Source organism: Spermophilus citellus (assembly GCF_964194105.1).
Source record: "Spermophilus citellus genome assembly, contig: SCAFFOLD_338, whole genome shotgun sequence".
In the NCBI taxonomy this organism is placed as follows: Eukaryota; Metazoa; Chordata; class Mammalia; order Rodentia; family Sciuridae; genus Spermophilus; species Spermophilus citellus.
In genome coordinates, this window is record NW_027673082.1 from 6,534 (window position 1) to 137,233 (window position 130,700).

The 130,700-nt window shown below is 36.6% G+C and overlaps 1 protein-coding gene across 1 annotated transcript; it reads left to right on the top strand.

The window, feature by feature from the left end:
- Positions 1-10,171: 10,171 nt before the first annotated feature.
- LOC308640134 (zinc finger protein 253-like) lies at positions 10,172-91,628 on the top strand (the record flags this gene model as incomplete). Its single annotated transcript, XM_081312153.1, has 6 exons — positions 10,172-10,262; positions 11,761-12,047; positions 51,720-51,846; positions 80,750-80,869; positions 81,868-81,948; positions 91,573-91,628. The coding sequence occupies 6 exons, from the start codon at positions 10,172-10,174 to the stop codon at positions 91,626-91,628; spliced, it is 762 nt and encodes a 253-aa protein (XP_081168279.1).
- Positions 91,629-130,700: the final 39,072 nt, after the last annotated feature.

A 130,700-nucleotide genomic window follows, 5' to 3' on the forward strand; every position in this document is an offset into this window, starting at 1 on the left:
AAGCAAATCATTGGCCTCAGCCCACAGGTGAAGGGAGACTGTCCCAAGTCTCCACGGAGTTTCCTACAATGTGAGGATGAAGAGGAGCAAGGAAGAGGTACATGTGCTTGAAAAAGAGTCAAGAAATTTAAAAAAACCCAGAAAGTGACTTGTTCATTGGACACGGGTTAGCAAGGCAGTGAGATTTGAGGGTGGGGGTAATTAAACATATTTAAGCCATTGAAATGTTTATATCATTCTTCATGTGGGAGGAGAAACGTTTTCTTCAGAAGTAGATCTGAAGTGGAATTTGAGGACAAGTGGTCAAATGTTTAGTCACAGCATTCAGCAGAAATCCTGGGGCAGGAAACACAGAAAATAGGAAGAGTTTGCAGCCCATTCACAAATGCACCCTGTGCCTGGGTGGAGAGACCAGTGCTTTGATGGACAGCTGAACTCCCAGGCTCCAAGTTCACATTCAGGATGTGACTCCTATTTCCTACTTGGATTCTGAATTCTTTTCTTTCTGTTATTATGGTTTTCTACATTTAATTTGCTAGGAGTGATGATTGATTCAAGACTCACATTCTAATCTTAACTGCTTTCTGCATGCTAAACTACCGTCTATACATCTTCATGATTTCATTTAAATACTTGGGAATTATTTCCCAAGTACTTGATACTGTTTTTATAAAAAAATGTACGATGAACTTTTGAAAATATTTTTTTATTGATTCTAATTAGTTACACAGGACAGCAGAATCATTTGGTCATCACATTCTACATAGGTGGATTATACTTACTCATTTTTCTGGTTGCACAGGATATAGAGTTACCCTGGTCATGACGTCATATATGTACAGAGAGTAATGACATCTGATTTATTTTACTTTCAATCTACCTCCATAGCCCCTCCCCCTTTTTCACTTCCCTCTGTCAAATCCAAATTTCCTCTATTCTTCCCAAGAACCTCACCCTTATTGTGAATTAGATCTTCATATCTGAGAAGACATTTGGCCTCTGATTTCTTGGGACTGGCTTATTTCGCTTAGCATGATATTCTCCATTTCCATCTATTTGCTGGTAAATGTCATCATTTTGTTCTTCTTTTAGGCTGCATAGTATTCCATTCTGTATATATACCAAAATTTCTTTATCCATTCATCTGTTGAAGGGCACAGAGATCAGAGATCCCCCAACCTTTGTTACAAAAATGCCATTGAGTCTGAAAAACCAGCCTGTACCTCAGAGCAAAGCCTGTTCAAGGAAGGGGCATGACCCTTGTCCTTTAAAAGACCCACAGAGCACTCCTAGGCATAAATGCACCCTGCTGAGTTGTTTTTCTGCAAATAACAGGAGATATCTGCTGTGCCAGGTGTCCCTGACTCAGTTTAGGTGGGGACCCATAGCAACCCCCTAGCAGCCACCAATCAGCATGAGATAGGGAAATACCTGGGATGCCAGATGACCCTCCCAGTAGTTTATGGTGGTTGATAACATGTTGGGAAACCATGTAGTTCAGCACATACAATCCTCGTGGCCTAAACCAACCAGTTCAAATGAATCCCCCTCTGTACTAACCAATCACCCCTACCCAACTTGTTCCCACCAGTGAATGTGCTAATCATGTTTTAGAGTTGTTTTATGATTTTCCCGCAGTGCATGATGATTTGCCAAGAGATGCTATGATGTATGTGAAGTCCCTGCCTTCCCCAGAGAGTGTATAAAACTGCTGCAAACCCTGGGCTAGGGGCCTCTCAGCATCACAAGTTGCTGGATGCACATGGAGGACCAAGCTAGCTCCCAATAAAGAATTCTTTGCTGCTTACAAGGATCTTGGTCTCTGGTGGTCTTTGGGGGGTCCTGGATTTGAGCCTAACAAGTCTAGGAAAGATTATTGTAATAAACTTCAATTGGGCTTGAATTTTGTTAAATCTTTGTGAATCCTATAATTGTTTTGTAAAAGTCACATAAGTTTATATAAATATATTTTTTAAATTTCCAAAAAAGTAAAAGAAAACAGTGCACCACAAATTGACATAAGGATTCAGTGTATTCTCCAAACTTGGAGAGAAATTGACAAGTTCCCTAAAACCCACATCAATTTGTGAAGAAAACCAAAACTATGACCCACTCTTTCAAATACATGACAAAACTCTGTGGTTCAGCACAGTGACATCAATTCTTACTGAAAAACTACAGTGAACAAACCACAAAGTTCTAGCCTGAGATTGGATTCTTATAAACCACTGGGAGTATTTGAAGATGGAATGATGCACACAACTGTGAACAATTCATTATAGTAAATGGACCAAGAATTTCAATGAGGACAGAAGTGTTTCTAAAATAATTCTAGAAAATTCAAAAGTTGTCCTGCAGAATGATGAAGCTGCAGCCCCAGCTCCAGTCACACACTAAACATACAGTCATCCATGGTTAACAAATATATGAAAAAAAAGTTCAATATCTCTAGTAATTAGAGAAATGCAAGTTAAAACTATTTCCTCTCACTCCAGTCAGGAGGGCCATTCTCAGGAATACAAGTATTATTAAATATTGGCAAGTAGGTGGGGAAAAGGTCCACTCACCCATTGTGGGTGGGACTGCAGATTGGTGCAACCACTCTGGAAAGCAGTATGGAGATTCCTTGGAAAACTTGAAATGGAACCTCCATTTGACCCAGCTATGCCACTTCTCGATTTATATCCAAAGGACTTAAAAATCAGCGCACTACACTGACTCAGCCACAAAAATGTTTACAGCAACTCAATTCACAATAGCTCAACTATGCAATAAGCCTAGTTGCCCTTCAACAGATGAATGCATAAAGAAAATGTGATACACACACACACACACACAGGGAGGTTGAGGAGGGAAAAAATAAAAGTGTATTGGATTAGATAAAGGGAACTTATGGAAAGGGAGGGGAATGGTATTGGAAAGAGAGTAAACTGAACGGGATACATTTTTTATGTTCATATATAACTACAGACCAGGGTAACTCCACATCATGTACAACTAAAAGACTGGGATCCTAAGCAGAATAAGTTACACTGTATGTATGTATAATGTGTCAAAATATACTCTAGTGTCATGGAACACACAGAAATGCAAATACTGAAATTACTCAAATTATCAAGGAAAAAAACAAGAGGGGATTTTGGGGATCTTGAGAGAGGATAGATGTCTTAGAATCATAGTGAAGGTACAATCAGAAACCACTTTTAAAAAATTTTTATTTTTTATTTGATTTTCTTGGTATGGAGGATTGAACCTATGGGCACTTAACCACTGATCCACATGCCCAGCTCTTCTTTATATTTTATTTAGAGAGAAGATCTCACTGAGTTGCTTCAGGCCTCACTAAGTTGCCAAGGCTGGTTGGAAACTCGGAGTCCTCCTGCGCCAGCCTCCTGAGCTGCTGGGATGACAGGCATGAACCACTACACCAGCAAGAACAGAAAATTTGATAAAGAGTACCTCATCAAATTGATAAGAATTTTCTCTTCAAACACCATAAAGAATGTGAAAACAGTCTCTAGACTGAAGCATTCCAAAATCTATGCATACTTCAGTATAACATTATTTTACTAATGAATGTTTTCCAAAGGTTATTGATATGCTCTGTGCAAATACCCCCATCTCTGAAATCTGGGGGATCTTAGAGAAGGTCTCCACTTGCTGCTCAGGTGACACAATCTGAGGCTAACAGGGACCCTAAAAACTCTGCAGCCGCGTGTCCCTGCAAGAGCCCGGCAGGGGGCGCCCTTCCCACAACTCCACCCTTCTCCTGCAGGATTTTTTTAATTGGAGGAGGAATGATGGGGTCTGACTCTCATTCATGCTTTCCCTGCAAGTGAGGATACAGAACAACTCCAAAGCTGAAACCAAGCCTCTTGTGGACAAGACATCAGGAAGCTAGACTCAGCCCCCTGAAACCTGACCCCTGGCCTCATTTGAATGGCTTCTCCTCAATAAAAGGGTTCAGCCTGTGTGTGTGTGTGTGTGTGTGTGTGTGTGTGTGTGTGTGTATTTTCTGAATCTCCTACTAGATCAGATGGCTGTAACTCGGGAATGCATTTGCTTATCGCAGAAACAAAGCCATCTATGTTCCTGGGATGGCCCCCTAATCCCTCTTCTTGTTCCTGACTATATAATTACAAGAAATAAATAGATGTATACACAAGGATCATCAGCTACATCACGTGACGTCACATGAAAGCGTTCACTCCTAGTTAAAACAAATTGAAATGGATCCAAAATATCTTAAGAACCACGTGGTTACATAAAGTTAATCAATTCTACTGTATTAATTATAGGTTTTGCCTTAACTACAGAAATATCCAAGGACTTTAACTATATTTACATTGATATTTCTTTTCTTTTTAAAAAAAAAATATATTTTTTTAAGTTGTTGATGGGCCTTTTCCTTTTTTATTTATTTGTATGCATTGCCAAGAATCGAACCCAGTGCCTCATGCATGCCAGGCAAGTGTGCTACCACTGAACCCCAACCCCAGCCCTCATTGATATTTCTTTTTTATCAAGGTACAAAGATAATTATTTTTCAGAAATTATTTTCAGAAATCATTTCAAAGTGTAACCAGGAAAAATTCTAAAAGGAATTTCAACAGAGGAGAAGCACACACTGGAGGACCTAAGTAGAAAGAAATCATCTTTGGGTAAACCAAGATCTTTATATTCTAGGTTTTTATGATAAAAATATTTTCCTAAATAGAAATATATTTATATTATTAATTAGATAGATAATATAGAAATGTAAAAAAAAAAGATTTGTATGTACTGGACTTACTAAAAGTTTTAACTGATTAATTCAAGGATATTTCAGGCTATTTCCCTGATTTTACTCGCTATGCTGATACTGAGCTAATATTTTTTGTTCATATTTTGACATGATAAAGACGTATTAAAATACTAAGTTTAATTCTGTTAATCAAAGTCTTTATTGCCTAATGATTCTTATTGTTTAAGGCAAGGATTAATTTTGGTGAATAAATTCACATCTTTGATTAAACACTAAATACATTAAACTGCTGACTTAGATTCTAATTTTTACAATTCTCCTTGGAGACTAAATTTGATTGATTCAAAGACTGTCTATTCTTGCATATTTTGTTTGTTGAATCATTTTGAGATCTGGGAATTTTATTAGGACTGAGGTTCTCCAAATTAAAGTTGTACGTTAGTTTTGAGCAATAAAAGTTGCAAACCTTGTTGAAAATTCATGGACATGATAGAAGTTCTCTGACTGGACCTATTATCCATAAAAATATGGTAGGATTTATATAATGCTTAATGACTTTTTAAAAAGACAATCAAGAGACACCTATTTAAAGGATAATATTCTGAGACATGAAGATATTTTGAGACCTTCTCTCAGAAAGAGATTGAGGATTCCTTGTAAATTGTTAGAATGGATCAACTAGTATATATATATTGGGAAATTACAATAATCAATACAAGTTAAATCTGATCATTTAAATACTTGTACTACTATCCATAACTTAAACTGATGATACTATGGCTTTTGAAGTCTTTACTCAATTATATTAAATAAAGAAAAGGGGGAACACAGGACCCCAGAGGCACACACTAGATCTTACAAAATATTTAATTTTTTTCTTAATTGTAACATTGAGAATCTCAGGTCATATAGCTCAGTTGTTAGGGTGCTTTCCTCACATGCACAAGGCCCTGGGTTCAATCCCCAGCACCATCCCCCCCCAAAAAAATTGAGACTGCTGCTGAATTTACTGAATCATGTTGACTGCTGCTGAATATGATTCAGTAAATTAAATCAGATTTGAAAAGATAGAATTTAAACCTGTCATCATGAAAATGACTGAAAAACCTGACACAGGAAGGTAAATCTTCCAACTGCAGATTTTCCAACCATGCAGCATCATGAGCTTGTCAGGTAAGCAAAAATTATGAAGAGACTTCTATGGACCCATTTCTCAGATCTATTTTTTTAAATTAATTTGTTTAGTTGTAGATGGAAACAATACCTTTATTTTGTTTATTTTCTCATGTGGTGCTGAGGATCAAACCCAGGGCCTCGCAAGTGCTAGGCAAGCGCTCCACCACCGAGCCACCACCCCAGCACTCAGATCCATTTTTAATGTACATTGTAGTGTGGACTGGAAATCCCACCCATGAAACTAGATTAATCCTACTGACTGTAGTGCCCAGTTATATGTTGATCCTATGGCAAACAAGTTGTCTGGGATTATATTTGAGGAAAAGAAACCATACGAGAAACCTAAACCAGACAATCATGGTGGCCCTTGGAAATTAAGACTCCTTATCTGGACCATTGTCCAAAGAGAAGGATTGTTGAAATAGAATTTTTCTCTACAGGCCAGTTATTTACATAAGGTATCCACCAACCTAGGGTTGCCCTGATAATTCTACAATGGAAATTGGCATGTTTCCTAATTATTATTCCTGAGTATTCCTGAGTATTATGCAAATATCTAGTCAGGACCACACAAGAGGACTAGAAATAGTGGATGCATTTAGGCTGGTCTCCTAGAATGGACAAGAACAATTACAGGAGGATGCCTGTCACCTGGAGGTTTTACTGGTAATACCCTAACTCTCATGACATGGCACCCAAAAGGATGTTAGGATGTTTGTCTTCTGCCGTCAGAATATCTACATCACTGACAGACCTAACAGATTCCTTAAATGTGAGAATTAAGAGAAAGGATGATGACTATCCTGTAGCCTGTATGAATACAACTCATCTTAGTTATTCCCAGATGATATTTCAGAGTTACACTCTGCTGAAGTTAAGATTCAGGTCTGAAACAGGTGCATGCCAGTTATCCAGACCTAGGCCATCTCCTGGTCTCATGAAGTGACCACTTTAAATATTATCCCTTGCTTCCATGATACAGTCTTTATGGCTCTGTTTCAAACTTACAACATAGGGATTCTCTTCACATTGGGCTTAAATTCCTTCCAAGAGCTTTCATAGTCAGGTAAATGTTGTTGGTAAAACTAGAGCTGAGTTAAAATGCTCTAAAAGGCCACTGTGATAAATATTGTGACTGAGCCCTCTGCTCCGTGGTTTGTGGAGAGGCTGAAGCGCCATGCCAAATGAAAATGTCAATGTTACCATTGCAAAGTCCAAGGCTTCCCAATAAAATCAAGAAAAGATGAAGAATCTTCTGATGAGTGTTTGGCAGAATACTACTACTGCTACTACTAACCTGGATCTTCCAAGTTGCCTATGTCCCAGAGATAGTATGTTTCCTACTAATGCCTTTTGTGTTTCAATAGTAGATCATGATGACCTCAGACCAAGAATCCAGTGACTGAAAGATACAATTTCCCAATCGCCTTCAAATATTAAGGAAGAGGAGATATGTGGGGAGCCACTCTGAATGACTCCTCGCCTTCCAGTCCTGAAGCAAGAGGCTCTGACAGATCACTACATCAACCCCTGAAACTCTCTCTCTCTCTCTCTCTCTCTCTCTATCTCTCTTTCTCTCTCTCTCTCTTTCTCGTTCTCTCTTTCTGTGAACCCTTAAGGTCAGAGGAGACATCATAGAACCCAAAGAAAAAGGAATCAGGCAGCCAGGAGGGAGATCTGGGGCAAAGATTGGACTAGTTTGCTCATTACATTTCCTGATCTGGGTCTCAGGTGCGTAGAATTGGACATTGTTTTTATTTTTATTTTTCTAATGACCTCTACCTTTGGATAGGATCGCTCAGTCAATTCCCATATAATGTCACTGTTGATGTCGTTAGTTTTATATCTGCCCTTTTACATTCTATTTTCTTATGTCTTTTTGGAGGGAGGGTGGGGACTGGGGATTGAATGCAGGGGCACTCAACCACTGAGCCCCATCCCCAGCCCTATTTTGTATTTTATTTAGAGAAAGGGTCTCACCAAATTGCTTAGGACCTCACCATGGCTGACTCTGGCTTTGAACTCATGGTCCTCCTGCCTCAGCCTCACAAGCTCCTGTGATTTGAAGTGTGCACCACCAAGCCTGGCCCTCTCAACTACATGCCCTGAACTACATCTCTATTGCAAGTTTTATTCTGAGACAGAGTGAAGCTAAATTTTGGAGGCTGCTCTAGCAGGTTACTGATCTATTTTTGTTTGTTTTGTTTTGCTGTTTTTTAATGAAGGTTTCTGATTTTATTTTTAGAGAGAATGAACTCATTATAGAGCTGGGACCTCCTGAGAAACTGAGGCAGTGAAAAGACCCCCTTGAACCCTTGATTTTGCAATCACATCAGAAAGTTTTCAGACATGTCACCCTGTAACAGGCATGAACTTCTTGAAGGGGAAGGGGACATTCTCAAGGGCGAGAGTGGGTCCTCTCAGAAAGCAGACGGACCCTGTGCCTCTTCTGCACTCTAGTTTTATTGGAGTCCCTGGGAAATTTCCAGAGACTCCTGCCCAGGTGCACTTTTTGACTTTTGAAAGCAGGGTGACATCATACTTTCAAGACTCTATGGTCATGGCAACTCTATGTCACCTTGGCCCACGCTGAGACATTCTAATTGGATTCTTATCCAAAGAATTATCCTTTCCTCCAAAATCTGGTCTGTGGAAAGAGTCACAAAGTCTGTCCCTGCATAGCCACTTGGGTTCCTCTTAGGGGGTTTCCTGCCTGCATTTCTCATGCAGATCACAGGTAGTTGGCTGAGGAATGTGACATCTCCTGTCCACTTGGGCCAGGCAGAGTTGCAAGTAAATTGCTTTTTGGAAAAGAATGCACGTGCAGGTCAGCACGGTGGGCCCATTTTCCAGGATTATTCTCTTAACTGTCTGTTCCCACCATTCTTGTGTGTGTCCCCTAAAAGACTAAGAGACACAGGTACAGAAAAAGCACAGCTTTCGCTGACAGTGTTTCAGGATGGAACATGTGGGCGAGCAGGCAAGTTGCAGTCAGCATTCTATCCTCTGGTTCACAAGGGTCCTCGCTTCCCACCCCAGTTCCTCTTTGGCAAAGTACTCTGGGGTGCACCAACTTCCAGATCTTCACCTGGGTTTCACTGTGTCCCACTGGGCTGTTTAAAGAAGCATGCTGCAGGGCAGAGTGACACATGCCTGAAATCCCACTGGTTTGGGAGGTTAATGCAGGAAAGTTGCAAGTTTGAAGCAGCCTCTGCAGCTTAGGGAGGCCCTAAGCCACTTAGCCAGACCCTGTGTAAAAGTAAAAAAGAGCTGGAACTTTGGCTCAGTGGCTAGGCAGCGCTCAGTTAAATCCCTGGTATCAAAAACCCCACATATTTGTATATAAAGCAATACACCCTTAGTTGTCCCCAACTCCCTTTGTCCTTTTGTGCCGGGAAAGTCTTCTTGGATTGAGTGCATCTTGGAGGTAGACACTTTTGACTTTACCTAAATCAACACAGTTTCCTTCTCTCTTGGTCAGGGTGACCCCTCCCCTACCTCCTGTGGGTCAGGTGCATGGACTCGGGATCTGCCACATCCACAGTCTGAGGATGTACACTTGACTCTCCATTTTGCTCTCCTTGCCCTCAGGCTGCCTTTCTTATGTCTCAATTCTACATTTAAAGCAAAATACTATATTCTCATACCCATCCATGTTTGGTATTTTATTTAGAGTCAGGCTCTCATTGAGTTGCTTAGCACCTCATTTTTGCTGATGGCTAGATTGGAACAGGCAATCCTCCTGTCTCGGCCTCCTGAGCCTCTGGGATTACAGGCATGATCAATTATGCTTGGTCTCACCCTCTGATTTGTCAACTTCTTCATTGGATTGATTGTAGCTTGGAGTCACCAGCTGGAGTTATTCTCTCAGGCCCATTACAGTTATGCTCACACCCACCTTCTTTGAACCACAATAAAAGCAATGCTCAGTGGCAAAGTGCCCTGCCCTCCATTCAGTCTCTACCATGGGGGACAATAAAGGCACCTGGAATTCAATTCTCAGCCCTGAGCAACAATGTGTCCATTTTTCCACACCTGTGGAAATATAACTTTTTACCCAATAGCCCCCTAGTCCATGGGCAATATTGACAGGTAGAATGAACTTGGGCCAGTGAGCAGGATGTGAAACACTTCACAAAGCCCAACTTAAGAGTAGAGAAAAAAATTGTATTTAATTTCCAAGAGGGGGATAGACATGACAGGCAGTATTGGCCCCAAGTGGCAATTTTTTATGGTTTATATGCAGGGTTAATGGGCCCAGCTGAGCAGGGTTTTGGTTTCTTTCTGGTTAAAGTATCAGTTGAAACCCAGGATGCTGAGAGTGCTGGGTCAGCGCCTGGGGGTATGTTGCTTCCTAGGGCTTGTGGCTTTTCTTGAAAACCTTGACATGGAAAGAATACACTGGAGGGGGACTTCCTCCTGACAAAGTGAGGTCAGTCTTTGCAATAGAGTGACATGCATCCAGGGGGCAAGTGAGTGTGAGCTCACAGACAAGTTATAAGACCACAGATGCCTGAAGCTTAAATCCTACAGATAATACTAAATCCTAGAATCAATTTTCCCTATCCATACATGCCTATGATTACCCATTCTACAAAACCTCAAAGTCCTTGTCAGCATCTGAAGACAGGGTAAGGACAGGGTTTCTTTGTCTTCCTGGTGTAGCTGCACTGGTCAAAGTTTCTTTCCTGCTTTGCATCATAACCTTTTCTGTTTGGTTTTGGGTGAACACCTGACCAGACCTGTGGGGTCACCAGAGTCACATCTCTGCATAAGGCTTCCTAACAGTCGAAGTAGAACATTGACACTAAGCCCAAAGCACCCATTTTATTTCCACAGCACATTGCTGCCCTAGAGGATTGCCTTCCTTCCTCCCCCACCCTTTCTGCTGGGGACAGAACTTTGGGCATCAGAGCCAACCCCAGTTGCTTCCTTTCATAGATCAGGAGCCTCCTGAAAACAAAAGAGGCCAGGAGGTGAGAAGAATTACTAAATAGTTTTCAAATTGTTTTCATTTTTAGATATTATATATGGGTCATATATATGATATCTTTAAAAAGTGTTTCAAAAATTTGGAGACCGTGTCTTTCTAAGTCACCTGAGGTCGCATCAGCTGGGGGGGAAAAAAAAAAAAAAAATATATATATATATATATATATATATATATATATATATATATATATATATAAAATATATTATAGATAATATTCTAATTAGATGTACTTGGTGTGAGAAATATATATATATATTATATATATATAAATATATATTTTACATATAAAAATATATTTTTTATATAAAATATATTATATAAAATATCCATTTTATATATAGAATATATTATATAAAATACATATTTTATATATAAATATATAATATATTATATATATTTTATAAAAATATGATATATATTTTATAAATACAAAAATATATAAAATATAGATTATATATATAATATATAATAAAATATCCTTCTTTCTTTTTTAAGGTACTGGGGAATAAACCCAATGGGGCTTGACCCCGTCCTCTGAGCTCCATCCCCACCTTTTCATTTTATTTGAAGACAGGGTCTCACTGTTTGCAGGTGCTGACCTGACGTTGGGCTTCTCCAGCTTCAGTCTCCTGGAGAAGCTGTGCTTTGTTTTTGTGTTGAGGTTAAACCCAGGGCCCCCGCCATGCTCGGAAAGCACTCTATGGCTGAAGCCTTCCTCAGCAGCAAGTGTCACCTCTGTCCCAGAGGCTAAGCCAAGGCTTCCCACCTGGATTAGTTCCCAGCACAGCCGGGAAGCTCCTCCTGAAAAGGGCTGGAGCCAAGAATCTCTTACTCTACCCAATTTCAGCCAGTGATTGGAAGACGATAGCTGTCAGTCATGATCCAGAGGCGGGCCTGGAGGCCATCCATCCGGATCGCTGGGGGGAACTGTCCAATCAGTGCGCAGAGGGAGGGGAAGGGCGGGCTTCCGCACTCTGGCGGGCTTTTCTGCCTCACCGACTGGGCTACTCCTGCTCCAGGCCCCGTGTTCTCTGCTCCAGGGACCCGGGTGACTGCGCTGCCCGTGTTCCCGGGGATCTCGGGTGCCCGGAGGTTCCTCCAGAGGACGCCAGGTCACCAGAGAAGCCAAAAATGGTGAGTTCGCTGAAGGTACATGGTCAGCACCTGCCTTGGGGCCCGGCGGGCGGGTGAGCTGCTGAGTGGCGCGTGGAGTCGCCGCTGTCGGGTGGCCCTGGGCCCTGTCCCCTGGTTCCCTGGGTTTGGAAGGGAGGCTCAGGTCCCAGGTGTCCCCTTTGCTTCCTACCTGTGGCCCGCACTCACTTTTCCCAACGTGTAGGAAGCAGGGCCACAAATGCACCTTCCTTCTCCCAGTGGAGCTCCACCCAGTGGAGGTCCTCCAAATTGCAGGCGCCTCCTGCCTTCTAAAAGGCCACCTTCCCTCCACCTCGCAGCTCAGCCAGACATTCCTTCTTCCCACTCGTTTCAAAAAGACACTGTCTGCTAATTGTCATTATCGCTTAGTGAAATATTGGAAAGAATCAATCAATCTTCCTTCCCCCCTCCCTCCCCCCTCCCTTCCTCCCTTCCCCTTGTGTTGGAGTCTGGGCTGGCCTCCAATTTGAGATCCTCCTGCTTCAGCCTCCCCTGTATCTGGGATTACAGGCTTGTGCCAATGTCCCTGGCAAGAACAACACTTTTGAAAGCACTTGTTTTCTATTTGTGAATATTATCCTGAGGGGAAAGAATGATCACTTAACACTTCCTTGTGTTTGGTCAGAATAACTGCTTTAAAGGGAATAAGGGGGTTGTTTATAGATCCCAGGGATATGGAATTCTGGGCTACATTAATAGAGTATAAGTGCTCCTTTTTCTGATTTTCCATGATGTAGAGTCACACCAGTCCTGTAGTTAGGTAAGCACACTGGGTAATAATAATGTAGGGACAAAGGAGGCATGGCACTGAAGATAGCTGGAAACAGTTTTATCTGGCTGCAGCCAGACTCAGAGGGCAATGCTTTTGCTGGAATCAATCCATTCATCCCCTGAACCCTGAGTTCAGGTGGTTTCAGAATTTTATACTCAGCATGTAAGGGGAGGGGTTCAGAAGTTCACATTGTAATACCAGGATACCCAAATAACTCTCAGACCACACAGTCTCATTCCAGTTAAGCCTTTATTGCTGGCCAGTGGCAGACACTCTGCTCTCGAAAGAATGAGATGGTCAGAGTGGTGCCCCTGCCTTCAGTTGGCTCCATATTTAAGCACAAAAGCCACAAAAGGGAAGTTTGGGGGTCCAGGCAATGTAAGCAAGCCTGAATGTTGTGGTCAGTTAGTCTCCAGTTGGCCCCATAGATCACTCTGTGTTCTTGGGGAATTTTCATGAACAAAAGAATCCAAACGGCCCCAGTCATGAGCTTTTTGAGTGTCATGGCTGAGTTCACAAAGTGGAGTCACCATAGTCAAGTTGTCGCATCACACACATAAAAGCAGGTTTTTCTTTCTCTGTTCTGGCCAAGTTAACCCTTCAAGGACAGCACCTGAGGAGGGGAGAGCTTCTTCTCCCCTTTCTTTCCTCCCCCACCAGCTGTTCCCATGGAGCCCAGTTGGTGACTTCTCTGTGAAACCCTGCTCAAGGCCGGAGGCCTTTTTTGCACATTTCTACAAACTACTATACTGGATACAAGTGTGTAGAAAACTAGTAAGGGGGAGTCCAGCACCTGGAGTGCTGATTTCTTCCAGACTAGCAGCCCAGTAAAAAAGGGCAACACAAAAATAGGAAGTTTATCTACACTGAACTTTTTTGTGGACACTCTTTTGTTGACAGTCCTAAAATTAGCCATGGTGAAGATTTCTGGAGAATCCTAGTTAATTTTTTTTTTTGTGAAAAGAGGGGATGCCACCACAATAATGTCTGATTCCTTGACTGTCCTTCATCCCCAGCTCTTTTCAGTATGATTTTCAGAAAGGATCTGGTTATGGTGCCCAGCCTGGCCTGAAAGTTGTGATCCTCCTGCCTCAGTTTCCCAATCTGTTGGGATTAAAGGCATCGACAACCCCAGCTACAGAACATAGTTCATTTTAACCCAAATATTAATTATTATACTAAGGAACATGGATTCAAGTTACCCTGAATGATGTGTGTGTCCCTTTCTGGAAGATATTACATCACTTCCCTCTCTCTTTCTTTCTTTCTAATTTTCTTTCTTTTTTTAAATTTTTTTTTAATATACCAGGGATTAAACCCAGGAGCACTTAAACACTGAGCCACATTCCCAGCCCTTTTATATTGTATTTTCAGACATGATGTCACTAAGTTCCTGATGGTCTCACTAAATTGCTGAGTCTGGCTTTAAATTTAGCAATCCTCTTATCTTTGCCTCTCAAGCTGCTGGGATTACAGTTGTGTGCCACTGTGCCTGGCCTCCATGAACTTTTATAAAAGAAACTGTGTATCACTGCATTAACCAATTGCATTGGTAGGAACATCACATTGGTGGGGTACAGAAAAAAAATAAAGAAAATTTCTTCTGTATGTCTGTTATTGCATTGTGAGCGTTGGTAGATTTTGGAGACGTCTGGTAAGGCTAGTGATATATTCTGAGAAGTTTTGAGATTGTGGTCTGATACAGAAATTAAGATGATTGGCTATTCAAGGGCTTAAGATAGCCCAAGATAATGTTTGCTCTCCATACAGAACCCTGCCTTTCCACCCTCATGGTGGTCTAGTTAGCCAAAGTCAAGTACTCTGAAGGTTCTTTGTAGATGCAACTGTATAGAGAACTTGAGTTCACAGCTGTAAAAATCTTGTGCTTTTTCTTTGATCTTCCTTAGGTGTAGATACCATGTCAGATTTCTTGGGCAGAGGTTCCCTTTGGACACCTCCCAAAGTCCCATGTCCTCAGCCACTGTCCTCTCCTGGAGCTGCCACAGAGTGCCCACAACTGCCCTGTGCCTTGCAGGGTGAACAGAATTTCAGGCCCTGGGTCAGGTCCCCCTAGAGGGCAGCCTGATGTGTGGGGGCCAGGCTCTCAGGGAAGCTGCTGGGGGCCCTGGGCTAAGGAATATCCTGGAAAAGGCCTCATCTAAACAGCTACTTCCTTGGGACCTTGTTTTCCCCAAGCTCTGTTCCCATTATTTGGAGACAGGTGGACAGTCGGCCTCTGGATGCTGGTGCTGAGGGGCAAGGTGAGCAGTGACTCCTGCCCTTTTAGTCTCTCATGGTGTGAAGGAGCAAAACCTCTCCCGGAGCATAAGGACCACCCACCCCAGTACAGAGCTGTGCAAACCTGAAAAGCCTCATAGACTGGAGTCATGGTCCAGGTGCCTGGGAGGGTGATCCTGGATGCTTTCCATGAGCAAGACCAGGAGGAAGCATGTCCCAGCTGTCAGGGACCTTCCCTGCCCCATTAGCCTGACACATCTGTGCTCCCTCAGCACCAAAGCTTTCTGTGTATCACTTTGAAATGATATGCTCCCTTATCTGAGGCCCTGGTTTATTTATTCAGAGCCAAATGGGATGGACTATTATTAAAGAAGTAAGAGAGAGTTGGGTTAAAATCCACCTTTTTTTTTTTGTTAAAAATCCCAGCTTACAGTCAGATACAGTGGTGCACACCTGTGATCCTTCCTGCTCCAGAGGCTGAGACAGGAGTGTTGCAAATTTGAGGACAACCTTAGCAACTTAGCGAGGCCTTATGCAACCTGGTGAGTCTGCATCTCAAAATAAAATATAAAAATGACTGGGGATGTGGCTCAGTAGTAATATCTCTGGGTTTAATCTCGAGGGCATCAAACAAAAAAGAAAAATAGAAAAAGAAAACATCTAATTGCCTAATTTACCACTTGACATATGGTTTCCTTAGAGGAATGCAGTGATGTCAAATCCTGTGGCCCACATATATTAGGGGACATAATTGAGGTAGAGGAGGAAGCCTAAATTCATTAAGGTTGATTGAGAAGTTACCCAACAGAAAAGATTTTTAGAAGCCTTGATTTCTTTCTCTTGTTATCATAGAAAAACCTGTCCTGTGTTTTATGCTTTAAAATTACCTAGTCTCCTGCTTTTCCTCCAGTAATGTATCGGAACATTCAAATTAACAACAAAACACTCCCCTTGCCTTGTGAGTGTCAATATTATCTGACAGCACTTCCATAACTTTTTAAAATATTTTTAGTTGTTAATGAATTTCCCATTTATTCATATATGGTGCTGAGTATCAAACCCAGGGCTTCATATATGCTAGGCAAGCACTCTACCACTAGTCTACAACTCCAACCCTTCTTGCATTATTTGCAGGAAATTTTTGCACATTTCTCATAACCTCTAGGTCAACCCATTGTAATACATTACTATCATAAGTCAGTTTCTCTAATCTTATTTGTACATTTTTTTTTCACTAAAATTTCCTTATTAGAGTTCTTTCTGAATATGTGTAATGGATTTTCTGTGAAATTATCTGCCATGGAATGAATGTCAAGATGGACAAAGATTGCTCTTCTGAGAGATGGTGTAAGTTGTAGTTGAATAAGAGGATTCGTAAAATAATACATCTGTGGATATTTACAATTTGGTTGGTTAATTTTTTCAGTATGTTTTTATTGTGTACAGAGGGTTCCATGTTATAGATGTGGTTTCCTCATATCAGTGAATTGCTTTACAAATTAAGATATGCATGACTCTAGTTTGTATTGCCAATCATATTATATATGCTTTTGCTTGTATAAATATTAAGCCTCTTTTGTCTATGACTTTTGTATTTTATCTTGGTTGGCTTTTCATTCTGCCCATGTACTTAGAAATTGAAGTTTTCTATATGTAAATGTAATGGGATTGATGGCAGTGATACTCGAATGCTGAACTACACCCCAAGCTCCTTTTAATTCATATTTTGGAGAGAGGTTCTCACTAAGTTATTGAGGATGTCTTGAATTTGCAATTCTTCTGCCTCGGACTTCCTAATAGCTGAGATTACATGCATTGCCATCATTTGTATATTGATTAGTTTGTTCTTTTTTATAGGATAAAGACATTAATAAATAATAAAGACATTATTTTAAATGTAGCTTTTTTAGAAATATTGCAATTCTCTTTTATGAAATTTTGTAATTATTATTATAATAAAAACTACAAAATAAATCTTACTGCCTCCAAAATTTTAAATATACAGTTCAGTAACATTAATTCAAATTGTTATGCAATATATCTTTAAAAAGTTTGCATCTCAAAAACAACAACAACAACAACAAAAACAACAATGCCTAGGAAGCAAGGGCTGATTTCTGTCTCCCCATCACAAAACCATTCTCTTTTGTTCAGAAAACTGCTTGTTTAGTTTAGAGATGTCATGTTTTAGAACTCTGCAGTATTCTTTCTGTGACATTTCAGTTAACCTAGTGTACATACATTTTGTAATATATATAATTAGAATAAATTCCTTGACTTCAAAATTTTATTGTTTCTATATTTCAAATTGGCTCATCCATTCTTTTCAAGGGACATTTGGTTTGCATCCCCCATGATGGCTCTGTTGAATAACATTGTAACAACACTGATTTTAATGTTTTAAATTTGCTATAGATGTGAGGGCTTATTGCCACACTCACTAAGAACTCCGTTTACCTAACTCCATGTCTGCATTTACAATTGAATGCTGTAACTTTTAGTATATTTTTTAGCAGGGAAAAGTCTTATTTGTATTTGGGGGGATATTCATATAATTTAACAGATTTCTCTGCAAAAAAATAAAAACTTTTTAACAATGCGAGTTTAATGAATATTACCTGGAGCCTCTAGTTAACTTCAAGTATTATAAACATCTTTTAATTTTTATCTTTCAATTCTTGAACAACAGCATGCCCAAGAGTGTTCAATCAACTGACACATATTGAGTGATTTTTGAAAATCCCTACCACTTTTGACTTCAAATATTTATTCCATGTTGGTTAAAAAATAGCTATCACTTAAATATTTATTAACCCTTTTTAATATATAAAATTGGTCTATCCAGCATAATATCCCATTTGTGATTAAGAACAGGGATTATATAAGTCTGAAAATATTTTGAAACTATAGTAAAGTCTTATGCTTTGCAATTACCATTTTGCTTCACTGTATTTCCCTTTTCAGTAAGTGGGGATTGATGTCTTTTAGTATGACAGTGATTCTTGGTTTACATTCAACTCTCTCAATGTTTTCTTTGTGTCTTTGGAAAGTAGGATGTTTGTTGTGAATGTATTTACTCTTAATTCAGAACCTAGGGATAGGTTCCTTTTCTCTAATTTTGCCTCTTTCAAAGGTTATTTTTAAATTTAAAACGTCTTCTGTGTCCTATTACTGTCTTAAACTATGTTTTGTGTACAATAATTTAGACAGCTCAGATTGTGTTCGGTCACCTTTGTATGTGTCCTTCTTATATCCTCTTGCTTTCCGTGTATGTGTGTGTTTTTAGATTTAGAGTATCCTGCGGACTACCAACAGTTGTAATTTTTAGAGTTAATTCAGATAGCCAAGGTTTGTTTTGATCAGAATTTTGTAATCTTGCATTTGGCAACAAAAAAATCTAAAAACTGAATTATATCCTTCACATACTTTGTATGAGTTTCAACTTGACTTCACTTTATTAAAAAAACGAATATATTTATCTGTCCTTTCAAAATTATATTATTGTTACAGATATATATGCCTATTTACAGTTTTGTTTTTATGCTTTTGTCTTTCAAATTCTATTGCAAAATTACATATTTTGCGACCCATCATTACAATACAATAGAATTGTTTGTGCCAAGACATGTTTAAAATTTCATATGACTTGTGTTGCTGGGCACACTTACATTTTAGTATGAAGGATTAACTTCCATACTTGTAGAGAACAGCTAGTGTTGATGAGTAGTGTGTGCATTTTTATATCTTTAAAGACATCATTTTCCTTCTCTTTTGAAATATATTAGCTGTGAATATAATGTCTTGGTTGATAATTTTATTCTTTCATTTTTTGAAAATAGCCCTGAATTCCTTTCTGTGTTGTGAAGTTTCAACTAAGGATTTCACAATTATATAGTTACACATTTCTAGGTGATCCATCTTTTTCTCTTGGATGCTCTCAATATTCTGAGTTTAAAAACTTAGTTTAATACCTGCTTTGAGTCTTTACAACTTGGTGAAAATTGAGTTGCTTGGATGTTTTATTTTTCCTATTTTCTGGGATGTGTTTATTACTACTAGAAAGAAAACTTAAGGATTATTTCCCACTTTTCATTTTTTTTTCATTTTACTTTGGCTGGCCTTGAAATTTTGATCCTTCTGGCTCAACCTCCTATGTTGCTGTGTCCTCCTTGACACTTTCAGACATTTTCTAAAGAAATACTTTCAACACACATTTTCTGCTTATTACTATTAACAATTCTTGACTAATTTTTATTCTGTTTTTGTGTGTTGGTTTAGTTCAGTAAACTTCATTTAAATGATAATTTACTATTCCTTTGGATTAATTCATAACTTTTCTTACAGTTGACTTAGCTGTGTTTTTTTTTTTTTCTGGTGGTAATCAGGAACCCCTTTTTTGAACAGTCCCCAAATATTTGCATGTTTCATATTTTTTAATGAAGCAGAAGAAAGTTGGTAAATTTTTAAAATATATTGTGAAGGAGGAAAGGCTATGTGTAACACAATGTATTTTCCTCTACTGTATTATTCTTCACAGTAATGTACACATCTTGGATACTGTGAACAGTAAGATGATTTGAAAATTTCTCAATGTATTTTTCTGTGTAGATTTTTCTTTGATTCATATATATTTCTGCCATATCAATGGACTTGGATTTAATAATCCACTCCCCTGCTGATGTTCCTTAATTGCTGTAGTTTCCTATGTTTGCAAAATACAGTAAGTAAACATGATTGTTTTTTATTTAATTTTTATTTATTTCAGCCATGACTTCTCATCATCCTCGAGAAATTTTACCAGAGCAAGGAATAAAAGAGAGGGAGAGAAGATGTGGAAAGTATGACCTTGACTATTTACAACTAAGAAAACAATGGGAAAATATAGGTGAGAGTAAAGTTCAAAAATCGTATTATAATGGACAAAACCAATTAGTCGTCTGTATTTGCAATAAAAATTTTATAGCCAAAATATACCATAAACAATTAATATCTGAAAAATTATATAATGTATTTCTATTAGTATTAAGGATATATATATATATATATATATATATATATATATATATATATATATGTTTAAGAAAATATATATGTATGTTTAAAATATATATGTATGTTTAAGAAAATATTCACAGCCAATTTTGATGACTATATTTCCTCTGAAAGGAAATGTGGAAAATTTGAGAAGATATCTGGTCCATGCATAAGTTTTTAACTTAGCCAATTATAAATGTAGCACTGAGTTAAACTTCCCATCGAACATTTGCACAGAGACAATATTTAAGACAAATTTCTAAAAGTGATTCTTTTGAGAGTTTCCTTACAAAATGTCCATTTTTTTCTGTAACAAAACAAATGGATGATATTAAGAATTGTAGACAGGTTTCTACTTTCCCACTATTGCTCAATGACAATTCTGATACAGATTTCTGGAAAGTGCACTATATAGATAATGCTATAAGTAACACCATTAGCCATGTCTCTACCCTGAGTAATTATCAGGATATTTACATTGATTATAAAAATTATGAATATAGAGAAACTCCTAGTAATTTTGTAAAAACAATTTAAAGATGAAAAATGTGGAAAAGTCTTGATTCAGTGCTCCAAAACCAATATTCATCCAAATATTTCTAGTCAAGACAAAACTTGCAAGTGTAAGGTATGTGAAAGGGCTCTTAACCACAGTGCAGAGCTTGCTCAATACAAGAGAATTTATAGAGAATGAGAGCCCTATACTTTTAAATAAAATATCAAAGCATCGGCTTGCTCAACATCTTCTAAACACAGTAGATACTATGACAGTGATAAACCCTATAAATTTAAAGAATGTAGAAAAACTTTTAGTGAAATGTTACAACTTGTTAAGCATCAGAGGATGTATACTGAATAAAAGATCTGTAAATGTAAAATGTGTGGCAAAGCTTTAAAAATTTTTCAACTCTTACTCAACACCAAAAATTTATTCTGCAGAGAAGACCTACAAAAGTGAAGAATGCAACACACTGAGAAACATTACTCAACATCACAGTGTTCATACAGGAGATATGTCATGCAAATGCAAAGAATGTGACAAAACTTCTAATAAAAGCTCCAATCTTATTTGTCACCAGTGGACACACACTGAAGAGATGCCCCACATATGTAAACAACTTTGCAAAACTTTTAGTCAAAAACCAAGCCTTAAAAATCACCAGAGAAATAATACTGGAGAGAAGCCCTACAAATGTAAAGTGTGTGGCAAAAGTTTTAATACAAAGTCGAAATTTGATCGCCACAACAGAATTCATACTGGAGAGAAGCCCTACAAATGTAACGTGTGTGGCAAGAGTTTTAATCAAAAATCAACACTTACTCAGCACCAGCGAATCCACACTGGAGAGAAGCCCTACAAATGTAAAGTGTGTGGCAAGAGTTTTAATAAAAAAATCATCACTTACTCAGCACCAGCGAATTCACACTGGAGAGAAGCCCTACAGCTGTAAAGAATGTGGCAAAGCTTTTAATAGAATCTCACAGCATAATTGGCACAAAAGTATTCATACTGGAGAGAAGCCCTACAAATGTAAAGTGTGTGGCAAAAGTTTTAATACAAACTCACATCTCTATTGCCACAACAGGATTCATACTGGAGAGAAGCCTTACAAATGTAAATTGTGTGGCAAGAGTTTTAATCACATATCATCACTTACTCATCACCAGCGAATCCACACTGGAGAGAAGCCCTACAAGTGTAAAGAGTGTGGCAAGAGTTTCAGTCAAAAATCATCACTTACTCAGCACCAGAGAATCCACACTGGAGAGAAGCCCTACAACTGTAAAGAATGTGGCAAAAGTTTTCATCACAAAACATCACTTACTCAGCACCAGAGAATCCACACTGGAGAGAAGCCCTACAAATGTAAAGAATGTGGAAAAAGTTTTAATCAAAAAATTGTACTTACTCGGCACCTGAGAATCCACACTGGAGAGAAGCCCTACAACTGTAAAGAATGTGGCAAAAGTTTTCATCACAAAACATCACTTACTCAGCACCAGAGAATCCACACTGGAGAGAAGCCCTACAAATGTAGAGAATGTGGCAAAGCTTTTAATCAAAAATCAATACTTACTCGACACCAGAGAACCCATACTAGAGAGAAGTCCTATAAATGTGAAGAATGGCCAACCTTTTCAAATTGAAGATCTTATCTTACAAAGCATTATAGATTTTAAAATGAAGAGAAGTTTTACAATGAAAACATTGCATCAGGGTCTTTAAGGATGAATCAACCCTTATTTCACAGTAGTTCAACACTATTTCACACCAGAGATATGATAGCACAGAAAACATACAAGTGTAAAATAGGTGTCAGAGTCTCCAACAGTTGTTCACACCCTACTCAGCACCTCAGAATTCATACAAGGGAGAAGACGTGTGGGCCAATAAACTTTGCTCTACTTTGATTACATTTTATGTATTATCTAAAATTCACTCTTGCAAGAACAAAAGATCCAAGAAACACAACATAACCTTTGTATCTCTGGCATCACAACCAGCAACAATGTCAGATTTTTTTATTGCTTTACTTATTTACTCACTTCATTTAGTCTATTTATTAATATAGGTGGACACAGCAACAGCTCTAGCTCCTGTTGGAAGGTAACCGTCACATACCTACACACAGCATCCTAAGGGGAGACTGTTGAAATAGGAATTCTGACCCTTCATTTCTCATGAAGACTCACCCAGTGTCAGAACTTTGAATATTTTATTTTGAGGCAGGGTCTTGCTAAGAGGCCAACTGTGGCCTCTGACTTGAGATCCTCCTGAAGCAGCCTCCCAAATTCCTGGCCTTACAGACATGTGCTACCAAACCTTGTCCTTTGCTTATTAAAAAAAGTGCATAGCTGCTGGTTAGCATCCTCCATTGGTATATGTGATATCACACCCCAAACAATAAAAGACCCACACAATTCCAAAACTCAAGTCTGACTCTGGCTGTGTGAGGTTGTGTAATGGGAAGGGACTCCAGGTAGAGACAGGGACAGCAGCTCAGAAAAAGTAGGTTCCTTGGTTTTCATGGCAGAAAAGAAATTCATTTGTCAGGTGCATGGATACACCTATTTAGAAAAGCAGATGCACATTCAGGAAAAAAAGTGAGGAGCCGGGAATTCAGTGAAGTTGGTAGCATGCTTGCCCTGCATGCACAAGGTCCCAGGTTCAATCCCCAGCACCACAAGAAGAAAGAAAGGAAAAAAAAAATGTGAGAAAGCCCTAAAGAGAGAGAGAGCAAATACGTCGTCTGAGGTGTTGCTATTTGGAGAGGGACATTTAAGTTGGGCTGGACTAGAGGTGGGGCCAGATCAGACTTCTGTACATTCTCACCCATTTTTCTAAGCTTGCTCACATCATGCTCGTATTTGGGGGTACAGGAAGCTTGTCTAGGAGAAATGCTGCATTGCAGGGAGTTGCTTTTTTAAATATAAATCTGATCTTTATTTTTAAAAATAGTTTTTTAGTTGGACAGTATACCTTTATTTTATATATTTCTGTTTAATGTGGAGCTGAGGATTGAACCCAGTGCCTCACAGGTGCTATGCAGATGCTCTGTCACTGAGCCACAACCCCAGTCCCTTGTGTTTAATTTCAAATATTTTGTGGGCATTCCTGCATTCTGGTGATTTATGAACCTTCTCCTTTGAGGTTCAGAGTAACTTTCTTCTTGGTATCCCAGCTTTGCTGTCCCAACCAGACGTGTTCCACAGTTTTTTATGGACCTCAAGTGTTGCTAGAGGAATGATTAAATGATCATTTAGTTATCAAAGCAGATAGGGCAGGGTTTTCAGGACAGAAGTCTTAAGAAAATGCTCATTATTAGATTTCTATTTTTACTTATGTATTTAGCCATGGACTCATATGGATTTGCAGTGATCCACAAACCAGCAGATTTCAGAAACTTTTCATGTTGACAACTCTTTTCAAATGGTTTCATTCGGATTGAGGCACATTTGACCCAGGGTAAACATTAAGATGCTTTTAAAGTGCTTATGAATTTTCCTGGCTAGAATATTGCAGAGGGTTTTGTCAGTGTTCTCACCACTTTGTTTATCTCATTGGTGTTGAAAACCATCCCAGATGCAAGGAATGCACCCCAGAGGCAAGCTCCTGCAGCTGGCCACCCACAGACCCCCACACCCACTGATCCAATTCTCCGTCCCCTGTTAATTAGGTGTCAGGTGCTGTTGAATTGTTAATTATTGGGTAAACCCCAGTATTTTGCCCCCAAGGAGCCCAAGGTCTAGCTTGTTGGTTACTGGAACCACTGGGTTGGTTATTCATTTTTCCTTGCCTCTCAAGACAAATCTGAGCTCCATCCAGGGACCTATATCTAGTGGCACTGGTAGCTTAGGAAAATTTTTAATTTTGTTTAAGAAAACTAACAGCAAGAATAATATCCCTCATGGGGGAAGGAGGGGTTCTGGTCCCAAGGTGTCCCCAGCTCTTTCCTTCTTCTCACCCACATAATCTTCTCATCACGGGCCAGACAACTGGATACTGCTCATCTCTGGAATCCTGGGCATGTGCCAGTCTTACTTCAAGAGAAATGTTCCCATTTCACAAATGCAGCAAAACTGGTCCCCCAAATACCTGGGCTGCTGTTACTGTGAAGCAAAAGTAAAAAATACTGAAGATGGGGACTGGGGCTGGGGGTCAGTCGTAGAGCGCTTGCCTACCACGTGTGAGGCCCTGGGTTCCATCTTCAACACCACAGAAAAATAAATAGATAGAATAGAGGTGTTGGGTCCGACTCCAACTAGAAAAAATATTTTTAAAAATAAATACTTAAAAGGCAATGTATCTAGCAATTAGGGAAATGCAAATTAAAACTGCACTGAGCTTCTCTTTCACTCCAGTCAGAATGGCAATTATCAAGAATACAGTAACAATAAATTGGTGAGGATGTGGGGGACAGGAAATGTTCACACATTGTTACAGAAACTACACGTTGGTGCAACCCCTCTGGAAAGCAGGTTGGAGATTCCTTAAGAAACTCGGACTGGAACCACCATCTGACTCAGTCATCCCACTCCTCAGCATAAAATCACCATACTACAGGGACACAGCCACATCAATGTTTATGATAGCACAACTCACAATAGCTAAGCTATGGAGCCAGCATAAATGCCCATCAACAGATGAGTAGATAAAGGAATTGTGGTATATATACATGGTGGAATATTACTCAGCTTTAAAAAAGAATGACTTCATAACATTGGCCAGTAAATGAATGGATGTGGGCATTATCATTCTAAAGTAAAATAAGGCAATCCCCCCAATCTAAAAGTCACATGTTTTCCCTGATATGTGATATCTACATCACAAGGAACGGGGGGGGGGGGCACAAAGAGAAGTTCAGTAGATTAGACAAAGGAGAACAACAGGAAGGGAGGGGAGATAAGAACAGGAAAGACATTAGCATGAATCAACCATAATGTTCCTATTTAAATATATGAAAATACCTAAGTGAACCAGTCCATCATGCACACACACACAAATGGGGTACTAAGGAGAATAAGGTATATAGGTATATTTTTTGTTTGGATAATTTTATCAAATTGACTCTATGGTCATGTATAACTAAAAAGGATGAATAAAATAGAAAAAGATAAAAAGTACTTAAAAGGACCATGGATCCAACTTGATAGCATCTTAGCCAGATAAGGAAATGTCTTTAGGTACATTCCAGAATTTACTAAACCACTCCCCTATTGGATGCTGCCAAAGGTGTTGGAGTCTGTGAGAAGGTGGAGGTTCAGGGCGCTGCATGGAGAAGATAGAACCCCCCATTCATCTGCAGGTGCAGGGATCCAAGGCGGCCGGTAATCTTGAGGCCTCTATGGTTAACAAAGGCAGAGAGGAGCCGGGTGCATTGAAGTCTATGGAGTTACTTACCAAATTAGGAAAACCTGGAGTTGTCTTTCCTGGACTCCCAGTCAAACGCAAATTGTTTTTCCTTAAAGAGAGAGACCCTTGAGCCCCTCTTAAGGAGAAGTCTTCTCTGTATTATGTGACTTTTTGCACCACTGAATTTGGGGGACAAGACCAGAGCTGTCTTTGGAAACACATTGACTTTGTTTGCATCAAGACAAGCAGGTAGGGTCTTTTTGTTGTTTCTTCTTTCTTGTCAAGTGCAGAGTATTCAGCTGATACTAAGGATGCACACCTGGGCAGGGTATCTCTGGTTTTAGGAGGAGGCAGGATCCCATTGCCTGGAATCCAGGGGACTGTCAGGAACCAGGGTGGCCTTGATGTGTGCAAGGCTGTTATCCTGTGGCCACGGCAGGTAAAAAAAAAATGTGGCACACTCAGGTCATTCCAGAGGCTAGGGAGGCTGAGGCAGAGGGATGGCAAATTCAAAGCCAGCCTCAGCCAAAGCAAGGTGGTAAACAACTCAGTGAGACCCTGTCTCTAAATAAACTTCAAGCTAGGTCTGGGGAAGGGGCTCAGAGGTCGAGGCCTCTGAATTCAACCCCCAGTTCGCCAGAGAGTGCAGGAGCTCAGGTGCAGCTGGGGTTTACCCAGGTCTGCTCTCTGGGGGTTTCTTCTGTGCTGATCGCCTTACTCATTCTCCAGCCTCAAAATGGGCTCCAGATAGATTCAACTCAGCTGGAGGAACATGACCTCTCACTCTGCCAATTGGGTGGTAAACTCCTGCAGGGCGCCTGCCAGGCCCCCAGTGAGCCTCCACCAGCGCTGGCCATGACGCACTGGGCAGTTCCTACTGAGCGAAAGGCCAGTTCTACTTGAAGAATTTTGCACATATAAACAGTGGACAAGTCAGCCTCCCGAAGATGCTTTGGGTGGTCTTATTATAGGAGGAGGTCCAGGTGATGAAACTTTCAAGAAATGACTTCAACTTCCTAACATCAAAACCCAACAGAACTTCCCTGACCCTAACCCAATGCCCAGACCTCAAAAGGAAAAGAAAAAAAGAAAAAAGCTGCACCCAAACCCTGCCATTCTGGCCTCCTCCTTGCCTGGAACAGATATCAGCCCGCTGTCACTCAAAAAGAAGGCTCCCTGGGTTGGACTGGGGGGGGCGGGGAAGAGCGGAGACTGACTGACGCCCTGTCCAATCAGAAGCCAGGTGCTGAGAACTGTCCAATCATGAGCGCAGCCAGCGAGCAGGGGGCGGGCCTCCGCGCGAGGTTTGGGATTTATTTCTTCGAGGTCCGCGGTTCCAGGACTTCTGCAGTTGGACTCCAGGCTTTGCTTCGTGCCCGGGATCCCGGGTGGCCTTGCCATGCAGAGGCTGAAGCTCTCCAGGGCAGGCTTGGCTGCTGGGCACCAGGAGATGGTGAGTGTGCAGTGGCACTTGTGCCTGGACAGGAAGGCTCAGGAGGGAGGAGAGGCAAGGAGGCTGTCTGGCAGGACAGGCTGTGGTGGGAACCTGAGCTGGCTGACCCTGACTCAGGGCACTCTCTGCGTACACAGGCCTGAGCCCATTGGGGACAGCGCCCCTCAGTCCCCCTGGCCAGCCGAATGGGGAGTGTGACAGTGGCGGAGACCCCTCGCGGCCTCCCCATCCCTTGGGGGCAACCTCAGCCCCTGGTGAGGTCCTATGTGGCAGGTGAGCGCTGCTGCCTGGCGTCTTCCTGGGCTGTGGTGATTGACAGGTGGGACCACTGGCAGAATCCAATTTCCAAGCCGCAAGATGGCGCACACCTGTCATCCCAGAGGCTGGGGGAGGGCGGGTTATGCTGGAGGATTGGGAGGTCAAGGCCAACCTCTCCAAGTTGTGGAGGCACTTAGAGACTCAGTGTGTCCCTGCCTCTAAATAAAATGCAAAATATGGAGCTCAGCGGTCGAGGGCCAATGAGTTCAATGCCTGGTACCGAAAAATAAAAATAAAAAAATAATAATAATAAATCAAATCCCCAAACACCATTTTCCTGCAGGAGAGGAGATGCAGTGTACACGGACCTGGCTTATTCCTGAGCTAGTTTTGTGGAGTTTGTTTTATTGTTTCTGTTTGTTTGTTTTGTAGGTAACAGAAGGGTGCTTTACCACTCAGCCATGTCCCTGGTCGTTTTTAGTTTTTATTCTGCCCGCTGGTCTAGCTAAGTTGCTGAGATTGGCCTTGTTATGGTTTAATTGATAATGACTTTTCCGTTGCAATTAAGTGCATGATTTTCACTTCCACATGGGTTCATGGGTGGACACTGTTGACATCGTGATTCCTCAATGACAATTGTATCAGTACAGCTTCCCAATGCACATGCTGGGTAATAACTTTTTTTTTGCTCTTATAAGTTTTTGTTCTTATAATTCAAAAGTTTCTTGGCTAAGTTTACATGTATTTAGCTTTGTAGATGAATTTTAGGACTGAATGCTTCCATTAAGAGTAAAGCATGCTGGATTGTTTATTAGTGCATCAGAGTTATACATAATACCACATGCATATGGCGCCTGTAAAACTTACCCATGGCATTTTATACCATTTTTTAATCTGAATATCCCATTTTTATTAATGTATTATCCTGTGAACTGATTTGAGTAAGTGCACTCCGGTTGGGGATTATCAAGTGTCTTTAATGGCAAAACAGTTTCCACAAATAGTTAAGAAGCACTTAAACTCCTTAAGTTTATTAGAATTCTATGGTTTCCTATCTTCATTGATACTATTTCATTTTCTCTTTAGTTTACATTTCTAAAGATGTTGGATTCTTTTATTCTCAACATTGAACACATGGGTATCTCCTGTACAAATTGGCAGCTCAAGTCTCCTCCCTGAATTTCTTCTGTGCTGGATTTCAGAGTGTTGGGACCATGATAATCACCACACTGTGGGCCCTTTTGCTACTCAAGTGGGCTGGGATCTGCAGGGGTCTCAGGGTTTTCTCCTTCCTGAGGTTTTCTTTCTTTTGGGGGGGGCATGGGGAGCATAGTGGGTTGAACACAGAGGTCCTTTCCCACAGAGCTACATCCCTCGTGCTTTTTATCATTTATCTTGAGACAGACACTGAGTCTGGCCTTGAACTTGGGCCTCAGCCTCCGGAGTGGCTGGGATTACAGGTGTGGCCCTCCTTCCTGGGTCCCCCTGAATTTTCTAAATGTAAGGGAAGCAAAGTGTCAGATCCACAACCCCGTCTCCCAGACGAAAGCTATAAACATGTATCCATGAATTCCTCAAATTCCAGTCCCCTGTTCCCATTTCCAGTGACAGTTTTTCCTCCCCACTGTAATAAAATAAGAAGCAAAGGTTTTGTTTTCTGTTTATGAGCATTTCACATGAGAGAAAAGTACACCAAAAACCACTTGACATTTGAAAAAGTGTGTGTGTGTGTGTGTGTGTGTGTGTGTTTGTGTGTGTGTGTATTTGTGCATGTGTATTCTACCTTCCTCTGCCAGGCCAGACACCTTGTCAGAATGTCTTTGGGCTGAGTGTCCCCCCCTGTGTCCTAGGGCTCTCATGCCCTCTGTGATATTTTCCTGGTCCTGTTTTGGCTCTGCCTGACATGAGGATCCCACACCTGGCTCATCTGAGGTCTCCTGAGCCTCTGGTGCATATCAGCCACCTGTTGACCTATGAGCAGGTGCATTTAGGGGAAGTAGTTTCTCAGGGGTGTAGGTGATGGCCCTGCAGCTGGGAGGAGTCTCCTTAGCCAGAGCCACTTCAGAAGTTCCCTCATCCTGGGTCCTGTGGATCCTGGAACAGTGATGGACATGCAGCCATTTATTAACACACTGGTTCAAGTTCCTCTGGGAATGCATCCAGAGTTGTTGTTGTTGTTCTGTTAGCTTTTAAAAAACTCCATGCTGTTTTCAAAAATGGCTGCACTGAGCTTATATTCTAGCCCTGTGTGAGCGGGTCTTTCTCCATATCCATGTCATTGGAGGACTGGTTCCTTTGACTGTTTGATAGGAGCCTTTCCCACAGCTGCACTCAGACTGAGAAGCTGTCCTACTTGGCTGGAGGCTGAATTCCTGATGCAATTGGTTAGAACCCAGGCTGCCTGTGCTCACTGTAAGAAGGTGGTGTGAGCCTATTCTAGAAAGAAACAGGGAGCTGTGCTTTTGACAGCTTTTGCTTTCCTCCTGGGAGGGGCGATCATAGTCCAGGTAAGTGCTTGTGCACTAATGTGAAGCCCCTCCTTTCTGAGATATGCACATGCACAGTTGCCACTGCTCCCAAAGATTGGTGGGTTAGGATGGAGTCCATGGAAAGGGAAAAATCTTGGGACCCTAAGTACTTAGAGATCCTTCTTCCAGAAAGAACTGGTTAGACCTGGAATTATTACTGAGGTAGTGGGGAGAGGGCTCAGGCAGGGCTGCTGGGTGGACTGCATTTGTCCTGTCTACCCTTAGGGACTGAGCTCAACTGTTAGCAACCACAGTTTGGAGGAGCTCAACTGTTAGCAACCACAGTTTGCAGATCATGTTGCAAATCCCTTCTAGGGATAAACTGGGACCCTTGAGCTCACTCCTGTTCTATCATTGTCCCATGGATAAAGCTCATGTACCTCCACAGCCATCGAAAATCACCCCCTTTCTCTCATCCTGATACTTGTGTATATCCAGCTCTTTCTTCTATGAGCACCAGAAAAATTCTGTTTCCAGCTACAAGTCATTTAGTGTCCCATGTGCTCCATTTGTGATGCCAATCAGTTTTCCTCTACTCTGGGTGACACTGGATTTTGGTATTTTGTCCCAATTATGTGGCACATTGCTCAAGGCAGGACTAATGCCCACGTGTCCCCCAACTTTGCCTGCCCTTTGGATAGTAGTGATTTTCTGAGTGGTCCAATGCATAGGTCTCTCAGTCCATTATAACTTTATTTAAAAGGGACTCAAAACAGAAGTAGGCGTTTATTTGGTGTATCCATGTGTGAAGAGAATCCAGGATCCTCCTATTCTGGTATAATTTTGAAATATAATCCTACTCAATATGTGCTTCTTTGGGATGCTGGAGTGTAATCCAGTACCACGCAAGTCCTGCACCCAAGCCCTACTAGTGTCCTGCGCCTCCAGTTCCCACACCACCCTTCAAGTTGGGGTGCCTTGTTCATTCACATCAAATCCTCTGCTGGAGATGGTTGCATTTATCTAGGCCTTTTCATTGCACTTCATAATAAAATTGACATTTACATACATATGGAGTCATCTATGAAATTTCTGCATTGTGATTTTTTTTGGTCCTCAAATTACTGCAATATGACAATTTTATAACATGCATTAGTGCCTGGTAATGATAGCTCCTGCTTTTGCTATTATAGTTCAGAATTCGTGGCTAATTTCTTATCGATTTAACCTTCCAGGAGAATTTTCAAACTGTTTGCTTTGGTCCCTTCTTCAATGAAAATGAAACCACGGTGAAATATTGATGGGGTGTTATCATAGATGAACCTGAGGGAAGCTGTCCTCTTTATAATGAGGAGTCCTATCATCTATACCCAGGATGTGTAATTCAGTCTTTTATGTGCTTATCTGAATTTGTATTTTTTTTCAAATTCTGCAGATGTACTATTTACGTACGCTTATATGTGAAATGTGACATTTATGTGACAACTATGTAAAACTGACACAGTGTTTCATAGTATTTGTCAAACTGTATGCAATATGGCAAACAAAATGTGGCTGATTGCCACAAATGGTTATTTTCCATAGTTTATTATTTATCTATTACCAAATGGACATTCTCTGTCACCAGGCCCTGGGTCTCGACTCTGAAGGAGTGTGCTGTGTCCCCATATGAACAAGTGCTGTAGGGTCCACATCTGTTTCTGTGGACCTTCATGATAACCCCACATGTTCTTCAACACTGTCTCAATTTGTGTTCATTTTGACCTTATGGTATAGTCCCTCCTTTATAAAGACGTTGATTGCTTTGTGATGAAGGGGCATTTAGATACCTGCTATTTGAAGGGGCTGTTCACGGCTCTTGCCTGCTTTTCTCTTGTAGTCTCTGTTCTCCTTTCTTAGAAGAGTTTGGTTAAAGGTGAGGCAATTTTTTTCTTTCATCTGTCACTTCTCCTTATTCTCTTTAATGGAGTCACTTGAGAAATAGTATTTTTGTTTTCATATATACAATTTATAAATTTAAAAATATTTTTTCTGTAACTTTGAAAAGGTCTTTTTTTCGTTCTTTTTTTTCCTTTTGTGAAATTGGGGATTGGAAACAGGGTGTCTTATTACTGAAAACTATCCTCAGTCCTTATAAAATTTTTATTTAAAACATTTAATTTTTTCTTATTTTTTTAAAATTACTACTGCCTATTTATTTTTAAATTTAGGCAGGGTTTCACTCAGTTGCTAGAGTAAGCTTCACAATAGTGATCCCCCTGCCTCAGCCTCCAGACCACTGGATATATCAGGTATGTAGCACCAAATGCATCCTATCTCAGTTAGTTTCTTTCTTTCTTCTTTCTTTCTTTCTTTCTTTCTTTCTTTCTAGATTGTTTTAGATCATGATTTTTTATGGTTTTTATTATTTTTTTAAATACATGACAACAGTGGAATGCATTATAATCCTTATTTCACATACAGCAGAATTTTTCATATTTCTCTATATAAAGTATGTTCACATCAATTTATGCCATTATACATGTACTTTGTTGCATTACAACTCTTAATATACATATATATCACAATTTTTCATCTCTCTTTGTATATAAGGTATGTTGACATCCAATTCAAGTCTTCATACATGAACTTTGTATAAAGATGTCCATCACATTCCATCATCCTTGCTAATCCCCTGTGCCATCCCTTTCCCTTCCACCCCTCTGCCCTATTTAGAATTCATTTATTCCTCCCATGCTCCCCCTCCTTAACCCACTATGATTCAGCCTCCTTATATGAGAGAAAACGTTTGGCATTTTTTTTTGGGGGGGTGGTTGGCTGACTTCACTTAGCATTATCTTCTCCAACTCCATCCATTTACAAGCAAGTGACATGATTTTGTTCTTTTTTAGTGATGAGTAATATTCCGTTGTGTATATAAGCCACAATTTTTTTTTATCCAGTCATCCACTGAAGGGCATCTAGGTTGACTCCACAGTTTAGCTATTGTGAATTGTGCTGCTATAAACATTGACCTGGCTGTGTCCCTGTAGTGTGCTGTTTTTGTTTCTTGGTATAGTCCGAGAAGAGAAATAGTTGGGTCAAATGGTGGTTCCATTCCCAGATTTCCAAGGAATCTCCATACTGATTTCCAAATTGGCTGCACCGATTTGCAGTCTCACGAGCAGTGTATGAGTGTACCTTTCCCCCACATCCTCTCCAACACTTATTGTTGTTTGTCTTCATAATAGCTGCCCTTCTGACTGGAGTGAGATGGTATCTTAGAGTGGTTTTAATTTGAATTTCTCTGATTGCTAGAGATGATGAACATTTTTTCATATAATTGTTGATTGATTCTATATCCTCTTCTGAGAAGTGTCTTTTCAGGTTCTTGGCCCATTTATACATTGGATTATATTTTTTGGTGTTAAGACGTTTGAGTTCTTTATATTCCCTAGATATTAGTGCTCTATCTGTGGGGTAAAAATTTGCTCCCCAAAAGTAGGCTCTGTATTCTATTGGTGTTTTTTTTGATAAAAATCTTTATTTTCAATCCATCCCATCTGTTGATTCTTGGTTTTAATTCCTGTGCTATAGGAGTGTTATTAAGGAAGCTGTAGCCTAATCCCACATGATGGAGTTAAGGCCTACTTTTTCTTCTATTTGGAAAGTCTCTGGTTTAATTCCTAGATCCATGATCCATTTTGAGTTAACTTTTATGCATGGTGAGAGAGAGGGATTCAATTTTATTTTGCTGCATATGGATTTCCAGTTTTCCCATCACCACTTGTTGAAGATGCTATCTTTTTTCCAGGGCATATTTTTAGCACCTTTGTCTAATATAAGGTAATTGTGGTTTTGTGGGTTGGTCTCTGTGTCCACTATTCTGTACTATTGGTCTACCAGCCTGTTTTGATGCCAGTACCACGCTGTTTTTGTTACTGTGGCTCTGTAGTATAGTTTAAGGTCTGGTATAGCAATGCCACCTGCCTGCCTTTTCCTGCTAAGGATTGCTTTAGCTATTCTGGGTCTCTTATTTTTCCAGATAAATTTTATCATTGCTTTTTCTATTCCTATGAGGAATGCCATTGGGATTTTGATCAGAATTGCATTAAATCTGTAGATTGCTTTTGGTAGTATGGTCATTTTGATAATATTAATTCTGCCTATTCAAGATCAAGTTAAATCTTTCCATCTTCTAAGGTTTTTGATTTCTCTTTAGTGTTTCATAGTTTTCATTGTATAGATACTTCACCTCTTGTTGATTTGCAAGTATCTTTTTTTTTAATTGAGGATACTGTGAATGGGGTAGTTTTCCACCTTTCTCTCAGGATTTGTCACTGATATACAGAAATGCCTTTGATTTATGCGTGTTGCTTTTATATCCTGCCACTTTGCTGAATTCTAGTTCTAGAAGATTTCTAGTGGAGTTTTTTTGAGTCTTCTAGGTGCAAAATCATATCATCAGCAAATAGTGCTCATTTAAGTTCTTCTTTTCCTATACTTATTCATTTAATTTCTTTCATCTGTCTAATTGCTCTGGCCAGTGTTTCAAGAACTATATTGAATAGAAGGGATGAGAGAGGGCATCCCTGTCTTGTTTCCGATGTTAGAGGGAATGCCTTCAGTTTTTCTCCATTTAGAATGATGTTGTCCTGAGACTTAGCATAGAGAGCCTTTAAAATGTTGAGGGAAGTTCCTGTTATCCCTAGTTTTTCTAGGGTTTTGAACATGAAGGGGTGCTGTATTTTGTCAAATGATTTTTATGCATTTGTTGAGATGATCATAAGGTTCTTATCTTTAAATCTACTGATGTGATGAATTACGTTTATTGATTTATGTATATTGAACCAACCTTGCATCCCTGGGATGAATCCCACTTTATCATGATGAACCATCTTTTTGATATGTTTTTGTATTTGATTTGCCAGAATTTTATTCAGAATTTTTCTTCTGCTTTTTAGAGGTATTGGTCTGAAGTACACTTACTTTTCTGTGTTTGTCTGATTTTAGAATCAAGGAGATATTGGCCTTATAGAGTGAGTTTGGAAGTGCTCCCTCTTTTTATATTTCATGGGATAATTTGAGGAGTATTGGTGTTAGTTCTTCTTTGAAGGTCTTGTATCCATTGAGTCCTGGGCTTTATTTATTTATTTATTTATTTTTGGTTGGTAGGATTTTGATGGTGTCTTCTATTTCATTGCTTGAAAATGATCTGTTTAACTTCTCAGTTTGTGTAAGTCACATGATTCTAGACATTTGTTGATGACTTCAATATTTTCTGTTTTATTGCAGTACAAATTTTCAAAATAATTTCTAATTATCTTTTGTATTTTTCTAGTGGTCATGGTGATATTTCCTTTTTCATCATGGATTTTAGTAATTGGAGTATTTCTCCCCTTCTCTACAGTAGCATGGATAAGGTTTTATCAAACGTATTTGTTTTTCAAAGAGCCAACTTTTCATTTTGAAAATTTTTTTAAAAAATTAAAAATATATGGCAGCGGAATATATTACAATTCTTATTACACATATACAGCACAATTTTTCATATCTCTGTATATAAAGTAGGTTGACATCAATTTGTGTGTTCATACGTGTACTTTAGATAATGATGTCTATTGTATTCCACCATCCTTGCTAATCCCTTTCCCCTCCCTATTCCTCCCACCACACTGCCCATAATAGAATTCATCAATTCCTCCCATGCTCCCCCTCCCTACCCCACTAGGAATCAGCCTATTTAGAAACAGATGTACATTCAGGAAAGAACATGAGGGGCCAGGGATTCAGTGAGGTTGGTAGTGTGCTTGCCCTGCATGCACAAGGTCCTAGGTTCAATCCCCAGCACCACGAGAAGAAAGAAAGGAGAAATGTGAGAAAGCTGTAAAGGGAGAGACTGCAAATACGTGGTCTGAGGTGTTGCTATTTGGAGAGGGACATTTAAGTGGGGCTGGACTAGAGATGGGGCCAGAGCAGAGTTCTGTAATTTCTCACCCATTTTTCTAAGCTTGCTTATATCATGCTCATATATGGGGGTCGAGGAAGCTGGTCTAGGAGAAATGCTCCATTTCAGGGAGTTGCTTTTCTTTTTTATTTTAAATCTGATCTTTATTTTTTAAGTAGTTTTTATTTGGACAGGATACCTTTATTTTATATATTTATTTTTTATGTGGTGCCAAGGATCGAACTCAGTACCTCACAGGTGCTAGGCAGGTGCTCTGTCACTGAGCCACAACCCCAGTCCCTTGTTTTTCATTTCAAGTTTTGTGGGCATTCCTGCATTCTGGTAATTTATGAACCTTCTCCTTTGAGGTTCAGTGAAACTTTCTTGTTGGGATCCCAACATTTCTGTCCCAACCAGAAATGTTCCACAGTTCTTTATGAACCTCAAGTGTTGCTAGAGGGATGATTAAATGATCATTTAGTTATCAAAGCAAATAGGGAAGTGTTTTCAGGATGAAAGTCCTAAGAGAATGCTCATTATTTGATTTCTATTTTTACTTATGTATTTAGCCATGGACTCATATGGATTTGCAGTGATCCACAAACCAGCAGATTTCAGAAACTTTTCATGTTGACAACTCTTTTCAAATGGTTTCGTTCAGATTGAGGCACATTTGACCCAGGGTAAACATTAAGATGCTTTTAAAGTGCTTATGAATTTTCCTGGCTAGAATATTGCAGAGGGTTTTGCCAGTGTTCTCACCACTTTGTTTATCTCATTGGGGTTGAAAAAACTCCCAGATGCAAGGAATGCACCCCAGAGGCAAGCTTCTGCAGCTGGCCACCCACAGACCCCCACACCCACTGATCCAATTCTCCATCCCCCATTAATTGGGTGTCGGGTGCTGTTGGATTGTTAATTATTGGGTAAAACCCATAATTTTGCCCCCAAGGAGCCCAAGGTCTAGCTTGTTGGTATTGGACCACTGGGTTGGTTATTCACTTTTCCTTGCCTCTCAAGACAAATCTGAGCTCCATCCAGGGACCTATATCTAGTGGCACTGGTAGCTTAGGAAAATCTCTCATTTGGGATAAGAAAACTAACGGCAAGAATAATTTCCCTCATGGTGGAAGGAGAGTTCCTGGCCCAAAGGTGTCCCAAGCTCTTTCCCTCTTCTCACCCACATAATCTTCTCCTAATCCTGGGAAAGACAACTGTGTACTGCTCATCCCTGGAATCCTGGGCACGTGCCTTGACCTTCTCAGTCTTCCTTCAAGAGAAATGTTCCCAATTCACAAATGCAGTAAAACTGGTTCCCCAAAGACCTCGACTGCTGTTAATGAGAATCAAAAGTAAAAAAAATACTAAAAATGGGGGCTGGGACTGTGGCTCAGCTATAGAGTGCTCACCTAGCACGTGCAAGGTACTGGGTTCCATCCTTAGCACCACAGAAAAATAAATGGATAGATTAAAGGTATTGGGTCCAACTCCAAATATAAAATATATTAAAAAAATAAATACTGAAAAGGCAATGTATCTAGCAATCAGGGAAATGCAAATTAAAACTGCACTGAGATTCCCTTTCACTCAAGTCAAAATGGCATTTATCCAGAATACAGTAAAAATCATGCTCACCTACATGAATGGGGTCCTAAGGAGAATAAGGTATATTTTATGCTTGGATAATTTTACCAAAATGGACTCGATGGTCATGTATAACTAAGAAGAACCAACAAAATAGAAAAACATAAAACATACTAAACAGGACCATAGGACCAAATTGATAGCATCACACTCGGATGAGGCAATGTCTTTAGGTACATTACAGAATTTACTAAATCGCTCCCCCATTGGATGCTGCCAAAGGTGTTGGAGTCTGAAGGGAAGGTGGAGGTTCAGGGTGCTGCATGGAGAACAAAGGACCCCCCCCCGTTTTTGTCTGCAGGAGCTTGGGTCCCAGGGGTCAGTTAACCTCGAGGCCCCCATGATTAATTAAGGCAGAGAGTAGCAGGTTGCATTCGAATCTATGGAGCTATTTACCAAATTAGGAAAACCTGGAACTGGCTTTCCTGGACTCCCAATCAAACCCAAATTGTTTTTCATTAAGAGACAGACGCTGGAGCCCCCCTTAACGAGAAGTCTTCTCTGTATTATGTGACTTTTTGCACCACTGAATTGGGGGGACAAGACCAGAGCTCGCTTTGGAAATACATTGGCTTCGTTTGCATCAAGACGAGCAGGTAGGGTCTGTCTTTTTTTCTTTTCTTTTCTTTTCTTTTTTTTGTCAAGTGCAGAGTATTCAGCTGATATAAGGAAGCACACCTGGGCAGGGGTCTCTGGTGTTTGGAAGAGGCAGGATCCCATTGCCTGGGATCCAGGGGACAGGTGGGAACCAGGGAGAGCATCCAGGGTGGCCTTGATCTGCACAAGGCTGTTATCCTGTGGCCACCACAGGTATTTCTCCCAAAAAGAAAGAAATTTTTAAAAAAGTGTCACACGCCTGTCATTGCAGCGTCTAGGGAGGCTGAGGCAGGAGGATGGCGAATTGAAAGCCAGCTTCAGCAAAAGCAAGGTGCTAAGCAACTCAATGAGACCCTGTCTCTAAACTTCAAGCTAGGGCTGGGGAAGGGGCTCAGAGGTCGAGTCCTCTGAATTCAACCCCCAGTGGCCAGAGGGAGAAGGAGCCCGAGTGCAGCTGGGGTTTACCCAGATCTGCGCTCTGGGGGTCTCTTCTGTGCTGATCTCCTTATTCTGCCTCCAGCTTAATGTGGGCTCCAGATACAGATTCATCTCAGCTGCAGGAACATCACCTCTCATACTGCAAACCCGGTGGGAACCTCCTCCAGGGCGCCTGCCAGCCACCCCCCCCCCCCACCCCCACCCCCCCCCCCCCCCGTGAGCCTCCACCAGTGATGGCCGTGATGCAATGGACAGTTCCCACAGGGCGAAAGGCCAGTCCTGCTTGGAGAATTTTGCACAGATGAACAGAGGGCAAGTCAGCCTCCCTAGGACTCTCTGGGTGGTCTTATTATAGGAGGGGGCCCAGGTGGTGAAACTTTCAAGAAATGACTTACATTTCCTAACATAAAACCCAACAAAACTTAGAATTCTGGTCACCCTAACCCTAACCCAATGCCCAGACCTCAAAAGGAAAAGAAAAAAAGCTGCACCCAAACCCTGCCATTCTGGTCTCCTTTTTGCCTGGAGCATATATCACCCGCTGTCACTCAAAAAGAAGGTTCCCTGGGCTCAGGCTGGGGAGAGCTGAGACTGATTGACACTCTGTCCAATCAGAAGCCCCCGTGTTGAGCGCTGTCCAATCCTGAGCACAGCCAGTGAGCAGGGGGCGGGCCTCCACGCTTGGAATGGGATTTATTTCTCCCAGGCTGCCCAGTTGGCCTCTAGTCTTTGCTCCATGCCAGGGATCCCATTTGGCCCTGCCACGCAGGGGCTGAAGCTCCCCAGGGCAGGCTTGTCTGCTGGGCACCAGGAAATGGTGAGTGTGCAGTGGCACCTGGTGCCAGGACAGGGAGGCTTGGTAGGGAGGCGGGGCAGGGAGGCCATCAGGTGGGACCCACTGTGGGGGAAACTGAGTTGGCCGACCCCGACTCTGGGGGCTCTCCACTTCCACAGGCCCGAGCCCATTGAGGACAGTGCCCCTCAGTCCCCAAGGCCAGCCGGGTGGAGAGTGTGACAGTGGCAGAGACCCCTCCAGCCTCCCCATCCCCTGGGGCAGCCTTAGCCCCTGCTCCAGTCCTAAGTGGCAAGTGAGCTTGACTGCCCAGAGTCTTCCTGGGCTGTGGTGATTGACAGGTGGAACCAGAGAATAATCAACTGCAAGCCAGGGGATGGTGCACACCTCTCATTCTGGTGGCTGGGGGTAGGGGGCTGATGCAAAAGGATTGCGAACTCAAGGCCAGCCTAGGCAAGTGGGTGAGGCACTTAGAGACTCAGGGAGACCCTGCCTCTAAATAAAATTCAAAATATGACTGGGGATGGGGCTCAGTGGTTGAGGGCCTCTGAGTTCAATGCCCAGTACAAAAAAAAAAAAAAATTCCAATCTCCAAACACCGTTTTCCTGCAGGAGGGGAGCTATGGTGAACAGGGACGTTGCTTATTCCTGAGCTAGTTTTGTGGAGTTTGTTTTTTTGTTTTGTAGTTAACAGAAGGGTGCTTTATCACTCAGCCATGTCCATGGTAGTTTTTAGTTTTTATTCTAACCGTGGGTCTAGCTAAGTTGCTGAGATTGGCCTTGTTAGGGTTTGATTGATAATGACTTTTCCGTTGCAATTAAGTATAGGATTTTCACATCCACGTGGATTCATGGGTGGACTTTATTGACGTTGTGATTCCTAGATGATAATTGTAACAGTACAGCTCCACAATGTACATGTTAGGTAATAACTCTTTTTCTCTTATAATTCAAAAGTTTCTTGGTTAAGTTTACATATATTTAACTTTGTGGATGAATTTTAGGACTGGATGTTTCATTAAGAGTAAAGCATGCTGGATTGTTTATTAGTGCATCATAGTTATACGAAATACCTCATGCATATGGCACCCGTGTAAAACTTACCCATGGTATTTTATACTATTTTTAAGCTGAATGTACCATGTCTATTAATGTATTACCCTGGTCCTATGAACTGATTTCAGCAAGTCCCTGCGGCGGGGGTCTATCATGTGTCTTTATTAGCAAAACAGTTTCTACAAATTTTTAAGAAGCACTTAAACTCTTTCAGTTTATTAGAATTATTTTTTTTCCTATCATCATTGATACTATTTAATTTTGTCTCTAATAGGATTTTATTTTACATATCTTGGGTTTCTAAAGATGTTGAATTCTTTTTATTCTCATTATTAAACACATGGGTATCTCCTGTACAAATTGGCAGCTCAAGTCTTCTCCCTGAATTTCCTCTGTGGTGGATTTCAGAGTGTTGGGACCGTGATAATCACCAGTTCATGGGCCCTTTTCCTACCCAAGCGGGCTGGGATCTGCAGGGATCTCAGGTTTTTCTCACCCTTGATGTTTTAATTCTTTTGGGGGGACATGGGGAGCATAGTGGATTGAATGCAGAGGTCCTTTCCCACAGAGCTAATCCCTTGTACTTTCTATCACTTATCTCCTGACAGATGCTGAGATCCTGAGTCTAGCCTTGAACTTATACCTCAGCTTCCTGAGTGGCTGGGATTACAGGTGTGGCCCTCCTGCCTGGGGCCCCCTGAATGTTCTAAATGTAAGGGAAGAAAAATGTCAGAAACACAACCCCGTCTCCCAGATGAAATCTGTACACTTGTATCAATGAATTCCTCAAATTCAAGTTCCCTGTCCCCATTTCCAGTAAAAATGTGTGTGTGTGTGTGTGTGTGTGTGTGTGTGTGTGTGTGTATGCATGTGTATTCCCTCTTTGTCTCCCAGGCCAGACACCTTATCAGAATGTCTTTGGGCTTAGTGTCCCCCCTGTGGACTGCATTTCCTAGGGGTCTCATGCCCTCTATGATATTTTCCTGGTCCTGGTTTGGCTCTACGTGACATGAGGATGCCACATCTGGCACATCTGAGGTTTCTTGAGCATCTGGTAAATATCAGCCACCTGTGGACCTATGAGCAGGTGCATTTAGGGGAAGTAGTTTCTCAGGGGAGTAGGTGATGGCCCTGTGGCTGGGAGGAGTCTCCTTATCCAGAAGCCACTTCAGATTTTCCCTCCTCCTTGTTCCTGTGGATACTTGAACATCATCGGGCATGCAGCCATTTATTAACACACTGGTTCAAGTTCCTTTGGAAATGCATCCAGAGTGGTTGTTAGCTTTTAAAGAAATCCATGCTATTTTTAAAAATGGTTGCACTAAACTGATATTCTAGCCCCATATGAGTGGGTCTCTTTCTCCATACCCACGTCGTTGGAGGACTGGTTCCTTCACCTGTTTGATAGGAGCCTTTCCCACAGCTGGACTCGGGCTGCAGAAGCTCTCCTACTTAGCTGGTGACTGAATTCCTGTTAGTTAGAACCCAGGCTGCCTGTGCTAACTGCAGGAAGGTGGTGTGAGCCTATTCTAGAAAGAAACAGGGTTTTGTCCCCTTTTGTTTCACTCCTGGTGTGGATTGTAGCACAGGGAAATACTCAGACATCAATGTGAAGCCCCTCCTTTGTGATCCAGGGAGATATGCTCATGCACAGTTGCCATTGCTCCCAAAGCTTGGTGGGTTAGGATTGAGTCCATGGAATGGGGAAAAATGTTGGGACCCTGAGTGCCTGGGCATACTCCTTCCAGAAATAACTGTTGAGGCCTGGAGTTATTACTGAGGTAGTGGGGAGAGGGCTCAGGCAGGGCTGCTAGGTGGACTGCATTTTTCCTGTCTATCCTTAGGGACTGGCTAGGGAGGAGCTCAACTGTTAGCAACCACAGTTTGCAGATCATTCTGGCAAATCCCTTTTAGGGATAAACTGGGACCCTTGAGACTTCACTCCCCTTCTGCCCTGGTCCCATGGATAAAGCTCACAACCCAGCACAGCCATAGAAAACCACCCTTTTCCTCTCATCCTGATACTTGTGTATATCCGGATCTTTCTTCTATGCACACCAGACAAATTGTATTTCCAGCTACAAGTCATTTAGTGTCCCATGTGCTCCATTTGTGACCTCAATCAGTCTTCCTCTACCCTGTGTGACACTGGATTGGGGTATTCTGTCCCAAATATGTGGCACATTGCTCAAGGCAGGACTAATGCCCAAGTGTACCCCAACTTTGCCTGCCCTTCGGATGGTAGATATTTTCTCAGTGATCCAATGCATAGGTCTCTCAATCCATGTATAACTTTATAGAGGGAGTCAAAACAGAAGTAGTTATTTATTTGGTGTATCCATGTGTGGAGAGAATCCAGGATCCTCCTATTCTGGTATAATTTTGAAACATAATCCTACTCAATATGTGCTTCTTTGGGGTGCTGGAGTGTAACACAGTACCACACACATCCTGCACCCTAGCCCTACCAGTGCTCTGTGCCTCCAATTCCCCACCTCCCTTCATGCTGGGTTGTCTTGTTCATTCATATCAAATCATCTGCTGGATATGGTTACATTTATCTAGGCCTTTTCATTGCACTTAATAATGACATTTACATACATATGGAGTCTTCTATGAAATTTCTGCATTGTGATTTTTTTGGTCCTAAAATCACTGCAATATGATGATTTTATAATCTGCATTAGTGCCTGGTATTGATAGTTCCTGCTTTTACTCTTATAGTTCAGAATTCTTGGCTAATTGCATATCAATTTAACCTTCCAGGAGAATTTTCAAACTGTTTTCTTTGGTCCCTTCTTCAATTACAAGGAAATCATGGTGAAATTGTGATGGGGTGTTATCCTAGATGAACCTGAGGGAAGCAATGCTCTTTATCATGAGGAGTCCTATCTATTCCCAGTGTGTGTAATTCAGTCTGTTATGTGCTCATCTGCATTTGCATTTTTTTGATTCTGAAGATGTACTTTGTAAGTATGAGTATGTGTGAAATGCAACATTTATGTGACATCTAATTAAAACTGACACAGTGTTTCATAGTATTTGTCAAACTGTATGCCAAATGGCAAACAAAAGGTGGCTGATTGCCAGAAATGGTTATTTTCCATAGTTTATTATTTATCTATTTCCAAATGGACATTCTCTGTCACCAGGCCCCAGGTCTCGGCTCTGGAAGAGCATGCTGTGTTCCCATATGAACAGGTGCTGTAGTCGACATCTGTTTCTGGGAGACTTGGATGCTCCCTAGCAAAAGAGCTTCCACAAATGAATAGTGAGGGGGACTCAGACTCCATCTTGCCTTCATGATAACCCCACATGTTCTTCAACACTGTCTCAATTTGTGTATACAATGTGAGTTTATTGTACAGTCTCTCCTTTCTAAAGACGTTGATTTCTTTGTGAGGATGGGACATTTAGATACCTGCTATTTTAAGGGACTGTTCATGGCTCTTGCCTGCGTTTCTCTCACAGTCTGTTCTCCTTTCTTACAAGTGTTTGGTTAAAGGTGAGGCAATTGGTTTCTTATCTGTCACTTCTCCTTGTACTCTTTTATGGAGTCATTTGATGAATAGAATTTTTGTTTTCATGTATACAATTATTTATAGATTTAAAATATTATTTTCTGTAACTTTGGGAAAAAAAAAACTTTCTTGTTGTTGTTCTTTCTCCTTTTGTAAAACTGGGGGTTGGAACCAGGGTGTCCTATTACTGAACTATATCTTCAGCCATTTTTACATTTTTACGTAAATTTTAAATTTTTTAAATTTAATTTTTAAAAATTACTACTGCCTATTTTCTTTTTTTATTTAGGCAGGGTTTCACTCCGTTGCTGGGGTTAGCTTCACAATTGTGATCCCCCTGCCTCAGCCTCTAGACCACTGGATATATCAGGTGTGTAGCACCACATGCATCCTATCTCACAATTTCTTTCTTCCTTTCTTTTTACAGATGTTTTTTAGGTCATGATTTATTTATTTATTTTTATATATTTTTAAACTTTATATTATTTTTTAAAATCCACGACAACAGTGGAATGCATTATAATCCTTATTACACACACACAGCATGATTTTTCATATCTCTGTATATAAAGTATGGTCACATCAGTTTATGTCATTATACATGTAAGCTTTTTTGCATTATAATTCTTAACACACATATCACAATTTTTCATTTGTATTTGTATATAAGGTATTTTGACACACGACTCAAGTCTTCATACATGCACTTTGTATAATGATAACCATCACATTCCACCATCTTTGCTAATCCCCTGCCTCCTCCCTTTCCCTCCCACCCCTCTGCTCTATCTAGAATTTATCTATTCCTCCCATGCTCCCCATCCCTACCCACTGATTCATCCTCCTTATATTAGAGAAAACATTGGACATTTTTTCTGGCGGGGGGGGATTGGCTAACTCCACTTAGCATTATCTTCTCCATTGCCATCCATTTATGTGCAAATGCCATGATTTTGTTCTATTTTAATGCTGAGTAATATTCCATTGTGTATATATGCCTCATTTTTTTAATCCATGCATCCACTGAAGGGCATCTAGGATGACTCCACAGTTTAGCTATTGTGAATTGTGCTGCTATAAACATTGATGTGGCTGTGTCCCTGTAGTATGCTGTTTTTAGCTCTTTTGGGTACAGTCCAAGAAGAGGAATAGCAGGATCAAATGGTGGTTCCATTCCCAGCTTTCCAAGGAATCTCCATCCTGCTTTCCATATTGGCTGCACCAATTTGCAGTCCCACCAGCAGTGTATGAGTGTGCCTTTTTCCCCACATCCTCACCAACAATTATTGTTGTTTGTCTTCATAATAGCTGCCATTCTTACTGGAGTGAGATGGTATCTTAGAGTAGTTTTGGTTTGTATTTCTGATTGATAGAGATAAACGGTTTTTAATGTTTGTTGATTGATTGTGTATCCTCTTCAGAAAAGTGTCTGTCTGTTCAGGTCCTTGACCCATTTGTTGACTGGGTTATTTATTTGTGTGCGTGTGTTCGTGTGTGCATGCTTGTGTGCTTTTTGAGTTTTTTTTAATGTGTCTTCTATTTCATTGCTTGACAAATGATCTGGTTACCTTGTGTATATCATCCTGAATCAGTTTGGGTAAATCACATGATTCTAGAAATTTTTTTGATATCTTTGATATTTTCTGTTTTATTGGAGTACAAAGTTTCTAAATAATTTCTAATTATCTTCTGTATTTCTGTAGTGTTCATGGTGATATTTCCTTTTTCATCATGGTCTTTAGTAATTTGAGTTTTTCTATCCTCCTATACAGTAGCATGGATAAGGGTTTATATATCTTATATACTTCTTCAAAGAACATACTTTTCATTTTGTCAATTGTTAAATTGCTTCTTTGTTTCAATTTCATTGATTTCAGCTCTGATTTTAATTATTTTTATGTGCTTCACTGCTTTTGGTGTTCATTCATTCTTTTTCTAGGACTTTGAGGTGTAATTTGGGTCATTTGTTTGTTGACTTTTTCTTCTTTTAAGGAATGTACTCCATGCAATGAACTTTCCTCTTAGTACTGTCCTCATAGTGTCCCAGAGATTTTGATACATTGTATCTGTGTTCTCATTTACCTCTAAGAATTTTTAAATCTCCACTTTGGTGTCTTCTGAAACCCTTTGTTCATTCAGTAGCATATTTTTTAGTCTCCAGGTGTGGGAGTAGCTTCTATTTTTATCATTTATTTTCTTTTTTTTCAAAGAGAGAGTGAGAGAGAGTGAGACAGAGTGAGAGAGAGAGAATTTTAATATTTATTTTTTAGTATTTGGTGGATACAACATCTTTGTATGTGGTGCTGAGGATTGAACCCGGCCGCACGCATGCCAGGTGAGCACACTACTGCTTGAGCCACATCCCCAGCCCTATCATTTATTTTCTAATTTCATTCCATTATGATCTGATAAAATGCATGGGAGTATCTCTACTTTTTTTGTATTTGCTAAGAGTTGCCCTGTGACATAGTATATGGTCTATTTTAGAGAAGGATCCATGTGCTGCTGAGAAGAAAGTGTATTCAATTGTTGAAGGATGAAATATTCTATGTATGTCAGTTAAATCTAAGTTATTGATTTTATTATTGAGTTCTATAGTTTCTGTTTGGCTTTTGTTTGGAAGATCTATCCAGGGGTAAAAGATGTGTGTTAAAGTCACCCAGAATTATTGTCTTGTGGTCTACTTGGCCCTTGAACTTGAGAAGAGTTTATTTGAACATAGATGCTCCATTGTTCAGAGCATAAATATTTCTAATTATTCTGTCTTGTTGGTGTATGGTTCCCTTAAGCAGTATGTAATGTCCTTCTTTATCCCTTTTGATTAACTTTCACTTGAAGTCCGCATTATTTGACATAAGGATGGAAACCCCTGCTTGCTTCCACAGTCCATGTGAATGGTATGTTTTTTAATATTTATTTTTTGTAGATGGACACAATACCTTTATTTTATTTATTTTTATGTGATGCTGAGGATCAAACCCAGGGCCTCACACATGCTACGCGAGTGCTCTACCCCTGAGCCCCAGCCCGAATGATATATTTTTTTTCCAACTTGTCACCTTCAGTCTCTGTATGTGTCTTTTCCTTTGAGATGAGTGTCTTTGAGGCAGCATATGTTGGGTCTTTTTTTTAGAAAATCCAATCTTTCAGTCTGTCTTTTGATTGCTGAGTTTTGAAAATTAACTTTCAGGTTTATTATTGAGACATGATTTGTATTCCCAGTTATTTTTGTTTATTTTTGATTAACTTGACTTGGTTTCTCTTTGATAGGTTTTTCCTTTAGAGTGATACCTCCCTTTTCTGATTTTTATTGTTCCTTTTCTCCTTATGGAATATTTTGCCAAGGATGTTCTGTAGTGCAGACTTTCTAGATGTATATTCTTTTAACTTTTGTGTATCATGGAAGGTGTTTATTTTGTCATATAAATAACATATCCAAATTGAAATCTGATTTCTAATCAAACTTTAACTTTGCTGGGCATGATTCTTGGTTGGCATCCGTTACTTTTAGAGCTTGGTATATGTTGTTGCAGGATCTTGTAGCTTTCAGTGTCTCAGCTGAGAAATCAGAGATCCTAATTTGTTTTCCCCATATGTATTCTGATTCCTTTTTCTTGTGCTTTTAAAATTCTTTCCTTATCCTGTACGCTAGACATTTTCATCATGAAGTGCCTCGGTGTGTATTTGTTGTTATTTTTGTACATTTGTTATCTTGTAAGTTTCTTGTATTTGATTTTCCAATCCACTCTTCATGTTTGGAATTTTATGATATTATTTCATGGATTAGATTGTCCATTTCTTTAGTTTGGTCCTCTATGCCTTCCACTAGCCCAATAATTGTCAAATTTGTTTTTGCCTGGTATTCCATAATTCTTGAATGTTCTCCTCATTTTTCTTACCATCTTCACTGTGTGTTCAACCTAGTTTTTTCAAGATTATATATTTTGTCTTTATTGTCTCAGGTTCTGTTTTCCAACTGATCTATTCTGTTGAAGATGCTTTCTATTGAGTTTTTAATTTGTTTTTTTTCCCTTCATTTCAAGATTTCTATTTGTTTTTTTTTTAAATTTGAGAATCTCTATCTACCCATGATGTTAAAAATTTATTTGATAGTCTCCTTTCCTGTCACTCCCACCCAATCTCTTTATACTCCAATAATCTTCCCTATATCTTTATGATATCCAATTCTTTTTTCCCTTTGTTTTGCGGTAGCTGCTACATGTGAAAGAAAACATTTGACCCTTGATCAGTCTGATTTATTTCACTTAGCATGATGTTTTTAATTTCTGTCCATTTAAATTGTGACATTTCTCAATAAATCTTATTTATAGCTGACTAAAAAACTCCATTGTGTGTATCATATTTTATTAATTAATTCATCTATTGGGGACTACTTCCATAATGGAAACTGCTTCCATAATTTGGCTATGGTGAATTGGGATGATAGGAACCAAAATGTGGCTCTATCAAAATATAGTATTAATTACAATTACAGATAGCCAATATTCATGGCTACTCGGACATGCTTTTCTGATACAAATATAAGTCAGGCATAAGAAAACAATCCACTGTTGATCATTATACATAGGCAGTAGCATATTCAAATAAATGTTTCTTATTATGGAAATAGTGTTATTTATTGGGCAAATATCACTTGCATTATTGTTTGTCTTTTTAAATCTTATTTTTATGAAGTTTATTATTATTTTTGCTATTGTTTGACTTTTTTCTTGTGCCTCTTACAAAAACTTTTTTCTTCTTCTGGCAAAATATAAGTAAAATCTAATTTACTATTTTTAAGGTTACAATCCAGTAGCTTTTACAGTAGTGACAATGTTGTAAAATGATCACCAGTGTTTAGTTTCTCATATTTTATACATAAAAAACTTCCTTCTAACACCCATTTACATTCTCCCAATAATTATAGAATTATATAATTATAGAATTTTTAATTTTTGCATCCCTTGTCACTTTTAATCTGTTTTCTCATTTTTACATTTTGTATAAATTTTAATTCTGTTTTGTTCACTAGACAGCAACCTTTACAAAGATAAAAGGCATAACAATTTGTTTCTTGTGGCTTTGACTTTTAAGAACGTACTGATACATGGGCTCATCCAGGGCAGAAAAGCGCTCTACCACTGAGCCAAAACTCCAGCACCTTTTGCTGAGTTTTAAGAGTTCATTGCACATTTTTTTTATTCCAGACCTTTATCATATATATATTTGGCAACTACTTAATCCAGTTTCTTCTCATTCAGTTAATAGCATACTTCCAAATACAGAATAGTTTTCAACAGAATAAAAATTCATTAAGTTTCTCATTTATAGATCCTGCTTCTGGCTTTGAATGTTCATGTCAAGAATGAAGCCACATAAAATTTCTGCTATGTTGTCTGTCACAAATTTAACATTTTCTTTCAGATTAATTATTTAATTTTTTAAAAGTTGTAAGTTCTGTGTCAAATTCATTGTTTTGCATACAGATGCCAAGATGTTCATAATTCATTAAAAAGATTATATCATCTCCAGGGAAGTCCTGCCATCTCTTGTGTGGTTTTTTTTTTTTTTGAGTTTATTTCTAGTTTTCAGTTCTATTTCACTAATATGTTTGTATACTCCTTGCCACATATCTCACCTTTTGGGTTACTGTAAGTTCATAGTTAATCTTGGTGTCAGATATTTCAGTCCTGTAAACTTATTCTACAGAATTGTTGACCATTCTCTATGCCTGCCTTCCCATATATATTTAGAAGCCAATTTTTCTATATTTGTGCAACAGGTTGTTAGGATTTTATCATGGTTGTGTTTAATTCAATGTTTAGAGTTGTAGATAACTAATATATTAATATTGAATGCTCCTTTCTATTGACTGCTCCTTTCTATGTTTGGTAGTTTTAGGTCCCCCAATTTACAGGAAGTTGATCAGCAGTGTACATGACATTCTGGATTTATAAGTGGCATCAGAATTAGGTGAAAGACTGCAAGTTTGAGACCTGAAATAGTGACACTTCTGCCAACCAGTGTCAAAAATGTTCTTTTTAAAACTACTTTTTAGTTGTTGATGTTCCTTTATTTTTTATTTATATGTGGTGCTGAGGATCAGACCTCGTGCCTACCAAATGTTACACAAGTGCTCTGCCACTGAGCCACAACACCAATTTTATTTTCTGAAAATTCACACATTTTCTTTTAGAAAAATATTTTTAAAAGGACATTGTAGATGAGGACCTTAAACTAACTCCAGGTATGTGTCTGTTAACTGATGAGAATTGTGACTCTGGAAGACTAAGCATTTCCTTTCTTTGCAAAAGGAATCTGAGGTGTGTGGACTTTATAGAATCATTTTCTTAGCTGCCCAGAATTAAATCACTCACTGCTTAGGAATGAGACTTAGAAGGCTACAATGTTACAGTGAGGGTGCTCCACAGTTTGGAAAATATATTTACTCTAACATGTCAGGATTTTTATTTTTTGTGTCTTGTGAACAGTGATTTTAATCATTTACTCACCTCATTTGTCTTGTTGTTGTTCCTTTGATAAAATCTTGATACCATACAATTTCAATTGGATCAAGTATTTTTTTTGCTATTGAAGATTTTTAATTGATTATTTGTGTAGATGGGGTGATTATGCTCTGATGTCAAGGTAATTCATCCAATAAAGTAACTATGTTTAAGTAATTAGGATTCATCGACACATGGAGTTCCCACGTGGAAAAACTCTGGACAATTCTGGTGTGTCATACTGATCTCATCTTCCTTTGGCACACAGAGATGACAACAGTTCTGTGCCTCATTTATGACTAATAATTTTATTATGTATTTCTCAAAGCCATCATTTTCCTTGTTTATATTTCCTTGGTTGTATGAGTTTTAAGTAACTATTGTTACCATTATTTTCTCAATACAATTATATTAAAACGTCTTTTTTCTTTTATTAACCATTTCTTTGTCACAGTCTTTTGAACACATATGTGCTGCTGTCTGGGCCTCTATTGTACCAAATTTATTTACTCATTGAACTGCTTATAGAACTTTAAATATTTCAACTTTGTCTTTTTATGAGTTGGAAGTGTCATTTTACATGTCTCCAAAAGTTAATATTCTATGAATATTTTACACATTAGGAATTTGCCTGGATGATACTTGAAACTAATTGTATTGAAGAGCTCAATCTATCTCATGGATAAAAAGCAGAGAGAATAACTACCAGACTGTTTTGAAACAGTTTTGAAAACCTTTTTTACCACTCTTTTTGTCTCCTTAGGCAGCATCATCTTATGAGAATATTTTGACAAGTCTGATTTGCATCTGGAATGTCTGCCAAATTTCACATTCACTGATGGCAGAATAGTTAGCAGTTGGGCTTTTATTCAGTGCTTGGGATTTGGTATATATCCTTCACTTCACTCTGATATGGAATATATATACTGTTTTTGGACTTTTGTATTTTCCTCTGAATTAGAAAATTGAAAGTATCTTATTACATAATTAAAGTCACTCTCCTACATGACAGTCAGTTCTACTAACTCTAAATTCAAATTAAAAACTGAATAATGGTTTGGTCAATGTGCTGTTGATCTATCAATTATTATTTCAGGAGCCATTGACATTTGGGGATGTGGCTGTTGATTTCTCTGAGGAGGAATGGGAATGCCTGGATCCTGCTCAGCAGAATTTATATAGAGAAGTGATGTTAGAGAACTACAGCAACCTGCTCTTTGTGGGTGAGCATAACTTTCCTTCAGAATTCCTATGTATCATTTTTAATTTACTTTCCTTGAAGTATATTGTTTGGGAACTTCTCCACAAGAATGAGTTTCAGATTCATGCTTTCAATAAAAAAGATAGGGTAGTTCTTTGCGCTGACAAGAAAATGTTAATGATCTTTGTTTTCATCCTTAATGATTTCCTTTGTTGGCATGATATATATCCTTCACTTCACATGTTGTTTCCTTAGAGGAATGAAGTGATGTCAAATACAGTGGCCCACATATAGCAGAGGACATAGTTGAGGTAGAGGAGGAAACCTAAATTCAAAAAGGTTGATTGAGACGTTATCCAGCAGAAAATAATTTTGAGAAGCTTTGATTTCTTTCTCTTATTATCATAGAAGAACCTGTCCCGTGTTTTGTGCTTTGAAATTGTCTAGTCTCCTGTTTTTCCTCCACTAATGTCTACGTACATTCAAATCAAAAACAAAACACTCCCCTTGCATTGTGTCAATCGTATCTGACAGCTAGACCATAATTTTTAAAAATATTTTTTAGTTGTTAATGAATTTCCCATTTATTTATATGTGGTTCTGAGGATTGAACCCAGGGCCTCATACATGCTAGGCAAGACCTCTACCACTAGTCTACAACTCCAGGCCCACTTCCATTATTTGCAGAAAACTTTTGCAAATTTCTGGAGATCTCTAGGTCAACCCATTGCAATACATTACTATCATAAGTCAGTTTCTCTAATCTTGTTTGTACATATTTTTTTACTAAAATTTCCTTATCAGAGTTCTTCCTGAATATGTGTAATCGATTTTCTGTGAAATTATCTGCCATGGAATGAATGTCAAGATGGACCAAGACTGCTCTTTTGAGAGATGGTATAAGTTGTAGTTGAATAAGAGGATGTTTAAAATAATCCATCTGTGTATATTTACAATTTGGTCGGTTATTTTTTTTCTTTATTTTTTCATTGTGTACAGGAGGTTCCATGTTACAGACTGTGTTTCCTCATATCAGTTAATTATTTCACAAGTCAAGATATGCATGACTCTTGTTTGTATTGCCAGTAAATGTTATATGTGCTTTTGCTTGTATAAATATTAAGCCTCTTTTGTCTATGACTTTTGTATTTTATCTTGATTGGCCTTTCATCCTGCCCATGTAAATAGAAATTGAAATTTTCTATATGTAAATGAAATGGGGATTGATGGCAGTGATACTCTCATGCTGAACTACACCCCACGCTCCTTTTCACTCATAGTTGGAGAGAGGTTCTCACTAAGTGATTGAGGATGTCTTGAATTTGCAATTCTCCTGCCTAAGACTTCCTAGTAGCTGAGATTACATGCATGCCCATCATTTGTTTACTGATGAGTTTGTTATTATTTATAAAACAAAGACCACATTATTTTAAATGTAGCTTTGAAAAATGTTGCAGTTATCTTTTATGTGTTGTTTTTAATTTTCATTATAATCAAAACCACAAAATAAAACTTACTGTCTCCAAATTTTTAAATATACAGTTCAGTAACATTAATTCAAATTGTTATGCAATATATCTCTAAAGTTTACATCTCAAAAAAATCAATTCCTATGATGCAAGGGCTCATTTCTGTCTCCCTATAACAAAACCATTGTATTTTGTTCAGAAAGCATCTGTTTTAGTTTAGAGATGTCATATTCATAGAAGTCTGCAGTATTATTTCTGTGACATATTTCAGCTAACCTAGTATACATACATTTTGTAAAATATATAATTAGAATAAATTCTTTTACTTCAAAGCTCTATAGTTTTATATTCCAAATTGGCTCATTTGTTTATTTCAAGGGATATTTGGTATGCATCCCCCATAATGGCTCTGTTGAGTAACATTGTCGGTTTATTTCAAGGGATATTTGGTTTGCATCCCCTATGATGGCTCTGTGAGTAACAATGTAACAACACTGGTGTGCAATGTTTTTAATTTGCTATTGATGTGAGTGCTTATTACCACACTCACTCAGAACTCCATCTACTTTATTCCATGTCTGTATTTACAATTGAATGCTATAATTTTTAGTACATTTTTCAGCGGGGAAATATTATTCTAATGTTATTTGTATTATAAGGGATATTTATACAATTCTAAGATTTTTTTTTTTTTGCAGAGAAATCTAACAACTGGAGTTTGAATATTACTTGGAGACTCTAGTTAAAATTAAAAGGTGTTTATGCTACTTAAAATTGTGTTTCAATTCTTGAACAACAGCATGCCCAAGAGTGTTCAATCAACTGACACATATTTAGGGATTTTTGAACATCCCTACCACTTTTACTTCAAATATTTATTCCATGTTGGTTACAAAATAACTAGCACTTACATATTTATTAACCTTTGTTTTAATACATAAAATTGGTCTATCCAACATAATATCCCAATTGTGATTAAGTACAGGGATTCTATAAGTCTACAATAATTTCAAAATATTTTCAAACTCTTATGCTTTGCAGTTACCATTTTGCTTCACTGTATTTCCCTTTTCAGTAAGTGGGGATTGATGTATCCTAGTATAACAGTGATTCTTTGTTTTCATTGAACTCTCTCAATGTTCTTTGTGTGTTTGGGAAATAGGATGTCCGTTGCGAATGTATTTACTCTTAATTCGGAACCTAGGGAAAGGTTCCTTTACTCTATTTTGCCTCTTTTAAAAGTTTTTTTTCTTAATTTAAAATGTCTTCTATGTCCTGTAACTGTCTTCAACTATGTTTTGTGTACTATAATTTAGACAACCCAGGTTTTGATCGGTCACTTTTGTATGTGCCATTCTTATCTTTTTGCTTTCAGTATTTGTGTGTTCTTCAATTTAGAGTACCTTGTGGCCTACCTACAGTTGTAATTTTTAGCATTAATTCAGATAGCCAAGGTTTGTTTTGATCAGAATTTTGTAATTGAATTTGCCAACAAAAAATCTAAAAACGAAGAATCTCCCTACTCATACTTTGTATGAGTATCAACTTGACTTCACTTTATTAAAAATTCAATATATTTGTGTCTTTTAAAACTATATTATTGTTACTGGTATATATGTCTATTAACAGTTTTGTTTTGATGCTTTTGTCTTTCAAATACTATTGCAAAACTACGTGTTTTGTGATCCACCATTATAATAAAATAGAATTGTTTGTGCCAAGAAATTTTCAGAATTTCATATGACTTGTGTTGCTGTGCACAGTTACATTTCACTAAGAAGGATTATCTTTAGTACTTTTTAGAGAACAGATCTAGTGTTGATGAATAGTGTGTTCATTTATATCTTTAAAGTCTTTATTTTCTTCTCTTTTGAAAGATAGTAGCTGTGAATATAATGTCTTGGTTGATAATTTTATTCTTTCATCCCTTGAAAATGGCCCCAAATTCTTTTCTGTGTTGTGAAGTTTTGACTAAGGATTTCACAATTATAGAGTTACACATTTCTAGGTAACCCATCTTTTTTCTCTTGGATGCTCTGAATATTCTCTGTAAGTTTTAAAACTTGGATTAAAACCTGCTTTGAGTCTTTACAAGTTGGAGAAAATTAAGCTGCTTGGATTTTTTATTTTTTTATTCTCTCAGATACATTTATTAGTACTGGAAAGAGAACTACCACTTTGCATATTTTACTTTGGCTGGCCTTGAAATTTTGAAACTTCTGGCTCAACCCCCAATGTTTCTGTGTACAAACCCTGACTCTGACATTTTCTAAATAAGGTATTTAAACACATTTTCTGCTTATGAATATTAACAATTCTTGACTACATTTTATTCTATTTTTTTGTTGGTTTAGTTTAGTAAACTTCTATTAAATGATAATTTACTATTCCCTTTGAGTAATTCATAACTTACTTTTCTTACAGTAGATTTAGCCATGTTTTTTTCTGATAAGCAGGAAGTCCTTTTTGAACGGTCCCCAAATATTCACATGTTTCATATTTCTTTAATGAAACAAAAGAAAGTCAGTAGATTTTTAAAATATGTTGTGAAGGAGGAAAGGCTTTGTTTAACACAATGCATTTTCCTTTACTATATTACTCTCCATAGGAATGTACTCATCTTGGATACTGTGAACACTAAGATGATTTAGAAAGTTCTCAAAGTAATTTTCTGTGTACATTTTTATTTGATTTATATATTTCTGCAGTAATGATGGGCTTGGATTTAATAACCTGCTCCCCGGCTGATGTTTCTTTATTGCTGTAATTTCCTATGTTTACAAAATATACTCAGCTCAGTACAGTAAGTAAACATGATTGTTATTTTTATTTCAACCATGACTTCTCATCATCCTCGAGAAATTTTACCAGAGCAGGGAATAAAAGAGAGAGAGGGAAGATCTGGAAAGTCTGACCTTGACTATTTACAACTAAGAAAACAATGGGAAAATATAGGTGAGAGTAAAGTTCAAAATTGTATTATAATGGTCAAAACCAATTAGTAGTCACTATTTATGATAAAAGTTTTATGGCCAAAAGACACCAGGAACAATTAATATCTAAAAAAATTCAATTTATTCCACTTACTTTTGAGGAGCTGTATATTTCTTTAAGATTATATCCACAGCCATTTTTAAAGTGAAAGTTAATGTGGAAAATTTGAAATCTTGTCCATGCATCAGTTTTTAACTTGGCCAATTATAAATGTAGCACTGAGTTAAACTTCCAGTCAAACATTCGCACAGAGAAGATATTTCTAAAAGTGATACTATGAGAGTTTCTTTACAAAATATCCATTTTCTGTAATTTAAAAAAGTGTGCAAATTCTTAAAAAATTCTTCAACTCTTACTGAGCACCAAAAAGTTTATTCTGCAGAGAAGACCTACCAATGTGAAGAATGCAACACACTCAAAAACTTTACAGAAACATGTTGACAAATATAAAAATTGTAGTAAGTTTCTTATCAATAGCCATCCCTTAAAGTATTTGGGATCTAGGAGGAAAAAATCATTTAAATGTAGAAAATGGGAAATAGCTTTTGACATTTTGAAAATTTTCTTAACATCTTGAGCTGATATTATAAAAATAAGGAAATGCATGTATAAAATAGTGCATCCCTAAAAGGATATAATTTTACTGTAAATCAACAATTTCTAAATATTCTCAATTTTCACAACTGGAGAAAACATAATTCTCATAGTTGATTATTTCAGATGTCTCCTAAGATTTATATGAAATTTTAAATTTTTAGCTTTTATTTTTGTACTTAAACTTAGGGGCAGTTAATCAGTAAACCACATCCCCAGATTTGTTTATCATTTTTATTTAGAGATAGGGTTTGCTAAATTGCTTAAGGCCTCACAAAGTTATGGAGCCTGGCTTTGAACTTGCAAAGCTTCACGGGCATGGACCAACATGCCTGTTTTACAGAGCATTTTTACTTATATTTTATTACGGATGCAATTTGTTACTAAATAAAGTGTGAATTATTTAATATTAACCTTGTCATGAATTCAATGATGTTATTAGGTCACACATCTCCCACTATTTACTTTGCTAATGGATTGATGCAATAGTAATATATTCTATTGTGTAAATAATGCCATAACCTCTACATTAATTATTTCATATGTTTAATCAAGTTTTATTTGGGGAATATTATTTATATAAATTATATACTATTTTTTGTAATTAGGTAAAATTAAGACAGTTATAGTTAGGATCTAGGAATACTAAAATAATGCCCAGATATCTCTAGTTTGAATTACAACTTTAACATTTCACCTTGTATAGTTGCAGTACTCCCTAAGGGATGTACAACTCTGGAGAGTTATACAAGCTCCCAATCGGGGAGAGGAGAAAGACCCAAGAGACTAGGAGCCAACGTGCATATTCAGGTAAAAAAAAGGAGGGTTGCTGAAGGGGGAAATAGTCTCAGTGTTTCCTGGAGGAACCACGTGGTCTACAGGACCATCCTGACTCTTGGACTGAAGAAACCATGCAGTTCCTCATGAATTCCATGACATTCATCACTGAGGAGACTAGACTGACCTCAAGTGTAGGAAAAACAACCCAATATAGGACCACATTTTTAGTCTTGGATACCCAGTAGAAAAGTGTAACCAGATACATGTGAAATGATGACTGTAAAAAGAAAAAGACATACTATAGGAGCATTTATGCCCCCACATTTTTTATTTCATTATATATTTTGATTTTGTAGACCTTTTTGTTCTACTTAATAACTTACAATATAATGTTTGTTATACTTATTGGATTATATGATAGATAGCATGTGTCATGGTCTCCCAGATACTATAAGATACTATAAACTAGCCCTGTCCCTCTTCAGACCTTATAGCTCCAGGAGTCCATGACACCACAGAGAGAGAAACACAATTTTGATTGAAATAAACCTCTAGTCTCTAATCTACAAGTCCTGTTCAAAAAGTAAAAAAAAAAAAAAATACAATATTCTCTTCATATGTGAGCCCTTTGGGTATACAGAACACCACCTACAAATATTTCATTTAACTTTATTTGGGAAAATAAATATTGAAATATAATGATAAGTTCTAGGAGAATAATATTCACACTATTTTTTATTCCAAAGGATAAATCTCTAGGCTTCATGCTTATCTCTACTCCATGTTATTTTACACAGAAAAATAGCTTCATTTCACATATGAGATTTTTAACTATTTATAAGGCCCTGAAGGAAGATTCAGTACTATAGATCCAAGAAAACTACTAAAGACCTTCCCTTTCCATGTGTCTGTGTGATGTCTGCATATCCTTGATGAAACACCTAAAGAATGCTGATTTCTCAATGAATTTGTCTCAGTGGCTCACTCATTTGAACCCCAATTTATTTACTCATCTCTAGGCTATCACTCCCTCCTCTAGGATCTGACCTGTTCTTGGGAGGATGTAGTGTTCCTCATGGGACCACTAGGTCATGCAAGCTGTTAGAATGAATATTTCTTTGTTCTAACTTGATTCAGCCCCACTTTAAATATAAGGTATAACAAGACTTCAGACTCTCACTTGTGGAGAGGATGCTCTGCCCGGGACTTCCCATTCATGACCCCGAAAAGCTGTTTCAGACTCCCTAGTACATAAGTTCAGTGTTGGGGTTTTCCTAGTCTGGCAATACAGTTGCCTGTGTGTCTGTTACTTTGCTTTCTCTCTTGCTTTCATAGTATTACTCAAAAAAACACTCTCTTGTGTGAAGAGAGTGTCTTCCTTATCTATTGGATCTGACCTGCTAAGTTGAGCAGCTGCCCACATACTTAATGTAACAAACACATGCATGTGTTATCTAATTAGTAGGTAGAGTATCTTTCAACTACATGATTTTTTATTTCATGGGGGAGGAAATTGAGAATCCTTTCTCTGAGTGCACACAGCATTATTGATAGTATTCATAACACTGCTATGTAATATTTCCTCTCTGCTCAACTTGTAATTATTGTTATTGTACTGCTTTTAAAACAAATAGAAGAGTTACAAATCATAAATATAGGGATTATAGATAGTTGCACAGAATGACTTGGGCCCCTCTATTTATCATTCTTAGTTTGTATGAGATTAAGATAGTCTTTTATAATTTTATTTAACCTTAATGACATTAGCATTTATTGAAGAGTTTTTAACTCACAAACCTTCTCTGTATACAAATTTTCCCTTACAATTTTTAAAATTTCTTAGTCTTTTTTTGGTATAAATGACAGTAGAGCAAATTTTGACATATTATTCATACATGGAGTAATATTTTACTTAGCATTCCATTCCTGAGGTGTACCTGGTGTGGACCTTCACTGGTGGTGTATTTATATATAAACATAGAAAATGTGTGTTTGATCCATTCTACTGTCATCTGTATTCCTATTTCCCTTTTCTTCCCTTCATTCCAACTTTGTTTAATCCAATTTCTATTCTCTCCCCCTCCCTTGTTGAGTGGTTTAGCATCCATATATATTATATATTATATGTAATGTCTGTTTCATTCTACTATCCTTCCTATCCCCATATCCCCTCCCTGCACTCCTCTCTAATTAATCTAAGTAACTATTCTTCTCCACCCCCCATTGTGAATTAAGATCCACTTATCAGAGAAAATATTTGTCCTTTGTGGTGTGTGTGTGTGTGTGTGTGTGTGTGTTGGCTTATTTCACTTAGAATGATATTCTCCAACTCCATCCATTTACCACCAAATGCCATAGTTTCATTCATCTTTAAAGCTATGTAATATTCCATTGTTTGGGGGAATGCATATGATCACATTTTATTTATCCATTAATATGTTGAAGGACACCTAGGTTGGTTCTATGGTTTAGCTGTTGTGAATTGTGGTGCTGTAAACATTGGTGTGGCTGCATCCCTGTAGTATGCTGTTTTTAAGTCCTTTGGGTATAGTCCGAGGAGAGATATAGTTGGTTCAAATGATGGTTTCATTCTGGTTTTTTCAAGGAGTCTCCATACTGCTTTCCATGGTGGTTGCACAAATTTGCAGTCAGTCCCATGAGCAATGTGTGAGTGTTCCTTTTTCCCCCACATCCTCACCAACATTTGTTGCCTGTATTATTGATGATTGACATTCTGCCTAAAGTGAGATAAAATCTTATGTTTTGATTTGCATTTTCTTAATTTCTAGACGTTAAATGGTTTTTTCATGTATTTGGTAATGAATTATATTTCTTCTGTGAAGTATCTGTTCACTTAGTCCATTTGTTAACTGGGTTTTTTGTTAAGTTTTGAGTTCTTCATATACCCTAGAGATTAATGTTTTATCTGAGGTACATGTGGTAAAGGCTTTATACAAATCTATAGGTTCTCTCTTCACATTATTTTTCCTTTTGGTGAGAAGCAGCTTTTTAGATTGAATCTATCCCATTTATTGATTCATGATTTTTACTTCTTGTGCTGTAGGGGTCTTGTTATGTAAATCAGATTCTGGACTAACAGTCACCTCAAATTTTTAAATGGCATCCCAAGTTCATGAATGTTTCACTTTTATTGTTTCTCTTACTATCTTGCCTTATAGATCTACATGTTCTAACGAGTCATGAAATGATCTAGCTTCACATGCATGATTTTCTGATGACTGTTATTTTTCAATATGTTGCTGCAATTATTTAAAATATATATCTACTATTTCAGACACTTGAACTAAAGCACATACATGCCTTGTGTAGGAAATATTCCATCAGTAGATCAACATCAAATCTATATTATTTGTAAAAGCTTGTATTCAAATGCATGCCCATCCACTCGAGAGCTTGGCCCATAATACTTATCTATACTACTTCTACATTTTAGAACCTCCATGAAAGTATGACCCAGACATTCTTTCTTTTGAGAGAGAGAGAGAGAGAGAGAGAGAGAGAGAGAGAGAGAAAGAGAGAGATAATTTTTTAAATATTTATATTTTAGTTTTAGTCAGACACAATATCTTTGTTTTGTATGTGGTGCTGAGGATTGAACCCGGGCCACATGCATGCCAGGCCAGCACGATACCACTTGAGCCACATCCCCAGCCCCCAGACATTCTTTTTTTTTGGGGGGGATGATGAAGATTGAACTCGGGGACACTCAACCACTGAGCCACATACCTAGCCCTATTTTATGTAGAGACAGGATCTCACTGAGATGCCTAGTAAATCTTTCACTAAGCCTGGCTCTGAGTGCTCTACTGCTTAGCTACAGCCACAGCCCCAGAGATTTTAATCTGTTGTTGTTGTTGTTGTTGTTGATGATGAAACTATGCTATAAACTTTGAAATACTTTGTTCGCATTATATATGCTTTTTTTACTATATAAAAGTAAGTATTAATGTGCTAATATTGTTCTGTATGGAATCATCATGTCACAGATATCAAACTATTCTACTTTATTAAGTGTTCTTAGTAACAGGTAGTAAAAACACACTCTTGGGTAAATAGTGACATGATATCTCTATTAATTATTAATTATTCAATTCATTTGGAGAATATTATTCCTATAAGTCATATTTTTTATCATTTTTTCTGCTTATAATTATTGGAGAAATAGCTACAGGTATAGATAAGGTATGGGGATAAGAAAGTAACCACCAGATTTCTGTATCTTGAGTAACAAATTTTTAAATTTTATCCTGCAATTCTGGAGAGTCACACAACCTCCCAAAGAAGGTAATTATAAAGACCTCAAAGGCAGAGAGTAGCTGGTGCATATTCAGGAAAAAGCCAGGTCATTGGGCAGAAATACTCCCGATATTTTCAAGAGAAATGTGTTCAGTTACATGTTGAACCTTCCTGGCTCTTGATGCTTCATGTACAGAAACATCTGAAAGAGTCAGGCAATCCCTAAAAATAACCCCTAAGGATCTTGAGTGACTTCAAAGAATGTAGAAAAATATTTTCCCCCAATATTGACTTCGTATTTATTCTTGAATCCCTACCAGGGAAATATAACCAGGAATGTGTACAATAACATGGATAAGAAAGAGACATACCCATGGAGCACTTAAACCTCCCACACAATTTACTTAAGAGTCTCATGCTCTACCGACTGAGCTAGTTGGGCACCTCACAATTTAATTAAATATAATTGTATTTTCCTACCTCTTTTATTGTACTTTATAATACATAATGGTAATTATACCCTTGGGATGGCAAGGTAGACAGTATATAGCATAAACTCCTCAAATTTCTCTATGATAGACTGTTCACAAATACTAAAAACTAAACATCTCCCTTTTTGGGTCTTACAGGGACAGGACCCACATGTCCTCACACTGAGAAAAACAGAATTCTTATTCAGATAAGCTGCTAACTATGTTCAAATTTGTTCAATTTGAAGCACACTATATATTTTTTCATGTGTTAGTGATTTGGCTCAAAAAAAATAAAACATGGGCTGGGGAGGTGGCTCAAGCGGTAGCGCGCTCGCCTGGCATGCGTGCGACCCGGGTTTGATCCTCAGCACCACATACCAACAAAGATGTTGTGTCCTCTGAGAACTAAATATATATATATATATAATTCCTCTCTCTCTCTCTCTCTCTCTCTCTCTCTCTCTCTCTCTCTCTCTCTCCTCTCTCCTCTCTCCTCTCTCCTCTCTCCCCCCCTCTCTTAAAAAAATTCTTAAAAAATCAAACATTGATTTAAGTTGACTTGAATATGTAAATGTTGCCATCTAATGATCTATTTTAGGGATAAGAAAACCAAGGTAATGGTAATGATGTTTCCGTGATCCTTGAGTTTCAGTTTCAGATATGGAGTACCATGGCCATTCTTTTTTCTTCCAGGGGTCGTGCCCATACCTTTCCTCTTGTATTCATTCCATGTCATTTCACACAGGATAACTTAGTTCTCAGGAGTCATTTTAGTTTTTATTCAACAGAAAGTGTACATTGTAATTTGGGAGTCACTGGGGAGCTCCTGCATTTTAAAATTTTCAGTTTCACAATAAGATGTGTTGTGGGGAGCCACACTGAAGGACCACGCCTTCCAGTCCTGAAGCAGAAGGCTCTGACCAGTCACTACATTTGTGGTGACTCATGGACCATTACCCCCATACCACAGGCCTAATTTGGGGATGAAATGATTTAAATATGGATTTCAGGTACTGCCAGGAATGATTGATTCAAATTTTTAAGATGAGTTTAAAATTGCTGTGCAATCAGAACATGGCTTCTGTCTCTCTACAAGAGACTATCATGTCATTTGAGTGACTTAAGCAAGGGATTACTCCTAGGGAAATCGAGGGAGATTTACAGGAAGAGTACCTACCTGTAACCCAAATCTCTCCTACAGAGATTAAATAATTCACCCAGCCCAAATTTTTGAAAGGTGCCCTGACCTTATCCCTAACCCAGAGAACAGCAAATAATAATAATAATAATAATAATAATAATAATAATAATAATAATAATAATAATAATAGGCTCAAAGAAGAGCCAATATGGGTTTGCTGGTGACCCCTAACAGGGGAAAAGTAAAAATAGCCCACATGTTAGTTGAGGAACAACTTCAGGCTGCTCGTTTAGAGCCTATGCTCAGCCCTTGGAACACACCCATCTCTCTGGGTTCCTTCTCCTACAGCTATTCCTTTAGATTATTATTTGATAATAATAGCTCTGAAAGATTGCTTCTTCTCTATACCTTTGCACGCAGATGACTGTAAAGAGTTTGCCTTTAGTGTCTCAGCAATTAATTTTAAAGAACCAGTTAAAAGATATTGCTGGAAAGTGTTGCCTCAGGGAATGCATAACAGTCCTACCCTATGTCAAAATGTTGTGACACAGGCTATCACGCCTAAGAGAGAAATTCCCTGATGCATATATTATTCATTTTATGAAAGACATACTTTTAGCTCATGATAACCCGGATGTACTCTTAAAACTTTTTGCCCAATTAGGGACGTCACTCACAGCAATGGGTTTCTGCATTGCACCTCAAAATGTGTTAAAGACGTCTCCTTTTCAATAACTAGACCATGTGATTAAAGGACATACAATCCGTCCTAAAAACTTACAATGGTTTGATTCCTAGGTCCTTGATCCATTTTGAGTTAACTTTTTGCATAGTGAGAGAGAGGGATTCAATTTTATTTTCTTACATATGGATTTCCAGTTTTCACAGCACCATTTGTTGAAGATGCTATCTTTTCTCCAGTGCATATTTTTGGCACCTTTGTCTAATATAAGGTAGTTGTAATTATATGGGTTAGTCAGTGTGTCCTCTATTCTGTACCATTGTTCTACCAGCCTGTTTTGGTGCCACTACCATGCTGTTTTTATTACTATTGCTCTGAAGAATAGTGTAAGTTCTGGTATAGCTATACCTCCTGCTTCACTCTTTCTGCTTAGAATTGCTTCAGCCATTCTGGGTCTCTTATTTTTCCAGATGAATTTCATGATTGCTTTTTCTATTTCTATGAGGAATGGCATTGGGATTTTGATCAGAATTGTATTAAATCTGTATAGTGCTTTTGGTAGTATAGTCATTTTGATAATATTAATTCTGCCTATCCAAGAACAAGTTAAATCTTTCCATCTTCTAAGGTCTTTAATTTCTCTTTAGTGTTCCATAGTTTTCAATGTATAGATCTTTCACCTCTTTTGTTGATTCCCAAGTATCTTATTTTCTTTGAGGATATTGTGAATGGGGTAGTTTTCCTCATCTCCTTCCTCAGAGGATTTTTCACAGATACACAGAAATGCCTTTGATTTATAGGTGTTGATTTTATATCCTGCTACTTTGCTGAATTTTAGTTCTTGAAGTTTTCTAGTGGAATTTTTTGGGTCTTTTAGGTACAGAATCATATCATCAGCAAATAGTGCTAGTTTAAATTCTTCTTTTTCTATACTTATTCATTTAATTTCTTTCATCCAATTTCTCTGGCCAGTGTTTCAAGAAGTATGATGAATAGAAGTGGTGAGAGAGGGCATCCCTGTCTTGTTCCATATTTTTGAGGGCATGCCTTTAGTTTTTCTCCATTTAGAATAATGTTGACCTGGGGCTTAGGATAGATAGCCTCTACAATGTTGAGATATGTTCCTGTTATCCCTAGTTTTTGTAGTGTTTTGAACGTGAAGTGGTGCTGAATTTTGTCAAATGCTTTTCTGCATCTATTTAGATGCTCATATGATTTTTATCTTTAAATCTACTGATGTGATGAATTACATTTATTGATTTTCATATGTTGAACCAACCTTATATCCCTGGGTGAATCCCACTTGATCATGGAGCATGAACTTTTTTATATGTTATTGTATTTGATTTGCCAGAATTTTATTCAGAATTTTTGCATCAGTCTGTTAGAGATATTGGTCTGAAGTTTTCTTTCTTTGATGTGTCTTTGTATGATTTTAGAATAAAGGTGATATTGGCCTCATAGAATGAGTATGAATGTGTTCCCTCTTTTTTTTTTATTTCATGGAATAATTTGAGGAATATTGATGTTAGTTGTTCCTTGAAGGTCTTGTATTAATTGAGTCCTGGCCTTTTTTTTTTTTTTTTTTGGTTGGTAGGCTTTTGATGGTGTCTTCTACTTCATTGCTTGAAAGTGATCTATTTTGGGGCTGAGGATGTGGCTCAAACGATAGCACGCTCACCTGGCATGTGCGGGGTGTTAGGTTCAATTCTCAGCAACACATAAAAATAAAATAAAGATGTGTCCACCAAAAACTAAAAAAAAAATTAAAAAATTCTCTTAAACAGATCATTTTCTTTTTAACTAGTGTATCATACTCACTCAGTTTGGGTAAATTATATGACTCTAGACATTTGTTTCTGTCTTTAATATTTTGTTTTATTGGAGTACAAGTTTTCAAAATACTTTCTAATTATCTTCTGTATTTCTCTAGTGTTCATGGTGACATTTCTATTTTAATCATGGATTTTACTAATTTGAGTTTTTCTCTACTTCTCTACATTAGCATGGATAAGGGTTTATCAAATGTATTTATTTTTTCAAAGAGCCACTTTTTCATTTTGAAAATTAACTTTTTAAAAAAAATGGCAGCAGAATGCATTACAATTCTTAACTACACATATACAGCTCAATTTTTCATATCTCTGTATATAAAGTAGGTTGACACCAATTTTTGTCTTCATACATATACTTTGAATAATGATGTCTATCACATTCTACCATCCTTGCTAATCCCCTGCCCCCTCCTTTCCATTATCACCCCACTGCCTAAAATAGAGTTCATCTGTTCCTCCCATGCTCCCCCTCCCTATCCCATTATAGTCAGCTTCTTTATATCAGAAAAAACATTCAGCATTTTTTGGGGGGGAGGATTGGCTAAATTCCCTTAGCATTATCTTCTCCATCACCATCCCTTTACCTGCAAATGCCTTGATTTTATTTTTTTTTTATTGCTGAGTAATATTCTAAATGCTACATTTTCTTTATCCATTCATCTATTGAAGGGCATCGAGGTTGGCTCCACAGTTTACTATTGTGCATTGTGCTGCTAAAAACATTGTGGCTGCGTCCCTGTAGTATGCTGTTTTTAAGTCATTTGGCTATAGACTGAGGAGTGGGATAGCTGTGTCAAATGGTGGTACTATTCCCAGTCATTTTGTCGATTTTTAAACTGCTTCTTTTGTTTCAATTTCATTGATTTCAGCTTTGATTTTAGTTATTTTCTTTCCTTTATTGCTTTTGGTGTTGATTCATTTTTTCCTAGGGCTTTGAGATGTAATTTTAGGTCATTTATTTGACTTTTTTGTTTTTTTAAGGAATGAACTCCATGCAATGAATTTTCCTCTTAGTAATGCCTTCATAGTGTCCTAGAGATTTTGACATGTTGTATCTGTGTTCTCATTCACCTCTAAGAATTTTTAAATCTCCTCTTTGATGTTTTCTGCAACCCATTGTTCATTCTCTAGCATATTATTTAGTCTCCAGGTATAGGAGTAGCTTCTATTTTTATCATTGATTTCTAATTTTGTTTCATTATGATCTGATAGAATGCAGGGTAGTATCTTTACTTTTCGGTATTTGCTTAGAGTTGCTTTTTGGCATAATATGTGCTGCTGAGAAGAAAGTGTCTTCGCCTGTTGAAGGATGAAATAGTCTATGTATGGCAGTTAAATCTAAGTTATTTATTGTATTATTGAATTCTATAGTTTCTGTTTGGCTTTTGTTTGGAAGATCTATCAGTAGTAAAAGAGGTGTGTTAAAATCACACAGAATTATTTTCTTGTGGTGTATTTGGCCCTTGAACTTGAGAAGAGTCTGTTTGAACATAGATGCTCCATTGTTTGGGGCATAAATATTTATAATTGTTATTTCTTGATGGTGTATGGTTCCCTTAAGCAGTATGACAGGTTCTCCTTTATCCCTTCTGAATAACTTACACTTGAAGTCAACATTATTTGATATAAGGATGGAAACCCCTGCTTGCTTCCACAGTCCATGTGAGTGGTATGTTTTTTAATATTTATTTTTTTTATAGATGGACACAATACCTTTATTTATTTATTTTTATATGGTGCTGAGGAATGAACCAAGAGCCTCACACATGCTAAGTGTGCACTCTACTGCTGAGCCCCAGGTCCAGCCCAAGTGATATATATTTTTTTTCCATCCTGTCCCTTTCAGTCTATGGGTGTCTTTTCCTATGACACTAGTCTCTTGGAGGCAACATATTGTTGGGTCTTCTTTTTAAATCCAATCTGCCAGTCTTTTGATTGCTGAGTTTTGGAAATTAACATTCAGGGTTATTATCGAGACATGATTTGTATTCCCAGTTATTTTTGTTTATTTTTGGTATTTAAATTTATTTGGTTTCTCTTTCATAGGTTTTTCCTTTAAAGTGATACTTCCCTTTTCTAATTTCCATTGTTTTTCATTTCTTCCTCATGGAATAGTTTGCCAAGGATATGCTGTAGTGCAGGCCTTATAGTTGTAAATTCTTTTAACTTTTTTGTATCATGGGAGGTTTTTATTTTATCGTAAAAATAATATCTAAATCCAAATTCAATTGCTAATCAAAATTTAATTTTGCCGGGTATGATTTTTGGTTGGCATCTGTTTCTTTCAGAGCTTGGTATATGTTGTTATGGGATCTTGTAGCTTTCAGGGCCTTGGTTGAGAAATCAGAGATCCTGATTTTTTTCCCATATATAATCTGATTCCTTTCTCTTGTGGCTTTTGAAATACTCTGTGTCTCCTGCAATCTAGGTGTTTTCATTATGATCTGCGTTGGTGTGGATCTGTTGTGATTTTGTTCATTTTGTGTCCTGTACACTCCTTGTATTTGATTTTCCAATTTACTCTACATATTTGGAAATTTTTCTGATATTACTTCATTGACTAGATTGTACATTTTTGTAGTTTGGACCTCTAAGCCTTCCTCTATCCCAATAGTTGTTAAATTTGGTCTTTTCATGTTATCTCATAATTCTTGAAACTGCTGCTCATCGTTTCTTACCATCTTTACTGGGTTCAACATTATTTTTTCAAGATTATATATTTTTCCTTAATGTCAGATGTTCTGTCTTCCAAGTGACCTATTCTGGTGGCGATGCTTCCTATTGAGTTCTTAATTTGGTTTACTGTTCCCTTCATTTCGAGGATCTCTGTTTGTTATTTCAGAATTTCTATCTCCTTATTGAAGGAATCTTTTGCTTTCTGTATTTGCTTATGTAGCTCTTTATCAAAATGATCCTCTGCTGCCTGTATTTGCTCTGATATCATCCTTTAATTCACAGAAAATTATGTACCTCCTCCACTCCTTCTCTGTTATTTCTCCTGCTGTTCTGACCATGGATTCTAATAATGTAGTATCTTTGTTTGGGGCACATTCTTCTTGGTTTTCCATGTTGTTCATGCATCTTCCCTTCCGTCTCTGTGTTTTCAATGTGTTACAGTATTTACCCTGTAGGCTTATAGTGTTTCCAACGTGTTCCAATACCTTTATTTTTAAAAAGAAAATATTTCTTTTTTAAATACATGACAACAATGGGATGCATTACAATCCTTAATGCACAGAGAGCACAATTTTTCAAATCTCTGTATATAAAGTATGTTCATGCTAATTTATGCCATTATACATGTACTCATTTCTATCTCCATTACAACTCTTATATAACATAATTTTCATATCTGTTTGTATATAAGGTATGTTGGCACCAAATTCAAATCTTCATGCATGTGTTTTTGTATAATGATGTTGATCATATTACACCATCCTTACTAATCCCCTTCCCCCTCCATTTTCCTCTCACCCTCTTCCCTATCTAGAATTAATCTAATCCTCCCATGTTCTCCCTCACTAACCCACTGTGAGTCACCCCGCATATATCACAGGAAATACTTGGCATTTGTTTTTTTGGCTTGGCTCACTTCATTTAACATAATATTCTCCAGCTCCATCCATTTACTGGCAAATGCAATGCTTTAATTCTCTTTTAGTGCTGAGTAATATTCCATTGTGTGTATATACCACATATTCTTTATCGATTCATCATCCACTGAAGGGCATCTAGGTTGGCTCCACAGCTTAAATATTGTGAATTGTGCCGCTATAAACATTGATGTGGCTGTGTCCCGGTAGTATGCTGTTTTTAAGTTCTTTGGATATAGACCGAGAAGAGGAAAAGCAGGGTCAAATGGTGGTTCCATTCCCAGATTTCCAAGGAATCTCCATACTGCTTTCCATATTGCCTGCACCAATTTGCATCCCCACCAGCAGTGTATGAGTGTACCTTTTCCCCAACATCCCCACCAACACTTATTGTTATATGAATAATAGCTGCCATTCTGGCTGGAGTGAGATGAAATCTTAGTTTTGATTCGCATTTCTCTAATTGCTATGTTGAACTTTTCATATATATTTGTTGTTCAATTTTATATCATATTCTGAGACTTGCTTGCTCAGTTGTTGGTCCATTAATCGATTGTTTTTTTTTTTTTTTTGGTGTCAAGATTGAGTTCTTCATATACCCTAGAGATGAGTACTGTATCTGACATGTCAGTGGTAAGAATTTGCTCCCAAGATGGAGGCTTTCTCTTCACCTCACTGCTTGTTTCTTTTTCTTAGAAGCTTTTCAGTTTTGATCCGTAAACTTATTGATTCTTGGTTTTAATTTTTATGCTATAATAGTCTTATTAAGGATGTTGGTGCCTAATCCAACATGATGAAGATTTGGACCTACATTTTTTTTTCTCTTAGGTCCAGGGTCTCTGGTTTAATTCTTAGATCCTTGATCCACTTTGAGTTGAGTTTTGTGCATGATGAAAGAAAGGGTTTTAATTTTATTTTGCTGCATATGGATTTGCTGTTTCCCTAGCACTATTAATTTAAAAGGTTATTTTTTCTCCAATATGTTTTTGGTACCTTTGTCTAGTATGAGATAACTGTATTTATGTTGGTTATTCTCTGTGTTCTCTATTCTGTACCATTGGTCTACTTGTCTATTTTGGTGCCAGTACCACACTGTTTTTGTTACTATTCCTCTGAAGTACAATTTAAGGTCTGGTATAATGATATTACCTGCCTTCCTCTTCTAAGGATTGCTTTGCCTCCTCTGGGTCTCTTTGTGTTTCCAGGATTAATTTTTATTTCTTTTTCTATTTCCAAGAAGAATGTCATTGGGATTTTGATTGGAATTGCATTAAACGTGTATAGTGGTTTTGGTAGCATGGTCACTTTGACAATATTAACTCTACCTATTCAAGAAGAAGGTAGAACTTTCCATCTTCTAAGTCTTCTTTAATTCTTTTTTGTTTTAGCATCTTGTAGTTTTCTTTGTACAAGGCTTTCACCTCTTTTGTTAAATTAATTTAATCCCTTTCAATTCTCATTACCTTATTTTTTCCTCTTCATTACTTTCCCCCAATATTCTCCTTCATCTATTTTATTAATCTATTTATTCATTTATGTTTTATGCTTTCTACATATACAGGAAGGTGGAATACACAGTAGTATATTTTATGTACCCATGATTTTAAAAATTCATTTTATATTTTCCTTTCCTATCACTCCCAACCAATCTCCTTATACTCCACTAATCTTCCCTATATCTTTATGATATCCAATTCTCCTTTCCCTTTTTGTTTTGCTGTAGCTGTTGCATGTGAAAGAAAACATTTGACCCTTGATCAGTCTGATTTATTTCACTTAGCATGATGTTGATAATTTCTGTTCATTTACTGACAAATGCCACAATTTAAATCTTCTTTATAGCTGACTAAAAACTCCATATTGTGTGTATCACATTTTATGAATCAATTTATCTATTAACAGGCATGGGAACTGCTTCCAGAATTTAGCTATGGTGAATTGGGTTGCTAGGAACAAAAATGTGGCTCTATCAAAATATAGTATTAATTACAATTGCAGATATCCAATATTCATGGCTACTCTGACATGCTTTTCTGATACAAATAAAAGTCAGGCATAAGAAAACAATCCACTGTTGATGATTATATATAGGCTGTAGCATATTTAAATAAATGTTCCTCATTATGGAAATAGTGTTATTTATTGGGCAAATATCACTTGCATTTTTGTTTGCCTTTTTGATTTTTTATTTTTACATACTTATCATTATTTTTGCTATGGTTTTGACTTTCTTCTTGTGCCTATTACAAAAACTTGTTTTTTTATTCTAGCAAAATTATGTAAAATCTAATTTACCAATTTTAAGGTTGCAATCCCATAGCTTTTACAGTAGTCACAATGTTGTAAAATGATCACCAGTGTTTAGTTTCTGACATTTTTATACATTAAAAATAAGTTCCTTCTAACTCCCATTTACATTCTCCCAAAGAATTATTTTTAATTTTTGCATCCCTTCATATTTTTAAATCTGTTTTCTCACATTTTTTTTAGATTTTTGTGTAAATTTTAATACTGTTTTGTTCACTAGACAACAAGCTTTAGAAAGATAATAGGCATAACAATTTGTTCCTTATGGCTTTGACATTTAAGAACATACTGATACATGGGCTCATCCAGGGCAGGGCTATCAGTCTAGATTCCCTAAGGGGGCAGTTTGTACATTTCAGTTAGAGTTCTTGGAACCATGGTGATTGAACAGGAAGAATAATTTGGGGATTTTATGAACACTGAAGTAAGTAAAGCTGGGCACTAAGCAGAAACAAAAGAAAAGTAGAAAACAAAAGTTTAAGTAAAAACTAGGCTTAAGGTACACTAGGCTCGTGATTGATTGAACTTAATGGCATTAGAAATTAAGAGGGATTGGTAAAATATATTTCAAATAGAACTTTTCAGACATAGAAGTTTCCACTACATGTAGGAGACACAGAAGCCCACTGAATTCTGTGGTTTTCCAAGAAAATGTCTTAGAGTTGAGTCATGAAATATCTGTCAAATGTCACTATGTTATCATGGCCTTACTGGAAACTATTGCATTTGTCTTTGTGCTGCTCGTAATCAATCCCAAGGTCTTGCACAAGCTGAACAAATTCTGCACCACTTAACTACAAGCACAGTTTCATAAAATATTATTGTGTAAATTTCTCTTTAAGTAAAATCCTTACAGATTATTCTTTACTTATGCATAAATTACATATAATTAATGAAATATAATTTATTATGTCATATAATTCATTCATTATATGACTCATTGTAATAAAAGCTTTTAAAGATTTATGTATAAACTATTTAAATCTGCAGTATTTTATATAATTATAAATCTATGTGTGTACATATACAAACATCTATAGAAAAACAGACATAGATAAACGAATTTTATCTCCATGGATCTGTATATATTTATAATATTTTCTAATTATATTATTCTTACTATTGTTCCTTATGAGTTTCTAATAACAGTATATGATACTGCCCATTTTTAAATTGATTGTTTATTTGCTCAGTGTTTTTTTTAAATGTTTAGTTATCAATGGACCTTTGTTATTAACTTATATGTGGCACTGAAGATGAATTCCAGTGCCTCACACATGATAGAAAAATGCTTTACCACCAAGCCAAAACTCCAACACCTTTTGCCAAGTTTAAAGAGCTCATTGTATATATTTTTTTTTTATTCTAGACCTTCATCATACACATATTTGGCAAATATTCCATCCAATTTCTTCTCATTTAGTTAATAACATACTTCAAAATACAGAAAAGTATTTTCAACAGAGTAAAAGTGTATTAACTTTCTCATTTATAGATCTTGCTTCTGGCTTTGAATGTTCATGTCAAGGACAAAGCCATGGGCTGGGGATGTGGCTCAAGCGGTAGCGCGCTCACCTGGCGTGTGTGCAGCCCGGGTTCGATCCTCAGCACCACATACCAACAAAGATGTTGTGTCCTCCAAAAAATAAATATTAAAAATTCTCTCTCTCTCTCTCTCTCTCTCTCTCTCTCTCTCTCTCTCTCTCTCTTAAAAAAAAAGGACAAAGCCATATAGAATTTCTGCTATGTTGTCTGACATAAGATACAAATTTAACATTTTCTTCCAGATTAAGGATTTCACTTTTTAAATGTTTTAAGTTCTGTGTCTAATTCATTTCTTTTTATACAGATGCCAAGGTGTTCATAATTCATTAAAAATATTATATCATCTCCAGTGTGTTTTCTCAGTTTATAACATCTCCAGTGTGTTTTCTCAGATTATATCATCTCCAGTGAGTTTTCTCAGTTTATCAGGTTTTCAGTTCTATCCCATTAATCAGTTTGTATAATCCTTGCCACATATCTCACCTTTTTATTTACTGTAAGATCATAGTAAATCACAGCATCAGATATTTCAGTCCTGTAAACTTATTCTACAGAATTGTTGACCATTCTGTATGCCTGCCTTCCCCATATATCATTTAGAAGCCATTTTTTTTTAATATTTGTGCAACAGGTTTTTTTTTTAATTTTATCTTGGTTGTGTTGAATTCATTTGTTAGAGTTGTAGATAACTAATACCTTAATGTTGAATGCTCCTTTCTATGTTTGGTAGCTGTAGGATCCCCCAATGTACAGGAAGTTGATTAGCCATGTAGATGACGTTCTGGGACTTATAAGTGGCATCAGAATTAGGTGAAAGACTGCAAATTTGAGACATGAAATAGTGACACTTGTGCCACCCAGTGTCAAAAATATGTTCTTTAAAAAAATCTACCTTTATTCTTTATTTATATGTGGTGCTGAGGATCAAAACTGGTGCCTTACATGCTAGTCAAGTGCTCTGCCACTGAGCCAAAACCCCAGCCCCACAAAATAAATTCTATGATAACCAAAGTTTAGAAATTTGGTTGATTTTTCTGCAAATTTACACATTTTTTATTGGTTGTTCAAAACATTACAAAGCTCTTGACATATCATATTTCATACATTAGATTCAACTGGGTTATGAACTCCCATTTTTACCCCAAATGCAGATTGCAGAATTACATTGGTTACACATCCACATTTTTACATAATGCCATATTAGTAACTGTTGTATTCTGCTACCTTTCCTATCCTCTACTATCCCCCCTCCCCTCCCCTCCCATCTTCTCTCTCTACCCCATCTACTATAATTCATTTCTCTCCTTGTTTTTTTCCCATTCCCCTCACAACTTCTTATATGTAATTTTGTATAACAATGAGGGTCTCCTTCCAATTCCATGTAATTTCCCTTTTCTCTCCCTTTGCCTCCTACCTCATGTCTCTGTTTAATGTTAATCTTTTCCTCCTGCTCTTCTTCCCTGCTCTGTTCTTTGTTGCTCTCATTATATCAAAGAAGACATTTGGCATTTGTTTTTACACATCTTCTTTAAGAAAAATAAATTTTAAAGGTAATTGTAGGTGAGGACCTTAAGGTGACTCCAGCTATGTGTCTGTTTACTGGTGAGAATTGTGACTCTGGAAGACTAAGCATTTTTTCCTTTGCAAAAGGGATCTGAAGTGTGTGGACTTTACACAATTATTTTCTTAGCTGCCCAGAATTGCCTCACTCACTGCTTAGAAATGAGCTACAGAAGGCTACAGTGTTACAGTGAGGGTGCTACACAGTTTGTAAAATATATTTATTCTAACATGTCAGGATTTTTATTTTTTGCTTTTTGTGAACAGTGACTATAATCATCTACTATCCTAATTTGTCTTGTTGTTGTTCCTTTCATAAAATCTTGATACCTAGCATACAATTCCCATTAGCTCAAGTATTTAACTATTTTGCTATTGAAGATTCTTAATTGGTTATTTGTGTAGATAAGGTGATTATGCTCTGATGTCAAGGTAATTCTTCCAATAAAGTAGCTATATTTAAGTAAATAGGATCCACCAAACGTGAAGTTCCCATGGGGAAAACCTGTCTGGACACTTCTGGTATGTATTACTGATCTCATCTTCCTTTTGCACACAGAGATAATAACAGTCCTGTGCCTCTTTTATCACTAATACATTTATTATGTATTTTTCAAAGCCATCATTTTCCTTCATTATATTTCCTTGGTTGTATGAGTTTTAAGTAAATTATCATCACCATTATTTTTTCCATTACAATCATATTAAAAGGTATTTTTTCTTTTATTAACCATTTCTTTGTCCCAGTCTTTTGGACACATATGTGCTGCTGTCTAGGCCTCTATTATACCAAACATGTTCACTCGTTGAACTGCTTATAGAACTTGAAATATTTCAATGTTGTCTTTTCACGAGGTGGAAGTGTCACTTTATATGTCTCCAAACATTAATATTTTATGAATATTTTACACATTGGGAATGTGTCATGGATGATACTTGAAAATAATTGTATTCGGAGTTCAATCTATCTCACGGATATAAAGCAGAGAGAATAACTACCAGACTGTTTTCAAAAGTTTTTTTTTTTTTTTTTTTTACCACTCTTTTTATCGCTCTTGGGCACAATCACCATATGAGAATATCTTTGACAAGTCTGATTTGCTTCTGGAATGTCTGAAAATTTCACATTCACTCATGGCAGAAAAGGTAGGAGTTGGGATTTTATTCAGTGCTTGGATTATGGTATATATCCTTCACTTCACACTGATATGGAATAGATATTCTGTCTTTGGACTTATGTATTTTCCTATGATTTAGATAATGGAAAGTATCTTATTACATATATAAAGTCACTCTCCTGCATGACAGTTAGTTCTACTAACTCTTAATTCAAATGAAATACTGAATAATGGTTTGGTCTGTATGGTATTCATCTACCAATTTTTCTTCCAGGAGCCATTGTAATTCGGGGATGTGGCCATTGATTTCTCTGAGGAGGAATGGGAATGCCTGGATCCTGCTCAGCAGAATTTATATATAGAAGTGATGTTGGAGAACTACAGCAACCTGCTATGTGTGGGTCAGCATAACTTTACTTCAAAATTCTTGAAGTATATCTATTGGGAACTTCACCATAAGAATGAGTTTCAGATTCATATTTTCAATAAAAAAGTTGGGGTAGTTCTTGGTGCTGACAAAAAAAATGTTAATTATGTTTCTTTTCATCCTTAATGTTTTCCTTTGTTGGCATGATATATATTCTTCACTAGACATATAGTTGACTTAGAGGAATGCACTGATGTCAAATACTGTGGCCCACATATAGCACAGGACATAGTAGAGGTAAAGGAGGAAGCCTAAATTAAAAAAGGTTCATTGAGACATTATCCAGCAGAAAATATTTTTGAGAAGCTTTGAATTTTTTCTCTTGTTATCATAGAAAAACCTGTCCTGTGTTTTGTGCTTTAAAATTATGTAGTATCCTGCTTTTCCTCCAGTAATGTCTCCATACATTCAAATTAACAACAAAACACTCCCCTTGCCTTGTGAGTGTCAATATTATCTGACAGCTCTTTAATAATTTTAAAAATATTTTTTGTTATTAATGAATTTCCTATTTTTCCATATATGGTGCTGAGTATTGAACCCAGGGCCTCACACATGCTAGGCAAGCTCTCTAACACTACTCTACAACTCCAGCCCTTCCATTATTTGCAGGAAAGTTTGCACATTTCTGGAGACCTCTGGGTCCACCCATTGTAATACATTACTATCATAAGTCAGTTTCTCTAATCTTATTTGTACATTTTTTCACTAAAATTTCCTTATCAGTGTTCTTTCTGATATGTGTAATGGATTTTCTGTGAAATTATCTGCCATGGAATGAATGTCAAGTTGGACAAAGACTGCTGTTTTGAGAGATGGTGTAAGTTTTATTTGAGTTACAGGATTTGTAAAATAATACATCTGTGGATATTTACAATTTTGTTGTTTTTATTTTCTTTTTTTTTATTGTGTACAGTACGTTCCATGCTATAGACTTGGTTTCCTCATATCAGTTAATTGCTTCACAAACTAAGATATGTATGACTATTATTTGTATTGCCAATAATATTATATGTGCTTTTGCTTGTATAGATATTAAGCTTCTTTTGCCCATGACTTTTGTATTTTATCTTGATTGGCTTGGCATACTGCCCATGTACGTAGAAAATGAAATTTTCTATATGTAAATGTAATGGTGATTGATGGCAGTGATTCTCTAATGCTGAACTACACCCCAAGCTCCTTTTCATTCATCATTGGAAAGAGGTTCTCACTAAGTTATATAGCATGTCTTAAATTTGCAATTCTCCTGCCTCAGACTTCCTAGTAGCTGAGATTACATGCATGCCTATCATTTGTATATTGATGAGTTTGTTCTTATTTATAGGATAAAGTCCACATTATTTTAAATGTAGCTTTGAGAAATGTTGCAATTCTCTTTTATGCATTATTGTAATTTTCATTATAATCAAACTACAAAATAAAAATTACTGTCTCCAAAATTTTAAATACACAGATCAGTAACATTAATTCAAATTGTTAAGGAATATATCTCTAAAAAGTTTATATCTCAAAAAAAAAAAACAATGCCTAGGAATAAAGGACTCATTTCTGTCTCCCCATCACAAAACCATTCTATTTTGTTCAGAAATCTTCTTCTTTAGTTTAGAGATGTCATGTTCGTAGAATTCTGCAGTATACTTTCTGTGACATTTCAGTTAACATTGTGTACATACATTTTGTAAAATATATAATTATAATAAATTTTTTGACTTCAAAATTCTATAGTTTCTATATTCCAAATTGGTTCATTGTTCTTTTCAATGTATATTTGGTTTGCATCCTCCATGATAGCAATGTTGAATAACATTGTAACAACAATGGTGTGCAATGATTAATTTGCTATTGATGTGAGGGCTTATTGCCACACTCACTAAGAACTCCGTCTACCTAACTCCATGTCTACATTTACAATTGAATGCTGTAACTTTTAGTATATTTTTTTAGCAGGGAAATTGTCTTCTTATTTGTATTTTGGGGGATATACATACAATTTAAAGGATAGATTTCTCTGCCTAGAACCAAGTTTTAACAATGGGAGTTTGAATCTTACCTGGAGCTTCTGGTTAACTTTAAGTAGTATAAACATCTTTTAATTTTTATCTTTCAATTCTTGAACAACAGCATGCCCAAGGGTGTTCAATCAACTGACACATATTTAAGGGTTTTTGAAAATCACTACCACTTCTGATTTCAAATATTTATTCCATGTCGGTTACAAAATAACTATCACTTAAATATTTATTAACCTTTGTTTTAATACATAAAATTGTTCTATCCAGCATAATATCCCACTTGTGATTAAGAATAGGGATTCTATAAGTCTAAAATAGTTTCAAAATATTTTCAAAGTCTTATACTTTGCAATTACCATTTTGCTTCACTGTATTTCCCTTTTCAATAAGTGGGGATTTATGTCTCCTAGGATGACAGTGATTCTTTGTTCTCACTCAACTCTCTCAATGTTTGCTTTGTGTGTTTGGGAAGTATGAGGTACTTTGCAAATGTATTTACTCTTAATTTTGAACCTAGGGAAAGGTTCTTTTTCTCTATTTTGCCTCTTTTCATTTTTTTAAATTTAGAATGTCTTCTATGTCCTATAACTGACTTAAACTATGTTTTGAGTACTATAATTTAGACAGCACAGGTTTTGTTCGGTCACTTTTGAATATGTCATTCATATATATTTTTGCTTTCAGTCTGTGTGTTCTCAGATTTAGAGTATCCTTTGGACTACCTGCAGTTGTAATTTTTAGAGTTAATTCAGATAGCCAAGGTTTGTTTTGATCAGAATTTTGTAATCGTGAATTTGCCAACAAAAATATCTAAAAATGAAGAATCTCCTACTCATACTTTGTATGAGTATCAACTTGACTTTATTAAAAATTCAAAATATTTGTGTCTTTTCAAAACTATATTATTGTTATAGTTATACATGCCTATTAACAGTTTTGTTTTTATGCTTTTGTCTTTCAAATTCTATTGTAAAATTACGTTTTGTGTCCCATTGTTATAATAAAATAGAACCGTTTGTACTAAGAAATGCTTAGAGTTGCTGTGCACACTTACATTTCAATATGAAGGATTACGTTTCATACTTTTTGGAGAACAGCTTTAGTGTGATGAATAGTGTGTGCATTTTTATCTTTAAAGTCTTTATTTTCCTTCTCTTTTGAAAGACAGCAGTTGTGAATATAATGTCTTGGTTGATAATTTTATTCTTTCAGACCTTGAAAATATCCCCGAATTCCTTTCTGTGTTGTGAAGTTTTGACTAAGGATTTCACAGTTATATAGTTACACACTTCTAGGTGACCCATCTTTTTTATATTGGATGCTCTGTATATTCTGTGTAAGTTCTGAAACTTGGATTAAAAACTGCTTTGAGTCTTTACAACTTGGAGATAATTGAGCTACTTGGATGTTTTATATTTCTTATTTTCTGAGATGCATTTATTAGTACTGGAAAGAGAACTACCACTTTGCATTTTTTACTGTGGCTGGACTTGAAAGTTTGATCCTTCTGGCTCAACCTCCTATGTTGCTATGTACAACCACACCTGATTCTTTCAGACATTTTCTAAAGAAAGTCTTTAAACACACATTTTCTGCTTATGACTATTAATAATTCTTGACTACATTTTATTCTACTTTTTGTGTGTGGGTTTAATTCAGTAAACTTCTTTTAAATGATAATTTACTATTCCTTTTGAGTAATTTATAACTTACTTTTCTTATAGTAGATTTAACCATGTTTTTTCTGTTGGTAACCAGGAAACCCTTTTTGAACAGTCCTCAAATATTTGCATGTTTCATATTTCTTTAATGAAACAGAATAAATTTGGTAGATTTTTAAAATATATTGTGAAGGAGGAAAGGCTTTGTGTAACACAATGTATTTTTTCTACTATATTACTCTCTATAGGAATGTACTCATCTTGGATACCGTGAACACTAAGATGATTTGGAAAGTTCTCAAAGTAATTTTCTGTGTACATTTTTATTTGATTTATATGTTTCTGCATTAGCAATGGACTTGGATTTAATAACCACTCCCCTGCTGATGTTCCTTTATTGCTGTAATTTCCTATGTTTGCAAAATATACTCGGCCCAGTTCAGTAAGTAAACATGATTATTATTTTTATTTCAGCCATGACTTCTCATCATCCTCGAGAAATTTTACCAGAGCAGGGAATAAAAGAGAGAGAGGGAAGATCTGGAAAGTCTGACCTTGACCATTTACAACTAAGAAAACAATGGGAAAATATAGGTGAGAGTAAAGTTCAAAAATCATATTATAATGGACAAAACCAATTAGTAGTCCCTATTTATGATAAGAATTTTATGGGCAAAAGACACCAGAAACAATTAATATCTGAAAAAATTCAATTTATTTCACTTAGTTTTGAGAAGCTGTGTGTCTGTAAGAATATACCCACAGCCATTTTTGAAGTGAAAGGAAATGTGGAAAATTTGAAATCTGATCCATGCATCAGTTTTTAACTTGGCCAATTATAAATGTAGCACTGAGTTAAATTTCCAGTCAAACATTTGCACAGAGAAGATATTTTTAAGTGATAATTAGAGAGTTTTTTACAAAATGTCAATTTTTCTGCAACAAAGCAGTAATTTGTCCTTTTTCCAAAATAGACAATATTAAGAATTTTAGAAACGTTTCTACTTCCCCACTATTGCTCAATGATAATTCTGATACAGAATTCTGGAAAGCACACTATATAGATAATGCTATAAGTAACACCATTAGCCGTGTCTGTACCCTGAGTAATTACCAGTATATTTACATTGGTGATAAAAATTATGAATCTAGACAAACTCCTAGTCATTTTCTAAAGGAAATTTACTAAGATGAAAAATGTGGGAAAGTTTGCCTCAGTGCTCAAAAACTATTACTCATCCAAATATACATAGTCAAGACAAAACTTGGAAGTGTAAAGTATGTGAAAGGGCTCTTAATCAAAGTTCAGAGCTTGCTCAACACAAGATAATTTATAGAGAAAGAGAGCCCTATATGTTTAAAGAATATATCAAAGCATCAGCTTGCTCAACATCTTCTAAACACAGTAGATACTATGACAGCGATAAACCCTATAAATTTAAATAATGCAAAAAAACACCCTTTTATTGAAAGGTTCCAACTTGTTAAGGATCAGAGGATTTATAATGAAGAAAAGACCTGTAAATGTAAAAATTGTGGCAAAGCTTTAAAAAAATTTCAACTCTTACTCAACACCAAATTTTATAATGCAGAGAAGACCTACCAATATGAAGAATGCAATGCACTCAAGAACTTTACTCAACATCACAGTGTTCATACAGGAGATATGCCATGCAAATGCAAAGAATGTCACAAAACTTCTAATAATATTTTTAATCTTATTTGTCACCAGTGGACACACACTGAAGAGATGCCCCATATATGTAAACAATTCTGTAAAGTTTTTAGTAAAAAACCAAGCCTTAAAAATCACGAGAGAATTCATACTGGAGTAAAGCTCTACAAATGTAAAGTGTGTGGCAAGAATTTTAATACAAACTCGAATCTTGATCGCCACTACAGGATTCATACTGGAGAGAAACCCTACAAATGTAAAGTGTGTGGCAAGAATTTTAATACAAACTCGAATCTTGATCGCCACTACAGGATTCACACTGGAGAGATACCCTACAAATGTAAAGTGTGGGGCAAGAATTTTAATACAAAATCAAATCTTGATTGCCACTACAGGATTCATACTGGAGAGAAGCCCTACAAATGTAAAGTGTGTGGCAAGAATTTTAATACAAACTCAAATCTTGATTGCCACTACAGGATTCATACTGGAGAGAAGCCCTACAAATGTAAACTGTGTGGCAAGTGTTTTAATCAAAACTCATCACTTACTCAGCACCAGCGAATCCACACTGGAGAGAAGCCCTACAAATGTAGAGAATGTGGCAAAGATTTTATCAACAATCATCAATTACTCAACACCAGAGAACCCATACTAGAGAGAAATCCTATATATATGAAGAATGGTAGAGCTTTTAAAATTGAAGATCACATCTTGCTAAACATTTAGATTTTATACTGCAGAGAAGTTTTACATGTGAAAACGTTGCATCAGTGTCTTTAAGGATAAATCAACCCTTATTTCACAGTAGTTCAACACTATGTCATACCAGATATGTGATAGCACAGAAATTGTACTAGTGTAAAATAGGTGACAGAGTCTCCAACAGTTCTGCACACCCTACTCAACACCTCAGAATTCATACAAGTGAGAGGACATGTGGAAAATTGTTTGAAAGCTTTTGGCCATTGATCAAACATTTTTAAAACAGTGGAGGATTTATAGCATATAGAAACCCAAAGAATGTGTACAAGACTGTATTCAAAATTCAGACATTTTTCAATTCTGACATATCTGTAGCAAGCATGGAATAGCATTTGTCCAAAGTGTGTACTTTAGATAACAGCAAAATATTTACAAGAGCACCTTGACCAATATAAAGATTGAAGTAAGTTTATTATCTATAGCCCATCCCTTTAAGTATTTGGGACCTAGGAAGGAAAAAAAAATCATTTAAATGTAGAAAATGGATAATTGGTTTTGACATTTGCTGAAAATTTTCTTAACATCTTGAGGTGATATTGTAGAAATAAGGACATAAAAGTATAGAATAGTGCATCCCTAAAATGATATAATTTTAGTGTAAATCAACAATTACTAAAGAGTCTCATTTTTCACAACTGGAGAAATAATAATACTCAGAGTTGATTATTTCAGAAGTCTCATGATTTATATAAAATTTTAAATTTTTCATTTTTATTTTTGTACTTAACCTTAGGGGCACATGATCAGTAAAACACATCCCCAGATTTTATTTTCATTGTTTTAGAGAGAGGGTTTGCTAAGTTGCATAGGGCCTCACTAAGTTATGAACCCTGGCTTTTAACTTGCTAAGCTTCTCACGTCCCTAGGATCACAGGCATGGACCACCATACCCGTTTTACAGAGCATTTTTACTTACATTTCATCATGGATGCAATTTTTTACTTAATAAAGTATGAATTTCTTAAAGTTAACCTTGTCATGAATTTAATGATCTTATTAGGTCACACATCTTCCACTATTCACTTTGCTAATGGATCGATGCAATAGTAAAACATTCTATTGGGTAAATAAAGCTCTGACGTCTCCATTATTTCATATGTTTAATCAAGTTTTATTTGGGGAATATTATTTACGTAAATTATATACTCTCTTGTTTGTAATTATGGAAAAATTAAGACAGGTATAGGAAGGACCATGGGATACTAAAATAATGCCCAGATATCCCTAGTTTGAATTAGGACTTTAACATTTCACCTTATAGAGGTGCAGTACACCCTAAGGGATCTACAACTCTAGAGAGTTATACAAGCTTCCGATCAGGGAAAGGAGAAAGACCCAAGAGACTAGGAGCCAACATGCATATTCAGGTAAAAAAGGAAGGCTGCTGAAGGAGAAATAGTCTCAATGTTTCCTGTGGAAACCACATGGTCCACAGGCCCATCCAGACTGTTGAACTGAGGAAACCATGCAGTTCCTAATGAATCCATGACATTCATCACTGAGGACACTGAACTGACCTCAAGTGTAGGAAAAACATTCCCATATGGGACCACCACTTTAGTCTTGGATACCCAGTAAAAATGTGTATCCAGAAACATGTAAAATGGTGAAGGTAAAAAGAGACAGACATACTATAGGAGCATTTATGCCCCACATTTTTATTTCAGTATATATTTGATTTTATAGATTTTTGTTCTACTTAATAACTTACATTATAATGTTTGTTATACTTATTGAATTATATGGTAGATAGCATGTGTCATGGTCTTCAAGACCCCTCTGCAATCCAGTAATTATAAGATACTATAAACTAACCCTGTCCCTTTTCAGATCTTACAGTTCCAGGAGCCCATGACATCACAGAGAGAGTAACACAGTTTTGATTGAAATAAACCTCAAGAATCTCATCTACAAGTCCTGTTCAAAAAGTTAAAACACAATATACTCTTCATATGTGAGCCCTTTGGGTCAATAACACACCACCTACAAATATTTCATTTAACTTTATTTTGGAAAATAAATATGGAAATATAATGACAAAGTCTAGGAGAATAATATTCACACTATTTATTATTCCAAAGGGCAAATCTATAGGCTTCATGCTTAACTCCATTGTGTGTTATTTTACACAGAAAATGGCTTCATTTTACATATGAGAATTCTAACTATTTATAAGGCCCAGATGGAAGATTCAGTATGAGAGATCTAAAAACCATACTAAAGATCTTCCCTTTCCATGGGCCTGCATGATGTCTGCATATCCTTGATGAAACAGCTAAAGAATGCTGATGTCTCAATGCATTTGGGTTGGTGGCTCTCTCATTGGAACTTCAATTTATTTAGTCATCTCAAGGCTATCAGTCCCTATTCTGGGATCTGACCTGTTCTTGGGAGGATGTAGTGTTCTTCATGGGATCACTAGGTCATGCAAGCTGTTAGGATGAAGCTTTCTTTGTTCTAACTTGTATTTATTCAGCCCCACTTTAAATACAAGTTATAACAAGACCTCAGACCCTCACCTGTGGTGAGGATGCTCTGCCCAGGACTTCCCATTCAGAACCCCAAAAATCTGTTTTGGACTCTCTAGTACATAGGTTCAGTGTTGCGGTTTTCTTAGTCTGGCAATACAGTTGCCTGAGTCTATTTCTTTTGCTTTCTCTCTTGCTTTCATAGTATTACTCAAGGAAACACTGTCTTGTGTGAAGAGAGTGTCTTCCTTATCTATTGGATCTGACCTGCCAAGTTGAGCAGCTGCCCACATACTGAATGTAACAAACACATGTATGTGTTATCTAAGCAGTAACTAGCGTATCTTTCAACTGCATGATTTTTTATTGCATGGGGGAGGAAATTGAGAATGCTTTCTTTGAGTGCACACAGCACTATTAATAGTATTCATAACACTGCTATGTAATGTTTCCTCTCTGCTCAACTTGTAAGTATTGTTGTGCTGCTTTTAAAACAAATAGAAGAGTTACAAATCAAAAATTTGGGGATTATAGATAGTTGCACAGACTGACTTGGCAACTCTATTTACCATTGTTTATTATTTTGTATGGGCTCAAGGTAGTCTTTTATAATTTTATTTAACCTTAATGGCATTAGCATTTATTGAAGAGTTTTTCACTCACAATCCTTCTCTGTATACAAATTTTCTTCTATCATTTTTAACATTTCTTACTCTTTTTAAGTATACATGACAGTAGACAAATTTTGACATATATGGAGTAAAACTCATTTTAGTAAGCATTCCATTCTTGAGGTGTACATGGTGTGAACCTTCACTGGTGGTGTAGTTATATATGAACACAGAAAAGTAGTGTCTGATTCATCCTACTGTCATCTGTATTCCTATTTCCCTTTTCTTACCTTCATTCCAACTGTTTCTAATCCACTGAATTTCTATTCTCTCCCTCTCCCTTGTTGAGTGGTTTAGCACCCATATATATTATGTGTTATATGTAATGTCTGTTTCATTCTACTATCCTTCCCATCCCCATATTCCCTCCTCTCCCTGCACTCCTCTCTACTTAATCTAAAGTCACTATTTTTCCCACCGCCCATTATGAATTAGCATATACTTATAAGAGAGAACACTTGACTTTTGTGTTTGTGTGTGTGTATGTGTGTGTGTGTGGGGGGGCTTATTTCACTTACCATGATATTCTTCAACTCCATCCATTGACCACCAAATGCCATAGTTTCATTCATCTTTAAATCTAAGTAATATTCAGTTGGTGGGGGATATGTGTGTGTGTGTGTGTGTGTGTGTGTGTTCACGCACACACACACACACACACATATCACATTTTATTGATCCATTTATCTGTTGAAGGACACATAGGTTGGTTCTATGGTTCAGCTATTGTTAATTGTGCTGCTATAAACATTGGTGTGGCTCAGTCCCTGTAGTATGCTCTTTTTAAGTCCTCTGGGTATAGTCCGAGGAGAGGGATAGCTTGGTCAAATGGTGATTTCATGCTGGTTTTGCAAGGAGTGTCTATACTTATTGACATCCTGACCTTCAGCGAAGGTGGCATTCAGAAAGGTGGCATTCAGAAAGATGTTTGGCGCTTAATTGCTGCCTCAGAATTCTTACATTTTACTGAAAAAACTGTACCAGACTTTGTAAGCAAGTACTAGAAGGAGGGTTCTTGCTATGACTTATGGGTCTGGTTCAATCTTCTTATGCTTTAATTACTAGAAATGTAAAATTCAAAAGGGAAAATGATATCTTGTAACATGTAGTAAATGTAATTTAACTAATTGTAACACCAGAAATATTAGAGAAAAAGGAACGATGATACTTCATCAGCACTCTTTTATCTTATTACCAGGAAATATTTCAGAGCCATGGTAGGCTGATGATGGTTTTCAAGTCTTACAACAAATACATGCCCAGCTAGCAAGATCTAAATGTGCTCTTGGACTCACAATAGTGGGAGTTGTTCCCTTGGTTTCTTTTATTGCTTCCATGGGCACAGTTTTGGTAGCCATATCTCAAATAGTCAACATGCAAATTTTCTTAATATTTTGGCTCAGAATACCTCCAAGGATCTTCACAATCAAATAAATGTTGATGAATGGATTGAGACCAAATTAAATGCCTTAGAGGCTGCTGTCATGAATATAGGTAATGAACTTTCCACTTTGAAATTCAAGGGGAGACTTAAATGTCATGCTAGCTATAAGTATGTGTGTGTTACTGCTGCCAAATACAATGCTTCTTAATGGTATCGGGAGAAGGTTCAAAACCATTTGTTGGATATTTGGCAGAATAATGATAACAGCTTGGATCTTTTGGAGCTGCATCATCAGATTCAAGATATACAGAAAAGTAAGAATGATTTTTCAGATCCTACTTCTTTAGCTGATCAAACACTTAAAGAATTAAACAGCTTTAACCCTGGAAACATTCTTAAACACTCTACATGGTATATCCTTGTATTATTCTCATTGCTACTTATTCTCACTTGTGTTGTAATTGTAGGATGTCATGTTCCCAGCACAAGAATTTAGGGACTTGAAATAATGACCCATCACCTGCTTTTTCAAAGAAAGAAGGACAGATATGTGGGAAGCCCCTCTGAATGACCCATGCCTTCCAGTCCTGAAGCAGGAGGCTCTGACCAGTCACTACATTTGTGGTGACTTGGGAATTGTCCCAGCTAAGATAGAGGGGGCAGTCTTCAGATGTAGGTGTTATGCATGAGGGTTGAGTTATACTCATGTGTCTCTTGTAACCCTGCCCCTCTGGCCATTTTTGAATAGAACTTTCTAAGAACAAGGATCCCCCAATAAAAGCTCTCTTCTGAATTTGGTCACTCTCTCACCAGCCTGTCATGACTTTCTCTTGCCCTCCCTTTTGGGGAGCCTGAGGCCAAAGCAGAGAAGCCATTTTGAAGCTTTGTAAAGGTAAAGTGTATCTGTGTATTATTTGGTGTCCCTGGAATTTCACACAAGTGAACTTAAGTTCAGCTGTCTGTGCAGGTCGGGGGTGGCAATTTGTAAATGTGTGCCCAGCAATTTGCCTGACCTGCATGGGCAGCAATTTGTAATTGGTGTTCAGAGGGATTACACACACACACACACACACACACACACACACACACACACACACAGAGCTTATATTTTTCAAGAGTAAAAACAAAAGCAAAAATGGCCCTGGGAGACTAGATATCCACAAGAAAAAAATGTATTTGGATACATACCTCACATCATATAGAAAAATAAATTGAAAAAAAAAACAGATCAAAGGACTTTGTGTAACAACTGGAAGCAAAAAAACTAATAAAAAACAGTTGAGAAAATTTTCATTACTTTGGATGTGGTGATGGCTATTTAATATCTATATCTATTTTAATCATGTCACTCTTCTCATTTAGAATAACTGCCTTCTAAAAGTGGTATGATTTGATGTTAAAATAAATCCTAAAGTGATGTGTAGTTAAAATTCGGTATAAAAAATAAAATTTAAAAGTGTACAAAGGTACTGGAGACGTAGCTCAGGGGTAAAGCACCCCTGAGTTTAATTTTTAGTACCAACAAATAATTATTAAAGAAACAAGAAATTTATGAATGTAATAGGCTTAATCTTGATTCTGTTGACACTTCTGTGGGCTTGGAGAAAATGAGAACCTTTTTCATGATAATTCATAATTTGTTAAAAAATATGCCCATAAAATTATATGATTTTTCTTTTTTGCGACTCTTAACAATACATTCATGACTACATGAAGAAGCCACAAGTATAGAGATGTTAGTTTGGGGTCAGACATTTATTAGTTAATGTTATTTGTTTGACAGCCCTTCAGCTAATGTGACTCCACACAATGCTAGGAATCATTTGGCTCCAGAGGAATAATCTTTACTCTTGAGAAATTTCAATTTTATTTAAGTCTATAGATTAAGAAAAATGGATGTCCAGGTTTGACTTATACAAGGTAAATGTGGTTGGAGTTTTCCAGATAGAAGTCCCCATTGGGGACAGTGAAATTTTAAATAGCATATACAGAAGCCTAGATGAAGTCTATAGCTTAATAACATAGTGACTAAATTGTAAATAAGTTTATTATAACATTCAAAAATTTATTATGCCACATTTTAAGCCTCATTTCTAAAATCCTGTAGATATTTTCCAAATATATGGTATTATAAGAAGTATCTTTTGGCATATGCTTATAATCCCAGCAGTTTGGGAAGCTGAGGCAGGAGGATCACATATTCAAAGCCAGCCTTAATAATTGGTCTCTAAATATAATTGTTAGAAGGGCTGGGAATGTTTCTCAGTGGTTAAGCTCTGCTGGGTTCAATCCCTGGTACCAAAATGAAAAAAAATAAAAATTGTCTTTTCTAAGAATCTATTGTCCAATGTAGGGTCATGAGATTTACATGTTTTCTGCTAAGAATTTTATAGTTCCAATTCTCATTTACACCTTTATTCCATTTAAAATTAACTGTGTAGAGTGTGAGATAGTGTTTGAGATCGTGTTCCAAGTGTTATATGGATAGTTGTTCCAGATGTTTTGAAAACATTTTTTCCTATAATATCTTGGCATTCTCCTTGAAAAATAATTGACCATAAATATAAGGATTTATTTCTAAATTCTATTCCATTTACTTATTTCTTTTTGCAGTAATGAGTTTGAATCTAGGAACACTCTACCACTGAGATTTATCCCCAGTTCATTTTTTTTTTTTTTTTGGTTTTGAGACAAGGTCTTGCTACTTTCCCGAGGGTGACCTCAAGGTGTCAATTCTCCTGCCTCAGTCATCTGAGTTGCAGGTACTGTAGGCATCCACAACCACACCTGGCAATATTATTCCACTTAATCATTTTGTAAGTGTGACTCAGTACTGATTACAGTAACATTTTAAAAATAGCTTTGATGAAGATGTACTAAATATACACAATAAAGGGTCTCTTGGTATTTTAACACATACACCACATCCACTGATGAAATCCCATTCTCATTTCCCACCTCCACTCTTTAACCTTTAAAAATCACCAACCTAAATTCAGGTTTAGCTTCCCCACATGAGGGACAGCATGCAGTGTTTGTATGTCTGTGTCTGGTTTTATTTCATTTCACCACGCTATCCTCTAATTTCACCCAATTGGTTGCAGGTGGCAGGATATAATTTTTATGGATGTATGCCTACATATATGCCATATTTTCTTTATTCATCTGTCCCAGAATTCCTAGGCGATTCCATATCTTTTCAACTGGGAAGTGCTTCAATAATCATGGATGTCCAGGTATCAGATGAGGGTTTCATTCTTTTTTTATTACATACCCCCAAGTGGGATACCTAAATCACAAGGTAATTCTATTTTAGTATTATTTAGTTGAGATAATGAAGACTTAACCAAAGCCTCATGTGCTTGGCAAACATTTGGCCATTAGAACTACACCACAGTGCCTTATTTTTATTATTATTATTATTATTATTATTATTAATTTATTTTGGGAGAGCATTACATTAAGTTTTCTATCCTCACAGCAAATTCAGGATCCTCCTACTGTGGTCTCCCAAGTTGCCTATTTTACAGGCATTTATCACCATTCCTGGCCTCCAGCATATTTCTTTTTTTATTGGAGACAGGTTTTTGTGCTGTTTTACCTTGAACTTGCACAAGCTGGCCTTAAACTTGTAATCCTCCTTTATTAGTTTCTGAAATATATTGGATTAGTCGTGTGCCATGATTCCAGCTATTGCTAATTTTTTGAGTAATATGCACAGTTTTTCATATCAGCTACCCAATTTACTTGCACACACCCATGCATAAGTGTTGATTTTTCTCCACATCCACATCGATGTTTGTCACTTTTCTAATTTATCCATTCTGACTTGTGTAAGGTGCTACCTAATGTATTTTTTGTGGTGCTGGGGACTGAACTCAGGGCCTTGTGCATGCAAGGCAAGCACTCTACCAACTGAGCTATTTCCCCAGCCCTCCTCATTATATTTTTGATTTGCATTTTCCTGAAGGATAATTATATGGAACATTTTTCTATAGGTTTACTGGAACATTTTGTTTTTTCTTTTGAAAACTGTTTACTTTGTTTGCCCACTTGAATGGCATTACTTAGTTTTTGATTGTTTGGTGTTATTATTTTTTTGTTCTTTACATATTCTAAATATGAAGCTAGTATCAAATGTATACTGGGCAAAGATTTTCTCCCATTTTATAGAGATTCCACATTTTTTTCTTTGCTCCACATCAGAATTTTAGTTTAATGCTATTTTTATTTTTGTGTGTGTGTGTGTGTGTGTGTGTGATTTTGAAATTCTGTCGAAAACATTTTTTGTCCTTACCAGAGTCTTAAATTTATTTCCCTTTTTTATTTTGTAGTTTTACAGTCAGGTCTTTTACTCCTTTTGAATGATTTTGAAGAGTGTGAGAAATAGGGATCCTTGAGTACTGAAACTATACTGAGCTTTAAAATTGGGATGTGTGAGTCTTCCAATTTTGTTCTTTATATTTTTCTTGAAAAAACAACCTGTATTTGGTATTTAGGGTGACTGAACTTTCATATTCTCCTTAGGCTTACTATTACATCTTTTTCAAAAATGGCATGTGGTAATTTTGGTAAGGTTTACATTGGTATGTAAATCAACTTACATTTTACCATTTCAGCAACATTAAATCTTATCAATAAATAGTGGATGCCTACTTAGTCCTCTAAACATTTTCTATAGTATTTTCTGCTTACAAGACATTTTTTGTGAAATTTTTGCTATGTATTTAATGTTTGATGTTTCCATAAATTAAATATTTTTAATAATTTTGCTTTGAATATTTATTGTTCTGCTACAAAAATTGTATTAATATATCGGTGCTATATCCTGCATAAATGCTGAAATGTTTCATTCCAATAGTTCTTTGGTAGAGACCTTAAGATTTAATTCACATAAAGCCATATAACTGCTTTTAGAGTTAGATATAGTTTGATAGTTTCACTTCCCATTTCTAATAGGAATTTTGTTGTTGTTGTTTGGTGCCAGATATTGAACTCAGGGCCTTTGACCACAGAGCAACATCCCCAGCACTATTTTGTATTTTGTTTAGAGACAGGATCTCACTGAGTTGCTTAGCACCTTGCTTTTGCTGAGGCTGGCTTTGAACTCATGATCCTCCTGCCTCAGCCTCCCAAGTCACTGGGATACAGGTATGCGCCAACCATGCTCAGCTCTGATGTGGATGCTTTTATTGTGTTTCTTACTGATTAAATCTCTTATTAATTCTTTTTAGACTTTTTATGTCTAAGTCAGTTTTGATGAATGTTTTATAGAAATTTGTTCACATTCAGTTGATCATAATATGCCCTTAAATTGTCTAAATTTTTTGTGGAGTCTGTTTTTATGGTCTCACCTTTATTTTTGATATTTATTAACTTGAGTTCTCTCTCTCTCTCTCTCTCTCTCTCTCTCTCTCTCTCTTAATTGAACAATGAATTTTGTAAATCTTTTGAACAATCAAGTTTGTTTTCTTAATTCTTTTGTCTATTTTCTTCTTGCTCTACTCTTTATTAATTTATCCTTTGTGCAATTTGATTACAGCTTGCTTCTATTTGTCTAGTTACTGCATAAATTTAGGTTTTTGTTTGGGCAGTTTTTCTTTTAGAATGTAGGCTTTTGTCGTTTTGAATTTTCTTCTGAGGGCTACTTTAGCTGCACCTCATAAATTTTGGCATGTTTGCTTTCATTTTTATCCACCTAAACTATTTTCTATTTTTTTTCTTTATCTTCTTCCTAAAGAGAACACTAATTGCTACATGTTTGCAAATTTTTAACTTTTCTGTTTTTTTAAACTTAATTGCATTTTACTTATAAAAGATACTTGTCCTGATTTCAGTGCTTTTAAATTTATTGACATTTCTATGGCTTTAAAATGGCAAGTCCTGCACAATATTTCCAACACACTGGAGTAAAATGTGTATTCTACTCTTTGGGGCAGAATATTCTATATATTCCTCTAGAGCTATTGTTGTGCAAGTTATTTTGTTTTACAGGGACTTTTTTCTACTCATTTCATTCTTTCCTGAAAGTGGAATATCACAAATTATCCACCTCTTTTTGGAGAAATTTTTCTTCCTTTAATCCTGATAGTTTTCAATTCACATATTTTGGAACACTGTTTTTAGACATGTATACATTTATAACTTAGTTTGTGAGACTTCCCACTCTATTGATATGTATTATATATTTTAATCTTTATCATAAATATGCATATATATTTAATATATAATTTAATATATGTAACTACAAGTATATATCATGTTCTTGCCTCTAACAATTTCTGTTTCAGCTGATTTTGTCTGACATTTGCATACCTCTCCAGCTGTTTTCTTTATTGTTTTTATTTGCTTCTTTTGTCTTGTATTTCGGATTTTACCCAGGAGCACTTTACCACTAAGACCTATTCCCAGCCATTTTTCTGTTTTATGTTGAGGTAGGGCCTCACTAAGTTGCAAGGAACCACCCATGAATTACTTGGGGGGTCTTCTCTCGGTATAGAGCCTGGGAACTATGGGCAGCTCCCCCAACCACATTAGATTGCCCAAGGCATATGACCTCTAAAAGTTACTAGGTGATATTCATTGGCTGTGACCAACTTTAAATCTAGCCACTGCAGATTTGTGTCCTTTGTTTCAGATTGTACAGGGGGATCCTTCTCTACCTTCTCATCAACTTATGGCAGAAGAAAGGATTGCCATAACAAAGGTTGAATCTGCCATGAAGACTGCACAGCTTACTAGAATTAATCCACAAGAGCCTGTATATTGTTTAACATTTCCCAATGTTCATACTCCTACAGGAGCAATGTGGCGAATATTGGGAATTATTGAGTGGCCTTGCCTACCTCATTCTCCTCAAAAGTCATCAACTCCATTCCATGGCTTTATTGCTCAGTGAGTTATTAAAGGAAGAACACGAGTTTTGCAGAGAGTTGGGTCATAGTCTAGTATTATTGTTGCCCCCTTTTCTACTGAAGTGCATGACTGGCTTTGGCAATCTTCTTATACTTGGCAGAAAGCTTTTGCTAATTTCCCTGGTCAAATGGAAAGCTATTACCTTCAGGATAAAATTATTCAGTTTGCTCTTGTGACTACATTTATTTTTCCCAAAATTGTATGTGCTTAACCAATAGTTGGAGCACTAACAGTATTTACTGATGGATCGAGTTCAGGAAAAGCAAGTTTCTATAGCCATGCTAATACAGAGATGGTACAGCAGATCTTCAAGCTCTCATTTGTGCTTTAATTCATTTCGAAAATGAGCCAATCAATATTTATTCAGACACTTTACATGCAGTTCATGTTACAAAAAATATTGAAACATCAACTACTGGGAACACACTGTTGCAAGAGTTACTTAATTTGTTTCAGACCTTACAAAAGACAAGTCAAATGTGTCACCACCCATGTTTTATTAGCCGTAGAAGGGCACATTCTAATCTTCCAGGTCCTTTAGCATCAGGTAATGATAAGATTGATAAACTTGTTGCTGTTTGTGAATAAATATCTTTATATGATTGTGCACAAGCCTCACATTCTTTACATCTTCAGAATGCTTCTACCTTACATAAAAATTTAATATTCCTGGGAAAAAAATTGTCAAATTGTTCATCAAATCTCACAATGTTTTATACATATTTTATCTTCACCAACTGGGATAATCCCATGCTTTATGACCAAATCAGTTATGGCAAATGGATGTAACTCACATTGATCAATTTGGCAAACAGTGTTAAGTTCATGTTATTTTTGATACTTACTGTAGATTTATTTTTGACATTGCCTGTGTAAAAGAAAATACTCAGCATGTTATTTCTCACTGTCTAGCTACTCGTGCAGCATTAGGATGTCCTTTACAGATTCAAATTGATAATACTCCAGCTTATACTAATTTTTCTTTTCAGCAGTTTTGCCAACAATTTTGTACTGATGATAAAACAGGTATTCCATAGAAGCCTCAAGGTCAAACCATTGTAGAATGAGCTCATTTATCTATGAAGCTACAATTACAAAAAAGGGAGGGGAATAAGACCCCACAATATAACCTTAATCATGATTTGTTTTAATTTTTTTTTAAATTGTGACTCTGAAAGTCACGCTGCAGCCAAAGGACACATTTCTTCTACTCCAGCCGGTACCTTGAGCCAAGGTTGGTGGAAAGATTTACAAACATAACAACATAAAGGATCAGATCCAGTGATAACGTGGGGTAGAGGTCATGCTTGTGTTTTCCCAGAAGGTGAGTCTCATCCTATTGGGGTACCTGAATGTGCTATCAGACATGGAGGACCTAGAACCGAGGTTCAGATACTGAAGATTGATCCAGAGATGTCAGCCCTGACCCCCAGCAGGAAGTGAGAGCTACAAAGAAGGAAGAAAATAAAGAAGGCCCAGAGAGACCGAATGTTGAATCTACCATCATGGAGGCAACTGTAGAATCTAGCGCTATAGCCTGAACAGATACTTTGACACAAGGAGGAACTAACTCTGCAGCCACAATGTTTGCGGCCATGTTAGCTCTGTTGAGTATCCAGTAAATGGGGTCCAGAGAGAAACCAATTGGACATATTTTCCATACCCACCTTTGGTACACCCAGTAGTGTGGACCGGAGAATCCATCCCAGTATTCACCAATGATACTCATGTACTGTGTGGTTTTACAGATACTCAGATTACACCCATCCCTGTGACTGGATTTAATTATACTGGTTACAGTGGACACTATGTATATATTGGTCCCATGATAAGCATGCTGGCTATTTAGCGGTATCTTTTGAAAAAAAAAATACAGCATATGGGGGGTCTAGACAAGCCAATCATCCTGGACCTGGGACTCTAAGGAATATGTCTAAACAGTTATTAAAATGGGACTTTCTCATAACAATCCAGTCATTGCCACAGAATGCCTGCCAATACCTTACTGTCCTAATCAGTCTGCAATAGAATTTGGCAACTTTCCTAAATGGATAGACTGTGCAGATATCTTGCCAGTAAAACAAAAATGTTCTAGATATAGTGGATATATTTTAGACTGGTCTCCAAGAATTGACAAAAGACAATCACATAAGGATGCCAGGATCCCTGGAGGTTTTGTTGGTAATGTCCTAACCTTCAGTGAAGGTGGTATCCAGAAAGATGTTTGGAGCTTAATTGCAGCCTCAGATTTCCTATATTGCACTGATAGCCCTATGCCTGACTTTGTAGGCAAGGGGTGCAAAGAGGGTTCCTGGTATGGCCTGCAGGTGTGGTTCAGTCTCCTTATGCTTTAATTACTGGAAATGTGAGAGTTATGAGAAAGGATGATAATTATCTTTTAGCCTGTAAAAAGTGCAATTTACCTAATTGCATCTCTAGATATAACAAGGGAAAGGAACATTAGTCCTTCCCAAGTCTTCCTTTGTCTTACTACCAGCCAACATTTGAGAGCTATGGCATGCTGATGCTGGTGTTCAGGTTTTACAACAGACCCATGCTCAGGTGACCAGACTTAAGTGAGCTCTTGGACTCATAATTCTTGGTTATGATTTTTCAAATTTTATTTAATCTCATTCATCACTCTACAGTTACAGCTTTAGTGGCTAGATCGCAGAACATTCAACATGCAAATTTTCTTAATAATTTGGCTCAAAATACTTCCAAGGTCTTCAATAATCACAAATATTGATGAAAGTATTGAAGCTAACTTGAATGCCTTAGAAACTTCTGTCATAAATATTGGTAATGAGCTTTCTCCTCTCTCGTTTAAGGAAAGGTTTAAATGCCATCTGACTATGAAGGTCTCTGTTACTGTAGTCAAATATAAGGCTTCCCAATGGGATTTGGAGAAGGTTAAATAATCTAATGGGCATTTGGCATAGCAATAATGATAGCCTGGATCTTATGGAGTCACATCACAACATCCAGGATATTCAAAAAAGCAAAATTGATCTTTTGGATCCTACTTCTCTAACTGGAAATACTTCAAGAATGGAATGGCTTTAACCCTAGAAACATGCTGAAACACTCTGCATTTTATATTACTGGAATGAGATGTTTGCTACTAGTTCTTTTTTTTTTTTGTATTGTGATAATAGGTTATCACACCCTCAGAACACGAATCTGTGAACTTAAAATAATGGCTCATCATTTTCTATTGCAAAGTAAAAAGGGGGAATATTCAAGGTGCCACCCGTGAATTACTTGAGGGTCTTCTCTGGGTATGGAGCTATGGAGATTTAGGTCTAACCGTGGGAACTATCCGCAGCTCCCCAGAGTGCAGTAGATTGCCCAAGGCACATGACTCTATCTCTGCTCTACCAGGAAGACCCCTCTTCTAGCTCTGAAGTTGGGCATAACCCAATGGGAACTGCAAAGCCCACTTTCTACCTTATTTGGCAAAAAAAAATTACATGGAAAACATTTGATATTCCCTGATATAAATAAAGCAAACATAGGCTCCATTTTGCTCTTTTGAGTTTGGAAGCTTCATTCCTAAAATTGGGTGGCCCATCCCAACCCTGCTTTTAAAATTACTTTCTGTATCCTGTGGGGTATTTTTGTCCCCTGCTTTACCTTTCTTAGCTTTTATTTTGCAGCTAGACCATTTCACCAAGGGGAACTCTATTTTGACCACCTGCAGTTTTGAATTCATGATCCTCTTGCCTCAGCCTCCCAAGTAACTGAACTACTGTAGTGGGGTCTTGATTACTATTTTTATATTTATTTTTATTCTCATCCCATCTTTGTTTTGGAATCTAAAGTGAATCTGATGTAGACAGCAGAACAATTTTATTTGATTCTAGGTCTTTTACCCAAGGGTGCCTTAATACTGGGCTACATCCCCAGGCACTTTTTAATATTATTATATTTTATTTTCAGACAGTGTTACTCTAAGTTGCTGATGCCAGCATCAAACTTGTGATACCCTAGCCTCAGTCTCACAAGTAGCTTAGTGACAGCATTGAGCCACTGTGCCCAGATGATGATATCTTAGACAGGCTCTACATAAGTCACCGAGTTTGCCCTCAAACTTGCAATCCTCTTACCTCAACCTCCTGAGTTTCTAGAGTCACAGATGTTTGCTGCATGCCCAACTTGATCAATATGTTTTCTAAAATTGGAACAAATTGAATCTATATGCCGTAATAGTAATGAAAATAATATTAATGAACAAAATGCTTCTTCTCTGTTGCCACTTGTTTTCTTCCTGTATGTTTTTGGTTCATCAATTTTTACATTATTGCATATTAATGACTCATTTTTCTTGTGTACAATTTTTATTTTATTTTCTTCTTTTGGCACATGTTTTAGTTTTTCCTTAGTGATCGTTTTGGGAGCTCTAACATCCTAAATTTATGGCAATCAGTTTTTATTCATGCCAAATTACTTTAAATATAGAAAATTTTTGCTGATCTTATAGATTTGTCCCTCAGTCCTGGTTTTTATCTTTGTCATAGACTATAAATTCATTCATCATGTTTCTTCTATGGCTTGGATTGCATTTGTCCACAAACAAGCTTAGGATTTGGACACTTGGTCCTCATTATGGTGGCACTGAGGTAGAGGGACCTTACAAATGTGCTGTCTACTGGGTGTTAATTGAGTCATTGGGGACACCACCCTCAGAAAGAATGGATGCTAGTCCCTTGGAATGAGTTTTTGAGAAAACGAGTTGTTATAAAAAATCAAGACTGCCCCTCTCTGCTCTGTGGCTCCTATTGGTCCTTATGATTTTTCCTCTTCCACTTGTCCACACTCTGATGACAGCCACCATGCTTGAATAGAACAAAGTTGGTACTCCCCAGAAGCCACCTGAATGGCAATGCTTTATCTTGAATTCTCAGACTCTAAAATTCTGACCTAAATGACTTTCTAATCACAAACTACTCATCCTTAAGTATTTCCTGATAGCAATAAGAAATGGAGTCTTGTAGTCATTCAGCATCAATGTTTGTTTGGTTCTAAGTGTTACTTTTGTGTTCTAAGTGTTATTTTTGCACTCATTTATTTTTTAAACTTTTAAAATTTTATTTTTTAATACACAATAGTGGAATGCATTGCAATTCTTATTATGCATATAGAGTGAAATTTTTTACACTTATATATTTAAAACAAATAGAAAAGAGTTAGAAACTAAATACTCCATGGCACTGGCAACATTTAGCTACCATATTGAGCTACTGAGCTACATCTACCATTATTTCTCATTATTTTATGTGGGCTCAAGGTTCTATCTTTTATCATTTCCTTTAACCTTGATGGCTCTATTGGCATTTCTGGAAGAGTTGTTTACTCACCCCAAACATTTCCTTGTACATATCTCACCTTATCTTTTGAAGCACAGTTTAGCAAGGTATAAAATTATTGATGGTTAAACAACAAGTTTCATCATGTCCTCCCACTACCTTCCAGCTTCTTGGATTCTCTAGGAAAACCCAATAATACTGTCTTGTACCTGAACAACTGTTTCTCTCTGACCACTCATGAGATTGCATCTTGGTATTTGTTTTACAGCAATTTGACTCTCATAGCTCCTCTTATCCATGATTTCCCTTTCTGTAAGCTATAGAAAATTTAGAATGAGCAACTCATGAGTTTTAAATTGCAAAGTGTTCTGAGGAGCATGATGCAATCTCCCCCCACCCCACCCCAGCCTTCCAGGGGCACAAGACTCTGCCATCTCCAGCAGTTTCCCAGTTGATATACTGTTTCTTGAATAACTTCCTGTTAGTGTCCAGTTGCCATCTTTGTTGAGAGACTGACTGTCATGATAGTGCGCCACTTATGTAGAAGAGAACATCTCTCCAATTACTCATGCAACACATTCTGATTGTGTCCATGTTGCATTGTTAGCACTTGGAGCCTAAGAATAGAAGACACACCTTGACCCTCTACTAATGGAAAACATGATTTCCCATGAGACTATGACCCAAGAAGTTGAGATGTGTTTAATAAGTTTAGGACAAACCTATTTCACAAATAACCTTAAGATAAAGTACCAGTGACTAGGAAGTCTATTCTACTTCATTGTAATGCTAAAATGTCCACCAGGAAGGAAGCTTAACCTCGTTTGCATAGCATATGGTTGTATGCCAAAATGTCCTTAAGAATGGCCTGTGTGTAAACAAGGCAGTCTGGTGCATGCCTAACTCCCAGGATGGAACCTGATTTTATCTGACAACGCAAGGTAACCCTCCACCCCCAATTCCACCATGATCTGAGGGATGAGGTATCACTCCCTGGGCATAATGAGGAGCCACTGGAGTACCTTGTTCTCTCCAATAGGAAAATGCTATAGTCATCACCCATGGAAGAATACTTCATCATTTGTCAGGCACACGGACAAACCTATTTAGAAAAGCAGATACACATTCAGGAAAGAACGTGAGAGCCCCGGGATACAGTGAGGTCGGTAGTGAACTTGCCTCGCATGCACAAGGTCCCAGTTTCAATCCCCAGCATCACAAGAAGAAAAAAAGAAAAAAAAATGTGAGAAACTCTAAAGGGAGGCACAGCAAATACAAGGTCGGAGGGACATTTAAGTGGGGCTGGACTACAGATGGGGCCACAGTAGACTTCTGTAATTTCTCACCCATTTTTCAAAGCTTGTTCATGTCATGCTAGTAATTTAGGGTCCAGGAAACTGGTCTAGGAGAAATGCTGCATTGCAGGGAGTTGCTTTAAAAAAATCTGATCTTTATTTTTTAAAATATTTTTTAGTTGGACAGGATACCTTTATTTTATATATTTCTTTTTAATGTGGTGCTGAGGATCGAACCCTATGGCTCACAGGTGCTAGGCAGGTGCTCTCTCACTGAGCCACAACCCCATTCCCTTGCTTTTCATTTGAAATTTTTTGTGTGCTTTCCTGCATTCTGGTGATTTATGAACCTTCTCCTTTGAGGTTCAGTGTAACTTTCTTCTTGGTATCCCAACATTTCTGCCCCAACCAGATGTGTTCCACAGTTCTTTGTGGACCTCAAGTGTTGCTAGAGGAATGATTAAATGATCATTTAGTTATCAAAGCAAATAGGGCAGTGTTTTCAGGATGGAAGTCTTAAGAGAATGCTCATTATTAGATTTCTATTTTTACTTATGTATTTAGCCATGGACTCATATGGTTTTTGCAGTCATGTACAAATGTGGTCCACAAACCAGCAGATTTCAGAAACTTTTCATATTGACAGCTATGTTCAAATGGGGGCATTCTGATTGAGGCACATTCGACCAAGGATAAATATTAAAATGCTTTTAAAGTGCTCATGAATTTTCCTGGCTAGAATATTTCAGAGGGTTTTGCCAGTTTTCTCACCACTTTGTTTATCTCATTGTGTTGCAAATCCTCTCACATGCAAGGAATGCACCCCAGAGGCAAGCTCCTGCAGCTGGCCACCAACAGACCCCCACACCCACTGATCCAATTCTCCATTCCCTGTTAATTGGGTGTCAGGTGCTGTTGGATTGTTAATTATTGGGTAAAACCCAGTGTTTTGCCCCCAAGTAGCCCAAGGTCTAGCTTGTTGGTTAATGGAACCACTGGGTTGGTTATTTACTTTTCTTTGCCTCTCAAGACAAATCTGAGCTCCATCAGGGAACTATATCTAGTGGAACTGGTAGCTTAGGAAAATCTCTCATTTTGGTTAAGAAAACTAAAAGCAAGAATAATTTCCCTCATGGGGGAAGGAGATGTTTTGGCCCAAAGGTGTCCCCAGCTCTTTCCCTCTTCTCACCCACATAATCTTCTCCTCATCTTGGTCAAGACAACCATGTACTGCTCATCTCTGGAATCCTGGGCATGTGCCTTGACCTTCTCAGTCTGTCTTCAAGAGAAATGTTCCCAATTCACAAATGCAGCAAAACTGGTTCCCCAAAGACCTGGTCTGCTGTTACTGAGAAACAAAAGTAAAAAAAATACTGAAAATGGGGGCTGGGACTGGGGCTCAGCCATAGAGTGCTCACCGAGCACGTGCAAGGTACTGGGTTCCATCGTCAGCACCACAGAAAAATAAATGGATAGATTAAAAGTATTGGGTCCAACTCCAACCAGAAAATATATTTTTTAAAAAATAAATACCGAAAAGCCAATGTATCTAGCAATTAGGGAAATGCAAGTTAAAACTGCACTGAGATTCCCTTTCACTCAAGTCAAAATGGCATTTATCCAGAATACAGTAACAATCATGCTCACCCACATGAATGGGGTACTAAAAAGAATAAGGTATATTTTATATTTGGATAATTTTACCAAAATGGATTCTATGGTCATGTATATCTAAGAAGAACCAATAAAATAGAAAAAAAAAAACATAAAACATACTAAACAGGACCATAGGACCAAATTGATAGCATCACACTCGGATGAGGCAATGTCTTTAGGTACATTACAGAATTTTCTAAATCGCTCCCCCATTGGATGCTGCCAAAGGTGTTGGAGTCTGAAGGGAAGGTGGAGGTTCAGGGTGATGCATGGAGAACAAAGGACCCCCCCCCCGCTTTCATCTGCAGGAACTGGGGTCCCAGGCAGCAGGTAACCTCGAGGCCTCCATGATTAATTAAGGCAGAGAGGAGCAGGGTGCATTCAAATCTATGGAGTTATTTACCAAATTAGGAAAACCTGGAATTGGCTTTCCTGGACTCCCAATCAAACCCAAATTGTTTTTCATTAAGAGACAGACGCTGGAGCCCCCCTTAACGAGAAGTCTTCTCTGTATTATGTGACTTTTTGCACCACTGAATTGGGGGGACCAGACCTGAGCTTGCTTTGGAAACACATTGGCTTTGTTTGCATCAAGACAAGCAGGTAGGGTCTGTCTTTTTTCTTTTTTTTATATATTTAAAAACAATTCTGTTATTTATTTTTATTAATAAATAAAAATTGTATGTATTTGTGGTGTACCACATGATATTTTAAAATACATAATATTTTTTCTAAAAAAATTTACTTTTTAGTTATAGGTGGACAAAATATCTTCATTTTATTTTATTTATTTTTTATTGGTTGTTCACAACATTACAAAGCTCTTGACATATCATATTTCATACATTAGACTGAAGTGGGTTATGAACTCCCAATTTTACCCCAAATGCAGATTGCAGAATCATGTCGGTTACACATCCACAATTTTTCATAATGCCCTATTAGTAATTGTTGTATTCTGCTACCTTTCCTATCCCCTACTATCCCCCCTCCCCTCCCCTCCCATCTTCTCTCTCTACCCCATCTACTGTAATTCATTTCTCTCCTTGTTTATTTTCCCATTCCCCTCACAACCTCTTATATGTAATTTTGTATAGCAATGAGGGTCTCCCTTCATTTCCATGCAATTTCCCTTTTCTCACCCTTTCCCTCCCATCTCATGTCTCTGTTTAATGTTAATCTTTTCTTCCTGCTCTTTCTCCCTGCTCTGTTCATAGTTGCTCTCATTATATCAAAGAAGACATTTGGTATTTGTTTTTTAGGGATTGGCTAGCTTCACTAAGCATAATCTGCTCTAGTGCCATCCATTTCCCTGCAAATTCTATGATTTTGTCATTTTTATTGCTGCATAGTACTCCATTGTGTATAGATGCCACATTTTTTTTATCCATTCATCTATTGAGGGGCATCTGGGTTGGTTCCAAAGTCTAGCAATTGTGAATTGTGCTGCTATGAACATCGATGTGGCAGTATCCCTGTAGCATGCTCTTTTAAGGTCTTCAGGGGATAGTCCGAGAAGGGCAATAGCAGGGTCAAATGGTGGTTCCATTCCCAGCTTTCCCAGGAATCTCCAAACTGCTTTCCAAATTGGCCGCACCAATTTGCAGTTCCACCAGCAATGTACAAGTGTACCCTTTTCTCCACATCCTCGCCAGCACTTGTTGTTGTTTGACTTCATAGTGGCTGCCAATCTTACTGGAGTGAGATGGTATCTTAGGGTGGTTTTGATTTGCATTTCTGTGACTGCTAGAGATGGTGAGCATTTTTTCATGTAGTTGTTGATTGATTGTATATCCTCCTCTGAGAAGTGTCTGTTCAGGTCCTTGGCCCATTTGTTGATTGGGTTATTTGTTATCTTATTGTCTAATTTTTTGAGTTCTTTGTATACTCTGGATATTAGGGCTCTATCTGAGGTGTGAGGAGTAAAAATTTGTTCCCAGGATGTAGGCTCCCTATTTACCTCTCTTATTGTTTCTCTTGCTGAGAAAAAAACTTTTAAGTTTAAGTAAGTCCCATTTGTTGATTCTTGTTATTAACTCTTGTGCTATGGGTGTCCTATTAAGGAATTTGGAGCCCGACCCCACAATCTGTAGATCGGAGCCAACTTTTTCTTCTATCAGACGCAGAGTCTCTGATTTGATATCAAGCTCCTTGATCCATTTTGAGTTAACTTTTGTGCATGGCGAGAGAAAGGGATTCAGTTTCATTTTGTTGCATATGGATTTCCAGTTTTCCCAACACCATTTGTTGAAGATGCTATCCTTCCTCCATTGCATGCTTTTAGCCCCTTTATCAAATATAAGATAGTTGTAACTTTGTGGATTAGTCTCTGTGTCCTCTATTCTATACCATTAGTCCACCCGCCTGTTTTGGTACCAGTACCATGCTGTTTTTATCACTATTGCTCTGTAATATAGTTTGAAATCTGGTATCGCTATACCGCCTGATTCACACTTCCTGCTTAGAATTGCTTTTGCTATTCTGGGTCTTTTATTTTTCCATATGAATTTTATGATTGCTTTATCTATTTCTACAAGAAATGTCGTTGGGATTTTTATTGGCATTGCATTAAGCCTATAGTGAACTTTTGGTAATATCGCCATTTTGATGATGTTAGTTCTGCCTATCCATGAACAGGGTATATTTTTCCATCTTCTAAGATCTTCTTCTACTTCTCTCTTTAGGGTTCTGTAGTTTTCATTGTATAAATCTTTCACCTCTTTTGTTAGGTTGATTCCCAAGTATTTTATTTTTTTTTTTGAGGATATTGTGAATGGAGTGTTTTTCCTCATTTCCGTTTCAGAAGTTTTGTCGCTGATATACAGAAATGCCTTTGATTTATGTGTGTTGATTTTATATCCTGCCACTTTGCTGAATTCATTTATTAGTTCTAGTAGTTTCTTTGTAGACCCTTTTGGGTCTTCTAGGTATACAATCATGTCGTCTGAAAATAGTGATAATTTAAGTTCTTCTTTTCCTATTTTTATGCCTTTAATTTCTTTCGTCTAATTGCTCTGGCCAGTGTTTCGAGAACTATATTGAATAGAAGTGGTGATAGAGGGCATCCCTGTCTTGTTCCATTTTACTATTTTTTTAAATACACGACAACAATGGAATGCATTATAATCCTTATTTCACATAGAGCAGAATTTTTCATATTTCTCTATATAAAGTATGTTCACATCAATTTATGCCATTATACATGTACTTTATTGCATTACAACTCTTAATATACATATATATCACATTTTTCATCTCTCTTTGTATATAAGGTATGTTGACATCCAATTCAAGTCTTCATACATGAACTTTGTATAAAGATGTCCATCACATTCCATCATCCTTGCTAATCCCCTGTGCCTTTCCTTTCCCTTCCACCCCTCTGCCCTATTTAGAATTCATCTATTCCTCCCATGCTCCCCCTCCCTAACCCACTATGATGCAGCCACCTTATATCAGAGAAAACATTCGGCATTTTTTTGGAGGGTATTGGCTGACTTCACTTAGCATTCTCTTCTCCAACTCCATCCATTTACATGCAAGTGCCATGATTTTGTTCTTTTTTAATGATGAGTAATATTCCATTGTGTATATAAGCCACATTTTTTTATCCAGTCATCCATTGAAGGGCATCTACGTTGACTCCATAGTTTAGCTATTCTGAATTGTGCTGCTATAAACAATGACCTGGCTGTGTCCCTGTAGTGTGCTGTTTTTAAATTTTTTGGTATAGTCTGAGAAGAGAAATAGTTGGGCCAAATGGTGGTTCCATTCCCAGATTTCCAAGGAATCTCCATACTGATTTCCAAATTGGCTGCACCAATTTGCAGTCCCACCAGCAGTGTATGAGTGTGCCTTTCCCCCACATCCTCACCAACACTTATTGTTGTTTGTCTTCATAATAGCTGCCCTTCTGATTGGAGTGAGATGGTATCTTAGAGTGGTTTTAATTTGAATTTCTCTGACTGCTAGAGATGATGAGCATTTTTTTCATATAATTGTTGATTGATTGTATATCCTCTTCTGAGAAGTGTCTGTTCGGGTCCTTGGCCAATTTATTGATTGGATTATTTTTATTTTTTTGGTGTTAAGACGTTTGAGTTCTTTATATACCCTAGAGATAGTGCTCTATCTGATGTATGAGGGGTAAAAAATTGCTCCCATAAAGTAGGCTCTCTATTCTATTGAGTTTTTTTGATAAAAATCTTTAGTTTCAATCTATTTCATGTGTTGATTCTTGGTTTTAATTCCTGTGCTATAGGAGTGTTATTAGGGAAGTTGTAGACTAATCCCACATGATGGAGATTAGGGCCTATTTTTTCTTCTATTTGGAGAGTCTCTGGTTTAATTCCTAGATCCTTGATCCATTTTGAGTTAACTTTTATGCATGGTGAGAGACAGGGATTCAATTTTATTTTGCTGCATATGGATTTCCAGTTTTCCCAGCACCATTTATTGAAGATGCTATCTTTTTTCCAGGGCATATTTTTAGCACCTTTGTCTAATAAAAGATAATTGTGGTTTTGTGGGTCGGTCTCTGTGTCCTCTATTCTGTACTATTGGTCTACCAGCCTGTTTTGATGCCAGTACCATGCTGTTTTTGTTATTGTGGCTCTGTAGTATAGTTTAATGTCTGGTGTAGCAATGCTGCCTGCCTCCCTTTTCCTGCTAAGGATGGCTTTAGCTATTCTGGGTCTCTTATTTTTCCATACAAATTTTATCATTGCTTTTTCTATTCCTATGAGGAATGCCATTGGTATTTTGATCAGAATTGCATTAAATCTGTAGAATGCTTTTGGTAGTAGGGCCATTTTGATAATATTACTTCTACCTATCCAAGATCAAGTTAAATCTTTCCATCTTCTAAGGTCTTTAATTTCTCTTTAGTGTCTCGTAGTTTTTATTGTATAAATCCTTCACCTCTTGTTGGTTCCCAAGTTTCTTTTTATTTTTTGAGGATATTGTGAATGGGGTTGTATTTCTCATTTCTCTCTCAGCGGATCTGACACTGATATACAGAAATGCCTTTGATTTGTGGGTATTGATTTTATATCCTGCTACTTTGCTGAATTCTAGTTCTAGAAGTTTTCTAGTGGAGTTTTTTGAGTCTTCTAGGTACAGAATCATATTATCAGCAATAGTGCTAGTTTAAATTCTCTTTTGGTATACATATTCTTTTAATTTCTTTCATCTGTCTAATTACTCTGGCCAGTGTTTCAAGAACTATATTGAATAGAAGGGATGAGAGAGGGCATACCTGTCTTGTTTCCAATGTTAGAGGGAATGCCTTCAGTTTTTCTCCATTTAGAATGATGTTGGCCTGAGACTTAGCATAGATAGCCTATAAAATGTTGAGGTAAGTTCTTGTTATCCCTAGTTTTTGTAGTGTTTTGAACATGAAGGGGTGCTGTATTTTGTCAAATGTGTTTTCTGCATTTGTTGAGGTGATCACAAGGTTCTTATCTTTAAATCTACTGATGTGATGAATTACATTTATTGATTTATGTATATTGAACCAACCTTGCATCCCTGGGATGAATCCCACTTGATCATGATGAACCATCTTTTTCATATGTTTTTGTATTTGATTTGCCAGAATTTTATTCAGAATCTTTGCTTCTGCTTTTTAGTGGTATTGATCTGAAGTACACTTTCTTTTCTGTGTTTGTCTGACTTTAGAATCAAGGAGATATTGGCCTTATAGAGTGAGTTTGGAAGTGCTCCCTCTTTTTATATTTCATGGAATAATTTGAGGAGTATTAGTGTTAGTTCTTCTTTGAAGGTCTTCTAACCATTGAGTCCTTGGATTTATTTATTTATTTATTTTTGGTTGGTAGGCTTTGATGGTGTCTTCTATTTCATTGCTTGAAATGATCTGTTTAATTTACTCAGTTTGTGTAAGTCACATGATTCTATACATTTGTTGATGACTTCAATATTTTCTGTTTTATTGCAGTACAAATTTTCAAAATAATTTCTAATTATCTTCTGTATTTCTCTAGTGTTCATGGTGATATTTCCTTTTTCATCATGGATTTAGTAATTGGAGTATTTTTCTCCTTCTCTACAGTAGCATGGATAAGTTTTTATCAAATGTATTTGTTTTTTCAAAGAGCCAACTTTTCATTTTGAAAATTAAAAAAAAATTAAAAATATATGATGCGGCAGAATATATTACAATTCTTATTACACATATATAGCCCTTTTTTCATATCTCTGTATATAAAGTAGGTTGACATCAATTTATGTGTTCATATGTGTATTTTGGATAAAGATGTCTATTATATTCCACCATCCTTGCTAATCCCTTTCCCCTCCCTATTCTTCCCACCCCTCTCCCCTAAATAGAATTCATCTATTCCTCCCATGCTCCACCTCCCTACCCCACTATGAGTCAGCCTCCTTATATCAGATAAAACATTCAGCATTTGTTATTTTGGGTTTGGCTAACTTCACTTAGCATTATCTTCTCCAATGCCATGCATTTACCTGCAAATGCCATGATTTTATTTTCTTTTATTGCTGAGTAATATTATATTGTGTACAAATGCCATGTTTTCTTTATCCATTCAACCACTGAAGTGCATCTATGTTGGCTCCACAGTTTAACTCTTGTGAATTGTGCTACTAAAAACATTGTGACTGTGTCCCTGAAGTATGCTGTTTTTAAGTCCTGTGGTTATAGACCGGGGAGTGGGATAGCTGGGTCAAATGGTGGTTCCATTCCCAGTCACTTTGTCAATTTTTATTTGCTTCTTTTGTTCCAATTTCATTGATTTCAGCTCTGATTTTAATTATTTTCTGTCCTTTACTGCTTTTGGTGTTGATTGTTTTTCCTAGGGCTTTGAGATGTAATTTTAGGTCATTTATTTGACTTTTTTTTAAAGGAATGAACTCCATGCAATGAACTTTCCTGTTAGTAATGCCTTCATAGTGTCCCAGATATTTTGATATGTTGTATCTCTGTCCTCATTCACCTCTAAGAATTTTAAAATCTCCTCTTTTATGTTTTCTGCAACCCATTGTTCATTCACTAGCATATTATTTAGTCTCCAAGTATAGGAGTAGCTTCTATTTTTATCGTTGATTTCTAATTTCATTCCATTATGATCTGATAGTATGCAGGGTAGTATCTTTACTTTTCTGTATTGCTTAGAGTTCCTTTTTGGCATGACATATGGTCTATTTTAGAGAAGGATCCATGTGCTGCTGAGAAGAAAGTGTCTTCACCTGTTGAAGGATGAAATAGTCTATGTATGTCAGTTAAATCTAGTTATTGATTGTATTATTGGGTTCTATTGTTTCTGTATAGATATTGTTTGGAAGATCAATCCAGTGGTAAAAGATGTGTGTTAAAGTCACCCAGAATTATTTTCTTGTGGTCTACTTGGCCCTTAAACTTGAGAAGAGTCTGTTTGAACATAGATGCTCCATTGTTTTGGGGGTGTGTATATTTATAATTGTTCTGTCTTGTTGGTGTATATGGTTCCTTTAAGTAGTATGTGTGTCCTTCTTTATCCCTTTCGATTAACTTTCACTTGAAGTCCACATTATTTGATATAAGAATGGAAACCGCTGCTTGCGTCCACATTTCATGTGAGTGGTGGTATATGTTTTATTATTTATTTTTTTGTATATGGACACAATACCTTTATTATTTAGTTTTATGTGGTGCTGAGGATAGAATACAGGGTCTCACATGTGCTAGGTGACTGCTCTACCACAGAGCCCCAGCCCCAGCCTGAGTGATATATTTTTTTCCAACCTGTCACTTTCAGTCTGTGGGTGTCTTTTACTATGATATGAGTCTCTTGGAGGCAGCATATTGTTGGTCTTTTTTCTTTATCCAATCTGCCTGTTTTTTGATTGCTGAGTTGGACCTAAACTTTCAGGGTTATTATTGAGACAACATTTGTATTCCCAGTTATTTTTGTTTATTTTTGGTATTTAACGAAGTCAGTTTCTCTTTGATAGGTTTTTCCTTTAGAATGATACTACCCTTTTCTGATTTTTTATTGTTGTTCATTTCCTCCTCATGGAATATTTTGCCAAGGATGTTCTGTAGTGCAGGTTTCTGGTTGTAAATTATTTTAATTTTGGGTATGATGGAAGGTTTTTATTTTTTCAAAAAATACCATCTGAATCAAAATCTAATTGCTAATCAAAATTTAATTTTGCTGGGTATGATTCTTGGTTGGCATCCATTTCTTTCAGAGCTTGGTTTATATTGTTGCAGGATCTTGTAGATTTCAGGGTCTCAGTTCAGAAATCAGAGATCGTATTTGGTTTTCCCCATATGTAATTTGATTCCTTTATCTTGTGGCTTTTGGAATGCTCTGCGTCTCCTGTATGCTAGGCGTTTTCATAATGATTTTCATTGGTATAGACCTGTAGTGATCTTGTTCATTTGGTGTCCTATAAGATCTTTGTATTTGATTTCCCAATTCACTCTATATGTTTGGAAATTTTTCTGGTATTATTTCATTGAATAGATTGTCCATTTACGTAGTTTAGACCTCTATGACTTCATCTATCCCAATAGTTGTTAAATTTGGTCTTTTCATATTATCTCACAATTCTTGAATCTTCTGCTCATGGTTTCTTACCATTTTCACTGGGGTCAACTTTATTTTTTCAAGATTATATATTTTGCCTTCAATGTCAGAGGTTCTGTCTTCCAAGTGATCTATTCTGTTAGAGATGCTTCCTATTGAGTTCTTAATTTGGTTTACTGTTTCCTTCAATTCAAGGATTTCTGTTGTTGTTTTTTTTTTAATCTCTATCTCCTTATTGAAGGAATCTTTTGCTTTCTGTATTTGCTTATGTAGCTCCTTATCAAAATGATCCTTTGCTGCCTGTATTTTTTCTCATATCATCCTTTAATTCACAGAAAATTATGTACCTTCTCCCTTTTATCCTGCTATTCTGACCATGGATTGTAATAATGTAGCATCTTTCTTTGGTGCACATTCTTTCTTGGTTTCTCATGTTGTTCATGCATCTCCCCTTCCAGCTCTGTGTTTTTAGATATATACCCATGTAGGCTTATAGTGTCCACAATGGGTTTCAATAACTTTCATTTCAAAAAAAATTATCTATTTTTTTATATACACGACAACAGTGGAATGCATTATAATTCTTATTACACGCATAAAGCACAATTTTTCGTATCTCTGTATAGAAAGTATATTCATGCTAATTTATGCCATTGTATATGTATTCATTTCTTTCTGCAATACAACTCTTAATACACATATATATCACAATTTTCATATCTCTTGTTGTATATAAGGTATGTTGGCACCAATTTGTGTCTTCATACATGTACTTTGGATAATGGTGTCATCACATTCCACAATCATTGCTAATCCCCTGCCTCTTCCCCTCCCCTCCAACCCCTCTGCCCTATGTAGAATTCATCTATTCCTCCCATGCTCCCCTTCCTACCCCACTATAGTCAGCCTCCTTATATCAGAGAAACCATTCAACATTTATTTTTTCGGGTTTGCCTAACTTCACTTCTCCAATACCATCCATTTACCTGCAATTGCCATGATTTTATTATTGCTGAGTAAAATTGCATTGTGTATGTATGCTGCATATTTTTATCCATTCATTCACTGAAGGGCATCTGGGTTGGCTCCACAGTTTGCTATTCTGCATTGTGCTGCCATAAACATTGACATGGCTGTGACCCTGTAGTATGCTGTTTTCAAGTCCTTTGAGAATAGTCCAAGAAGAGGAATAGCTGGGCCAAATGGTGTTTTCATTCCCAGATTTCGAAGGAATCTCTATACAGTTTTCCATGTTGTTTGCACCAATTTGCAGTCCCACCAGCAGTGTATGAGTGTGCCTTTTCCCCCACATCCTTGCCAACACTTGTTGTTTGTCTTTATGATAGCTGCCATTCTGATTGGAGTGAGATGATATCTTAGAGTGGTTTTGATTTGCATTTCTCTAATTGCAAGAGATGATGAACTTTTAAAAAAAAATATTTGTTGATTGATTCTACATACTTTTCTGAAAAGTGTCTGTTCAGGTCCTTGGCCAATTTGTTGATTGGATTATTGGGTTTTTTGGTGCTTAGCATTTTGAGTTCTTTATATACTAGATATTAGTTCTCTATCTGATGTGTGAGGGGTAAAAATCTACTCCCAGGATGTAGGCTCTCTGTTCACCTCAGATTTTTTTCTGCGAAGAAACTTTTTAGTTTGAATCCATCCCATTTGTTGATACTTGGTTTTAATTCTTGTGCTATATGCATCTTATTAAGGAAGTTGAGGCGGCCTAGCCCCATGTGATGAAGATTATGGCCTACTTTTTCTTCTATTAGATGCAGAGTCTCTGGTTTAAATCCTAGGTCCTTGATCCACTTTGAGTTGAGTTTTGTGCATGGTGAGAGATAGGGTTTTAATTTCATTTTTTTTTGAAAATGGATGTACAGTTTTTTCAGCACCGTTTGTTGAAGAGGCTATCTTTTCTCCAATCCATGTTCTTGGCACCTTTGTTTAATATAAGATAATTGTAATTTTGTGAGTTAGTCTATGTGTCCTCTATTCTGTACCATTGGTCTACCGGCCTGTTTTAGTGCCAATACCGTGCTGTTTTTGTTTCTATTGCTGTGTAGTATAGTTTAAGGTCTGGTATAGTGATACCACCCACCTGCTTTGCTCTTCCTGCTTATAATTGCTTTAGCTATTCTGGGATTCTTATTTTCCCAGATGAATTTCATGATTGCTTTTTCTATTTCTATGAGAAATGTCATTGGGGTTTTGATCAGAATTGCATTAAATAGCTATAGTGCTTTTGGTTTTATGGTTGTTTTGATAATATTAATTCTGCCTATGCAAGAGTAAGGTAGATCCTTCCATTTTCTAAGGTCTTCTTTGATTTTTTTCTTTAGGGTTCTGTAGGTTTCCTTGTATAGATCTTTCACCTCTCATTAAGTTGATTCCCAAGTATCTTATGTTTTCTTTTATTGAACTTAATGTAAATGGGGTAGATTTTCTTATTTTCTTCTTGAGGCTTTGTCACTGATATACAGAAATGCCTTTTTTAAATGTGTGTAAATTTTATATCCTGATGCTTTGCTGAATTCATTTTTAGTTCTAGAAGTTTTCTGGTGGTGCTTTTGGGGTCTTCTAGGTATAGAATCGTATTTTCAGCAAATACTGCTAACTTAAGTTCTTTTCCTGTAGTTATTCCCTTAATTTATTTCGTCTAATTGCTCCGACAAGTGTTTCAAGAAATATGTTGAATAGAAATGGTGAGACAGAGCACCCTTGTCTTGTTCCAGTTTTTAGAGGGAATGCCTTTAGTTTTTCTCCCTTTAGAATGATGTTGGCCTTAGGCTTAATGTAGAGAGCCAGTATGATGTTGAGGTATGTTCCTGTTGTCTCAAGTTTTTCTAATTTTTTGAACATGAATGGGTGCTGTATTTTGTCAAATGGCTTTTCTGTGTCTCTTGAGATGATCATATGATTCTTATTTTAAGTCTATTTTTTATTGGTTGTTCAAAACATTACAAAGCTCTTGACATATTATATTTCATACATTAGATTCAAGTTGGTTATGAACTCCCAATTTTACCCCATATACAGATTGCAGAATCACATTGGTTACACATCCACATTTTTACATAATGCCCTATTAGTAACTGTTTTTAAGTCTATTGATGTGATGAATTACCTTTATTGATTTCTATATGTTGAACCAACCCTGTATTCCTGGACAAACCCCACTTGATCTTGGTGCACGACCTTTTCAATATGTTTTTGTATTTAATTTGGCAAAATTTTATTCAGATATTTTGCATCTCTGTTCATTAGAGATATTGGCCTGAAGTTTTCTTTCTTTCATTTGTCCCTACCTGGTTTGGGGATCAGGGTGATATTGGCCTCATTGAATGAGTTTGGAAGTGCTGCTTCTTCTGTATTTTCTGAAATAAATTGAAGGATATTGGTATTTTTGAATTTCTTCTTGAAAGGTCTTGTTTAACTCTTGAAAGGTGTTGTTTAACAGTGTATCTATCTGGGCCTGGGCTTTTCTTGGTTGATAAGCTTCTGATGGCATCTTTTATTTCATCATTTAATATTGGTCTGTTTAAATTGTGTATGTTTCCTGATTCAATCTGGGCATATCATATGACTTAAGAAATTTGTTGATGCCTTCAATGTCTTCTATTTTATTGGGCTATATATTTTCAAGATAATTTCTATATATCCTCTCTATTTCTGTAGTGTCTGTTGGGATATTGCCTTTTTCATCATGTATGCTGGTAATTTGAATTTTCTCTCTCCTTCTGCATAGCTAGGGATCTGTCAGAGAACCAAGTTTTGTCAAGGTTTAATTTTGTTTCTTTTAATTCAATTTCAGTTCTAATTTCAATTATTTCTTGCCTTCTACTGCTTTTGCTGTTGATTTGTTCTTCTAGGGCTTTGAGATGAAGTATGAGATCAATTATTGACTTTTAATCTTTTAAGGAATGAACTCCATGCAATGAAGTTTTCTTCTAGTACTGCTTTCATAGTGTCCAAGAGATTTTGATATGTTGTGTCTATGTTCTCGTTTACCTCTAAGAATTTTTAATCTCCTCCTTGAAGTCTTCTGTAACTCATTGTTTATTCTATTGTACCAAATTGATTCACTCATTGAACTGTTTATAGAACTTGAAATATTCCAAGTTTTTCTTTTCACAAGGTGGAAGTGTCACTTTACATGTCTCCAAACATTAATATTTTATGAATATTTTACACATTGGGAATGTGTCATGGATGATACTTGAAACTATTTGTATTGGGGATCTCAGTCTATCTCATGGATAGAAAGCAGAGAGAATAGGAACCAGACTGTTTTCAAAAGCTTTTTTACAAGTCTTTTTGTCTCCCTTGTGCACAATCTCCTTATGAGAATATCTTTGACAAGTCTGATTTGCATCTGGAATGTCCACCAAATTTCACATTCACTGATGGCACAAAAGTTAGGAGTTGGGCTTTTATTCAGTGCTTGGTTATGGTATATATCCTTCACTTCACTCTGATATGGAATATATATATATATATATATATATATATATATATATATATATATATACACACACACACACACTGTTTTTGGACTTATGTATTTTCCTCTGAATTAGATAATAGAAAATATCTTAATACATAATTAAAGTCACTCGCCTACATGACAGTCAGTTCTACAAACTCTTAATTCAAATTAAAAACTGAATAATGGTTTGTTCCATGTTCTTGTGATCTAACAATTTTTATTTCAGGAGCCATTGACATTTGGGGATGTGGCTATTGATTTTTCTGAGGAGGAATGGGAATGCCTGGATCCTGCTCAACAGAATTTATATAGAGAAGTGATGTTGGAGAACTACAGCAACCTAGTCTTTGTGAGTGAGCATAACTTTTCCTCAAAATTCCTAATTATCATTATTTAGTTTTCTTCCCTTGAAGTATATCATTTGGGAACTTCTCCACAAGAATGTGTTGCAGATTTATGCTTTCAATAAAGAAGATGGGGTAGTTCTTGGTACTGACAAGACAATGTTAATGATGTTTATTTTTATCCTTAGTGTTTTCCTTTGGTGGCATGATATATATCTTTCACTTGACATATGGTTGACGTAGAGGAATGCAGTGATGTGAAATCCTGTGGCCCACATATAGCAGAGGACATAGTTGAGGTAGAGGAGGAAGCCTAAATTCAAAAAGGTTCATTGAGACATTATCCAGCAGAACATATTTTTGAGAAGCTTTGAATTCTTTCTCTTGTTATCATAGCAAAACCTGTCCTGTGTTTTGTGCTTTAAAATCATGTAGTATCCTGCATTTCCTCCATACATTCAAATTAACAACAAAACACTCCCCTTTCATTGTGAGTGTCAATATTATCTGACAGTACTTCCATAATTAAAAAAAATATTTTTAGTTGTTAATGAATTTTCTGTTTATCCATATATGGTGCTGAGAATTGAACCCAAGGCGTCACACATGCTAGGCAAGCTCTCTAACACTACAACTCCAGCCCTTCTTCCATTATTTGCAGGAAAGTTTTGCACATTTCTGGAGACCTCTAGGTCCACCCATTTTAATACATTACTATCATAAGTCAGTTTCTCTAATCTTATTTGTACATTTTTTTTCACTAAAATTCTCTTATCAGTGTTCTTTCTGATATGTGTAATGGATTTTCTGTGAAATTATCTGCCATGGAATGAATGTCAAGTTGGACAAAGACTGCTGTTTTGATAGATGGTGTGAGTTTTATTTGAGTTAGAGGGTTTGTAAAATAATACATCTGTGGATATTTAAAATTTAGTTGTTTTTTTTCTCTTTTTTAATTGTGTACAGTAGGTTTCATGTTATAGACTGGGTTTCCTCATATCAGTTAATTGCTTCACAAACTAAGATATGTATGATTTTTGTTTGTATTGCCAACAATATTATATGTGCTTTTGCTTGTATAAATATTAAGCCTCTTTTGTCCATGACTTTTGTATTTTATCTTGATTGGCTTTTTGTTCTGCCCATGTACATAGAAATTGAAGTTTTCTATGTATAAGTGTAATGGGGATTGATGGCAGTAATACTCTCATGCTGAACTAAACCCCAAGCTCCTTTTCACTCATATTTGGAGAGAGGTTCTCACTAAGTTATTGAGGATGTCTTGAATTTGCAATTCACTTGCCTCAGACTTCCTAGTAGCTGAGATTACATGCATGCCCATCATTTGTATATGGATGAGGTTGTTCTTATTTATAGGATAAAGACCACATTATTTGAAATGTAGCTTTGAGAAATGTTGCAATTCTCTTTATCTTTTAATTTTCATTGTAATCAAAAGCACAAAATAAAACTTACTGTCTCCAAAATTTTAAATATACATTTCAGTAACAATAATTCAAATTGTTATGCAATATATCTCTACAAAGTTTACATCTCAAAAAAATAAAGAATGCCTAGAAAGCAAGGGCTCATTTCTGTCATCTCATCACAAAACTATTCTCTTTTGTTCAGAAAGCTTCTTTTTTAGTTTAGAGATGTCATGTTCATAGAATTCTGCAGTATACTTTCTGTGACATATCGGTTAACCTAGTATACATACATTTTGTAAAATATATAATTAGAATAAATTCTTTGACTTCAAAGTTATATAGTTTCTATATTCCAATATGGCTCATCATTCTTTTCAAGGGATATTTGGTTTGCATCCCCCATGATGGCTCTGTTGAATAACAATGTAAAAACACTGGTGTGCAATGTTTTTAATTTGCTATGGATGTGAGGGCTTATTGCCACACTCACTAAGAACTCCGTCTACCTGACTCCATGTTTGCATTTACAATTGAATGCTGTAACTTTTAATATATTTTTTTAGCAGGGAAATAGTCTTATTTGTATTTTGGGGGATATTCATACAATTTAAAGGATTGATTTCTCTGCAAAAAAATTTAACTATGGGAGGTTGATGAATACTACATGGAGCCTCTAGTTAACTTTAAGTAGTATAAACATCTTTAAATTTAATCTTTCAATTTTTAACAACAGCATGCAAAAGAGTGTTCAATCAAGTGAAATATATTTAGGGATTTTTGAAAATCCCTACCACTTTTGACTTCAAATATTTATTCCATGTTGGTTACAAAATAACTATCACTTAAATATTTATTAACATTTGTTTTAATATATAAACTTGATGTAACCAGCATAATATCCCACTTGTGATTAAGAACAGGGATTCTATAAAGTCTATAGTAGTTTCAAAATATTTTCAAAGTCTTATGCTTTGGAATTACCATTTTGCTTCACTGTATTTCCCTTTTCAGTAAGTGGGGATTAATGTCTCTTAGTATGGCAGTGATTCTTTGTTTTCATTCAACGCTCTCAGTGTTTTCTTTGTGTGTTTGTAAAGTATAAAGTATGTAGCAAATGTTTTTACTCTTAATTCAGAACCTAGGGAAAGGTTCCTTTTCTCTCTTTTGCCTCTTTTCAAAGTTTTTTTTTTAATTTAAAACGTCTTCTATGTCCTATAACTGTCTTAAACTATGTTTTGTGTAATATAATTTAGACAGCCCAAGTTTTGTTTGATCACTTTTGTATGTGTCATTACTATATCCTTTTGCTTTCAGTATGTGTGTGTTCTTAGATTTAGAGTATCCTGTGGAGTACCTACAGTTGCAATATTTAGAGTTAATTCAGATATCCAAGTTTTGTTTTGATCAGAATTTTGTAATCTTGCATTTGCCAAAAAAACTAAAAATGATGAATCTCCTACTCATACTTTGTATGAGTATCAACTTGACTTCACTTTATTTAAAAACTGAATGTATTTATGTGTCCTTTTAAAATTATATTTTTGTTACAGGTACATATGCCTATTAACAGTATTGTTGTTATGCTTTATTCTTTCAAATTCTATTGCAAAATTAAATGTTTGGACACCCATCATTACAATTCAATAGAATTGTTTTTGCCAAGAAATGTTTAAAATTTCATATGACTTATGATGTTGTGCACTTACATTTTATTATGAAGGATTACCTTAGTACTTTTTGGAGAACAGATCCAGTGTTGATGAATAGTGTGTGTATTTTTATATGTTTAAAGTCTTCATTTTCCTTGTCTTTTTAAAGGTAGTAGCTGTGAATATAATGTCTTGGTTGATAATTTTATTCTTTCATTCCTTGAATATAGATAGACTCGAATTCCTTCCTGTGTTGTGAAGATTTGACTAAGGATTTCACAATTATATAGTTATACATTTCTAGGTGACCCATCTTTTTCTCTTGGATGCTCTCAGTATCCTGAGTTTTTAAACTTGGATTAAAACATACTTTGAGTCTTTACAACTTGGAGAAAACTGAGCTGCTTGGATGTTTCATTTTTCCTATTTTCTGAGATGGGTTTATTAGCACTGGAAAGAGAACTTAAGGGCAATTTAGCACTTTGCATTTTTTACTTGGTCTGGCCTTCAAATTTTGATGCTCTAGCTCAACCTCCTATGTTGCTATGTACAACCACCCCTGACTCTTTCAGACATTTTCTAAAGAAAGTCTTTAAACATACATTTTCTGCTTATTACTATTAACAATTCTTGATTAATTTTATTCTATTTTTTGTGTGTTGGTTTAGTTCAGTAAACTTCTTTTAAATGATAATTGACTATTCCCTTTGAGTAATTCATAACTTTGCTTCCAGTTGATTTAGCCATGTTTTTTTTTCTGTTGGTAAGCAGGAACCCCTTTTTGAACAGTCCCCAAATATTCACGTTTCATATTTATATTTTTTAAAAACACAGAAGAAAGTTGGTAGATTTTGAAAATATATTCTGAAGAAGGAAAATCTTTGTGTAACAGTGTATTTTTCTCTACTATATTACTCTCCATAGTAATGTACTCATCTTGGATACTGTGAACACAAAGATGATTAGGGAAATTTTTAAAGTAATTTTTGTGCATATTTTTATTTGATTTATATATTTCTACAGTAATGATAGAATTGGATTTAATTATCCACTCCCCTGCTGATGTTATTTTTTGCTGTAATTTCTTAGGTTTGCAAAATATACTCAACCCAGTACAGTAAGTAAAAATGTTTGTTATTTTTATTTATTACAGACATGACTTCTCATCATCCTTGAGAAATTTTACTAGAACAGGGAATAAAAGAGAGAGAGGGAAGATATAAAAGTGTGACTTTGACTATTTACAACCAAGAAAACAATGGGAAAATATAGGTGAGAGTAAAGTTCAAAAATTGTATTATAATAGACAAAATCAATCAGGAGTCCCTATTTATGATAAAAATTTTATGGTCAAAAGACACCAGAGAAAATCAATATCTGAAACAAAAATTCAATGTATTGCAATTATTTTGAGGAGATTTATATGTCTTTAAGAATAAATCCACAGCCATTTTTGAACTGTAAGGCAATGTGGAAAATTTGAAATCTAGTCCATGCATCAGTTTTTAACTTGGCCAATTATAAAAATAGCACTGAGTTAAAATTCCAGTCAAACATTGGCACAGAAAAGATATTTCTAAAAGTGATCCTTTTGGGAGTTTCTTTATAAAATGTACATTTTTTTGAAACAAAGATTAATTTCTCAGTGTGCCCAAATGGACAATATTAAGAATTGTAGGAAAGTTTCTACTTCCCTACTATTGCTCAATTACAATTCTGATACAGATTTCTGGAGAGTGCACTATATAGATAATATTATAAGTAACACAATAAGTCATGTCTCTACCCTGAGTAATGACCAGTATATTTACATTGGTGATAAAAATTATGACCATAGAGAAATCCTAGTCCTTTTCTAAAAAAAATTTACCAAGATGAAAAATGTTGGAAAGTCTTGCTTCAGTGATCAAAAACTGGTATTCATTAAAATATTCATAGCCAAGACAAAAACCTGCAAGTGTAGATATGTGAAAGGGCTCTTAACCACAGTGCAGAGCTTCCTTAATACAAGAGAATTTATAGAGAAAGAGAGCCCTATAAGTATAGAAGATATTGAGCAAGCAAATGCTTTGATATATTTTTTTAAACACAGCAGATACTATGACAGTGATAAATTCTAAAAATTTAAAGAATGTGAAAAAACTTTTAGTGAAAAGTTACAACTTGTTAAGTATCAGAGGATTTATACTGAAGAAGAGACCTGTAAATGTAAAAAGTGTGGGAAAGCCTTAAAAAGTTTTTCAACCCTTACTCAACACCAAAAAATTTATTCTGCAGAGAAGACCTACCAATGTGAAGAATGCAATGCACTCAAGAACTTTACTCAACATCACAGTGTTCATAGAGAAGATATGCCATGCAAATGCAAAGAATGTGACAAAAATTCTAATAAAAGCTCAAATCTTATTTGTCACCAGTGGACACACCCTGGAGTGATGCCCTACATATGTAAACAATTTTGCAAAGGTTTCAGTCAAAAACCAAGACTTAAAAATTACCAGAGAATTCATATTGGAGAGAAGCCCTACAAATGTAAAGTGTGTGGCATGAGTTTTAATAGAATCTCAAATCTTGATTGCCACAACAGGATTCATACTGGAGAGAAGCCCTACAAATGTAAAGTGTGTGGCAAGACTTTTAATAAAAACTCACATCTCTATTGCCATAACAGGATTCATACTGGAGAGAAGCCCTACAAATGTACATTGTGTGGCAAGAGTTTAAGTCAAAAGTCATCACTTACTCAGCACCTGAGAATCCACACTGGAGAGAAGCCCTACAAATGTAAAGAATGTGGCAAAAGTTTTAATCAAAAAATAGTACTTACTCAGCACCTGAGAATCCACACTGGAGAGAAGCCCTACAAATGTAGAGAATGTGGCAAAGATTTTAATCAACAATCATCACTTACTCGACACCAGAGAACCCATACTAGAGAGAAGTCCTAAAAATGTGAAGAATGGCAAAGCTTTTAATATTGAAGATCACATCTTACTAAACATTATTGATTTTACACTGGAGAGAAGTTTTACAATGAAAACATTGCATCAGTGTCTTTAAGGATGAATCAACCCTTATTTCACAGTAGTTTAACACTATTTCACACCAGAGACATGATAGCACAGAAATTATATAAATGTAAAAGAGGTGACAGAGTCTCCAATAGTTGTTCACACCCTACTCAGCACCTCAGAATTCATACGAGTGAGAGGACATGCAGAAAAATTTTTGCAAAGCTTTTGGCCATTGATCAAATATTTTTAAAACACTGGAGGATTTTTAGCGTATAGAAACCCAAAGATTGTGTCCAAGACTGTATTCAAATTTCTGACATTTTTAAATTTCTGACCTCATATCTGTAGCAAATGTGGAGTAGCATTTGTCCAAAGTGTGTACCTTAGATAACAGCAAAATATTTACAAAAACACCTTGACAAATATAAAGATTGTAGTAAGTTTCTTATGTATAGCCCATCCCTTGAAGTATTTGGGACCTAGTGGAAAAAAAAATCATTTAAATGTAGAATATGGGTAATTGCTTTTGACATTTTCTGAAAATTTTGTTAACATCTTTAGCTGATATTGTAGAAATAAGGAAATACAAGTATAGAATTGTGCATCCCTAAAAGGATATAATTTTAGTATAAATCAACAATTACTAAAGAGTCTCATTTTTCACAACTGGAGAAATAATAATACTCAGAGTTGATTATTTCAGAAGTCTCTTAAGATTTATATGAAATTTAAAATTTAAAATTTTCAGTGCCCCTTAAACTTAGGGGCACTTAATCAGTAAATCACATCCTCAGATTTTTTTCTTTTTTATTTAGAGATATGGTTTGCCAAGTTGCATAGGGCCTCACTAAGTTATGGAGGCTGACTTTGAACTTGCAAAGCTTCTTATGTCCCTAGGGTCACAGCATGGTCCACCATGCATTTTTACTTATATTTCATTTCAGATGCAATTTGTTGCTAAATAAAGTGCGAATTTCTTAATGTTAACCTTGTCATGCATTTAATGATGTTATTAGGTCACACATCTCCCACTATTCACTTTGCTAATGAATCAATACAATAGTAAAACATTCTATTGGGTAAATAATGCTATAATGTCTTCATTAATTATTTCATATGTTTAATTAAGTATTATTTGGAGAATATTATGTATGTAAATTATATACTCTCTTGCTTGTAATTATGGGAAAACTAAGAGAGTTATAGGAAGGACCTAGAGATACTAAGATAATGCCCAGATATCCGTAGTTTGAATTATGAGTTTAACATTTCACCTTATAGAGTAGCAGTACACACTAAGGGATCTACAACTCCAGAGAGTTATACAAGCTCCCAATCAGGGGGAGGAGAAAGACCCAAGAGACTAGGAGCCAACATGCAAATGCAATGATAGAAAATTAACTATTTGATTTTAGTAAATCAAGGAAATAAACATGCATTCTTTATATTCTCAGAAAAATATAATCCATGATTACCTAAAACTTATTCTCATTTTTTTTATATCTTATTCTCATTTTTTTCTAAATATCATTTGCTCGTTCAGAATATTTTTCTTCTCTAAACACTTTTTGTCTTGAGGTTGGTTACTCTTTTAGTTTTGCTTCTTCTGATGAAGTTTACAGACAGTACCTGACTTCACATCCTTTAATTCATTCACCTGCACCAATTCTTTATATCTGCTATACATATCAGCAGGCCAAATATAGTTATAAAAAGAAAGATGTTTTAGAGGGTCAAAACCTGGGCTTACGGGCTAGGTAAGATTAGGAAACTATCTGTGCCAGGTGTGGTGTCACACATTTCTAAACCCAGTGACTCAGGAGACAAAGGCACAAGAATCACAAAATTGAGGCCAGCCTCTGCAACTTAGTAAGACTCTTTCTCAAAAAAAAAAAAAAAATCAGGGATGTAGATATAGAATTTCCTGGGTTCAATTTCAGTACCATGAGAGGTGAGTGAGGCAAACAAACAAAAACTAGAAAACACAGATTGAAGCAGAGTTATTCCAATATAAAATAACCAGGATATTTAAAAATAATAAAAGATTCTTCTCTTACCTCAGAGTTTTAATGAAAATCATAATCTTAGGACAGTAATGTTGTAAGAGCCCAAAAATGCAAACGAGAACAGCTATAAGGTGGGTATGAGGATTCAGTTACTACCTCTCCTACATGAACTACATTAGAAATGCTAAGCCTTTCCCTTTCCAGAGGGAGAAGATTAACCTTGAGAAAATTAGACCTCTCCCTCTTTGTGTATACATAACATACATTGAAATGTGACTCTCAGGGCTAAAGCCTTTGATCAAGATGTTAAGACTAAGAGATTCCAGCATTTGAATGTGTGTCTGATATAGGGTAAGACATACTAAATCTTGCCACACTAACTTGAAGACTCACTTTTTCTATTATTCCTTCTTTCCACCCTTGTCATTTTATCACTGCTTCTTCAACTTTAATTCCCCTGTTCCATGTAACCTAACATGTTCACAATTTTCAGACATTAGGCACTTATGTTTTGGGGAAACCATCTCACTGTTTACTCGCTCACTTAACAAAAGAGCAACCCTTGGAACTGCTGAGTCCTCTTCTGTTGTTCAGTTATACAACTCCCTATATACTCCAAAAAATTATTTCTACAAAATATAACCAAACCCAACACTGTGACTCCTAGATAAGAGCATGCCTGATGCAATGGGAGTCCCTGAGCTGGACCTATTGCCTCACATGTTTTAAAGGTTTATAAAAAAAACTTTAAATTTTATTAACATGACAAAATTAACCTGGATACCTTTGCTTACTTTGGATTCAATACATACAATTCTCTAAATATTCACTAAGCAATATATATTTCAAATTTCAAATTTCCAAAATAAACTGCATAAACAACCATCAACACACACATACACACACACACACTTGCAACTAAAAATAAGTAAGTAAGTAAATAAATAAATAAATAAATATAAAAAGTGTCTCAAAAAAAATAAAAATAAAAAGGGTCTCATCATTTCAGGAAAAGATCTTTCCTATCGGTTGATCAGGCCAGAAATCCTAAGTGTTATCCATGGCTGCTTGCCATTACCATATCAAAAAATATTATTGATTCTAGTTTTGAATTATAGCAATAACTGACACTGCTACACAAACTGAGGTTAGTCTAAATATAACCTACATAACAAGCATAAAAATGTTTTATTTTGCACAATGAACTTTTGGTAAAATGTTTCAGATTTTTTAAAGAAACCTCTGGTGGTGCAGAACACAGCTGAAGCCATCTGATTTTTGCCTGCAAACCATTTGGGCAGCAATAAAAGTAAAATGCTTTTCCATCTTTAGCCAAAACTGGAAATTATTTTTTTTCAAATTGAAAGCCAGTCTTCTACACAAAAGAAGAAAAAGAAAACAATATGAGAAAAAATTATCAAGAGCATGAAAAAAGTTTAGCGAGTAAATTGTAAAGAAGAATTAGGCTGATGCAGAAGAGAGCATGGTGTGTAGACAAGGGTTGGAATCCTAGCTCATCATTTGTGCCCTTGGGTAAGTTATCAGCTCTAATCTGCAGTTGTGAGGATTGTAAGGGAAACTAATTATACTTGCCTCAGAATCCAATTGGAGGAATTAAAACAGATATGTTTCAAGAGGTCCTCAATATATAATAGCCACTAAAACTATTAGTAGACTATTTAAGTAATTTTTCAAGTTGGAAAATAAGACTTACTGTTTCTCTTCAAACTGAAAAAAAAAATTACCTGTAAGCATAAAAGCTCAACATGAAATAACATTAACAAGTAGTACGAGTGGAGAAGAGGTTCCTCTCCCTCGATAAAAATCTCTCACTCCTGTTGTGTCTGTGAACTGACTGAGGAAATTTAAAGCTGATGCAATGTTTCACTGTGTAGGAGGCTTCCAGACAAATATTCCCATTGCCATCCAATGGAGCTGGTTGACGTATGCTGTGTTCACAACTCTATTTCAAAACGTAAGAAAATGGTAAAAGAAGCACATAAGACAAAAAAAGTATACACTTTGGGATGGCTCTCCAACCTTTAGTTTCCATTGAAAGAGTGAGAGCCACTGGAATTTTTTATTCTTATATAGGGGACACACAAGGGGACGTTCCATGGAACATTTTATCCCAAAAAGTGAAAAGGGATAGGATTCCTAAGGAACAGGAGTGTGTAACTCAACCTCACTGAGTGATTCCCAAAATTGGAACCACACCTCATTATTCGAGTGAGGGTAAAAGTCAAATATATTGTGGGGTGCACTAACCATTCAGTACCCCTTACTCAGAACTTAAATTTTTGTACTGTCCAGAGTGGTTACCAACATCTTTCAGGCTAAAAAGAACCTCTGATGGTACAGAACACATCTGATGACATATGATTTTTCCTGTCAACAATATGGGCAGGAGCAATGCAGGACTGTCTTTCCATCTTCAATTAAAAGAAGAATTTCATTAGAAACAAAAAGCTATACGTCTTTGAGTAACACATAAACTTGTAAAAAATGTCATGCATATACTGATTTATAATATCTTACACAGCTAGCCATGGTGGAACATGCCTTTAATCCCAGTGGCTCAGGAGACTGAGATAGGAGGATCACAATTTCAATGTCAGCCTCAGGAATTACAAGGCACTGAGCAACTCAGTGAGACCCTATCTCTATATAAAATACAAAAATGGGGTCGGTTGTAACTCAGTGATTAAGTGCCCCTGAGTTCAATCTCCAGTAACTCTGAGTGGTATTTGCCAGAACATTTCTGTAAAATTCTGCACTGCCATTTGCTCAGCCTAAGAATTTTCTAAGGCAATGAGATATTGAGTCTTTCTTTCTTTCTTTTTTGTTTCACCCAAACAAAAAAGGCATCTCTTATGATTGAAAATGATATAAATTGTATATCTAAATTACTTTTCATAAAAAATAAAAAGTGATAGCACTTATCACACTTTCTAAGGTAATTAGTACTTTTAAAATTTTTAAATATGACTTTTACATATATTTCAGGCTTGTTTTCCTGTTTCAATAACCAAAATGGAAATATTTGCTAAATATGCTTAAAAATACTCTAGATTCAAACAGTATTTGAAGGCCAAGGTGGACAAATGACCAAACTGGGCATAAAGAGGAGATTCCATTGGTGATCCTTTAGGGGAGAAAAAAAAGTTGATGCCACAGTTACTTTCATAATTTTAATAAAACCTATTCAGAAAATTGTCTTAGGAATATCTGCTTTCAACAACAAAATCTTCTTACATAAAAATTCTTCACCTAAGTGAAGCCACTTGGCTGCATAAATATATTTTAATCCAAGCTTTCATGATTCTTTGCAAAATTATTATTTTTAAAACCTTTATACTCAGAATATTGTCTTTAGATTAAAAATACAATCTTTTAAAATGTATAACAAATATTCTTGTTAACAACTTAAATCTCGAAATAAAGAAAACCTGTCTGGCATTATAAAAATATCTTGAATTAGAGATAGACAAGAAAACCATGAAATAATGCTTAACCAATCACAAAGTGACTATTCTGTAATAGATTACCTCTAATTAGATAAAAATAAATAAAATTGATAAAAGAATAAAGAAAAATAAGCAGTGATTACTGATTTATCATTAGAGAAAGTAATATCAAACGCAGCTCAATAAAAAAACGAGGGGAAGCCCACAGCTGTACTAGTAAACAACAGGCCTGGCCAAATTAATACTAGAAGCTAGACACAATTCAGGGGTAAGAGTGACACCCAAACATCTATTGAAGAACGGAACTATGAGCTGCAAAGAATAATATTACATGGGCACTGGCTGAAAAATAACCAAGCTATTCTCAAATTAGCTCTTCATTAAAGACTGAGTTAGGACTATTAAATGAGGATATTCTTTTCAAATTATTGGTAATTTTAATTGGTTTACTTAATATGCAAATAGTGCCAGGAGGTATAATCAATTGTATTTGAAGCTTCAATGTTTAGAGCAACCTACTTTCTAAGGACACAGAGTAGCCCAGAAAAATGTCTTGCAAACATGGAGATAGAAGATGGCAATCTACATCTCAGAGTGGGTCTCAAAGGAAATCATTCCAGCAAGTATCTTGATGTAAAAATTCAAGAATCAGGACAAATAAATACCTGTGTAACTCAGTCTATTCATTGTCTTATGAGATCCCTGTGACACTGATGCAGCCCATTAGGATACATATATACTGTCCCTGCGCCTTGGTTGAATGAATGTACAATTGTATCAAATCACATTCCAAGAGAATTGAAAGGCTGACCTGCTGCAACAATAAATAAATAAATAAATTTCTTACTAGAATATTCTAAAGGAATTTAAGGACATAGCTTCTTACCAGATGGGGCTATAGAGACTTGTTTTCTGGTATGGCACGTCCATAAAACAATATAGACTACATTTACCTCCTTTGTTTATGTAACTCCCACTTCTCTTTGTGACAAAACTTTCTTAGTAAGGATGTTCATATATAAGTCTCATAAAGGACTAGAAGGCCAGTGGAGTTGACTGGTACATGGGCTACCTGGGGCAGGTAGTTAAAACAAAAAGAGTAGCAACAGAAAAGAAATATAAGTGCCCAATAAACACTGACAACAAAGTGAAAATGATTCTTGTTATTTCTCCACGTATATAATCTGAAGATTTACATGTATTATGTTGTCAGGGAGAATAATACAATCTAGAATTCTTTCGGAATGGCGATGTAGATGATTCAAGTGGTGAAAATCTTAGAGTTTAGGAGATTCCTCATCTTGGGTATTTGTTCTGCATATTCTGGAAATCTCCAGCTTTTTTTTCTCTTGAAGAGACAATTTTCCAGAAGGTTTAGCTAACCTTACAACACAGATATCACTGTGAGTTTTCTGATGCACTTCCTCTTTCCCCAGGAGACAGAATTAACAAGTAGCTTTACTATGGTCTACAAGGAGCTTGGCAAAAATTTTGATTTACATTTAGGACAATAATTAATACTGGCTGTTTCCAAAGATAACATTCCCACTGAAAAATTTTATACACAGATTAGAAATAGATAAAATATATGCATAGACCTCCACACATTGGATTACAGAATAAGATCTTTGGATAGTAATTTTAGTAAAAAAAAAAAAAAAAAAAAACTAGAATCCAATATTTAAATATCCATCTTACCACCCATGTCCTGATATAACTTAATTCTGGCATTGAAGGTGCCCCTCAATTACTTCACTCCCCCTCACACACACACAGAAGGGGAATGTCAAAAAACATTCCAGCTCTGATCCCAGATGAGGTCTTGCCTGGATTGGTCTTCTCTAAACTGCTCTTTTTTACCCATAAATGCCTTCTGATAAATAGTCATAGGTCCTGGTGTGAAGGCTGAGCCAACATGCAAATGTGCTCTGGACATATTTGTGCCAAGAACCCTGAAATGTTTGAATACACCATGAAAACATCTCTTTATCGTGTGCATCTCCCTTTAAATAAGATGAATAATGCACCCTCTATGAAATGTGTGTTCCTGGTTACCAGAGTTCTAAGTTCTATTTGGTTCTAATGCTAAAAAAAATTGAGGTTGAATTCAAAGCTTCATTACCTGGGCCACTTCCTATAATAAGACTATCACAAAGCATTCCTTGGAGTGCTGAGTTTTTATCTTTTATATATTTAAACATATACAAATGAATATGGCCTTTCAGTTTGTTGGAAAGTTGTCAATACATCTTGTAAAAATACTGGAAGGCCAGTAGAGTTGACTGATACATGGGCTACCTGGGGCAGGTAGCTAAAACAAAAACAGTAGAAACAGAAAAGAAATATTCAGTGCCAAATAAACACATTGCCTTTTGCCCACATTGGTGAGTGCTTCCAGCAGGCTTGACAGGTGCCCTGTAGTAGACTTGGATGTGGATGTCCGCATTAGAGCCTGATTTTTCTCTAAGTGGTTTAATCTGGAGGCAGAATAAGAAGATTAGCACAGAAGAGACATCAGAGAGCACAGCTGTCCCTGGGCTCCCTTGCTCACTGGTGAGACATTTTTTGAAAGAAATACCTATGGTGGCCACATGATGGCAGCTTTCCACCGAACAAGGCAAACCTGGGTAATCTTTCTGGCTCCCGCCACTCACCTGGATCCTGGGACCTGGGTGCTCACCTGCCTTCCTACAACAGTCAAAAAAGCCCTGCCAAGGGGTGCATCCTTAATTGCAGATGGACACTCTGTACCTTACAAAGAAAAAAAAAAACAGCATTACTTGCTTCTCACCTCTGCCTGCTTGTTTTGATATGATTCAAAAGAGAGCTCTGTACCTTGCTCCCCAAATATCAGGGGTGCAAAAAGTCATATAATACAGAGGAGACTTATTATTAAAAGAGGGTCAAGGATTTCTTTCTTCAAGGAAAAAAAAAAAAAAATTTGGCTTTCATTGTAAATCCAGGAAACTAATTCCAGATTTTTATAATTCTATATATATCTCCATGTATGTGCCATTAAATAAATATATAATCAAGCACCTTGCTCCTCTCTGCCCTAGTTAAACATGGGGGACCTTGAGATTATCTTCTCATTTGGATCCCTTCACCTGTATATCAATGCAGAAGGCGTGCAGTCCCTTCTTCTTCTCTTTTCAGGCCTATATACCTTTGGCAGACTCCACATAGGGAGAGATTCAAAAAATTCAGAAATGAACCTAAAGACATTTAATCATCAGACTTTTATTCTATCAATTTTGTTTCATGTACCTATTCCCAAGTTTTTAATTTATTTTAGTTGTTATTCTTAAGTTTAATGGCATAGAATCC